The sequence below is a fragment of the Muntiacus reevesi genome, chromosome 7 (assembly GCF_963930625.1).
Source record: "Muntiacus reevesi chromosome 7, mMunRee1.1, whole genome shotgun sequence".
Classification (NCBI taxonomy): Eukaryota; Metazoa; Chordata; class Mammalia; order Artiodactyla; family Cervidae; genus Muntiacus; species Muntiacus reevesi.
The window spans coordinates 59,862,660-59,973,259 of record NC_089255.1 but is presented as its reverse complement, the minus strand read 5'-3'; the positions used below and the strand labels follow the sequence as shown (position 1 = coordinate 59,973,259).

The window sequence follows — 110,600 nt, the reverse complement described above, 5'->3', positions numbered from 1 at the left end:
TTATTTGATAATAGAAATTTATTTAAGATGATTGTGACTATAGAAGTCCATATTTCCTAGCTTCACTTGCCACTGTGCGTGGCCACACGTCTATGTTCTGGCCATTAAGATATGAGCAGAAATGTTGTGACTGAGGAGGAGGTCCCTTAGAAGGGACTGACTTAACTGGAAAAGTGTCGTCCTCTCTTGTCTCCTCTTGCTGCTGCTTGTAATGGACAAACGATGTCTGTAGCAGTGGTAACCATGATGGCCCATTAAGTGATCTTATGACTGAAAGCTAAGTACTAAAGTTGCTAGAACATTAAAATAGAATTAGGGTCTCTGATGACACCATGAAGCCACCATGAACAACCTCATAGTCCTACCTCAAGCTTGTTTTCATCTGGAGGAAATCTTCTATCCTGATTAATATGCTACTATTTGGAGTCTTTCTATTAAGCACAGCTAAACTTAATCCTGATATTCAAAAGGTTTTTTTTAAAAAACCAGTTTGCTTCAATAGTCTACAATGTGGTCACACAAACACAGCTTTATTTTTTCTTTTTCTTGAGGACATTCTTTACATTGGTTTTTCTTTGTTCCTATGCTGTCTGCTGTAGAACAGTACAAGTTTCCTGCCTGATATCCAGTCTCCCTCTTTATTTATTTATTTATTTTTATTTTTATTTTTTTTGTACTGACAGAATCACAATTTTGTCTAGTAGCTGTATGCACAACTGAAATACTGGGAATGGTCATAGGATACAACTCTAAGAAGTTGTAAGGATAAATACACTTGGATTGCTAGAAGAATCTTTCCTAATAAGTTCTTTGCCTCCCTGCTTTCCTGTGAGGCTAGATGGTGGAGAATCCCTCTGAAACCATGAGGTAACAGGTTTGAGGACAAGAGCCACAAGCTAAAGATGGCACATCAGAAAAAAACAGGAGCCTGAAATACCGATGACCTCACAGGACCAGTGTATAAGCCCTAGTCTGCCTATATAGAAACTTTTTGCTTGGGGAGAAAAAGAACCTCCATTCTCTTTAGGCCTTGCATTGGGTTTCTATTACCACAGCTTCATGAAACTGAACAGAATAAAAAAATTCTATCCATTTGCAACCCTTTATAACAAGGGTTATACTTTTCCTTATAGCTGCATATGAGCTTACTCTGTTAGAAACAATACTTTTTCAGTAGTATACAAATGTAATATATTTTTCATGGTGTATTACAGACTGGTAGGCTGAAGTGATTTCATGTCATTATATTTCAATTCACAAACTGTTTAAACATGCTAAAAAGATATATGTCTACATGCATAACTGTAAACATATTGATGTATATAAACAGAGTTGATTAGGTACATTTCCATGATTTTACTTCTTTCTTTATTCAGTACTCAGTCAGGAAAAGAAAAAAAGCTTTTGATCCAGCTGTAGGCATTTCATGTAGGATCTAATGTACAAAGACAGGGAGGTTTACACAATAATTAGTGCAACTGATGGAGCAAAGGTACAAGAGCTATTGCTAGGGTCTGAAAAATTAAGCAGGGCAGGAATCATGGGAACCACCACTAATTATATCTTTGTTTCATGTAGCAAAAGGTAAGTCTCAGAACTTCCTTATGCCCTGAAGCTGCTGGTATAACATCTCATCTGCCATTTGCTGATACCTACAAGGTTACTGTTGCTGAGACTAGTGGTTTCTCTATCCCTCCCTTTAAATTTTATACCTGAGCTTCTCGTAGGTAGAATTTAGGTTAGAATTAGCAGAGTCTGAGAAATGTCTCATACAAGGGTGAGGATAATACTGAGTATCGATAAATAATATTTGGCACAGTGTCTAAGCTATTTAGTATATGTTCTGAGATATCCCAAAACAAAGGAGAGAATAACTATACTTATTTGTTCATTCATTCATTGTATCCATTAGAGATAGGAATCCCTGCACCTCTAAATAAGTCTAAGTGTATTTAAAAAAAGAAACTTGTAATTTATGTTATACATTTTGCTCCATTAACAAATCTCAATTGTGAGTTCCCCAGAGTTTCCTTCAGATTAGTAAGGATGCATGGTAGTACTGTGAGGAAAGACGTTCTGACAGTCCTAGGATAGACGTTCTGTCCAAAACCTTTCTGAAAACTCAGACTTTATTCTTCCCAAATGTTTATTGCTTTGATCATCATCTAAAGTCTTGGGATAGTTATATAAGAACTACTGTGTATAGAGAGTACTATGTAAAAAATATTTAAGTTAATTCTCAAACCATTAGGCTTATACTTTCTCCTTAAAATCTTCATAGTTATTGTTTTATACATAGCCACTAGCTTCAACTTATTTTATACCAACTTTTACGTAGTATCGTAGGCTTTTTCAGTCTTACTAAATACTCATTCAGTTTAGCTTTGCTTATGAAAGGTGTCAGTTCAGTTTGGCTACCTTGGTTTTACAAATCTGATATCAAGTATACAAGTGTTTCATGCATTTCTGAAAACAAAAACTCATGTTCTATAAAATCATTCCTAAAAATACCTGGCAACTTAAGAAAACAAAAAGACAGACTCAGGCAAGGATAAAATCTTTGCAAAACATGTATCTAGTAAAGGCCATATTTCCAAACTATACAAAGAACTCTTAAAACTCAATGATAAGAAAAAAAACTACCAAATTAAAAAGTCAGAAACTCTCTGAACAGACATTGCATCAAAGAAGATATACAAATGGAAAATCAGCATAAGATATTCAACATCTTTTGTCATAAGAGAGTTGAAAATGAAAATGGCAGTAGATATCACTGCATAGCCATTAGGATGCTAAATCCAAAACACTGACAATACCAAATGCTGATGAGGAATGTCAAGCACCAGGAATTCTACTTTATTGCTGATGGAAATATAAAATGGTACAGCTACTTTGAAAGACAGCGTGTTCACTTTTTACAAAGCTAAACATGCCCTTACCATACAATCCAGAAATCACACTCTTAGTTATTTACCAACATGAGTTGAAAATTTATCTACATACAAACACGTGCAAGTGATGTTTAAAATACCTTTACTTTTAATTTCCAAAAAGTGGAAGTAACTAAGATGTCCTTCAATAGGTGAATGGCTAAACAAACTATGGTATATCCATCCAATGGAATGTTATTAAGTGATAAAAAGAAATGAGCTACCAAGCCATGAAACATCATGAAAGAAACTTAAATGCTTATTGTTAAATGAAAAAGCCAGCCTGAAAATGGTAACAGAGTCTGTATGACTCCATACAAACATTCTGGAGACAAAGCGATAGAGACAATGGTTTCCAGGGGTTAACCTGGTGGGTTAGGGAAAGGGGAAGAATGAGTAAATGGAGCTCAAGGAGTATTTAGAGAAATGAAACTATTTTTTTTTTTTAAGATACTATAACACTGGATACATGACATGCATTTGATGAAACATATAGAACTGCACAACACAAAGAGTTAGCCCTGATGTAAACTATGGACCTTAGTTAGTAATAACGTGTCACTATTGGTTAACCAACTGTAGTAAATGTCCCACACTAATGCAAGATGTTGATACCAGATGAAACTGTGGAGGAAGGGCAAAAGAGATACAGAGGAACTTTCAGTACTTTCTGCTTGATTTTTATATAATCCTAAAACTAATCTACAAAATAAAGTTTATTCAGTGAAAAAATAATTGGCAAAATTTAGGGGAAAAATGTCATGTTGGAGAAAAATCAATATAGAACTCATGCAACTTCACAAAAACACTACAAAACATTTACAAACCTAGTGAAAATATGAGCACAGTTAAAAATACAAGCTAAAATATACATGACAATGTATCTAGAACTTCACCAGAATTTTTTTAGTTAAGAGAAAATGATGAAAAAGTATAAGGAAAGGGTAAATTATGAAAACAAGGGCAAACGCACAAAGATCAGGAGATCACTCTGCCTGTTCAAGACAGAGCATGTGGCTGAACTGAGCAAAGAAGAAGGAGGAGGAGTGAATGGGTAGTGTGTATAGGATTGCTTTCCTTCAAGCTTATTGCATTAGCTGTGTTAATAGATTTAGCATTAAATTCCTTTGTCAAGTAGTCAAAACACTAATGTTCAAGGGAAAATCTTGTATAAATCAATTGATTTTCACATTCTTTTGGCATCCCTATTTGTCAATTAATTGATGCATATTACAGAAACATAGACTGTAGCAGAGCAAACTGATTCTGTTTCTCTATTTCTTTAAACCAGCAAGATAACTTGAGCCAATTAAACATTATACTGTGGTTATGGATCACACATTCACGGAGATTGTGCCCAAGGTACCTTATCATATTCGTTAAGAGTCAACAGTAAATATAGAAAAGACTCGAAGTGCAGTTTAAATGAAATGATTTAAGGCTTATGGGCAGTAAAATTGAAACCAGTTAAGTGAAACTTCATTTAAAAAGTTCACTCTGAACTGACACATTTAGTGCATTTTTCTTTGCAGGAAAGTTTACCAGCAAAACATACCATCTCATTTTCGATGGACTCATTAAATAGACCAGCATTAGATCATTATCTACACTGAAGTATCATCATGCTCAATTCACTTATGATTCCACTTACTTAGATAATTTCTTCACTGTTGACAAAAATCCCACAGTTGTTTTCTGATCAAATTTAATCATCCTATTACAATACTCTCTAATCCTATTTCAGCATATTCAGCATTGGCTACTCTCTAGAGATCAGATGGTAAGATGACCTGGAGGAAGAACTCAAAGGAAGGAAAGTAGAAAATTAATAGGGCAGTTTAAAAAATACAGGAATTTAAGACAACCAGTACTAAGCAAAACTGAGAATGAGACCACAGACCATTTATTTATAGCAGAAATTTAAAAATCACTCCTTGTATTACTTTGAGATTTATAAAAATGGACTTCCAAGAGTCCATGAATGCCACGAATTGTGAGCAAAATTATCTGCAAGTGTATGAGGGCATAGATTTTCTATTGAAATTTCAAAACCATTCTTAACCCTCCAAAAAGATTGAAACTATGTAGAAAATAAGCCATAGGTGCCTAAAAATGACAATCCAAATAAGAATGTATTTTTAAAAAACAGGTGACTTTTGGACATAATTATTTATCTAATACCATCTAAAGCTAAATAAGCATTGGGTTGATGTTTAACATTTATAACAAAAAGGTAATTTACATTTGTCTTCAATACATTTTTTAAAGTTTTACATTTGAAAGTTGTAGTGTCCAATATTTGAATAAATGGCAACATTAAAAAAAAAAAAAACAGAGCTACTTTCAAACATTCTAACTCAGAAAGAATAAACAAACTCAAGCCAGACAGGATATAGATTTCCATGAAAAGCCGAAGGTAACATGTTGACCTAATAAGGTCAAGAGAGGATCCCGCTATAGAAAACTTGAGAGCAAGAAGTCAGCTGGAACCAGGGTGACAAGCATTCATAGCAACAAAATTCTCCTCTGAAAAGAATCCTGAACTGGCTTGTTAGAGAAAATTTTTGCTTTCAGTTCCTTAGTGACACCTTCATTCTCAAATATATTCATTAGAGTGGGGATGTCATATTCTTTACATTTCTATAGTTACCATTTCTTCTGACAAGATAGATAATTAATAAATCTGCTCTCTGACATAAGAATAAGTCCTAGTCATACAAAGGACACCATTTAGTGAATAGAAGAAGAAATGGGGAAACAATATGTTTTGAAATAAAGCTGATCTGTAGTTAAAGAGAAATTTTCTCCTACTAGCTCAACAAGCATAATAGATTAGATTTTTCTCTTCATAGCTAACTAGATAATCATTTTTCTATATTTTAGTATCTTTAGTATACTCAACATTTTTTGCCAAAAAGTAGAGAAATAAATTTACTTATTTACTTGCTTTTTAGTTTATTTACTCCGTTTCTGATTCCATAAGAACATTTGGATGCAGACACACATTAAAACAGATAATCGAAAGAAAATAATACATCAACATCTGAGCAAAGAAAAGTGCAGTAGTCAACAAAGAAAGAAGAACATAAATATAAACGCCTTAGGGTCTTATACAGTTACTCATTTTTAGCTGTTAATTTGACCCTGACATCATTGGTAACTAAAGGAAAAGGCACATGTGATCAGCTACATGATATACATTGTATATAAGAAGAGGACACACCACTTACCTTGAGATGATTTAAGAGGAGGAGTATGAGAGGTCAATTCATGAAACTGGTCTTGAAAGAAATGCTTTCACAGGTATGTCACATAAGAAATAGTACAGAATGTGTTTGGCAAATCTTTAGTAACAACCTCATAGCAAGCATAGAGTGGATTGTATAAGCTGAAGATTGCTTTATGTGGAGTACCTGTATAAACACTGAAAGTGTAAAGTCAAAGCATAGTAAAGGTAATTCTTTTGGAAGGAGATCTAAACAATTTCATCCACATATTTACTTTTCTAATAATTTGGATTGCTCTGAAAATAAATCAGAGACAATCCAGAAGTACAGTTAACCATGTGTGTTTTAGAAAAGCATTCATTTATTTCCTATCTTTCAACAATTTTTAAATAAAAATTGGGCAACAAACATTGGCAAGGACCTGAAATACAGCTATTCTGGATTGTATATTTTGCTATTCATCACTTCTTTGGTAGTGGAGAATAAAACATAAATTATTAATTTCTGTACTTCCATAGAACTTCATAGAACCTGCTATGTTGTTTTACAAAATATCTCATTTGTATCCCAGTACTTGGCAAAGGATGTGGAACATAATTGATATTTAATCTTTTTATGCTTTCCAGAATGAGCCATTTTGCAGACTTTTCAAAACATTACCACTGTTCACACAGCTTGAAAAAGGTCAAGGTCATGTACCAACTAATAGCAAGGAACCTAATTTATAGTCAAAACTTTCCTTTGGCATCAATTCAAAAGCATTAACTGAAAGCACTGCACAACTGATGTAGGTATGGATTTAAAAAAAAAAAAAAAACCAGAAAATCATTCAGAGGAACCTTCAAAATCCAAGCATAAGTATATTATGTCAATGATATGACAGATCAGATTTCACTCAAATGGTCTATGAAACAATGGCTCTCTTCTACTTTCTAAAATGAGTGAAAATTAGATCTGTAATGTCCAGATTGTACAAATCAGTATCATGAGCATTCACTATGGAACCAGATTGAAAATCATAAAATGGCACGTTGAAGTTTTCAATCATGGTAACAAATTCTTGCAGTGAGGCCCAAACATCAGTAGTAGAGTCATATAACTTGCTTCTGTTTTCTTAAGCTTGACTTGCAAAGAGAATGGGAGAATGTAGATCATAGTATGGAAATAGAGTATTGAGTAAACTGTAGCATGTGTCTACACAATGTCAAAATCAATCAAATGATAAATTCATAAAATTTGTTAATATTGTGCAAACAAAATGGTTAATCTCTGAACTTTTTTGAATAGAATATTATTGCAATAATCTAGAAACATACATAGAAAAACTGTGGAAAGAAAATGACCTCCTTTTCCATACTCTATGGGTGACTGCATGGCCAGAATATACTATCTCTAGAACGTTGTTACTAGAAGTGTAGTCCTGAGACTAGCAACCTATGGCATCACCTGAGATGTTGGTAGAAATTCAGAGTCTGAGACCCAATCTCACACTTACTGAATGAGAATCTTCATTTTAACAAGATCCCTGGGGGGTTCATATGCACATTAAATTTCAAGAAGCACTGCTGTACCATATAATACAAAAAAATGATGTGGCCTTTAGAAAGCTTTAAAAAACGAGTCAGTAAAACCATGGCAATGAACATGTCCCTGGAAGTAGATACTTCTTCCACTCTCCTCCTTGGTGGGCCTGTGTTATAGGGCATTGAATAGTTTCAAATGAAAGAGACTTAAATTTTTTAGTGTAGTTTTGTATGAACTCACAGTTATACATTAAACTTTTTTGTTAAGACCATGGAATTTTCTAGTTTAGTAAATAGTCTAAATGAACATGAAATTTGTCTTCACTTTATTTTTAATTAGAACACACTTGTTTTTAGCTTTTTTTTTTACATGAATAATGACCCAATTCTGCACCACACTTTTCCCAGTCACTGAATAGTTCATAGTTCATTAGGTCAATAGTTTTTAAGGAATCTACAAATGTTTGCAACTTGTAGGTTCTGAATATAGTGTGTTGTGTTAGTCACTCAGTCACGTGCAAGTCTTTGTGCCCCGTGGACCATAGCCCACCAGGCTCCTCTGTCCATGAAATTCTCCAGGCAAGAATACTGGAGTGGGTTGCCCTGCCCTTATCCAGCTGGGGATATTCCCAGCTCAGCCATCAGCAAAGCCCCTGAATATATTATCCAAAGATAAATAGAATTTGGGCCTTATAACTGAGCTTGGAGAATGGGAAGAGCCCTAAATAAGGATGAAGGGAGAGGGGTTTTGTTTGTTGCCTCGTTTGTTTTGCTTTCAATGCTGTTTAGGTTCGATTTATATACATTCAATGCTCTTTACAAAATGAGCCTCTCTGCTTTATGTGGGCTTTATCTAAGGGTTCCTCGCTTTATGTCTTCTTTTAATAGCTTGTACTACGCAATGTTCTTGCCTGGAGAATCCTGGGGACGGAGGAGCCTGGTGGGCTGCCGTCTATGGGGTCGCACAGAGTCGGACACGACTGAAGTGACTTAGCAGCAGCAACGCAGTGTTTCAGCACTACGGACAGCGCCTAGGCACCTACTCCTAAAAAAACAGGATTCTGTTGGGTTTGCTTAGGAAAGGCGAAGGGTAGGGAAAAATAACTCCAGATAACATATGCAGTCCCCAATTAAACCCAAACACCCTTCACTCACGTCTTTCCTTTATAGGATGAGAAGACGTAAGAATGTAGTGCCTGCTCCTCGACTGAGGCTGAGGTCACCGGGCAGAGTAAAATGCCTGCAGCACAGCTACTAATGCAGAGAGGAGAGGAAAACAAGGATTTTTAATAATAAATTAAGGAAAACCCCCACTGTCTTAGAAAGCCTTATTGGTGATGAAGGATTGCTAACCTGCAAAGTGTGATATGAGTGAGAATGAGCCCCTGTCTTTTTTTGTTTTTTAAGAGCTGAGGACTAGACAGAGCCTGTTGCTGCAGTAGCCGATTTCCTTCCCCCCTCACTTCCCACCTCTCTCTCTCACGTACACAAACGGTCAGACGCCCTCACAAACGCACACGCGCGCGCGCAAATATTTACACACTGCCACATCGAAGAAATCCGTGCATTATTTTCCTGCAAATTTACTCGCGCGCGCACACGTACTTCGCGGGCGCCCACGTCTTCTGTCCATCACAGACAGATATATTTACACACGTAGGCCAGGAAAGCGCTAACCGCGGTACTGTGACTCCACGGAGGTCCCAGGACACGCCTTTTACATTGTTATTGAACCGATCAGCGAACACAGACAAACGTGCCAACCCTTAGATCTACTCGCTGGATTTCATCTCCATGGCAACAAGCATGGAAGGTGAGACATCTCTGCCTGCGAAGTAATTTTCTCCCCCTACCCTCCGCGTTAACTGACAGGATTCCAATGCAGGTCCAGACGAGAAGTAGCATATCTGCTTTTCTTGTATTTCTGAAGCTAGAGAGCAGGAGAGGAGGTGGGGAGAGGGGAGGGAGGAAGGAGTCTGCAGGTCTGCCGAGTTCAAATTCTAAAGGAGAAAGAGCCCTTTGTTTCTGTTGCTGCAGCTGACAAAAAGAAAAGGAAAAAAAAAAAAAGTGGATGTGTTGTGTGTGTCCAGTCAGCCTGCTGATGATTCTTCCATAATGTTTTGTAGGTGGTTTCTATTTCTTCAATTTAATATGTCCAAAGAGAACTGGAGGCAAACACGGCAGAATGGTATTGACAGTCTAGGTTTCTCTAGTGAGAGAATTTTGAGAATTTTTGGACCAGGTTTCCAGTGCTTTGGGGAGAAAAGATAAAAGGAATGTCAGAGTCCTTGAGAAGCCATTCAAAGATTCTCTTAAAAGGGAAATTCTCTTAAGGTTGAAATCTAAAAGGTTGGGGGGAGGTTGATTCTAGCATATCTCAAGGTTTTGGATCCCTGGGAAGGCCTGAAATGAATGCACTTCATCATGAAGATATCTGGGTTTGTAATTTAAGGTTTTTCTTTGACTCCAACATATTCCATTCCAAATTATCAACCAACTCTTTGCAGATGTGGCCTCAGTAAGGCTCCTTTTCCCTCTTTTAATGGGATTAATAATCTTGTTATTTGAAGGGATGTGTTTATGTGTATATGGGAGAATTCATTATTTTTTAAGCATGGGTTTTCCTGTATGTCTCGTTTCATTAAATTATGAATGTTCATATCATTAGCATTAGAGATGATTATATCCAATGACCAGTATCAAAATGCTTTTTACCTAGAACACCATATTCCACTATAATAGCTATTATTTTAGATTTATTGTTTGGAATATCATTAATAGATGAGTAAACAGGAGGGGAAAAAACCTGTTGATTGAAATAAGATATAGGAGATTCTTTTATTAATGGGCACATGCTTTTCAGTTTTGGTTTCTGCAGTTGCACGTTGTTGGGTGATTAAATGACTATAAAATTGAATTAAAAGTGAATTTTTGTATCTCCAGTCAGTAAACTTATGTCACAGAAGAAAAAACATCACACATAACATTCATGAATCAAGTGTAAAAATACTGCTATCTTTCCTTGACTACTCACAATAGTATTATTTGCATGGCTGGTCATAGAAAGGCATGTTAGCTTGTTTGCTTGTTACCTGCAACAAAACAATTCAGTGAGATTTGGGCCTACTGATAACTACAGGTATACCCTTGGCCCAATCCCATGACTCATCAGAACTTAGAAATCCCAGTTCCTGCCAATTGCCATGAAAGGAATGATGTGCTTTCAACTAATTTTCTCATTTCTAAAATACCTCAATATTTATTCTAGTCAATGTGGCTTGAGGCAATATTTTATCATTTGCAGAAATATTATAGAAATATACTGAAATATGCTGATCATAACACACATAGACTCTGATATTTGAACTGTACATTGTTGATAATTTTACCCATTTGTTGGTGGCACAGTATATCTAAAATAAGTTTTACCACATAACTTTACATTCTGGTCTTTTTATAAAAATTCATTTCTTTATTCTTAAATTTTTTTTTCTCATAAGTGTTTGTTATTTACAGCTTTATAGCTTCATGATCTAAACTTCTCCAATATTTCTTTCATTTTTCTATTTCCCTATAAACAGGCTATTAAGATGATGTTTTCCCTTTGAGGTAGGCATTATCATGTCTGTTTTACAGAACCTGCTAATTTTTTTTTTTTGCTTCAGTTCTAGGGATTAGAGAAAGTGAAATAAATGTATTTTTTATCCACAGTTGAGTGATTTTGGATACCTTATTAATTACAAACAAATCAGTGCTGTATCTGAAGACTTCTATTGATTTTTAATAATATTTGATTACTTTTAGATCATATTATACTCTATAATTGACTGAAAGGTGCAAAGCTCAGCATAGTTAGTAGTATATTCTCAAAAACATTAGATTTGGTGTTGAAATAAGACAAGTTAGGCAAATACTTGAAAAATTTAGGCCGGAAAATACTGATATTTTAGCTACTACATATACGGCTTAAATTCCCAAGAGTATCTATTTTCTGAACATGCTGTTAGGCAATTGCTTAACTTTTAACTTATTTGTTTGTGTGAACACATTGCCTGCAGCAACGGTCAGACTTTTTTTTCCAGTATTTGAATACTGCCCTTTGAGGTGTTCTCCTTAGCTTGTATTTTGTTTTTATATTTGGTGTAAAGTAGAATTTTAAGATGAATATAGAGGTCCAAGTTCTTCCTTTTCAGATATTAATAAAACATCTGCTCACGTGAACTTCCCAGTCAAGTGTCCCCAATCTTAAGTTTCATGTATGTCGCTCCCTCTCACTTAAATATGGGACTTTAGAAGGGTATATATTAAATTTTTCTCTATTAAATTTTATGTTCAGGTTTCCATCCAGAATTCCAGTCATCAGAATTGCCTTGAATATTGATCCTATAAGTTAACTTATAGTTTTCGGCCCAGCTTTGTGTCAAATTTGATAATCATCACTTCAATGTCTTCAAGCCACTGTTCAAAAAACACTGAAGAGGATGTAGATAGAGTTAGACCTTTGTGATACTATATTAGAGAGCAGTCTCTATGATTACAGAACACAATTTTTATTAGGATACTTCAGTGAACTATAAGTCTACATAAAAATAACATTATCCAGGCATAGCTCACCAGCTTCCCCAAAAAAGATATCACGGGAGAGTATTAACTCTATTGCCATGCTATTTGTACCAACTAAATCATGTCAATGCTATTTCCCTAATAATCCATGTGAGTAGTAAACTTTCAAATAAGGAAGTCAATTTGACATCTTAATGATTTCTAAAAACACATAAATAAATCTAGTTAACATCATAACTATACTCAGTTTAGGCTGTTTCTGCATGGTGGCCAGGTGAACTAGCTGAAAAATGTACAGATCGTTAAAATTGCTCAGATGTTTTAACTTTTGTGAGACCAAGTGTTGCAGGCTAGGTTTCTCAGAAACCAGACTCTGAGACAGAGATTTATGTGCAAAATGCTTACTAAGTAGGGCCCTTGGGCTCAATACCTGTGGGAAAGTGGGGAGTTAAGCAGGAATGGGCAGGATCTGAGCTATAATTAAACATCAACAGCCTCAGCTTATCCCTTAATGAAATCTAGAGCTAGAATGGTTCTTCAGAATCGTGACCCTTTAAGCCAAGACAGCCAGGCCCTTATATTCTCACATTAATCAATTATTATTAGTTGTCTGTTGTTGGAAGCGAAGTGACCTGGGGTGAGGCAGCTGTCTGCTATCAAGGAGAGGAACTGCCAGCTGAGGATTACCTGCTGGTAGCACTCCCTGGTGCTGGGCAACAAGCCCTTTGTTGAAGGAAGTCTGTTTACTAAGCCCAGCAGCAAACCACACTTATTGCCTCTTCTTACCCAGTGTCCCAGGAGATAGTCAAATGGTATAGTCTAGCAAGGTCAGGACTCTAGTGAAGAAATAATTCAATTAGTTACTTGACTGAATCAGCCAAATGATTGATCCAGCATCTCCATGTAGAAACAGACTTCTTTTCAGTTTGTCCACCCATTAAATAAATGAACCAGACGATGTATGAATCTCAACAAATGACCTTTAATTGACAAAGCTATAAAATTAAAAATTTGGTCAGAAAAAATGTTCTAGTTAATACCAAGGTCATAGATATTCAGTTCAGTCTCCCCTACCTTCTATAAGATAAATAGTATAAAAAGAGTTCAATCTTCAGAGAAGACCATTTAAGTGATCTGAAATCTTCTTAAAATGTATTCAGTATACTATACTTATTAAGGCAGAAAAATGATTTGGTAGAAAGAAATTCCATAAATATAGTTGAAACATATTTTTCCTACTGTTGAACAGAAAAGCCTAATAACCAGCATATCCCAGAATCTATTGACTATTTCTGACACTTAAGATTTGAAGACAGAGCTATTTAGTAATGCAAACCATTATAAAATAAACACTGTTTGATATTAATTATTGCATAAGTGGGTGAACAAGTTTGAAAGCTGTAAGTCTTGTTCTTAATAATTACTCATTTTTTCCACTCCCTACCTCCCATTTCTTGTTCTGCCTCAGTTGTTTTCTGAAAATTCAATCCAAAAAACCCTGAAGGGTCAGTCATTTAAGTAAACACAATTTTGAAAATTATCAAAAGAAGCAACAAAAAAAGAGAAAAATCTAGCAGTCTATCATTTTCAGTTATTGGATGACAAGCTTTTGTTTAAAATCCTCTCAAGAAGGGCAGCTATGGGTTAGTAACCATTTGATTTAATTAACTAATCTTAATTGATTAATTTAATTAACTTTAAGACAGCAAATGGAAAGGTCTATTTTGCTTCAATTCATCACACAAATTCTGAACACTTTTGCTGTAGCTGTAGTTTTAGAATCTCAATATAGTAGGAGCTTAGAGAGAGTGGGAATCTGGTTGGCAAGGAGTCTGGGGAGCTTCACTTGCAACTGAATTTCATAGAAAGCATGCTGTTTAACCTGGATTTTATGTCTAATTAGGGTGTGAGAGCTAATGGAGGAGTTGGGGAGATGATTAATCATCCATGGCTACTGAGGCTTTGTAACTTGCAAGCCATTATGTTGGGTATTGCTCTTTTTAACATAATTTTAAAAACACAATTTCTCTCTTTAAAAAATTAACATTTAGTATATGAAGTGGTAGTGGGAAAGAAACTATAAGAATATAAGTCTAAAAGCTAAGGGGGTAAAAAAGAATGAAGATATTACACCTATTTAAAAGGATCATAATCTATCAGAAAAAATGGCATTGGAGATAGACCTTAAAGCATGGACTTTAGAGAGCTTGATCAGCTTATACCTATAATTTTTTATGGCTTTATTGATACACACAAAAATGAAATGAAAATTAGATGACAACTTGGGTCAAAGAAGTAATGACAACAATCTCGCAATGAATCAAAAGCTTTCAGAGTTAATAATTTGACTATTCCCCTTTATACTTGATTTTATATTTAGTGTATACAGGTATAGTTTTATGTGTCCATGAAGGCAATTCTGTAATTACTACAATAAAAGTAGCATCTCCAATGCTAATTTGATCCTAATCCATATCTGATGATATTTTCAAATATCTTTTGTGAGTTAAGTCAAGAGAGTTTGAAAAATACCATATTTTTATTTTGAAAATTACCTGTCTAATGCTTTATATGGATAAAACTAAAGTGAGTCCAATTTTGTATCTAGGCCAAGAGGTGACTTCAGCAGGAATTCGGAAGACCCAAAATGATGTGACAGTGAATTATGAGTAGTACCTACTGTGGCAACACTTCAGCTAAGATGAGTGTCAACGAAGTGTCAGCTTTCTCATTGACTCTGGAGCAGAAAACTGGCTTCGCTTTTGTTGGGATTTTGTGTATCTTCTTGGGACTTCTTATTATCAGATGCTTCAAAATCCTGTTAGACCCATATAGTAGCATGCCTTCCTCTACATGGGAAGATGAAGTAGAAGAGTTTGATAAAGGAACATTTGAATATGCACTTGCCTGAATGTTCCAGCCTCACAGTTTTTAGGGTTATACTGCTGGAACACTTGATGGAGACAATTGTAATTTCCTTCAGTGTGCTGGAAGAAGCTAATATCATTCACCAAATTCAATAAATGTGTGTGGTCCATTTCTCCATGTAAGTGATAAACCACTGTTGGGATTTTTCACTGTCCGTTCTCACGCTGAGTTTTCTAATGAATAAGTAAGTAAGTGAAGTTGCTCAGTCATCTCCGACTCTTTGTGATCCCGTGGACTGTAGCCCACCAGGCTCCTCCATCCATGGAATTTTCCAGGCAAGGGTACTGGAGTGGGTTGCCATTCCCTTCTCCAGGGGATCTTCCCAACCCAGGGATGGAACCCAGGTCTCCCGCATTGCAGGCAGACGCTTTACTGTCTGAGCCACCAGACATCTGAGCCCTGCATCTGATCCTATGCAGCGCCCAAACACCCTCTCCATACTCACTGTGGATCCCCTGCTTTAGAGAATTAGGTGTCAAAGATAAGGGCCCTTCACTCCAAAGAATAAACAGAATATGTATTTCCTAATAATAGCCATAGGTCAACAATGGTCATACAACCTTACAAGTAACCACAAGCTCTACAAATACACCTGGAAATCTAGGGAACTGAGATGAATAAAGACTTAAGATGTCATGAAAATTTTTCAGTTTAGGAGCCTGAACTCTGAGATTTGAATGCTAATATTTGTTTAACCAAGAACAAGCATTATGACCTAAAAAGTTACCTAATGGGAACTGAAGTCCCACAGCTGTAAAACAAGGATAAAGAAAACTATCCTACATGTTTTGCAGGAATGCTGGCAGGACCAAATGACTTATAATGAGTGAGAAAGTAATTTGAAACCAGAAAACACTGTTTAAATATACCTTGCTATCATTATTTACTATCCTTGTTGGTAATTGTTAAAGAGATTATCAAACCTTAAGAAGCAATGGTTAGGTGTTAAGTTATTCAGCCTCCCCAGTATTCATTCTCTTTGTTTGATAAATTAAGAAAATAAAATTACATAATTCTAAATTATTTCCAACTACAAAATTCTGACTATCTATTATAAATGAATGGAGGAATGCACCAGGAGATAAATAATGCAAAAATATTTGTGTCACTTGAGAATACAGACTTGCCAAACACACCAAAAAAAAAAAAAAGATTAATATATACTGAAAGTAATGACTAAATTAAGTGCTTTCAATTTATTATGCAACTTGATACTCTCATTAGTCCTTTGAGTTTGGTACTACTATTTCCATTTTATTATTTCAATTTTACAGATGAGGAACTGTAGCTGAGAGAGATTAAGTAATTTTCAAAGGTCACCAAGCAATGGAGTGATTGTATTAGAAATTAAGGAGTCATAGTCATTGTTTATAAATATCATGCTGCACATACACCGTCCACAACACTTCTTGCATATTTTATAATATGATTATTGCCCAGGTCTATGGTGCTCCAAAATCAGCTTTTTCACTGAGAATCCCTGACACTTTTCATCTCCTAGTAGATTTAGAATACATCTGTGTTGGCTATAGATTTTCTGAACCAAACTCACACCTTAAGAGACTCTTTGAACCCCAGTATGTACTGGAGTGTCAACCTGGGATACCTTGTAGCCAGTTAGTAATTTGGTCTAGAATAGGTCATTGAGCCAAGTCTGCTGGACACGCTGAAAGCTATAAATGTCCATGATGCTAGTCATCTCCTTAGTGACCCAGGCTTTTGAAGTACTCACTAAGACATGTCCCCAAGTACCAGACACTCCATTTGTCTCCCAAGGAAGACACCCAACAAGACCTTTCATTTTAGTGACTAGACTTTATGTTTGTTATGTTAACATAGGACAGATCTTTATTTAAAAAAGAAAAAAGACTCCAAAAACCGAAGATAAAAAACTTTGTAAAGTATGAGCATTATTTCTGAATATTCAACAGCCATAAGCTTTTCAGATATTATCAAATCTGCCTTAGCTTTATATTATTTCTAATTCTACTAAAGAGAAATTCTTTTCACCAAAAGTTTCTTCATTCACATCATTCATTCAGGGTTATTTTGTGCCTTAGACTATTTTGTGCCTTTCGTCAGGGGAAAGGATATGGGAAGGAAATGTTAGAATCTGTATTTTCAGAGCCAAAAACAATACAATGTGATATAAAGGATAGTTACAGCATGGAGCACATGGAAATTTCATGAAATTCTAATCCTTTTAGGAATAGATGTTCAATATCATAGTCAGTTTATCCCCTAGATGTCAATTCTCAAGAGCCCTGGAAAGGAGGACAAGAGAAAGGACAGAGAGAACCTCTAAACAATTTTCCCCTGTTACCTTACCCACCTGTCTGAAAGGCCTTTCCAGGTTGGCTTTATGGATGGTATAATTTCATCCATATCCCCTAAACCATCTCCCATCTGCTCCAGAATGTCTGAATACCCTTAATGGAGAACAAAGACTCTCATTTCACAGAGAGAAAATGCTTCGAGTGAAAGTGTCTAGTTGATGTAAGACTAAAACCAAAACCAATTCACACTACACTGTAGTCAAGTAGTCAGTCAGCAAGAAAAAAGGAAATTGATGGCTATCAGGGGCAGTCTTAGTCTTTGGTATAGGAAAAAGGGTGAGGAATAAATGGATGGGCTCCTCAAAGAGGGTCAGAGTTGAGGCAACAGTTGAAGGAAAGGGAAGCTAGAGGTGGCAGAAATACTGCAGGTAAGTTCATAGCTCCTGTCCAGGGTGAGTGAATAGGACTTATTTCGGGTCCCAGCTTCATCTTAGCTGATCGAAACAGCTGGCTCCACTCAGCTGAGTCTGAAATGCAACTACTCCCTTTGTCTATTATTTGGGAAGTCAGAACCCTTTGTTGAACAGATAAATGCCTTGCACCAGTGGCCTTTAAGAGCAAAATGAGTAATAGGTCTTTATCTTCCATGTAATTCTGTCTCAATTTCTGATACAGTCTCATGACATTAGCCTGACTTATTAACATGACATTTATCTAAGAGCCTCTAAGGCATTTTACATAGGTACCTGCAGGCCCCTTTGTACAATCTGATATCTGTTTACCTACCATGCCTCCTATTTTAATAGACATAGTACCTATCCCAACCTCTAATGATTCACCTCAGACCCTTGAATGTGACTGCAAAAGACATCAGTGAATTGTAAATATTGTAAATATTATAAAAATAGTAAAAGAAAACATCAAGTGCAAACTGGTGTTTTCTGAAATTAGCCCTTTAATGCTTTACACAAACTAACGTATTTAACTCTAACAATAAGTCTACAGTACAGTATTGTTCACAACTGCACTTTACAGATGAGAAAGTTAAGGCACAAGGAGGCTGACTAACTTGCCAGAGTTCACATAGATAGGACGGGGCAGGACCAGGATGTAAATCAAGCACACTGACCTCAGAGACTTGCTCCTACTCTCTATACCTCACCACAACTGTGCTGCTCAGGCAACTGGCAATCACTTGAATCGTTTCTAATAAAACATGAGGACTCCTTCAATCATCCTGATCGAAAACCAATGACAGAAACTGCATGGAGGAGCTGTTTGTGCTGTCTTTATAAGCACCACCTCACAGATTTGAGCAAAACCTTTTCTGCAACAAAACTCAAACCCAGTTTTGATTTAAAAATAAAAGAAAAAGAAATGTTTTGCCAGGTAGAGGTCAAAAGGTCATTTAGCAGTGCCACTGAAAAACTTACCTGTAGTTTGATTCCTGCTTAAAAGAGTTTTCCCATTAAGTAGAAATAATTGTCAATAAATCATTGATCATACTCTCCATCTGCTCATTTCCCATGCAGAGAATCAAGATAGTATCTACCATAAGCAAGATAAAATAATCTCAATACCATTTTCTAGTTGCAAAGTATAGAAATTATCTCTGGAGGCCTATATTTTGCTGCAAATCCTGAACAATAGGAGGTCACTAGGAATCATGTGAAATGAGAATACGAGATTCTATTTATTTAACCTCAAACAACTGAAGCAGGGTTCATATTTTGTTGGATGATTGCTGTTGAGCAATTCAACTCCCCTTATGAATTAAAGAAACTATTTGTCTTCCTGTCTAAAGGGATTAATGGTTTACTCCTGGTTACAAGTTGATGTAGAACTCAAGCTTCTTCTGTGCTAACGGCTGGGTGGTATTATTTCAGGCCAATCAGTGCTTCGTCATTTTTTTCAAGGAAGATTTTAGCCAATAAGAAGCAGCCTAATTTTGGGGGTGGTGGGGAAGGGGGGAGGGAGGGCTATGTGGTTCATATATGTCTGGGTGATGCTGAAGGCTATCATTCCTGAGAAGAAGGCTCCCAGGTGGTAAGTTAAACATTTCTGGGCAGGGTAAAAATTATACTTAAAATTATGCTGTAAAGTGGATTCTGAGGAGTGGAGTAAAGGGGAGGATGTAAAGGGCTTTGAAGATAAGTGAGAGGTTCCATAAAAACTAAAGAGGTAATAGGTTCACTTATTATTTCCCCAGGAATGATTATTTGGAGTTGAAGCTGAGATTTTTTTTTTCTTTAATTCAAAGAAATATCTGCTGGGGAGAAGCAAGATTTCTATTTGTTTGTTTTTTGTATTTATCTATCTTTGTTGAATTTTCTTTGAAAAGCCAAATTTTAAGATATCAATAAAGGTATTATTCTAATGAAAGAACATTCTAAAATGGGATTATATCATGGATTGTGAAAATGATTATGTAGTCTATCTATCTCACAGTCAAATAAAAACCCTCTCAAAAATTGAGAATATTTCATTAAAGGGAATCAGTAGAGCTTGATTATTCTGCCTAAATATAGCATATAACTTTATTAAGGACTAAGATGTATTTCCTTACCCTGAATACTCCTGTTATTTAAGGATTCCATAATCACATTTGTTTAAAAAAAAATGTATGAACAAATGAAATATTTTGAAGACTAGTAAAAGATCCAAGAATTCACAGAGACATCTTGACAGGATATATTTTTATAACCAGACAACAACTTTTCTTTAGAAGTTCTAAAAATATTTTAGAAATTTACTCATGATGTAATATATGTTAATATCAATCATAATATACTTTCCAGTTTCCACATTTAGTACTGTCAATGTACTGTGTTTCAGGCTGAGAATATTCTCACTAGCCTTCACTCAATTTGTTTGGTAGAGTTTCATCTTTTCTAAAGTCATATTGAATCCACCTGCATTGAGTACAAGCAAATACTAGAAACGCAGGTAGCATTTTAATGACTCCATTGGAAATTCTGTTTGCTGAAGCACGTCCCCAGTTATTTATTACAGGATTTAATTGCTTAGGTAACTAAGGTTTCTAAGTGTAAGTGTTAGTCACTCAGTCATGTCTGACTCTTTGCGACCCCAGGTACTGTAGCCCACTAGGCTCCTCTGTCCATGGAATTCTCCAGGCAAGAATACTGGAGTGGGTAGCCATTCCCTTCTCCAGGGGACCTTCCCTACCCAGGGATTGAACCCAAATCTCCTGCAGAGACTTGCAGGCAGATTTTTTACTGTCTGAGCTACCAGGTTCCTAGACAGGTCATTTTTAAGGAAATGAATTTAAAGTTGTATGTCTTAGGAAAGAAAACTGTTCCCTCATACCTCAACTGTACTTAAATGTATTTATATTACCTGGAAAAAGATTAAGTTTCTCTTTTAATGACAGCTTTGAAGAACATTCTGAAGATTGTATAGGAGACAATATATCAAGAATCTATTTGTTGCATTGTTCTAGAGCAAAAGAGCTCCCTAATGTAGCATGTTAGTGTTTGTTTTGAAGAGCAAATCGACACATTTTTTAAACAACCCTAAAGTAGTCAGTTTAGTGAAAAATCTATTTGGAAGATGTCACTGAACAACTCCTCCAACATATTTCTGGATTCCACGCCTAGTAACACCAATCGCTTCCAAGTTAATGTCGTAAATGAGAGCCATGAGAGCAGTGCTGCTGTGAATGACGACGCTGATCCTCCACACTATGAGGAAACCTCTTTTGGGGATGAAGGCCAGAACAGATTCAGAATCAGCTTTAGGCCTGGGAATCAGGAGTGCTACGACAATTTCCTCCAAACCGGAGAAGCGGCTAAAACAGATGCCAGTTTTCATGCTTACGATTCTCACACAAACACATACTACCTACAAACCTTTGGCCACAACACTGTGGATGCTGTGCCCAAGATTGAGTACTATCGCAACACCGGCAGTGTTAGCGGGCCCAAGGTCAACCGACCCAGCCTGCTGGACATTCACGAGCAACTTGCGAAGGTAAGCTTAAGGGTACAGACAAGTATCCTCCTTATTCCTTCAGGTGATTCCCTACTCCATACGAACCTTATAAATGTAAACGTGTCCAATGTAAGAGGTCTACGGCAAACTGTCCATCTTATTCACACAACTGTTCCTAGTTCCCGATAAACAGAAGATACACAGAAAGTGCTTCACAAATGTTTACTAGCTGGGAAAGAGAACTAAAAAATGAATTCTGAAAGTTAGGCAATATGTGGGATCTTGTTTACAGCTATTGTCTATTCAATTCACACTTGGTTAAGCATGTCAAACTGAATATTAAGCTGGTTTCACATTGGTATTAATGGCTCCACAACAGTTGTAAAAAGAAGAGAAATCTCTGGTGCTTGCTGTAGTTAATACTGTGCAAATAGACTTTAGAGCACATGGGTATCTTTTATATTCTTTAAAGAGAGAGAAGAGATGTATAAGATTCAGCATTTTATCCTTTCCTCTTCAAAACCTTGCCCAAAGTTCCTGAAGGCACTTAAGCATATAAAAGTAACTAAATTAAATTTTACTACAGAAGCAGCAGAAGTGGCTAAACTTTTCATTATTTATGGAATATGACCAAGCTGTTAGACGCATGAGGCAGCACTTTTTCTAATCTTTAGCAAAGCATTTGTAAGCTTAGTACATTTCTTCTTCTGTAACTTGTTCTAAAATATATTGATGCACTTTATTTCCTGCTCATCTGGAACATAGTTTGGAATGAAGAGCACTCTTTATGTGATATAATTAACTACTATGAAGAATAATTAGTTGTCTCACATCTCAATGCACTCTACTTTTGCCTAGAGTTTAAGGTAAGGGGGCAAAAATGGCTGGAACAATTCTTTTCATATTCATTCTTTCATTCAACCATTTTTAAATTAAATGATTGCCCACTCCAGGGATTCTAGGATTACTGCTAATACGATTCTAATAAAGGTGAAAATCTCCCTTTAGTTTCTGCTCATCTTTCTTTCCTCAGGAAAATCCCTCTCCATAACCAATTCCCCTTGGCTGCTCAGGATTCCAGACCCTAGGTCCTAACTCTGGAGATTGAGCAACATCCAGAGAAAGAGCTGTGCCCTGTATCTTTACACCTCTCCCCACCAGACCTTACTTGTGCTGTGTACTGTATCACCAACACTCTGCTAAGTGGTTGCTTTATTTATAGACATAAGATTTAGATTTAATCTGGGATATTTGGTGCTTTAATCAAAAGACATTAGCAATTTAGTGGTTTCGTACAAAATGGCAGGCCCGAGAAAAGCTGCTGAGAAGCCAGGCAATTTGAAGCTCCAATCAGACTAAGGTGTCATTTTCCTTTTCTATGTTAGAGAAGGGGAAAGGAGAAGAAAGAAAAGGGAGAAGGAAAAGAGGGAAAAGAAGGTTGAAAGAAGGGGCACAAGGAGTTTCTGAGACATGGGAAGGGCAGAAAGAGAAATTTAGAACCTTATAAAGAGGTTTTGATTTATCCTGAAGAAGTAAAATGAGCAGACTTGAAATTTTATTCCACTGTACCCTACCTCATTACACATGATAATTTTTAAAGCTGCATACTTTGTTAAAATTGTGATCAAAATTTAAATATTCTCACTCCCTTCCCCAACTTACAACAAAAAAAATGAAAATGTTAACTCCTGGGATTCTCCAGACAAGAATACTGGAGTAGGTTGACATGCCCTCCTCCAGGGGATCTTCCCAACCCAGGGATTGAACCCAGGTCTCCCACATTGCAGATGGATTCTTGACTGTCTGAGTCACAGGAGTGGGTAGTCTGTCTGTTCTCCAGGGGATCTTCCCAACCCAGAAATTGAACCAGGGTCGCCTGCATTGCAGGCAAATTCTTTACAGACTGAGCTACCAGGAAAGCCCCTATTAAAAAGGAAATGGTGTAAATTCACAGTGTTCTTAGGACTGATATTCCATAGAGAGGAAGGTGGCTGATCTACAATTTCCAAAGCCAGCCACAGTTTACATAAATATTTATATAAGGGGAGAAAAGTTCTGAGGGCACTGTTGTTAGAAAACTATCTGAATGACTGAACAGGAGAAATGTCATAGCTGCATTTGACAGTTTTGATGACTGTCTGAAATATCATTTTATTTTTGAAAAGATGAGATGAGACTAAGGTCTTTAACTTGTAGTATTTTTCCTCAGATATGAAAGAATGGCAAATTAAATACATTAAAAATTAGATTTAGTCTCAATGCCCTGAATAATCATTCTGAACCAGTATAGTTATTCTTTTTGTGAACTTGATCCTTATCTAAGTTGCTCAGTTGCTTCACTCCTGTCTGGCGATATGCAACTCTATGACAGAAGCCCACCAGGCTCCTCTGTCCATGGGATTCTCCAGACAAGAATACTGGAGTGGGTTGCCATTTCCTCCTCCAGGGGATCTTCTCAACTCAGGGATCAAACCCACATCTCCTGCGTCCCCTGATTTGCAGGTCGATTCTTTATCACTACGACACTGGGGAAGACCCTCATCTAGGGTACTTCAGTTTGATTAAATCATGCAGAACTATACACATAACCAAATTGGGAGCAGCATCTGAATATAACCAGCAAATCTACAATGGGCACATTCTCGCAGCCAGGGCCGTTCTAGTGTTGCTGAACTTGTTGAGCACCTGTTCCACGTGTTCTACTTCTGTGCTGTCCTTCAGACTTTAACAGTCTGCTGCTGCTGCTGCTAAGCCGCTTCAGTCATGTCCGACTCTGTGCGACCCCATAGACGGCAGCCCACCAGGCTCCCCCATCCCTGGGATTCTCCAGGCAAGAACACTGGAGAGGGTTGCCATTTCCTTCTCCAATGCAGGAAAGTGAAAGTGAAGTCATTCAGTTGTGTCTGACTCTTAGCGACCCCCTAGACTGCAGCCTACCAGGCTCCTCCATCCATGGGATTTTTCAGGCAAGAGTACTGGAGTGGTTAACAGCCTGGGCCTTCTTCAATTCATTTCTTCTTTGCTAGTGAATTTGATTCTGCTATTCCCCCTGCTTTCCCCCACCTCCCAAATAAAAGATGAAGACTTGCAGTATAAAGTAAATATGCTGTCACCTTCTTGTGGTCCTTGACAACTTTATGGTAGTTCTTCAAATCACAGATATAAATGATCACTAGAACAAATATTATATAATAATACTCAGACATGTCACTGATTTTGTATGCAAAAAAAAAAACTCTTAGTGTTTACTTAAATAATTTAAAAGTAGAAAGTAACTGACATAGTATAAGTTAAGAGATATTTTTTGATACCTAATCTTGCTTTTAAAAGCCATGTAGGAACAGTATATTCATACTAAATGGCAGAACATACTTAGTCAGAAATCAGTTGGATTTTGTGCAAATCCTGATTATAGCTTCCAAGCTGGAAAAAAAAAAATTACATGACAAGCTTGTCCTAGTAGGTAAAAAGAAAAATAGGCTTGAAAGACGTTATTTTAAGTCTCTATCTTAATAGAACTCCAGGAGTGATAGATATTGACAGAATTTGTAATCCCAATGATTTGATATCATAGTAAAGAAATCCTTTTCATTTTCTGTGTAGTAAAGAGCTAAATGCCTATACTAGTGGCCATGAATTACGGATTTCTGAAAACTCTGGTTAAAAGTAGAGAAAAATTACTTCAACCCTTACTTGCAGTACTGTACAGTTGTTGCCGTTCGGTCGCTAAATCGTGTCTGACTCCTTGAGACCCCTGAACTGTGGCACACCAGGCTCCCCTGTCCTCCGCTGTTTGAGAGTGTGCTCAAACTTACGTCCACTGGGTTGGTGATGCTATCCAAGCAGCTTATCCTCTACCACTCCCCTTCTCCTTTTGCCCACAAGTTATGTAATATCAACTGATTTTGCAGGATGCTTGTAAATATTAGAGTTTATATGCACACAAATTCTAGCACATTGCTTATAATGAGTGCAAACTCAAAAAATGATTATTAATGATGGTCATGGTAATTTTTATACCAGATAATTTTTATTTTAAGTTTTATTTAAAAGTAAAATGCACACTGAAAAACATTTAATAGGTACTAAAAGTATATATACTGATTTTTCTTCTTTGATAATAGCTAGAAAGCCATTTGTCATTTTTTGGAGGTCTGAAAAAAAATCACATATTTTATACTAAATAAAATAATCCAATCTTTAATCATCTAGAAAAATCCAGTAGCAATTTACTGAAACCACACGTGATTGAATCTTTACTAGTTTATCAGTATTGGAGGGGGGAAAGTCTTTTATTAAATGGTCTTTCTTTCTTTCTTTCCTTTACCTTTTCTGAATACTTAACACACAGGTAAAACTCTTGGTAAATAAATAATCATTCCCTAAAGCTATGTAATTTAAAATGCATTTATTAAAGGTTGTGGGTCATCATTTATGGTAATGGAGTGTGAACAAACAAATTAATTCAAAGTATGGAGGAAAAAACTGGTTTCAGGCAGCAATCATAAAACTTTGAGTCTTCAAGACTTTGGTCCCAAGAACGTGCACCAGCCAGGAGTCTGCCAGCCCACTGTTATAGCTCACAGCTATGAAGTTCCTACAAATCCTCGCACTGAAGTGCTGTTCCACACTTTGATGATAAGTTAACTTTATAATTGCTGTTTGGCCTGACAAAGGAGGCATTTATTAAAGAGTGAAACCAGGTTTTGCTTTGCCATGTTAGAAGACGAAGACGGCAAACAGAAAAATGATTTTGCCTCAGAGTAAACTACTTCAAAGTAAGATTTTTAAGAAAACCCATTGGATTTAACCTCATTGGCAGTATCCAGGAAAGGTTAAATAACTTGCTGGAGGACAAGCACTGAATTAATTGTGTAGATTCCGAGTCTCCTAGTTTATATGGACAAAGATTTTTCAGCTTCCGCATGACAGCAAGGAATGGAAATGGATTCTACTTAAGAATTTGCTATCGGACCTTTATTATCCATGCAACAAATATACATTCAAGGGATTTCTCCCCACTGTGATATAAGTATATTTAAAACTTTGAGACTCTAGCAGGTAGAACATACCTAAGAGAGAGTTATAGATCCTACAGTGACTCAAATTTTGAATAATTTGGAAAATAACTGCTTACTAATTTTTGTATATAATTATTTCCTTGATATGCCCTCATAGAATATTATTTTTGTTGCACATTGTGATGTCCTAGTGGTAAACTGAAGAACTGTTAAACTGTGACCAGAAGGGCATCCATCAGATAGAAATGTTCATTTAAGAAGAAATTTTAGATATTTTATTTACCCTTTAGCCTACTTTGTAAATACTTTTCTTACTTTCTTTCTTTTTTTTTTTTTTTTTACAATAATTGGTAGTCTAATCCAGATCTAAGGGTCAGAGTTACCATTAGAATTCATAGAAGAGCAGAGCAATTTCCTAGACCAAACCCTCAAGTTCAAGTTTAATCAGGAAACATGGATTATAGTCCCAAGATTGCCTTTAAAAAGTGAGTGACTAAGGTTCTGTCTCATGGGCTCCCCAATTAACCCAGAAAAAGGAAATTGCTTTCTCCCTGACTGAGTAGCTGCTGATGATCTGGCCATGGGATCTGATTAACTAGAATATTGACAATTTTGAAAGTTTTTCTCAAATCAAGTCAAATAAACGAATCTCCTAACCAAATAATCTCTTCAACATTCATGAATATTTTAACACATTCCTCAAGTCCTCACTCTCATTGATTTTTCCAGTTACACAAAATAAAATTTACATTTGACCTACTCAGCTGCCTTACAGGTGTAGAATCCTTTCAAAGAAAAACAGAATTTTTAATTGACTGGAGAACAACCTCAAGTATTTCATCCATCTGAAACTGACTGTATTGTATAGACATGTGAGATCCAATATAATAGCTCTAGCCACATGTGGCTATTGAGCATTTGAAAAGCAGTTAGCACAAACTGAGATGTGCTATCACTGTAAAATACACACTGGATTCAGAGACATGGAAAAAAGAGTGTAAAATATTTTGTTAATATTTTTATAATGATTATTGCTAAAATGATAGTATTTTATACAGATCTGTTAAGTAAAGTATATTACGAAGACATTCTGTGGTTGAGCTCTCTCCTACAAGGTGGGGTGCCCCTACTGCTAATGAATATTTATATTGCCAATATGGAACATAAAATATTCTACAAAAATTAAATGTATTTTTTAATGTAAGGATCCATATCTGAACCCAAGTTATTTTACTAAATTCTTTTTTACTTTTTTTTTGAACTAGCTACTAAAAAGTTTTTAATTACATGCATGTCTTACATTTGTGGCTGGTATAGATAACCAGTTCCTGGCCAGCTCTGTCTCAGTTTCTATGGACTTTGTTTATCCATACTTTACACTGATATGAGTATACAATGTCAGTTTCAATTATCTGTTAAGTAGGGGCTGAGTGCCGAGGTCCAGCCCCGGCAGGACCAGGAGTACCCAAGGGATGAGTGGCGTCAGCAAGGAAGAAGACAGACAGACACACACACACAGACGTTGCGTAGAAGAGGTAGCTTTTTTTTTTATTTTTAGGATAGCTCAGTTTTTATAGACTCAATGTTACCTCCCCCTTAAGTCACCACATATTACATCAGATGTTGGTTTGTGCTTCCATCAATATTTTTCTTCCCATGTTTTTCCCCTAAGCATTCATCTAGAACGTTTCCGATTACAGGGTTTATACCTAAATGTCCCGTACCATAGTCTTCTTGCCTCAATGGTCTAACATTCTCACTCTAACAAAAGCAATGTTCCATAAGTCTCAGGTATAACGTAAATTCTTTGGACAATAAAACAATACATGGGAAGGGTCACAGTAACATGTTTGACATTTCTGAAAATAGTCCCATGAGAAAAATCTGATATTTTTCTTTACCTGAAACCACAAAAATCTCAATTTACAACGATTAACTATTAAACAGCAAAAACACCTCTAAAGCAGAAAAACACTTCTATTAATAGTAAGATAATGGCAGTAAAACTGGTTAATATAAATCTTCTATTAAAATCCTATACACCCCATTTTCTAATTTTACAAAAATACCCATAATATCCCATATTGTTTAAAGAAAGGAAAACAACGAACAAATAGCAGCAAGGAAATAGCAATAGTGAAAACCCTTTTAACCAAGGAGCAAGTAAACTAAAGCAGTATATCTACTTCTAAATCTAAATACCTCTACTCTTTTCTATTCTAAAACATTATAATCTTTTAAGCAAGCAGCCAAACTATACCTGTGGTCTTTTCTTTTATGACTTGATGTTTATGGTCGTGTCCAACTCTTTGCAACCCTATGGACTGCAGCCGGTCAGGCTCCTCTAACCATGGGATTCTCCAGGCAAGAATACTTGAGTGGATTGCCATGCCCTTCTCCAGAGGACTTTCCCATGCTAATGGGACTAAAGCCCAAAGAAGCAAGAACCCTTGAACATGGCAAGAGCAAGAACTTCAGTTGTTCCCAAATAAAGTCCTTATAAAGTTGTTCTTTAATAACATAATCAACTGTTGAATCTAAAAGTCTTCCCTAATAATTTCAAAATCCCTCCTGGGGAAGATTGCTTTTGGGTAGCTCAGTGGGGTATAGTCTAACCATTAGTCTATGAAATACTAGACAGGATAAATTAAGTGGGCACATCTGAAATTATTCAGTCAAATCTAAAAGAAAAGCTAGAAAGTTGTTTTTAACTTGAAAGAAACATAGCTATTTCTTTCTCCATTAAATTCAGAAACTATTCAACTGACAGGGAAGATCTTTTTTTCAAAATTAGGCCACAGTGGGGGAAAAAAAACTAAGTAAAGGTTTTGATCTTTTTTTATAGGACTTACCACTTCTTATTTCTACTAGTTTTCTAGTAGTCGGTAGGGAGACTTCTCACCTTCTGTACAATGCTATTGCACATCCAACAATTCTCAGGCAAAGGTATATCAAATCTGGAAGAAAATTCTCCTATAGGAGTAAGTGTTTTTGTAGTCATACACTTTTTGCACCTTTGAAGAAAACTCTAAACCTTAAAAAAAAAAAAAAAAAAAAGACAAGAGACTTCTATGTATTCCTTTATTGAATCTTCTTAAAGATACTCTGACATGAGTGGAGAATTTTTATTATCATTATTTCAGATGGATAAAATGAAGCCCAGGGAGGTTAATCGAAAGAAGGCCAAACATTGCATTAGTAAGAAATGTTAATTTTCATCTTACTTTGCCTTATAGAAGACTCATTCACTTTTTTTTTTTTTGTCCGTACCCCACACTTTGTGGGGTCTTAGTTTCCCAGCCAGGGATCAAAACTGTGCCTCCTACATTGGAAGTAGGGAGTCTTAACCACTGTGCCACCAGAAAAGTCCCCACCCCTCATTCACTCTTGATAATCTTTCTTACCTGCCTTGCACCCCCTCTTCCTTCTTTCCATCTTTTTGTATTCTAAATCTATCCAACTCTGATCATTCTCCCTAAGGTAATATTCTCACCAGTAGAACTGCCCAGTTTCCTTTACCACGCTTGCAGTCTCAATGGTGCCTAAAATCACCCACAAAATGAACACATCATCTCCCGGGGCAAAAAATAGTCATCTTATTAAAATGACTAGAATGTTTCCTTTTTTGACTCACACTCTATGTCAACTATTTTGATTTGCCTTTAGAAGTTTTATGGAACCATGTGTTGACCAGATACCATGTTTTTGCTGTCTATAAAAATGTAGAATGTATCAGTGGCCCCAGGTTCAGCTGATGTGGTTGCTAACGGTGAAGGGACACCTGGAGATGAACAAGCTGAAAACAAGGGAGAAGATCAAGCTGGTGCTGTGAAGTTTGGATGGGTGAAAGGTGTGCTGGTAAGAAAGTTCCTATATTTACAAATGAAAGCTATCTGTTCAATGTCCTGCTGGATTAAGTGCTAACAAGGCCTGAAAACTAGAGTCACAAAGATGCCTGGGTGTTGTCCCACTGTCACTTCTCACATCATTTTTCATGCTCCTTCAACCCACAGGTACGATGTATGCTGAATATCTGGGGTGTCATGCTCTTCATTCGCCTCTCCTGGATTGTTGGAGAAGCTGGAATCGGTAAGCACTCCCCCCACCACCCACTACATACTTCTCAGTGTAAATTAAAAACTCAACAAGCAACTTGTTTTCACTGTTAACGCTGAATGTGAGATGAAGGTCACAGAATTCATCTGCATTTGGGCTCTTTTACTTGGCCTCTCTGTCAATGTTTGTCAGGAGGAAAGGTAAAGGGTTAACTCCTGGGAGGCTGGAATTTTCCAGCTTGCCAGCCAGATAAATGCTCAAGTAAATATTTCATCTTTTCATAGAGTTTTAGGTGTACAGGTATATGGAGATTCATTCATTTTAAAAAATACATTCATGTTTGGGTACACACTGGCAATCATCAGAGTATCCCCCTTTATGATTATTGGCAAAACTTTACTAAACAAAAATAACTTGTAGAAAAACTGGGGAAAATGTGACTTGACTAATAAAAATGCTGAAATTAAAAAAAAAAAAGAATTGTGTTACTTTCAGGTACAAGCAGTAAGAAAACAAAGGTTAATGAAGTATTGCCAGATAGAAGTTTAAATAATAGATAATAACTATTGCTCATTTTTCTAAATGGAAAGTGGATGATGTTGAAATGATTTTGAGTGCTTAGTTAATGTTTTTAGATATTATTTTCATTTAAACTACTGTTTTTAATGGAAAACGTTTTTATTGAGAGTATATTACTTAAATTTATATGAAAATTTATTTGAATGCTATTGAAGTTTCTGATTTAATGTGACAAAAATTATTGGTGTTCTCTATATATGGAAAATTCGTTATATATTCACTTTGGGGGGGCGTAGCTAAAAATCATGAGTATCAAGAAAATAGAAGTTCAGATGTGCTTTCAGATTCTACTCCAAAATGTGTTTCTATTCACATATAAAAGGTACTTGGTCATTATTTACTACCTTCACTCCTCAAAACTGATTCAGAATCACCAGAAACTTAACATGAGAAAGAAAGAGTTGGAACCAGTTCCCATAGTTTTTCCTTATTGCATGTTTAGCAACTGCTAGGTGCCTGACAAAAGGCTGCTTGCTGGCTTTATGATGCATATCAAATGAACACTTACAGCCTCGGGTCCAAAATAAGTCTATGCTGTTCCATGGAAAATCTGCATCTTAATATTGCCAAGTTGTTGCTCCAGGGTTTCATGCAAAATTAATTTTTTAAGGGCAGTTTAGTAACTTATTGAGATCATCAGGAAACAATACTTTGTTTGGAGGTGTGAGTGTGGCCCAGGGCAAGAGTGATTGTTTTGAATGCAGCTTATTTGAAACCCATATGTTTGGGCAATAATCTGAACTTTAATCAGATCTCACATTATTCTTCCCAGTCAATCCAGCTTCATGATTATTGCAAAATTGCGGAATATGAAGAATGTTATCTTGTGCTAAACTGTTTCTTATACTTTCAGACATCAATATTGTTTCAACAAAGATCTTTTATTTAAGTAGTCAAGTCTAACTTCAGAAGAGAATAGAGTTCTACCTAAATGGGTGTCCAGTGGGCTTTTCTATGAATGGAGGTTTTTGGTTTTTCTTTACTCTGAGAAAATAGACTTTAGTGAGTAGTAGAAACTTAACTACCAACCTTACTCAGTTTTACTGGACTTTGCTACAGTCTTAAAACTGAATGAGTTGATTAAGTCACTGTCTGGGTCCCATTTGTGTTCTTTTTATTGGGAAAGAAAACAAATGAGTATGTACTCCCTTCTTGCTTTATGAGGGGCTTGGGGAAGAAAGAATACACTTTCAAGCTCAGACTCTGGAAACGAAGCCAGAAGGAAGCTGTAGCCAGGAGTAATGGCAGCTATAGTCCTTGGGTAACCATTCTGGGGCCGTAAGTTTTGGCTGCCTTGTCCCCAAAAGTATACACTAGAATGAACTGATAATGCCATCTACTTGTTCTCTGTCTTGACCACTTTGGCTGGGGCATGTAGTATCCAATGAACTTAACCATCAAGCAAGGAAGAAGGGTGTGAAAAGCAGATGAGACTGAAGCAAGTCATTTATATTCTGTGTATTTCACTTTCTCATCTGAAAATTAGGGAGCTGGATTAATTGTTTCCCAATCAATTCTTTGAAGATAAAGCTAAAGAATCTTCCTAAACAGGCAGACACAAATTGAGATAGGCTGAGGATAGCTCAATAATCTTCAGACTGCAGGGTGCATAAGAATTACCTGGGAAGTTAGTTACAACACTGCAGAATCCTGGGATTCACTTGGAAAGATCCAAAGTCAGTGAGTCTGGGCATTTTAAATACATACCCCAGGCATTTCCTGAAGCAGGTGGTTCAAAGACCCAAGTCTGAGGATGAACCTAATGTTTTCTAAGTTGCTTATACCCTGGGATTTTATATTTGATTGTGAGATGTATGCAAATCCCTTGCTGTTTAAAATACATACTTTATACCAGGATTCTAAATAGTTTACAGAAATATACACAATGCAAAAGGATAAATTAAGAATTGTTCAGAAAATAAAGGCAAAGTGAATATAAAGGTAGGAAAATACTAAAAGTCAGACTAGTTTTAATACCATGAAATGCAAACTATATGATTCAGTTCAGTTGCTGGGGTAAGCTAAACATTCACTATGAAACAATATCAAGAGTTAATGAGCAAAAAAATAAAAGGAAAGCATCTTTAGTGGCACACAGACCTGAAACCGCACAGTGATAGAAAGGCAATGCTCACCACAGGATCCCTGTAAAGGATACAGAGAATTCAGTGCAGTCATTTCTTACAACACCAAGTGTTTAAGATAAACTCTAGGAGCCAAACCAATATAGTCTAAGTTTGCACCTCATGCCCAACTTAGCCTCTTCCTCCTGCACTTTAAACTGTAGAAACAGCCTAGAAACTTTGGCTAGAACCAGGATATAACTATATAACTGAAGGTGTCAAAAGAGCCAGCTTCCAATACTTCATTCCCATTTTTGTTCTTAACCTCCCGCCACTTCCCCTTCGTCTAGGGCATGGCCAGAAAGATCACAGCCTCTCTTAGCTGACTGCCCTTCTTACATCCTTGGAACAAGAGCCTACCAAACAACAATTATGAAGCATTCACTTTATGTCAGGGAACACATCAAACAGGCACAGACAAGCACATTCTGGCTGCAGCCAACGTGATTTCAGTGCCTGTGAGCCTATGACTTCTCCCTGCATTTAAGGTTGACCTCCTGGCTCAACAGTAAAGAATCCACCTGAAATGCAAGATGATGCAGGAGAAGTGGGTTCAATCCCTGAGTTAGAAAGATCCCTTGGAGGAGGGCATGGCAACCCACTCCTGTATTCTTGCCTGGAAAATCCCATGGACAGAGGAGCCTGGCAGGCTACAGTCCATGAGGTTGCAAAAGAGTTGGACATGACTGATAGTTTCTACAGAACTGATCTATTGAGGAAGGTAATGAAGGGATGAAAGTGAAAGTGGCTCAGTCCTGTCTGACTCTTTGCAACCCCATGGTCTATACAGTCCATGGAATTCTCCAGACCAAAATACTGGAGTGGGTAGCCTTTCCCTTCTCCAGGGGATCTTCCCAACCCAGGGATCAAACCCAGGTCTCCCACATTGCAGGTGGATTCTTTACCAGCTGAGCCAAAGGGAAGCCCAAGAATACTGGAGCAGGTAGCCTTTCCTTTCTCCAGGGGATCTTCCCAACTCAGGAATCGAACCAGGGTCTCCTGCATTGCAGGCAGATTCTTTACCAACTGTGCTATGAGGAAAGCCTTCAATGAAGGGGAGGAAGTTACAATTTTCCCTCTACTCATTTTAGGCTCATTGGCTAGTGCCCTATAAATTAGACTGACAACATACAGATTAATAAAAGAAAAACAATCAGAAGTTTATTAACATGTGAATCCATTGTGCCTATAAATGGGAATCCTCAGTGATGAGTAACTCAAAGGGGTGGTTAGAATTTGGTCTTATACAAGCATCTGAGCAAAAGAACAACACATTTTTAGAGAAATAACAGGACAAAGGAAAAGACTGAATGTCTAGAGTGGCACATTGTGGAAAGGCAAATATGTGGGAGAACTAGTGGAAGATGAGGCCTAGTTAGTAAAGTCTATGTAGATTCCTCTAGTACCATTGCCAGCTGTCTCCAATCTCTAGCTGATAACTATCCCCAGGAGAAAGGAAAACGGAGACACCTTTACAAATTTATGTCCTGCCTTTAGGCAAATAAGGGGAAGTATCTACTTCTTTTCAGTTGTCTTTAGCGCAAAGTAATCCTTATGCCAACATGGCAAATTTGGCAACAGCATATTCTGCTACCCTTCAATGTCCTTCTGGCTGTGAATTTCCTAATACTGAGAACAGCCTTGCCTTCCTCTGAATTCTGGTCTACTTTCTCCCTCTCATAGTAAATGATTCTACACCATAAGATCCTTGAGGGCAGCTTTTTTCATTTTTATTTTTCATTGCATTTCACATATTGCCTAACACAGCTAGATATATAGTTGGCTTTTAATAAACAATAACTGTTACTACTACTGTGGATATTATTAAAAAGTGGCACCTTTAATTATGTACTGTGTTGTATACACTATGCTACTTTTTACACATGCATTCTGTCTTTACACATGCATTCTGCCTTTACACGTGCATTCTGCCTTTACACATGTATTCTGTCTTTACACATGCATTCTGCCTTTACACGTGCATTCTGCCTTTACACATGCATTCTGTCTTTACACATGCATTCTGCCTTTACACGTGCATTCTGTCTTTACACATGCATTCTGCCTTTACACGTGCATTCTGCCTTTACACATGCATTCTGCCTTTACACGTGCATTCTGCCTTTACACGTGCATTCTGTCTTTACACATGCATTCTGCCTTTACACGTGCATTCTGCCTTTACACGTGCATTCTGTCTTTACACATGCATTCTGTCTTTACACATGCATTCCGCCTTTACACGTGCCACTACTTTCTTTATACATGGCCACTTTACACACATTCTTTCTAATTTCATTGCCATTTCTGGCTCAGAAAATAGGTAACTTATCAGAGTTCACATAGCCAATGAGTAAATGCAGTTTGATTTGATTCTTTCTACTTTATTCCTCTGCCAGATGAACAATTTTCTACACTATTAATATATGTAATTTTCCACTCCTATGCAATCAAATATACATAAAAAGATAGTTCCCTGGAAGATTGAATATTTACCCTTTACTAATAATATTAGCAGCTTGGGATTGTTCAGACCAATTATTATGTTTATGGGTGTCTAGAACTTCATAAATAGTGAAGTTCACGTTAAATTTTGACCAGCCATACTTGCTCAATTAGGTGCAACTTTGTACTGCACATCTTAGGTCTTGAGTTTCTTGGATCTGTGCTACCATGGGCAGAAAATTTCAAAGCTGAGCATTTCCTCTGTGATGGCTTCCAGACTAACTTGTTAAACTCAGATGTGATCCTTTGGTGATTACTCTAGACTTGCTGACTTTTTTGTAAACAATCTAAATGGATTATTCCACCATTTAATTGCCTTTACTTTTCCTTTTTCAACTGAGGTCTTGGTGTGATTATCATCGGCTTAGCCGTGACAGTGACTGCTATCACTGGTTTATCCACCTCTGCTATTGCTACAAATGGATATGTCAGAGGAGGTAATTAAACTTCTGACCTGCGTGATCATTTGTAAGGTAAAGGCAACACAGGCTCAAAGAGTTCACCACTGACATTTCTGAAGTGTTTTCAAAGGTAATCCAAGTTGGTTCCTTTTTTTTCCTTTTTTTACCCTGCCAGGCAAGAGAGATGCAAGAAAAATGGAGAAGGATTTAACCTTTGTCAAAACTCCAGCTTTCTCATTCAGGTTCCTCGCAAGCACAAGAGAAGGTCAAATGTTATGTTTTCTCTTTTCACAGCCAGGGTAACTTCTCTCCCAGGACACCACCATAAGTCAACTTTTTCTTTCCAGGGCCGCATTTTAGATTGTGTTTACTTTTGGAGACCATCCTTCATCATAATGAGCAGTTCTCTGATTTTATCTTTATACCAGGCAAACCAGTTTCTCTTTAGCACGAAGAAACTCCACTGGGGTCCAAAGGCTTGGATGTAAAAACTTAAATTCAAAGCAGTATAGTTTGCAGCAATAGGAAATCCAAGGAAGAAGAGTAAAATATAATATCTTCTGTCTTTCATTGCTAACAGGTCTTGGAGTTCTCATAATTCTTCTTTCCACCATGGTCACTTCTATTACTGGGTTGTCAACTTCTGCAATAGCAACTAACGGGTTTGTTCGTGGAGGTAAAATTTCTAAGATATCTAAATATTCTCAACGCTTGCTACGGGTAGGCAAAAACTTTTTATTATTCTTTACTTCTTTTTGGTGAAAACAAGAAAGTAGCTCAATGTTCTTGAAGTTGGACCCAGAAGAAAACATAAGGTACTGTCCATGTAGCCCCTGTCTACTCTGGTCAGCTATGGTCTCTTTCTACTGGTCCTCTCTGGCACATTGCAGGTCATGGATTCCATATGCACAAATTCCTTGGGTAAATGCTTTACTTTTCAGGCTACTGCACAACTCCAGCTGGCGTTTCTTGAAAACCGATTCCTCAACACAGCTTCAGTTTTAAAGTTTAGTACGTTTCAGGTACCTTCTAGACCTTCCTATACCTGGATGAAATGGGATCTTTTAGAACATTTCAGGTTTTTCATGGGGAGACGGATCATTCCTTGACAAGGTTCAAACTGCTGCCTCCTGAAGCACTTACTGGTGACTTCTTGAAGTCCTGGAGCCAAACACCTTTCTTGGGGGATTTTTCAGGTCTTGGAGTCATCATCATCGGCCTGAGTGTGGTAGTGACAACACTTACAGGTATTTCTATGTCCGCTATTTGCACAAATGGAGTGGTAAGAGGAGGTAAGCCAATTCATGCACTTGTGACTACAAGCTTTGATTATGTAGTGATGTCTAGAGTTGGCTTAATGTTGGAAGTAAAATTTGTACATTGATAATTAGTTCCCAAAGGATTCAAACAAAACAAAATGATCCAAAATTTAAATAGCAAGGCATGATTCTTTTCACCTAAAATTAAGAGATCTCCAGAGAAGATTTTTTGGGCCCACCTCCTGTGATTGATCATGTTTAGAAAGCAGAGAATGATCAGGTGTCTAGAAAGAAAGCATGTGTTAAAGTGAAATAAATGGTTTCTTTGTGCCTTGGATGAGCGCCGCTGGCTCTTCCCCAGGCCCTCTTAGAAGGGATCTTCTTGAGCATCCCAGCTGACACTCCTGACACTTCTCATTCAGTAAGCCCTCAGAGTCCACCCCAATGCTATGTTACCAACGGCCAACAGGCTTCAGAAGATTCTCAAAAAGAAAATAAAACAAAGGGTTACTTTCAAATCATCCAGGAACATGTGGGCCTGGGCTGGAAATGAACGAGTAAAGTTTGTCATTGTTCTTCAAACTTCCTTTCTTCCTCGACCAAGTCTAGTAATTGGCTGCTAATTTACTTAATGTAATCAGGACAATGGAAATAATGAGGATTTGCCCAACCCAAATAAAAATTTACATTTATAGAGAAGGTGTTGCCCCTTCACCCAAAGGAGTTACTATGGAGGAAACTGAAGCTTTCAGTGAAAGATAGCTTTGGTTGTACTGTGTCTGTGTGTTCAGCGTCATTCTCCTACCACTAGTTCAGTACAGGAAGTCATGAATTCACACGCTCTGTGATAACATCCAGTCACCTAGGCCTTTCAACAACTACTTATTTTTGCCTTCAGAACTCTGAACTTTCTCTCAGAACTCTCAAGGTGATTAGCCATTCTGGCTCAGTCTTTCTCATACCCAGAAGTACACAGCCATGTGTAGAACTTCCTTTTCAAAGTCAAGAGAGACGCAATCATCCTAAGCTCTCTGCATGTTACTTCCCACTCGCCACCCCAATTCACATATGGGTATTTGGGGATAACCATGCTTTCTTGAGCTAAAATCATCAAAACTAAGTCTGATGTATAAAGCGGATAATACATAGCACTATATAGTTATCAATTTTAATGTAGTAAATATATACCAAAAATTATACCAGAAATGAAGCTTGAATGACATTGATAAACTTTACCTACTTCATTTTCTGCCTGTGCTTGCCTGTTTCTGGAAATTTCAGATATGAAATAATTAATCTGAACTCTCCAATGAAGTTAGAGACAAATTATTTTATATTTTCAAAAGACAAAGAATTTGAAAGAAAAGTTTGCTATATTTCTATTTGTAGCATTTGTGTACTATAGGTTTTGATAAATTAGATTTTATCTAGTCAAGATAGTTTTATTGTAGATTATACATAGAATTCAAAGAAGGGCTAAGTTATTCATCAGTTGACACATGATTTCTAAAATTATGAGGATTTGTAATATTTTTATTAAAATAAAAAATTAGAATAGTTAGTATTTTAAATGTTCTCAGACAGTCAAAATTATTTGGTCATATTAACTAAATCCTTTAGCAGTTTGTCAGTATAAAACATGTTCATTTCTTGTTTTAGGTGGGGCCTACTATCTTATTTCCAGAAGCTTAGGGCCTGAGTTCGGTGGATCTATAGGCTTGATCTTTGCTTTTGCCAATGCAGTGGCTGTTGCTATGTATGTGGTGGGATTTGCTGAGACTGTGGTAGATCTTCTTAAGGTAATTAAAAGCTTTTGTTCTCTTCATCCAAGCAAGATAATTTGGTTTAATTTGCTTTTCCAGGGCACTAGAGGATATCATTATGGCAAGATGAGAGGAAATAGATTTATTGTGCAGAATGTAGAAGCTGAATATAGTTGGCATCAGAACTTCTTAGAGTCATGGCTCTCATACTTACCAGCTGACAGATTTTGGACCAGTCCCTTTGTTCATCTGAACCTTGCTTTTCAAATCCATAATATGGGTTAATAATATTGTCCTATGTCTTTCATATAAATGTGGTACAGATCAAATGAAATAATGGACATGAAATACAGGGTAAAACATGAAAGAAAAGATAAATAATGAGCATTATTGTCAGCATCAATATTACTATTATGGTTACAGATGTATAAAGGAAAGAAATTTCAAACATTAGCACTCACTGTAGGAAACGGCATTTTTTAGCATAGGTGCTCTGTCTGGATGGTATGTATGTAAGCACATTAATTAACTAGTAGGTGAGCTAGCTTCCAGTCCTCCTTCTGTGGAAGTGATAGCAGATACTGAATTCAATAGGTAATAGTACCTCTAGCTGAAAATCAGATTAATAAATGAGTAGATTATATAGTTCATAGTTTGTTCTTTAATTGAGTAGCACTTATTTTTTGATATTCACATTGGAGACCACTCATTTTCATCCCTCTAAGATTCCCCTTGACACACAGAAATAACTGGTTGTTCTCCTGAAACAAAATGTGATAAGTGTACATACCCATAATTTTACTTAGTGCTACAATAGTTTCAAAAGCTGTGCCTAGAATGGATCTCTAAAAATTTTAACTCCTAACCTTGGCTATCAAAGGCTTATTATTACAAGAAAAAGTAATGCTAGATGTTTTATCTTCTCAAATTTATGAGCACTTCATTTTTCTATTATCCCCAGACAGCAGGGCATAGTATCTCTTTTTACTGTTAAATGCTACAATAACACATACAGACCAAAAAAAAAACAAAAAAACAAAAAAAACTTCTAACTATTTAGGGGGGATTTTTTTGTTGTTGTTCCAGGAGAGTGATTCGATGATGGTGGATCCAACCAATGACATCCGGATCATAGGCTCCATCACAGTGGTGATTCTTTTAGGAATTTCAGTAGCTGGAATGGAATGGGAAGCAAAGGTTAGTTTCTCAAAATGGTATTACCAACAAGTGCTAGTCAGCTTCCTGAACAAATTGCAGGAATAGAAGGAACTCCATATTCAAAATGAATTGCTACTATTACTTTCTATGGTAAAAGGAGCCTGGTCAGTGCTCAGTGGAACAACAAGTCCTCAAGGCATCTAGTCCAGGCAGTAGTAAGTCATAGCTCATGTGATCAGGCCTATACTTTGTCCTTTATTCTGTAGTCACAGTGACATAACCAACAAGATTGCTGCCATCTTCACGCACAGACCCCTTGTGGTCATAGCAACTGTACATACTGGAGGCCTGTGTCATTTCCTCATTTCCCTGGTATCCCCTTCCTAGCTGACCATGAATGCTGACATCCACAAGATATGACAAGTGTGTTGGGAGATGATACAGAGGCAGAAACTGTCATTCCCCTCTGAAATCCCATACTCCAGCAGCAAATCTAAGGGTCCCAGAGGTCCTGAAACTAGAGAATATCTGGATTTAATGATTAGTATGTTGTCATTTAGCCACTAAGTCGTGTCTGACTCTTTGTGACCCCGTGGACTGTAGCCTGCCAGGCTCCTCTGTCCATGGGATTCTCGAGGCAAGAATACTGGAGTGGGTAGCCATTTCCTTCTCCAGGGGATCTGCCCAACCCAGGGATCGAACCCGTGTCTCTGCATTGGCAGGCAGATTCTTTACCATCTGAGCCAACAGGGAAGTCACTCAGTGATTGGTATACTGGTTAGTAAATTTCTGAATGGTGGGGAGAATATCTTTTGCTTGCTTTGTAACTCTCTACAGTGACTAGTACAATCGAAACTCCTAGGTTCCTGTGTGCTTGGAGGTGTAGTAACTAGACCTCAAGTGGTCACCAGAAATGGAAGATAGCCAAAACCTCCCATTTTATATAAGGCAATAGGAAACATTCTTACATGGCGTTTATTTGTGGGTTATGCATTCACACATTAAACAAAAACTGACTAAGTGCTCATCATGTGCTGGGTATTCTGCTAGGCACAGGATATTCAATGTGACCCACACAGGCTCAATCCTTGCCATAGCTGAGCATATGGTCTATGGGGAGATGAGTAATAAAAAAGTAAATATAGAACAGCAAATTGTGAAAGTGCTATAAAGGAAATAAACAGGGCACTGAGATAGAATATAGCAGGGGGAACATACGTTAGACTATTCCCTGAGGGAGGCAATGTAGTTTCATGACAGTAGAAGGTAGGATTTAGAGCTCCAGCTCTGTAGTTAGAGTGGATTTGAAGCTGGTTTATGTCTATACGACCTCTGGTAAATTACTTAACCTCTCTATCCCTCAGTTTTTTTTATCCTTAAAATGATGATAGCAGTATTACCTACTTCATACGCTTGTGGGTGGTTATTATTTACCTGAAAGGATATTGGTAAAGTTAAAACTGCATCTGTTGTACTGTAAGCCCTCACTAAACATTAGCTGTTACTATTTAGATTAAGTGGGCAAGAAAGCCTCTGTGAAGATGTAGGTTTGCAAAATGTAGGGAGAAGTGCATTTCCAGCTGAGGGGAACAGTCAAGCCAGTAAACACCTTGAAATGTCAGAGGGAATAAAGAACAGATGATTTGGCTGGTGAGCCTTGGAGACAACTTGTGCTGAGCACACACGGGTATGATAGCTCGACCTCAAGTGCACTAGGCACGCTGGGAATTCTGTGCCTCATTCTCTGTTCTCACACCCCTGCAGTTAGTACCAGGGAGGGGAAGAATCCGCAGGTGCTCTGCCGAGGAAAGGAGACAGCTCTGTCAGTGTTACGTCTTTTGGCTCCATTTACTTTCCTAGGGACACTGCACTACGTTACCCACTCAGTACTTAGAATGCTCCTGAAATATCGCCTTCAAGTGCCCAAGCACATGCATGCGTGTGTGTTTAGTCGCTATCGCGTCTGACTCTTTTGCGACCCCATGGACCATAACCCACCAGGCTCCTCTGTCCATGGGATTTTCCAGTTAAGAATACTGGAGTGGGTTGCCATTTCCTCCTGCAGGGGATCTTCCCAACCCAAGCATTGAACCCACATCTCTTATGTTTCCTTCATTGGCAGGTGGATTCTTTACCACTGCACCACCTCAGAAGTCATGCACCCATTGAAAATGTAACATCTATTCTCAGGCCAAATAAGGCTTATTAAGATGCCATTTTACAAGAACACCCTTATTACCTACCCTGGGTAATAGAATCTTAACTGGAATCATTAGATAGGGCTCTTATTCAGTGGGCATTTACAACTTTTATAACTATGTATAAAGGTTATTGAATAAATCTAAGTTGACCTCCTGTTACTTTCCCATTCCAGGCTCAAGTGATTCTTCTGATCATTCTTCTCATTGCTATTGCAAACTTCTTCATTGGAACTGTCATTCCAACCAACAATGAGAAGAGGGCCAGAGGTTTCTTTAATTATCAAGGTATGTGTGTCAAATAGCTTGCCTTGCAATAAAAACTGTTTCTTTGCCCCCCCCCCCACCCCCCATCACCATCCCCATGACCCCTTCCCTGGCCACTGGAGTTTCAGGGAATAGTCTCAGGTTTGAGTCAGGAGAGCCAGAGTGAGTCTCAACCTTGCTGCTTGCCAGCTAGACAGATCACCTAACACTATTGGGTCTCATATTTACCTACCAAGTAGGAATGATAATAGCAACTTCCTAAAGCGATGTTGAAAAGCAAGTAAGATAGCGGATGTTAAAGTGCTTTGAAAACCTTAACTGGAGCCTGAAAGATAAACCTCTCCTTAAGCAACAAAATATAAAGAAACTATATCTTTTTGGACTAAAAATAACTGTGTACATGCACAGTTGGGGCAAAATTATAGACAAAGGATACAAAGAGACCAAAAAAATTCATTTGCCACTTTTGAAAAGTCCAGAGCAAAAGTAGGGGATTAAAAGCAAAAGCAGGGTACTGCACATGCCCCCTGCACACAATATTACTTCAGGGGTGGGCAAAACACCTAAGCCCAGCCCTCTGGCCCAACCTCTGGACACACTCCCTACCCTCACCCCATATCATGTACAAGCTTACCCCTGCTCAGGAAGCCAGGGAACAAGGGAACCTGTTATTTGTTCTGGCTCCCCTCTGCTGCAGCAGGGGCCCCAGTAAAGCCTTGTCTGAACAGTAGGGGTGTCTGTGCAAAAAAGGGAACTTAACTCAGACAATGTGCCCAACCACTGGGAGCACCAAAGTCAAACAGAGACATTTTTTCATCCCTCTAGTCGTTTTTGTTCCTTGCTTTCTTATGACATTATCTAGTGGAGCATCACTGTCAGGTTTTCAAACAGAAAAGATTGTAGGAACTATTAACATAGCAGCTGTGATCAAGGCATAAACATTGACTTCTCTCTTCTATTCTACTCCACCTATCCCCTCTTTCCTAGCTTTCCACCCTAGCATACTAAAGAATCCATGGCTGAGGTTTTTTATATTTCCCTTCAATATTTACCTGGTTATCACTATCTGTTCCCTTTTTATAGCGCATCACTTCTTTCTTCCTGATTCTTTTTCTTTGTAAAGATTGTCTTGCTTGATTTGCAAATTCTTTCCCTTTTGCTTCTTTTCCCTTTTTCCAGCTCCTGCTATAAATTTTTTGATGTTTTCAATTTTGTCTCCTTATTTTTGCATTTCCCTGGATTCTTTTGTTCACATTTTTATTCCTTCCTTTTCTTTCTTTGGTTTCCCTTCTGTTTTTCTTTTTTTCTGGATTATTTCCATTTCATTTAAATAATTTGGTGACAACTTGTGGTATATTTTTATATTATGACCAAAGCTCCTCACATCTATGAGAATTCTCATACATGAGAATTTGGTATAAGGATCTAAGATGCAGTTTCTGATGACAAATGCCAAGGAGGTTAGAACATTAGTATCAAAACTATAAGACAGCTTCATCCACAAGGTTCTACAATTTTTAAAAAAAAGGGTGTAGTAAAGCAATATGCTGATTAAGGGATATATACATGTGAGAATGTAGTTGTATGTGTGTAGGGCAATATGATGCGGTATATTTGTGAGTATGCCAGTTCAATCATGAGAGAATTTTCTGTTTCCTTCTTTTTTAGTCTTCTAGATTCAAAGAAATCAGACAACATGGGTCTCCATTTTCATGAAAATTATTGACTTTTCAGAGTATATTCTAGAGATTTAAAACCTTGTGACATGTATTTTGATACTTGGCAAATATTAACATGAGGTTCATCAAGATTATACCAATATCTTCAAGCTCATTCCATTTAGATTATAGGAACACATTTGCATTTAGGGCTACAGAAGCCAAAGGTAACTTTATCTTCCAGCAGTCTAGAAGATAAGTCTACATGATAATTTTCTCATTATTTGTGTTGCAGCATCAATATTTGCGGAAAATTTTGGGCCAAGCTTCACAAAAGGAGAAGGCTTCTTCTCTGTCTTTGCCATTTTTTTCCCAGCAGCAACTGGGATCCTTGCTGGTGCCAATATCTCAGGAGATTTGGAGGTATGTTGTTTCCTCTTCTTTGTAATTCTAAGAAACAGTGGCACAGTTGGGCAGGACAGGGAGCTACAGACATCAACAGTGACCATGTTTCTCTATAGATTTCAAAGCTGTAAGATTTCTTCAAGGTTTCCTAGTTATTTAAAAAGTTCTCTCTCTTAATGACAAATTTTACTGCCAAATTATCCTATTCCTGATAGTTCTTCCAAAAGTCTTATTCAGTAAGCTGAGCCACTGGGGAGGCCTCCTCTGGTGACTTTACCTAGTTGCCAAGGAGACTGGGAAATGTAATCTCTCGTTGGACAGCCATGTGCCCAGATAAAATTTTAAGGAATTCTAGTATTATTTTAGGGAGTTCTAATTTTAAAAGGTGGGCTTCCCTGGTGGCTCAGTGGTAAAGAATTCACCTGCAATGCAGGAGACACAGGTTTGATCCCTGGGTCGGGAAGATCCCTTGGAGAAGGAAATGGCAACCCACTCCAGTATTCTTGCCTAGAGAATCCCATGGACAGAGGAGCCTGGCAGGTTATAGTTCATAGAGTCACAAAAGAGTAATATGCAATTTAGTGACTCAACAACAACAGCAACAGTATTAAAATCAGGAAGGTGAGAATGGATATTAAAGGACAATAAATAATCTCTACCACACATGAAAAAAGCAGAAAACACAGGTTTTACCTCAACAAATTTATAATCAACTTTGGAAGGTTAGAAATATTTGCAAGTTATCAGGGGAGATATGTGTGTGTGTGTGTGTGTGTGTGTATTCAAACTGAATGCATTGTCCAAGTGGATTATGAAATAAAAATAAAGAAGAAATAATTACATTAGGGACAATTTTTGCAACAAAGAAACTTTTGAGCAGGAAGTAAAAGCAAAAGCTGGTTACTGACAACAGTCAGGAAATGTAAGGGTATTCCAGGCAGAGAAGAGAAAACAACAGACAGGCAAGGGAAAATTGTGGGAACAGGAAGGAGTCTCTCAAGATTCAAGTGGAGAAGCCCTGATAGGCTGAGTATCCTTACAAGGTAAGGAGAAAGGCTGTTGAAGGGGCCTGAGTGAGAGATGTTTGCCCTATAACTCTATAAAAGTGCTTTTGGTTTTGTTCATTGCTGTGTCCTTGGAACTAGCAAAGCTTCAATAAATATTTATTGAGTCAATGAGCAAAGGCATTCATATTTGTTACAGTAAGGACTACAATGCCATGGCAAATTCTTCAACAGAGATGGGACATAAAAAATGAGTATGCTGAGGCTCGGAGAAATTAAGTAACTTGTTCATAAGAAGTAAGTAAGCAGTGCTGCCTAACGAAATTTAACTCTGGATGTTGAGCTTCTGGTTTCTCAGGTTTGGAAAAGTATCAGAGGTCATAGGTTTAAATTTTGGTAAACTGTAAGAACACATTCAAAGAATATTGTGCTTTCTTTCGACTAAGTTTTTATTATTAGTTGGTTAGTAGTCAGTTCAACTCGGCCAACACTTGTTACTTATAGCAGGCATCAAAGAAGTGAAGAAGAGCTTGCTTGATCCTTCTCAAGCACGTAGTTTGGACAAGACCATGGCAGGGAAAATGGATCAAACAGGTCAGCTTTTGTTAGAGTTAGGAAACGAACTGGAAAGGATGCTTTTTCTTTTTTTTATGATCTACTGTAAGGAAACACTATATATCACAACCAAGTGCCTAAAAATTTCTCCTAAACAGTTCAATAATTTTATTACAAATGATGTCCTCTGATGTTTTCACATCAGTTCTGTTCTACTGTATTGTTTTCATGCTGGTTGCAACCTACTGAATTGACTCCATGTTGAAGCTCAGATTTAGCCATTGGGGTTAAAATGGCAGAAGGACATCAGAGGGGAGATGTCTAGTGGGTAACTACATTAACCTGTAATTAAAAATAAATTTAAGAAAATAAAGAGAAAGAGCTAAGGGACTGGGGAACCCAAGAGACAGAAAATCAAGAGGTGATGGTGCTTTGAGATGTAATAATTAACATGATCAGAAACCAGAGGGGTCAAGCATGTTAAGGACTAAAAGATGACCACATGTTGGGATATGGCAACCAAAGTTCTGGACTTATAGATAAAAATTGTTTCTGAGAGTAAAACTAGAGCATAATAAATTCAGTTCAACTTAGTAAACGTGTTATTTACACATTATGGGGATATGAAAGACACTACCTCTGCTTACAACCTCAGAATCCTTCTCAAGATTCTGAGGCTCTTCAGGCTGACAGTGACAGCTAACAAGAACTGGCACAAGGGGATGTTCTACAAGGTTCCCATCCTGAACCTTCTACTTGTTAACACACTATTGATGGTCTGTAAATATGTGTGTGGGAGAAGATTTTCAAGGTACACAGATCTAATCAGGAGAGTTAAGATGCAGTTTCAGAGATTAAAGATTAGGATATGGCTGACACGCAACCAGCAGCAACCTAGTAAGACTGCTGGTACTGTGTCCAAAAGGGAAAAAAAATATGATATTTAATGTAAAAAGGTGAAGGAAGGTGAGATTTTGTGCTACTACTTGAGGGATGGAAATAAACATTTGGAGTGGTAACTAAGAATCTAAGTCCTGTCCCGACTAGAGGAAAAGTAGCCAGAACCGGCAGTGTGAGTATTTGACCAGACATTAAGATATTGGCATTCCGACTTATATCACATCAAGTTTGGCACTCAAGTAACTCCTAAATGAGGAAAATTTGAGTTTGTAGTAGATCTACAGCTACATGGAAATTATCTTATGTGTAGAGTGGGGTGCGTGCTTTCTAATTCACTTCAGTCGTGTCTGACTCTTTGTGACCCTCTGGACCGTAGCCCACCAGCTTCTCTGTTCATGGGATTCTCCAGGCAAGGATGCTGGAGTGGGTTGCCATGCTCTCGTCCAGGGGATCTTTGTGTTTTAGGTATAAGACTTCTGGTCATCTTCATACCTCTTTTCCTTATATATATATATATATATAAATCTCCTTTCTTCCCACTTATATCAATTCTTCAATTTTCACTGAGAGCTCAAGAAATCCTTCATCCATAAAAGAAAATTTGAAACATACTATGAATGAATATTGAGTGGGGTTCATTTCAGCCATGGTTGCCCTCATTTTCCCTCTATGTGGTACTCAGTGCACACATTCTCTTTTGGAGACAGTAGCTTGAAATGAAGAGGTTGTATATATCAGACAAATCCTGTGTGCAGATATTCCTGCCAGAGTGGGAAGAAATGAATGATTACAGAATGGCTCCATAGGGCTGGCTTACTTCCCTGTAGGGACAGATTTACTTAGTTTAATTAACATTTCCAGCTGTCAGGTTGAGTCTGCATTCATCATGAGTTGATTTTTCTGATGGATATGATCAGCAGATTTAAGTTAATGAAACACAGAACTCAGACTTTGACTGCATTGATTGCTCACTTGTATTGATGAGTCTTATGTCCTCTGGAGGGGGAACTGATGCCTACTGGGGCGGTGCTTTCCTCAGTTCAGTATTTACTGACTCCTACTCTATGCCAGCACTGTCTTATAGGTAATGAATACATTGAAATCTCTACTTAATAATCTCTGTTAAGTTGAATTCTATTATAGAGAAGTTATGCTGCTTGGAAATTGATTATGATATGATTCAACACCCAAAATAGGATATAAAATGGTATATTATATATATGATGTGAGCTCAGCTCAGTGATTTTATATACATTTATGGGCAAGAGAAAAGCCCATTTTCTGATATAAGCTAAAATTTGCCTCTTTCTATATGCCTGCCTATGGAAATTAAATATCTCTCATTGCAGTTATTCCTGAACTAGATTCCAAATGAGGAATTTGAGGGATTGGAGAATGTAGCAGATCATCCTTTTTGCTCAGTCAAAAGTGATTTTTTAAAAGCAAGTCTAAGCTTTAGTTCAGTTCAGTTCAGTCACTCAGTCGTGTCTGACTCTTTGTGACCCCATGAATCGCAGCAAGCCAGGCCTCCCCGTCCATCACCAACTCCTGGAGTTTACTCAAACTCATGTCCATTGAGTAGGTGAGGCCATCCAGCCATCTCATCCTCTGTCATCCCCTTCTTCTCCTGCCCCCAAACCCTCCCAGCATCAGGGTCTTTTCCAATGAGTCAAATCTTCGCATGAGGTGGCCAAAGTACTGGAGTTTCAGCTTCAGCATCAGTCCTTCCAATGAACACACCCAGGACTGATCTCCTTTAGGATGAACTGGTTGGATCTCCTTGCAGTCCAAGGGACTCTCAAGAGTGTTTTCCAACATCAAGCTCAAAAGCATCAATTTTTCAGCACTCAGCTTTCTTCACAGTCCAACTCTCACATCCATACGTGACCACTGGAAAAACCATAGCCCTGACTAGACGAACCTTTGTTGGCAAAGTAATGTCTCTGCTTTTTAATATGCTATCTAGGTTAGTCATCACTTTTCTTCCAATGAGTAAGTGTCTTTTAATTTCATGGCTGCAGTCACCATCTGCAGTGATTTTGGAGCCCAAAAAAATAGTCTGACACTGTTTCCACTGTTTCCCCATCTATTTACCATGAAGTGATGGGACCAGACGCCATGATCTCAGTTTTCTGAGCTTAGTACAAAACAAATACACACAGAGATATACCGCCAATGTACCAGATATGTTACATTGATCTATTACCCTTCCCCCCTCAGAACTCTTTGGTCTGATACATCTGCATGAAATTTACAGGAGATAAAGGGGAGGGACAGGAAGAGGTATTAGTGAGTAAACTAACTAGTCTACTTTTCTGTAAAAACTCTCTCCTGGTCAGTTACAGATCTCTTCTGTTCAGCACCAAGTTCAACAGATTTCTTTATTCACTCTAAATACCTTGTCTTTGTCCAAAAAGAACTGGAGCTCAGCACTTTGTCATTTGCTTTTTTTCTCTTTAGAACTTGCCCCAGGAAGGGTAGCCTAAAATTTTGAAAATACAAAACTAACTCAAGTGATATCTGTTTCTTATTCCACTCTATCTCCTTGTTCCTGTACATTATTTTTTCAAAGGATCCCCAAGATGCCATCCCCAAAGGAACCATGCTGGCCATCTTCATCACCACTGTCGCCTACATAGGAGTTGCCATTTGCGTGGGTAAGTCATGTGTCTCTGGTGTCAGAATGCCAGAATTACAAGGGATCCAGTTGCTTTTCATGTCAAGTTTTATGTTTCATGGCTTTCCTTGAAATATAAGCTGAAAATTTTTTAATAGACAACAATTTTAATTCCCTTGTTGGGTGCTCTAGGAGTTTGAATGCAATTAAGGTGTAACCACAGGTGTCTCTGGTACTTCCCTGGAGGCTCAGATGGTAAAGAGTCTGCCTACAATGCGGGAGACCCGGGTTCAATCCCTGGGTCAGGAAGATCTCCTGGAGAAGGCAATGGCAACCCACTCCAATATTCTTGCCTGGAAAATCCCATGGATAGAGGAGCCTGGTAGGCTACAGTCCATGAGGTCACACAGAGTCGGACACGATTGAGCAACTTCACTTTCACTTTCATTCTGCTGCTGCTGCTCCTAAGTCGCTTCGGTTGTGTCTGACTCTGTGCGACCCCACAGACGGCAGTCCACCAGGCTCTTTCGTCCCTGGGATTCTCCAGGCAAGAATACTGGAGTGGGCTGCCATTTCCTTCTCCAATGTGTGAAAGTGAAGTTGCTTAGTCGTGTCCAACCCTTTGTAACCCCGTGGACTGCAGCCTACCAGGCTCCTCTGTGCTTGGGATTTTCCAGGCAAGAGTACTGGAGTGGGTTGCCATTGCCTTCTCCGCACTTTCATTCTACCTGAACACAAAAATGGATTTTTTGCTGCTGCAGGTGATAATTCCATGGCCAGGGAAGCCACCACTTCTAGCAACCACCTCCCCTGCCTTTACGAGGCAGGTGAGAGACAGAATAAGAGTCCAAAACAGAACAAAACAAATAAAAACAAAAACAACAATGACATAACCCTTAGGAAAGTAGGAAAGATACAGAATGAATGACTGTGACTCCTCCTTGCACTGCTGTCCCTAATGTGGAAATGTCACCGTCACCAACCGGCAGGCAATCAGAACAAGACCCAGCTGCCAGCAGTGTGGGCGGCCAGCCCCAACATTGCTCAGTGAGCAGAAAATATGCGAATTTGCCTGCTGTTCTTAAACTGACTTTTGTTCCACCTCCTGCCTGCAGCCACACCTCCTCCTGGTTGGGGGTCACCTCCAGCTTATGCCATTATTGGAGAGGAAGGAATGTGAAACATTCAGAGAAAAAAATTTTTCTGTGCACACTTATGAATACAGCCCCAGGCTGGGCCACTATGGAATCCCATCTGGCCATTTAAAAGGGGACATTCTGGTTGTCCTCTGCTTACTATAAAGGAAATTGAGATAGTACGTATGTTCTGAGTTGGATTCTTTGGGGGGGAAATAGCAAAACAATTAACTTAGATTATTTCTTCTCTCACTGCCTCTTATTTCCAGAAATTGTATAATGTCATTAACTCTACTGTGACATTGCCAAGTTTTGTTACAAATAAAGAGATGTTATTCCAATGTTTTAGGAAAACAATACTTTTTAAATGACATTGAAATTACCTAAATTTCACAAATGGTTTTTCTTTCTCCTACAAAGTAAAAAGGAAGGGATGAATAAAGGTATAGGCCTGATTTCAGAGATTCTTCTCGTTTATTGGTTCTGATGGGTAGAAAAACCTGTGTTTCCATATTTTTCTCAGGATGAGAAAAGGATATTCATGGGGTCCCTGGCCTGTCATTAGTGCAAATAATAGCTCATGGCTTGGCTTCATGGGAATTTTGGAAGTTTGATTATGCAGAAATGAAACCACAAGATTTTTAAAAGTCAGCTCAGCATAAATGAACAGTGAAAAAAGATAAAATCTGGACTGGATAGTTCTGCTTAGTATCCAACCAACACTCACAATTTCAAGCTTCTAAGTAGAGGTTGGTAGGCCACTTCTCAGGGCTATATAGAAAGGGTTCCTGCACTGATCATTTTAAATGACTCTTTCAACTAAAGGATTCAGTAAGTTTTAAGTCCTTCCTAGATTCAAAGAATATGAATTCCATGGCTATAATTGAGAGTTCCCATTAGTATCTATTACTGGAACGTCTCTTAAAATAATTAGCAAGGAATGAGAACTCACCTGGCTGGAGACTGAAAATCAAAATGAACAGTTTCATTGACTGGCATTTAGTTTGTAAAGTATTTATCCTTCAAGTAGTTCAGAAAAGTTTATATATATATTTCACAGCTATATTCATATCTCTCAATAATCCTATCAAATACATAATGGCAGAGATTACAGTAAGAAAAATTCATAAGAAAAATCAGTAATTAAACTATATATGTCAAGAATCTTTAAAACGTACATAATTCCATTTTGAGGAATCTATCCTAAAGAAATACTTTGAATTACAGAAGAAAAATTGTATGCACAAAAGTATTCATAGGATGTTTGTAACACAAAACAACAGAAATTAACTCGAAGGTACAAAAATAATAAACTGAGATAAATACTTGGTATAGCAGTATTTGACCGTGAATAGTACCTGGGAAGGGCTTCCCATGTGGCTCTAGTGGTAAAGAATCCACCTGCCAATGCAGGAGAGATAAGAGCAGACTGGATCCCTGGGTCAGGAAGATCCCCTGAAGGAGGATATGGCAACCCACTCCAGTATTCTTGCCTGGAGAATCCCATGGACAGAGGAGCCTGGCCGGCTATAGTCCATGGGGTCGCACAGAGTCAGAGATGACTGAAGGGACTTAGCATGCATGCACGCATTACCTAGGAAATCTTAACATTTTATCCCCAAATATTTTCTGTATCATTTAAACCATTGAAATTTTATAAAAAGTAAAATTATAATAGTTTAAGAAATTACACAAAGAATACCATTAGCTGAAAATAAGAGCTCAGTTCTCTTAATTACTAGTATTCAATAATGTCATCCCTTGTTTCCCTCACAGATGAGGAAATAAATCCTTCTATCTGAAAAGCTCCCAATCAGTAGCATTAACCTGGAAATCTGACTTGAATAAATATTACGTGCAAAGAACTGCTATGTGCACTTCAAAAAGGAAAGAAACCTCAATCCCAAGCGTCTTACAGAGGCAGGCAGAAAGCTAGGAGCTCAACCGCCCAAGGACACCTTAGAAATAGGGGCTGCTCCCAGGCCTCGGAAGATGGGAACTTTCAGGTATCACATCAGAGGAAATATTGACCATGAAGACAGGATAGGTCGAAGTTAAGTATGTTTTCAGAAGAAAAACATGTATGCATGCTCAGTCATGTCAGACCCTTTGTGACCCTGTTGACTGTTAGCCCACCAACCAGGCTTCTCTGACCATGGAATTTTCCAGGCAACAATACTGGAGTGGGTTGCCATTTCCTCCTCTAGAGAATCTTCCCAACCCAGGGTAGAACCCACATCTCCTGAGTCTCCTGCATTGCAGGAAGATTCTTTACCACATGAGTCATTGGGGGATATCTGAACTCTTCAAGTAAAGAAATGACAAACCTTGTTGTTTTCCCAGGGGCCTGTGTGGTCCGAGATGCCACTGGGAGTGTGAATGACACCATCGTTTCTGGGATGAACTGCAATGGTTCAGCAGCCTGTGGGTTAGGCTATGACTTCTCAAGATGTCAACATGAACCATGTCAGTATGGGCTGATGAACAATTTCCAGGTTTGAACTTCAAAAATTAATAATGTGTCCTGCTATTGCTTCCATTTTTTAGAACATCATGTGTAATGAAACTTCTGACTCTCTAACAGATTGGTTATCGACTGATTCGAATCCAGCAAGGAATAATTTGTGTGGGAGGAAAGGGAGTCCTCTAGGCATTCATTATGTGGTTACACTCACTGTGGTGGTCAGAGAACAGGCAGTTGTATGAATTGCATCACCCAGGGAAAGATTACCACCCGCCATTATGCACCTTCCAATCAATCGTGTAAGAGTTCCTGGTGGGCAGATGGAGAGACTTCGATTAGTTAGCACGTGGAATGCATTTCATGCCTGGGCTTCACCCAGGAAAAGCCTCTGTGATGGACCTGGAGTGTGTGGAGGACAAGGCCAAGAGGGGAATTGTGAGTGGCAGAAGAGGGGGGAGAGTGAGGGGGGAAGGAACCAGGGAAGTTGGGGAGACTGTGGAACTTAAAACATATTAATTTGCCTGAATGATTGGTGAGCAGAAGGAGAAACACATTTGTTGTGAAGGCTTCATTCATCTATTTTAATAACCAACAAAGAGAAATTAACTCAGTCGAAGTCATTATTACAAATATGACTTGAATTGATAGAATCTCATCATGTCTCAGACCTAAAATTATGTTTAATGAGCACAGGAGAAGCAAAGATTTTAAAAGCTTCTATGTGCAGGAAGAAAAAGAAAGGCTAATGCCTTTTAAAAAGATTGGTAAACAGCTGAGTCCCTCCCTAGACTTTATTAAAATACCACTTTCTGCTGGATAGAGTTTCCTATTGACCAAGAAACAGATGCCCAGAAAGGACAGAGGGGTAAAATATCAAAATCCTTGAAATCATTTCCTTCTTTATTCTTTCCAGTATCTTCTGGACATACTGTGGTGAGCATTTGTTCCTTTTATCCAAAAACAGCAACAACAAAGGCATTTTCATTTTGAAAAAACAACTATTAAAAACTCAGAATGAAGCAGGGGGAAAAACATCTGATTAGAAGCAATTAGCTTACAAAAGAGATTCCAAACCCCAGAAAGTGGAAAGGGAAGCATTTGCATTAAAATTTGGCTTAAATTTTTGTTTTCACTCTGTTGGATGAGTCTCCTTATCTGAACCTCTCTCCTCAAGGTCATGAGCATGGTGTCAGGGTTTGGCCCCCTCATCACTGCTGGGATCTTTTCTGCAACGCTCTCCTCGGCCCTGGCCTCCCTCGTCAGCGCACCCAAAGTGTTCCAGGTGACATAGGCATAACAGCACATGCTTCTCCCTCCCCCTGAGATATCCACTCTCACTGGTGATCATTTTCCATCACTTTCTGAAACAGTTTAATGTTTGCATCTGGCTCCAATGCTATGTCTGCCACATAGTCGAGATCGATTCAAATATAAAGAATGATAAACTGCAGTGTTAACTTGTGCTTCATATTGTGTATCACTTTGTCTCTTCCCCACATCTTCTTGTTTGAATAGCCCAGGGAAAATGACTGTGCATGGATATAAATGATGAATTTCTCCTCTTTTCCATTAGGCTCTGTGCAAGGACAACATCTACAAAGCTCTGCAGTTCTTTGCAAAGGGGTATGGGAAGAACAATGAGCCCCTGAGAGGATACTTTCTCACTTTTGTTATAGCCATGGCGTTCATTCTTATTGGTTTGTAGTTTTCTTGTTCTTACTGAAAGCCAACAAGTTCTTCCGATTACTCATAGGGTTTTCCTGTGACCTTGAGAAATTATCTGTTTTATGTCTAATACTTCATTTGGGAATATTGCAATCTAAGAAGGAAATGAGAAATCCTTGTGTGTGGAGGGCCTTGGAGGACTTGATGTGGGCTTCATACTTTAATCTCTTCTTTGAATCTGAATGCTGGAAATCCATCCAACCAAATGCAACTGACTCCTTCTTCTGACCTGACTGATACTGTCTAATCCCACGTTGCCTCCAGCTGCCACCTGTCCTTACATCTCCTGGCCACCAGCAAGAGAGCTGAAATGTCTATTCTCAAAATTGGTCCATTGACCACAGAATGTGGTCACCTGTGGATCTGGAAAATTGTGGATTGGTCACACCCAATCCCACAGCTAGAATCTCTGATGATAAAGAACCTGAATTTTTACAAGCTCCCGAAATTCCTAGACCACTAACGTTTGAGAATCACTTACCTCGGCTCTTTCTCCCTAAGCAATATAGAAACAGCTACATAATCTCAGAGAGGCACAACGCCTCAAAGTTAGCCTGCACATTCCTCACTCCTTCTTAAGGTACCACCATTGCAGGTGAGCAGAAGGCAAGGATGATAGTAACTATGCACAGATAAGCAGTCAGATTCAGCAATAGTGCCAGACAACGAGGGCTTCTCCTCATCCCATAAACTCAGGAAGTGACCATAATTCATGCATCCTCATAAGATTTTCACAAGGTTGAAGAGGGGAACACATGACTCCCCATGTCTACACACAATCACTTTTTGGTTTATTTTTTTGTAAATCTATGTTTGTTAGATTTTTTTAAATTAAATTAAAAAGTAATTATGTGTATATATGTTTGAATTATAATTTAAACTTTAAGACTTCAATTATTGTCCTAGACTTCAGTTAAGTGATCAAATAGCCTCAAAGTTTAAAAATTGTATACGTTAAATAATAGTCTTAAAAGTCACTCTTTCAGAACCCAGTAGATTAGCTTCATGGTGCCAGCTTTGTGGCAGCTATTTTTGTCTACTTTCTTGCTGGCATTCATGTCCTACAGCCACACCCAGCTTCCACCTGCATCTTCTTCACTGAAGGTGATAGCTGTCTGACCTTCAGATAAATGAGAACATCTCTAAATTATTTTTATATCATACAATAAACATCCCAGCAAGGATTTAACCATACTGGATATTTACCTACTGAGGTAAAACTTTGTTTTGGCAAACCTTCAGAGGTAAAACTCTCTAGAGATGTAGAAAAGTAGGAATGACTAACAAAAGTTCTGAAAGTCAGAGAGAGCAAGTTGGGTATATGCAGAGATATATTCCATTAGATGGTTCTGATGCACAGATATTTAATTAACCTGTCACCCTGTAGAACATTTTGATTCTACGCATGCTAAGTCACTAAGCCGTGTCCAACTCTTGTCAACCCCACGGACTGTAGCTCGCCAGGCTCCTCTGTTCATGGGATTTCCCAGGCAAGAGTACCAGTGTGGGTTGCCATTTCCTTCTCCAATGGATCTTCCTGACTCAGGGATCAAACCCACATCTCCTGCATTGGCAGGTGGATTCATTAACACTGAAGCACTTAGGAAACCCTTTGATGGTACACAAAGCAGATAAAGAGTCCTGGATTTGGTACTTCTGCAATAGCTACGGGGAATTTTGTCATCTGTCTGGTTTCTAAACTTTCTATCCACTTCCACTTGAATTTTCTGTGGGTAAAGATCTTGATTGTCTATTTTATTGGTGAGTTTTCTTGTTTCTTACTTTATGGAAACTTTGGCTGAAAATACATTTCAAATGAGTGCAGACCAAAGAAAAGTCACAAACTTCTTAAACTTTGACAGATGCTAGCTACGGTTTCAATTTCCAAATAAAGTCAGGCTTCCAGACTGTAACAGCTGTTCAGTCCCTGGTCTCATCACTCATATGTACATACTCAATTCTGCTTCCTTCACAGCGGAACTGAACACCATCGCTCCCATCATCTCCAACTTTTTCCTGGCCTCATATGCACTTATTAATTTCTCCTGCTTTCATGCCTCTTATGCCAAATCTCCAGGTAAGTTGACGTTTCAAAACTAAAATAAACCTAAGCAAACAACTTCGTTCGTCTCAACAAGATGAAATAAGTCAGTGAAAAGCTCTGAACCTGTGTTTATATGTTTCCTTATATCCTAGTGGGCAGTGTAATTCACTTTCTTTTGGTAAGTTGGGGGGTGACTTCTGAAATAGAAAAGGAATCATTTGAGCAATGGCCTTTTTGACCAACCGTAAAGTCAATTTTCTCCTGTGGCAATAAATTATTCATTGCAAGAGAAACCACATTTATTGCAGCAGTAGAAAAACACCACTATTTATTTCCAGGGTGAAAGCGACCACAGAAGTGGAATGAATGTATATATTTGAAACTTTCTTACTGTCAGTTTGCTTTCTGCCCACGGTGCAGAAGGGAAGGATGAGTAGTTCCCATAATTACCTGCTGAGTGCAGTCAATGCAGATTCACACTGAAGCTGGTGACACCCCTGCACTCCTCAGACTGTTGTTTAAAGTGGTGCGAAATTTCACACCAAGGAACCTCTCCCTATCTTCGTCACCTCTCACCTCTTCGTTGCTTCCACTGGCCATTAGAATTTCTTCTCCTTTCCATCAGAAGAGAGTAATTCTTCACTACAAGGACTTTTGTTAAGGATATAAACACATCTTCACTTTTTAGGGTCTTCCAGGAACTCAAAGTTCCTTTGGAAAACCTCCTGCCAAAATACAGATGGAAGGGGAGCCTTCATCTACTCAAGGCCACTAGGCTCCAGAAGATAACAGAATTTTTGTTTCTGTTTGGTTGCCTTGTTTTAAGCCGAGAACAGGAGGTTCCAGTCAGTGAAGATGACAGATCATAGAAATGTGTGCTTCCATGCCATGTTGTGTTCCTTTTTTAAAAACCACAGTGAAGTAATAGAGGTTGGCAGGGATAAGGATGGAAAGAAATGAGGAAAAGAGGAAGAGAGAAAAGGGGAAGACTAGAAAAGCACAAAGATAACATGAATACCAAACCCAAAAGATGACTCTCTTTCTCCTTCCCTCTCTTTCTTCTCCCTTTCTCACTCTGACACACACACACACACACACATAGACAGACTCGGAGAAAAATAAAGGCATTTCCAGTGACGTTCTTGTAGTGTGATTTCCATCTTGTGGCCATTTTGGAAATTGCTTCTGAAGACAGAAAGTTCTGTTGTATTTTGGCAACTCCAAATTTAAAACTATACTTGGAGTGTGTGTGTGCGTGCACACTCAGTCATGTCCAACTCTTTGTGATCCCATGAGCCATAGCCTGCAAGGCTTCTCTGTCCTTTAGATTTCCCAGGCAAGAATACTGGAGTGGGTTGCCATTTCCTTCTCCAGGGGATCTTCTCAACCCAGGGATCAAACCTGCATCTCCTGCATCTTCTCCATTGGCAGGTGGATTCTTTATCCACAGACCAAATGTGCCCTTCAAGTCACAGCTTCTTTACCCTGATCATACTGTTTCCTAGCTTCTTTCAATTCAGGGAACTAATAGAACACAGTAAACCCCCATGCATGTACAAAAATATTTCTCACTGTATATTTTCATTGCAAAATGCATGATATATTAGTGTATCAGGTTTAAAAAGCCACTGCAGAAACATGTCTCCCTCTTTTGCCGTAGATTATTATTTCTGAAAGGGCAAGCATGATCCTCTTAGGGTGAAAGAAGAGCTAGCATGAAGTAGTGGATGACATTTGATGGCTCCTCTGCCTTCTCCAAGGGAAAAAGCCCACTATCTTAACCTCCTCTTTCTTGAGCCACTAAGGTGTCCCCGCTGCCCTGCTGTTCCCCACTCTTTCCATCTCTCCTGCCTCCTTTCAACTATTGATGACATAGATACCAGATGCTTAGGGTTTCCTTGTTTGGGAAGAAATCCTGGAATGCAGGAAGTGTAGAGGGGCCACAAGTGACACATTTTCTACATTTCACAGCATTATTTTTTGGTGTGATTGCACCTTCATAAGCCAGGGACCAAGATCACAGAAAACTAATAACAGAGTTAGGAACTTGATCGAAAAGTTCTGATTTTTTATGCTGGGGGGAAAAAAAAAAACGTGTTACCTATAATCTAAAAATACACAGTGGTATGATGGTATAGTGTGGAAATTTTTCTTGTGCACATAGATTTTTTTTTAATTTCAGGATGGAGACCTGCATATGGTATTTACAACATGTGGGTGTCTCTCTTCGGAGCTGTTTTGTGCTGTGCGGTCATGTTTGTCATCAACTGGTGGGCAGCTGTCATCACCTATGTCATCGAGTTCTTCCTCTATATCTATGTGACTTACAAGAAGCCAGGTAAGATAAGAAGGATTGTACAGAGAGGGTTTTCTAAGCACTATCTAACTATCCATTCACTCAATGAGGGTTTATTTGGCATCTCCTGTGTTTAGGTGTGCCATGTGTATGGCGGATATTAATAATATAATGTAATATGATAATACAATAGTTACCTTTGTTGAATACCTATTGTATACTGTGTATACACCATTTAATTCTCACAATAGTAAGTTCAAAGTTCAAAGAAGTGACCACTCACTGAGGTGACCTTCAGGATGTGAAGCAGCTGATATTTTAATGAGAGTGTATTGATACCAAACCCCATAAGCTTTCCACTGATAGAGTCCTTCTGCATCTGATAAATGAGATAGCATCCCTGTCCTCAAGAAGCACAGACTCACACATAAGGAATTTACTATATAACAGTATAGAAAGCACCGTGAGACTGACATGAACAAGTTACTGAGAAAAGGAGAGGAAGTGACTAACCCTGATTATGGTTAGTCTAAATCAACCTTGCCACCCCATAGACTGTAGCCCACCTGGCTCTTCTGTCCGTGGAGTTATCCGGGCAAGAATACTGGAGTGGGTAGCCGTTTCCTTCTCCAGGGCATATTCCCAACCCGGGGACTGAATCCTAGTCTCCTGCGTTGCACACGGATTCTTTACCACTGAGCCGCCAGGGAAGCTCTAACTGTGATTAGAGTTGTCCAAGAAAACTTCCCTGGTTCATGGCTTGTGTTCCCAGGGTCAGTCATTTGGTAGGTACTTATAAATATCTGTTGAATGAACAAATAAGCTACTTAAAAAAAAAAGGCAAGAGACTAGGGGTTGGTTAATCAGATGGAGCCAGGAATGGCTACTGTAGGCAGAAGAGAAGAGTGTGAGTAAAGTTAGGAAGCGTGCAAGTATCAGGCATATTTAAGGATTCCCAAAGCTTATGAACAGAGAAACCTGGTGGGCTACAGTCCATGGGGTTGCAAAGAGTCAGACACAACTGAGTGATTAAGCGCAGCACACACCAAGGCCTTTAGCATGATGGAGTCCTCAGGTGATGAGAAGGGGCCTGAGGTGAGCCTTGGAAGGTGAGTCGGTCAGGCCAGATAAACAAGACACCTAAATGTCATGCTGAAGGGAGCAGCAAGAAGATACTGGTGATCATTCAGGTGGATCTGGACTTCAGATGTTATCTTTAGACCCAGTGGAAGGGATGGATTGATGCTTGGAGAGGCTAGAGATTAAGGAGTACAGTATTCGGCAGTCCAGTCTCAGGGACCAAAAAGACCCTCAGCCACCCTCACATGCTCCTTACCCTTCCTACGCAAGCAGAGTAGAAAAGAAGGTAGTAACTATTTTGAAGAGTTTGGTTTTGTTGTTTTTCTTTATTACTTTATGGTATTTGTAATACAGGTATGGTGGTGGTGGTTTAGTTGCTAAATCATGTCCGACTCTTGAGACTCCATGGACTATAGCCTGCCAGGCTCTTCTGTCCATGGGATTCTCCAGGCAAGAATACTGGAGTGGGTTGCCATTTCCTTCTCTACTAAATGGGGCTTAATGGCATCGACTTCAATGGGCCATGAAGGGGCTCAAGAGAGACAAAGACTCCTAAAGTTCTCGACACAAGGATTGGTACCCGGGAAGTTTTCCACACACTGTATGTTCACATAATTTATGTATATCAATATTAACCCCCTGTAGTGTACAGTCTATAGGTTTTAACAAACTTACAGTCCTGTAACTACCACCACAATCAAAATAGAGGACAGAGGGCTTCCCTGGTGGCACTCAATATGTCAGCAAATTTGGAAAACTCGACAGTGGCCACAGGACTGGAAAAGGTCAGTTTTCATTCCAATCCCTAAGAAAGGCAATCCCAAAGAATGCTTAAACTACTGCACAATTGCACTCATCTCACACGCTAGTAAAGTAATGCTCAAAATTCTCCAAGCCAGGCTTCAGCAATACGTGGACTATGAACTTCCACATATTCAAGCTGGCTTTAGAAAAGGCAGAGGAACCAGAGATCAAATTGCCAACATCTGCTGGATCATTGAAAAAGCAAGAGAGTTCTAGAAAAACATATATTTCTGCTTTATTGACTATGCCAAAGACTTTGTGTGGATCACAACAAACTATGGAAAATTCTTAAAGAGGTGCGAATACCAGACCACCTGACCTGCATCCTGAGAAATCTGTATGCAGGTCAGGAAGCAACAGTTAGAACTGAATATGGAACAACAGACTGGTTCCAAAGAGGAAAAGGAGTACGTCAAGGCTGTGTATTGTCACCCTGCCCATTTAACTTATATGCAGAGTACATCATGAGAAACGCTGGGCTGGATGAAACACCAGCTGGAATCAAGATTGCCATGAGAAATATCAATAACCTCAGATATGCAGATGACACCACCCTTATGGCAGAAAGTGAAGAAGAACTAAAGAGCCTCTTGATGTAAGTGAAATAAGATAGTGAAAAAGTTGGCTTAAAGCTCAACATTCGGAAAACTAAGATCATGGCATCTGGTCCCATCATTTCATGACAAATAGATGGGGAACCAGTGGAAACAGTGGCTGACTTTATTTTGGGGGGCTCCAAAATCACTGCAGATGGTGATTGCAGCCATGAAATTAAAAGTTCCTTACTCCTTGGAAGGAAAGTTATGACCAACCTAGACAGCATATTAAAAAGCAGAGACATTACTTTGTCAAAAAAGGTCCATCTAGTCGAGGCTATAGTTTTTCCAATAGTCATGTATGGATGTAAGAATTGGACTATAAAGAAATCTGAGCGCCAAAGAACTGATGCTTTTGCTGTGATGTTGGAGAACACTCTTGAGAGTCCCTTGAACTGCAAGGAGATCCAACCAGTCCATCCTAAAGGACATCAGTGCTGGGTGTTCATTGGAAGGGCTGATGTTGAAGCTGAAACTCCAATACTTTGGCCACCTGATGTGAAGAACTGACTCATTGGAAAAGACCCTGATTCTGGGAAAGATTGAAGGCAGGAGGAGGAGAGGATGACAGAGGATGAGATTGTTGGATGGCATCACCGATTCAATGGACATGAGTTTGGGTGAACTCCAGGAGTTGGTGATGGACAGGGAGGCCTGGCGTGCTGCGGTTCATGGGGTCACAAAGTCAGACATGACTCAGTGTCTGAACTGAATTGAACTGGTGGTCCAGTGGTTAAAAATGTGCCTCGCAATGAAAGGGACACCGGCTTGATCACTGGTCCAGGAAAATTCCACATGCCATGGAGCAGCGAAGCTCATGTGCCACAACCACTAAACCTAGGCTCTAGAGCCCAGGAGCCACAGCTACTGAACCCATGTGCTGCAACTAGTGAAGCCTGAGTGCCTAGTGCCAGCAGATCCAAAGAGAAGCCACCACAATCAGAAGCCCATGCACTGCCACAGAAAGTAGCGCCCACTTGCCACAACTAGAGAAAGCCTGTGCGCAGCAATGAAGACTCACCGCAGCCAAAAAATAAAATAAATATATCTTTGTTAAAAATAGAGGACATTTCCATCATGGCTAAAAGATTCTGTGCAGTCAATTTCTTCCTCCCAAGTTAGCCCCTAGCTACAACTTTTCTGATTTCTGTTCCTATATCTTTGCCTTTCCCAGAGTGTTATGTAGAACCATAGATGATGTAGCCTTTATATATACTTTCTTTCACTTAACATGAGGTTTTTAGATTCATCAATGTTGCTACATGTATGAGTAGTTTGTTCCTTTTTGTTGTTGAGTAGTATTCCATTATATGAATATATCTCAAGATTTTTTTAATATATTCACTAATTGAAGAATTATATCTAACCTGGTATGTCTAATTATATTTGTATCTAGTGATTATATCTAAAGCTGCTGTAAATATTCACACACAAGGCTTTATGTGGACCTATATTTTCATTTCTCTAGGAGTGGAATTTATGATTACAAAGTATACATAACTTTATAATTAACAGCCAAACTATTTTCTAAAGTAGCAGCATCATTTTCCATTCCTAACAGCAATAAACTTAAGTCCCAGTTGCTCCACATCCTAGGCAGCACATATTATTGTTAGTTGATTTCTTTAAAAAAAAAAAAAAAAAGCATTCTAATTGATGTAGTATACTGTCTTATTGTAGTTTGGTTTGCATTTTTTCCCAATGACTAATGATGTTGAACATATTATTTGTCATCCACATATCTTCTTTTGTCAAGTGTCTTTTTAAATTTTTTGCCTATTTTGTGAGTTGTTTTCTTACGATTCATTTGTATGACCTCTATATATTCAGGATACAAATCCTTTCACAGTACATCTTTTGCAAATGTTTTCTACAGGTCTGTAACTTGTTTTTTCATTTCCTTACAGTTTGTTTTGAAGAGCAGATTTTCTTAATTCTTCTAAAGTCTGATTTTTCATGTTTTATGGTTTGTTTGTTTACTTTTTGCTTCTAATCTATCTTTCCCTAATTCAAAGTGACAAACTATTTCTAAAAGTTTTAATGCTTTAGGTTTTTAATTTATATCTCATCATTTTGAGATAATTTTTGTATATGGTGTGTGAGGAATGGCTCAAGGCTGATTTTTTTGCATATAAATATCCAATTTATTTATAGGGTTCTTATAAGAATGAAATAACCTAAGGTATGCTAAATTCCTGATGCATAGTAAATACTTAATCAATATTAATCTGCCTTATCTCCAGATAATTATCTCTCATCATTTTCCTGATTGTTCTGAGAAAGACTGGGGAGATGGCTTTGTCTGCCATCTAGGGTGAATCTGTGCATTCCCATCAGGGACTTCTTATAAAATGTAGATGATTCATCTAACATTTAATTTTTTAAGTCAGGGCATGGTAGTGTTTTCCACCCTTATTATGGAGATTGGGTCCTTAACACATCAAACTAAAATGCTTGCTAAAGATTGACCCTCATCATGGACACCCAGTGGTAAGAATTTCCAAGTTATTCAGTTTTATTATTCAAAATATAAAGACTGCTGCATACTCTCTATGTATGCAGAAATGCCTCTTTTCTTTTCAATTTAAGAATTTGTGAAGAACTCTTGGATTTATTTAGGGGCTGACCATTTTCCCAAGCCTACCTGCCTTAAGGGTGGTTGTAACACAGCCTCTTTCACTGAGTAAGTTTTCTCAGGCTGCAACCCTAGAGTCTGATCCTCAGCTAGAAAAAGAGGTCTCACTTCTAAGAGTTCACAAAGAGTTCATAGAAGGACACACTTTCTAGGAAATACTACATGATGTTTCTCTAATTTGGGCACTTGCAACTGCTGACATAGCCAAGGAAAATCAAAGAAGGGAATGGCTTATAAAAATATTCACAGTATACGGAGGGAAGCTCAGTGCTTTTACATCAAATTCTCCTTTGTCCACAGATGTGAACTGGGGCTCCTCCACGCAGGCTCTTTCCTACGTGAGCGCTTTAGACAACGCTCTAGAACTAACTACAGTGGAAGATCATGTGAAAAACTTCAGGTAAAATTGGCTTCTCAAGCATCCTAGTGTCATTGGAAGTAGCTTCCCTCTATGGGAGACAAATGCACTAGTGACAGGCTTTAGGGGTATATGCTAAGATAGGTAATCTTACAAAACTACCACATTTTCACAACAGCACCTTCTGTAAATGAGTGCTTCTTCTCTTCCACTCTGAGCTATGCCCACCCCCAACTCTAAATTCTCCTAGTGCTGGCTGTCACCTTCCATGTACATGTATCTGTACATGTCTACCATGTACAGATAGGGGATCTCAGTGACATGATTTCAGAAAGATGTCCCCAAATCCCCACATACCTTAATCGTTGTTTCTGTCTCCATATAGCTTAAGGCTTTGTGGCTTACTGGATTCCCTTAGGAGAAGTTATACTTTAAGCTCTTCTTTGATTATATCTTATTTTAAGTGGAACTTCAAAACACAAGCTTTGCAAGGAGGGTGAAGGAAAATAATATGAATATACTAGTTGGAGAAGGACAGGTTATACTGAGGATTTGGAATAGGGTCATGTTCAGAGGAAAAAGACAGGGGGACAGTAAGGACCTTTTCCTTACTTTACATGTTTACTATCACTAACTAAACTAAGAATACAAATTTGGCAAGAATGGTAGGAAATCACGACAATTCAAGTCTTCTAGTGAGGGACTTCCCTGGTGGTCCAGTGGTTAAGAATCCACTCTGCAACGCAGGGGATGCAGGTTTGATCCCCGGTCAGGGAACTAAGATCCCACATGTTGGGGTAGCAGCTAAGCCCACGAGCTGAACCCATGCACCACAGCAAAAGATCCCACGTGATGAAACAAAGATACCATGAGCTGCAACTAAGACCTGATGCAGCCAAATAAATAAATACTTCTTTTTAAAAAAAGAAGAATTAAAAAAAGACTTCTAGTGAGAAACTCAAGAGATATTTAGGAGGGTGGTTGCCCCATTTTGCCAAGCCTTCTGTACCAGCCCGTTCCATTGGGTGTGGTTCTGGACTCACAGGTTTCTTGTCATGACCAGTTCTCACATCTTCTCTTCTCCATTTTCAGGCCCCAGTGCATTGTCTTAACAGGGGGACCCATGACAAGACCTGCTCTCTTGGATATAACTCACGCCTTTACCAAGAACAGTGGCCTTTGCATCTGCTGTGAAGTCTTTGTGGTAAGAGCTACTTTATCCCTTGAAGGTGCCTTTTCCTACTTGCTCATTTGTGTTGCCTTAGGAGAGCCCAGCAGGTATATGCAATGATAGGAGAATGATAAGGCAGTTTAGAACAGGACCCCTTCCCTCCATTCATATACCAAGGATTAGCAGGGGCCCATGATCCTGAACTTAAATGAGTGAATAAAATGTGTTTCAGATTCCACAGGAGACCAACTAAAAATGATAATACTTCTCAATGATGGCCTTTGAGTCAAGAAAAAGAGAACCAGCTCATAAATAAAATGAAAATATTTGGGGGTGATAACTGTTCTCAGAAATATGAAAGGATAGAACGAGCTAGAGAGCACTATTATGTAGATTAACTGATGAGGAAGAGCCAGACACTATGGCCTTAAATGAAAGCAGGTAGAATTTAGATTAAATATTTGAATAAACTTGATGATACTACAGATATCCGGGGAGTTAAACCGAGTTTTCCATGTCTTAGATAAACATTCGAAGCTGAATGAGTTCCTTTTTGTTCAGGAAGTATGTGGTGGACTAAGGATAACTTACTGGTGGTTTTTCCAGGAGGTATTCAAAGTAGATGCTAAACACTTAACAATTATTATTGACCAGTCACTATCACCACTCTCTAAAGTGAGAAGAAAGCATTAATATTTTAACAAGATAATAAGTCTAAGTCCTCCAAATGAGCCTACTTCCACTTGTATTCTCACAGAGTGCTCTCTTGCACACACTGTGTATGTGTCCCTGTTTCTCTCTCTCTGGGTCATGCACACACACCACTCAAAATCCTCAGCAGTGTCAGTGTATTATGATCATAATTACCTATTCTTCAAAGTATTTTCCTAAGTTTTTCACAGTCCAGTGAGGAAGAAAGGAAAAGAAGCCCTATTTTCATTGCACTGACTAGAAAAGTGAGATTCAGGAAAATTCAATTATGCACAGGGTCACAGGACAAGAAAATAAGTGGCAGAGTCAGGATATTGGTCCAGGTCTTTGTGACCACATGGACTGTAGCTGCCAGGATCCTTGTGTCCATGGAATTTCTAGGCAAGAAGACTGGAGTGGGTTGCCATTTCTTTCTCAAAGAGATCTCCCTGAGCCAGGGATCAAACTCATGTCTCTTGCATTTCAGGTGGATTCTTTACCAGCTGAGCCACCGGGGAAGCCCTTAGAGTTGGATACTACTCCCTAAACTTCCGAAACTTGCCAGGGAATAGGGTAGCCAGGAAGCTGTGTAATCTAGCTAGGGCCAGTCGACTGTCCCATGATGCAGGGGTTCATCTACCACATGTCATTGTGACCAGCACTTAAGCATCTTTTAACACTTGGCAATACTCTAAATGCAATATGAAGCAAGCTGGTCATATTATCTTTCCTCTCAGTGCTTATATGATAGTAGTTCAAACAATATAACTCAATGTAATTATCCCATAGAGGTTAGAGGGAATCCTTCTGACTACGTAAGATTGACAGGTTAAATAATGACCAACAGGGACTCCAGAGGATTTCATAAAATCTCATCAAGCACCCTACTCTCATATTATCAACTTTGGTGCCCTGGATTAGTGGATTTCATTTTGCCCAATATAATACCGGAGCCAGTTTTGGTGAAATACGCAGTTTGGGGTATTTTTCTTCTCTAGCAATTTAGAGAAAATTTAGTTTAGCAAGCCAATAAAATATCTCTAGGAAAGGAGAAATGAACTGAGAGTATAAACAGTCATATATTGGCAAGGGACACACGGTCTTTTTAAGAGAGATTACTTTAAATTAACCCTTTGCTGCTTTAACTATAATAAAAAGAGTATGGTTCTGGAATAATGTTTCATGTGAGATAGGTACTTAAGCCTGTTCCTCTAATGGGCCTGGTTGCTTGACATGTATATTAGACCACTTCCTACATTACTGTGCTGGTCTCTCTGAGTAAGGCCCAAGAGCCTCGCTCCCCGGTGCTGAGATTCTCTTTGGGACAGAAAATAGTCACTGTATCAGTTAATGACTTTTCAGTTAGTTACTTTCTGTGAGCTCCTGAGACTGCAGATGCTGTCAGCATTTTTCAACTCCATGCTCAGTCGTCAATCATCTTTACAAAGAAACAGATGGAAGGGGATGTAGGGAAAGTCAACGTAAAGAAACAGATGGAAGGGGATGTAGGGAAAGTCAACGTAACATTATTTTTTCCCCCCAAGACATAGTGATTGGTGGTTAGGCTGACCTTGTGGAAAAGGTTAAATGGTAACAATGATGTTGAGAGATAAAAATTTACATTTTAACTCTAGAAAGCTCATGCTCATGGACTTTTGAGACACTCAGTTATGTTCTAAATCACTGTTTTGCCACCTATTAGCTGATTCCCTTGGGCACATGATTTAATCTCCCTATGCTTCCATTTTCTCAGGTATAAAATGGGAATAATAATGATGATGACAGCACCTGTGTTTGTTACAGGATCATGAGAACTCCAGAAGATAAGCTTTCTAGCATTCAGCTCAGAGTCTGTCAAACAGTAAATGCTCAATTAATTTTATTTGTTATTGTTGGTATTATTATTATGGGATGTTTTTGATATACAGTTGTTGGCATTTTCATTCTGAAAACATACCCCCCTCAACAGAAACCTAAAACACCCTCTCTTAGCAAAACCAGGTCCAAACATTGGATCTTGGACTTCCAGTTATCCAGCAACTTGATCAGGATAGAACAGTTAGATGCGCACTCCCTCCCAGCTAGTCACAGGGCAGCAGGCTCTGCGCTCCATCCCTCTGCTGACCTCCAGTTACTTTCCATCTGCTCCTCCAAGTAAGGGGCAAGACTCAGAGCTCACAGGCATTCTTTGTTGGTGGGTAGGGGAAAACACATGCCCCTCAGCTGCCATATCCTGCAGACAGGCAGGGACTAGCTGTTGCAGCCCTCAAAACTGCTGAAATTGAAATTAAGAATTATACTTTTGCTGGGTCCCAAGTCCACACTGTAGCCTTCCAACTATTCAACGAACATTCCACTCACCTGTCTGAGCTTCTGCCTATCTCTTGCCTTTTTCTATGAAACTTAAAGATTTCAGAAGAGGGACCCTTCATCAGGACAAACTGGGGGATGTTTTTTAAGGAATCTGGCTTTGTTACTTAAAATAATGTCTATTTTTCTCCTTTGAATTACCTTATAATAAGTTAGTGATATATCCGAGGAGGTGTGATTTTCTTTTTCTTATGTGCTTCACTCCTTTCACCACACGAAGACTAGGGGTAGGATTCCACCTTTGAGCATCACCTCATGTTTCTGAGCATAGACATCTTCAGTGCGTTCAGCAACAGGCAAATATGAAGTCAAGGGTTGTGATTTACACTAATTGTACTGTATGTACAATGGCATTAAAAAAACACTGCCTTTCTTTGTCAATAAGTTTCCTCACTTATTTGTAGCAGCTGGAGAGATAGTAATCATTGCAGATAGCTTAGCTTGGATTCATGTACCCTTAATTCTCTGAGTGGGGCTTCCCTGGTGGCTGAGTGGTAAAAGAATCTGCCTGCCAATGCCAGGAGACATGGTTTTGATCCCTGACAAATGGGATCGACTAAGTCCACGTGCCGCAACTATTGAGCCCTTTTGGTGGCTCAGCAGTAATGATTCTGCCTGCAATGCAGAAGACGTGGGTTCTATCCTTGGGTCAGGAAGATTCCCTGGAGAAGGAAATGGCAAACCTCTTCAGTGTTCTTGCCTGGGAAATTCCATGGACAGAGGAGCCTGATGAGCTACAGTCTCTGGGGTCACAAGAGCTGAACACTACTTAGCGACTAAACCACCACCACCATCAATTCTCTGAGTACACTACGTTCAGTTTTAAAAATCACACAGCTCATCATGTGAGAAGGCATAGTGTTTCTAGGCATAGCTGTCACTCATATACTTCTCAGTTTTACATTTAAAGGCAGTTTTTTTTAAACTAAAGCAAATAAAAAATATACATTAAAGATGGAAAGGTAATCCAATTGATCTGGGATTTAGCATGCTCATTAGATAAAGTCATTATTGCCAAAAATGCAACATTTTACCTCTTTTATACATTTTGTTTCTGTTAAAACTGCAAAGGGCTTTCAAGTTTACTGGCATCTTTAATTAAGTACACTGTCGTGTGTTCGCTGAAAAATAGAGTTTTTTTTTTAAAGATTGCTTCTAGTTTTCATTTTGAAGCACTAAGAAAAATATTAGGTTAAATCACATGAAATTTACTTTTTTGTGTGTTGAAAGTCATTGAACACTGGCAACTTCATATGATGAAACTATAGTCAGTAAAACAACACCCATATTCTACTTCTCTAACAACAGTTAACATTTTTCTTAGATGCTTCCACTCACTTTTTAAATGAAATAAACCATTACAGATCAAGCTAAAGTCCCCTTTATAGCCTCTCAGCCCCATGGCTTTCTCCCTCTGAAAAGGCAATGTTATCTGATTTTGATTGGTGTTCTTCTAGTCATTTCACCTATGTGTACAAGATGTAGATCTATTTTGATTAATGTTTGCCTACTCATTATATTCTTTAAACTTGATTGTCCTGTTCTCTCTTCTCACTGTAAAGAAGAAAAGGAATAACATTGGACCAACTTCCTTATGTAGATCCCCTTTTAACAAGATTTCACCGTTACCCTTTCTCTTTTTTTTCATAAAATTTACAAAGTATCTTATAAAACCTAAAACTCTCTCTGAATTCAAGAATCATTTCTTTTGTCAAGGGAAGATAACCAGCTTTCAACTCTGTGGCTTATGGAGGGCAGTTCAAGCATAGATAACCATGGAAAATTAAAATTCCCATTTTTTCTTCTATCATCATCCTTTTAATCTCAACTTTCACCTCCATCAAAAGGAAAAAAGCTTTTTTTAGATGCACTTATTTGTTATTAGTCATTGAGTCTTTGTTACGATATTAATAAAACAATGACATGACAAAATACAGGGAGAATGAAGTGACCTCTAAGTGGGCACTAGGATCATGACGAGTTAAAATATCCACCAAATCAGAAAGGGAAAACTTTTCTTTCCCATATTTCCAACCAGAGAGGCAATGAAAGCAAAGACAGAGCAATAAGACCCTTGATGTTTTAAAATATAAGAGTTGGAAAGAACACAGCATTTGACCCAAATTCCTGTATTTGACCCCAATAATATAGGAAATCCTTTGCAAATTCTTTTTCATAATATACATTTATTTGAAGTAGTGTCACATGAATTTATCCTCCAGGCTAAATAATTGGAATTCCCTTACCCCTTTCTCTATCAATGACAAAGTCATAATATATACAAAATTTTTAGAGCTTCTTTGTTCAAATCCTGAATTAACTTATATACTCATATTTTGACTCCTAACTGAGCTAATCTCTATAATATTTTAATTGGGTGATAAAATCCATTTTTGTGACTATTGATGTATTTGAACGTTAAAAAATTAAATTCCAACATGTCTTCCCTTTTTCTTAGTTCACTTTTTTCATACTATGTTTGTATTATAGCCTTGCCTCACATTAAAAAGTGTGCTACAAGGATATTATAATTGCTTTTAGCAAAGATAGTCTCTGCATGAAATATTTTTATAACTTCTCAATACAGCAAATTTAGGCATTAAAGTAAATCTCTCTGTCACAATTAATGTTTAATCTGGATTTTTGTATTACTACTAGATATACATTAGGCTATATTTATTTAAATAAATGCCAGTTTCCCCAGAGGTTCAAAGTCATTGCGGTACAACTCAATATGCCGATGGTCTGATACCTTGCCTAGTTGTTGGTTATTCTTCTATCTCATGGTTATTGTTACCATTCAGCTTCCCTGAAGAAAATATTTCTTCTTTCTTTTGCAATTGACAATGTCTAGAATGCCCAAGAAGGACTAGTGGTTGAAATGCATTGACAGAATCCTGAGCAAAATTTGATTTATAATGACATATCTTTGCTCAGGCTAGATCTTCTGGTTTAATAACTATCCTTCCTCTGTACCTTCTCCATCTTCATTGGAGGTTCTTATTATTTAACTGTAAAGTAAGTTATCCAAACTGCTTTGATATGTTGTTATGTTCTAGAAAGCATTCTAATGAAAATAAGTACAAAAAGAATCTGATACAATTTAAATAGAATATTAAAATGGAAGTGACCACAAATTACATCTAGTGTTATATAATAGAAATGTAATAGTGCCACAAATGTAATTTAAAAATTTCTAGTAGCCAATCAAGAAAAGTAAAAAGAGACAGGTAAATGCAAGGCATCCAGATTATTATTTCAACATTCAATGTATATAAAAACACTAATGAGACATTTTACATTCCTTTTTTTTTTCATACTAACATTTCGAAATCCAGTGAATGTTTTACATTTCCAGTACATCTTTATGTGGACCAGCCAGATTTCAAACATTCAGTAGCAACATGTGGATAAGGGCTAATCATACTGAACAGTGATGGCCTAGACAATTTTCTTATTCTTATAAAAGTGAAAATAAAGTGAAAGTGTTAGTCGCTCAGTCGTGTCTAACTCTTTGCAACCCCATGGACAACCCCCCTGCCAGGCTCCTCTGTCCAGGAAATCCTCCAGGCAAGAATACTGAAGTGGGTAGCCATTACCTTCTCCAGGGGATCATCCCACTGGGCTGGGACGATCCCCTAGAGATGCAGGATTGAACTCGGGTTTCCTGCATCACAGGCAGATTCTTTACTATCTGAACCACCAGTGTAGAGCCTAAATCCAGAGAAAACAAATGGCACACCTAGGGTATCAGCTCGTCAGTTTCAGAGCCAGATCTGAGCCATACACTCTGCTCCCAGTTCAGCACTCTTTCAGCTGTGTTGTAGCACACTGGTGAACTTAGGTCTGGGACTTAATTGAGATTGTGAGCACTTATTTAATATAATAAAAATCAACTTTGGATGAGCACTTACTACATTCCAGACATCATTCCAGATACTTTATCATGACTATTTGAAATGACCTTGCGGAATAGCTATTTGATCCCTGTTTCTGGAATAATGCATCAAAGCTCAGACATCATTAATTACCTCCAGAGTGGCCAAATGAACCCAGTTCTATCTGATCAAAAACCTGATATCTTTTTCATGCATAACAAGCCTTTTCTCTCTAATCCAATACTCTCTAAGACTATGACTCCAAGAATGGTCTGAGGACCAGCAGCATCAGTGTCATCTGGGAGTTTGTTAGAAATGCAGAATCTTCAGCCTTGTTTCAGTTCTACTCAGTGCATTTTACCAAGATCTGAGGTGGTTAGTAAGAAATCTAAAACAATTAAATAAAATATTTCCATCAACTGAAAGAATTTTTCAGGAAAATAGTAGATTAGTACTCTTGTCAGGCACATGGCAGATAATCAGAAATACTCTTGGGGTTGATTTGAAACATGCAAAGAATAAAATTAGCTTGAACCTCTAAGGAAGGAGGAACAACAGAAACTTTAATTAAAATGAGTTTCCAGAACCCAAATATTAAAATTTTAAAATGCTTCATCTGCCAACACAACACCTGCCTTTTTTTCTCTTAATCTCTTCTGTTCTTCCTGTGCCATAGGTATGTGAACACCTATTTCCACTAACTTTGTTGAGTAATGGCAAATGTTAATGTGAATAGGAATATGTCTACATTGGGCTTCCCAGGTGGCGCTAAAGGTAAAGAACCTGCCTGCCAATGCAGGAGACATAGGAGATGCGGGTTTGATTCCTGGGGCGGGAAGATCCCCTGAAGGAGGGCATGGCAACCCATCCCAGTACTCTTGTCTGGATAATCCCCATGGACAGAGGAGTCTGGTAGGCAACAGTCCATAGGGTACAAAATGTCAGACATGACTCTAGTGACTGACCACACACGATGCCAATATCACACAAAGAAAAGTGATACAACGGTGTCTTCACCACACAAAAAAACAAAGAATGGGCCTGATAGAATTATCAAGATATAATTGTTCCTGCCAGGATTTGCAACTCACCACATTTTGGCTCCCAAGAGTGCTGTCACATTTCTTGAAACTGGGCTCTAGCTGAGGCTTCCTTGGTATTCATAAATGTGGGTCTTGCTATTTAAACAAAAAAATTTGGTCATACTGCACAGCATGTGGGATCTTAGTTTCCCAACGAGGGACTGAACCTGCCCCCTGCATTGGAAGGCAGAATCCTAGCCACTGGATCACCAAGGAAGTCCCTGGCTCTTGCTATTGAGTCAAACATTGATGGTGTATGTATCCTGAACCTCGCCAATCACATTTTCTGTACTTTTTCTCATGTGCCATCAGCTCTTTCTTTCATTTGACATGAGGCAGTTAACTAAGCAGGTGCTACCACATCTAGACATTCTGCATGGAAAGTGAGTAATGTGAGCAGCCCAAGTTCTTTCCAGAAGGTTGAATGTCTGTGAAGCCTGTTTAGTGAGGTGTTTTCCCCTCTTTCCCATTTCTTAACCCAACACGGCATTGCTGGCTATTTTTGTCCTTTAGAAAATAACAGCAGTGTGATGTATAATAGCAGGGCTTCTAACCAATATTTCATTGTGTCATACAGGGACCGCGCAAGCTGTGTGTTAAAGAGATGAACAGTGGCATGGCAAAAAAGCAGGCCTGGCTTATAAAGAACAAAATCAAGGCATTTTATGCAGCAGTGGCAGCAGATTGTTTCAGGGATGGTGTCCGAAGTCTCCTTCAGGTAAGTCTGGCATTGAGAGAATGAGTGCAGAGGCAAAAGACAATTAGCACTCCATTGTAATGAAGCTCCCAAATGGAACTGCTCCAGTGAGGCATCAGAGATCAATACAGACAGTTAAGGAATTCATTTTGAATTCCTGGGGATAGGCAAAGCTAAAACAGAAGCAGAGAGGTTCTATTACAGTGAACTATGAGTGATACACTGGAAATGGAAAATGAGGTTGCCTTTGGCCAACAGCATATATTCTGTCTCATACTTATTGAAATGCAAATTTGTTCTGATAGTTGACAACATTCAAGCTCCTATTAAAACTTCAAACTATTTTTACATCTCATACTGCATATAGCAAGGCTCAAGTCAGGCATTCTTTTCCTTTTTTCTTTTGCAAATGGTGTGAGAGCAGCTGCAAGACTGGACTAAATAAATGTCTGGTGATCTGGGCATAAAATCTCCCTCTCCTCCTTAATTATTTCCAGAATTTTAAATAAAATGTAATAATCTCTGTGGTTTAACACTAAAGCTCACAGTTCTTCCATCTTTTCTCCCTTATTCTTTCTTTTTCTCCTCTCCTTTTATAATATATAGAATCTTTCCCTAGTTCTGATTTTCTAAATTTAAAGTGCCAGAGAATTCTAAAACAATCCAGGAGAACCTCAGAAATTGTAGGGCTTGGCTTTCTGATAATTTGGACTTCAGTATTGTTGGAAAAACCTGATTGTACATATACTAAATGATATATTTAGCTTTCAGAATTGCCATCTACAGGAGTGTCAAAATTCAGGATTGCATCCAGTTAACGCTGATGGCTTATGCAGGCCGGAAAGAAAACACATGGATTAAATTGTAATATTTTGGAGAATAAGAGTTTTTGATGCATTCCTGTCTCTAGTATCCCCAAAGAACAAAGTAGCTTTACATGTAGAGAAACCATTTCTGAAAAACCTATTACCTTCTTCTGAATACCAACGAGCCTCTGTTACTAATTTGATAAACCATGGAAATAGATGTCATTGCAAAATGCTGATTTTCCTTTCAGTAGCAAGTTATTTTTCAGTAGCTCTTTGGTTAAATGGGTTGGGAAGGTTACACATTTAATGTAAAATTATCATGGAAGGTTAGTAAAATAATAAGAATCTCAACTAGGAGTGAGACAACAAATACAGAATAAGAACATGAAGAGGGAAGACATTGGCATGTAAAACAATTCACCTATTAATCCAGAAGAAATTGTAAAAAAAGAAACAAAAAAAAACTTGACATGACTTTCTTCAGAGAAAAATGGGAATAAGAGAGGTCATGTCAAAAAGGGCAGGACAGAATAGTATTAAAGGGAAGCACTGACAACTATACCATTTTGAATAAAACCTTCTTTGCATCTAAAAATTTATTATATGAATGGCCACACCCTCAAATCATAGTCATGGAAAACACTACGTCCATACTGCCGTGTATCTGCCAAGGGTCAGATGACAGCTCTAAGGAGCTATTCTGCTACCTGTACATTTCTAAGGACAACACACAAAATGAGGTGGAGGCAAAGCTTATTTCAGGAACCCTCTCTCAATGCCTATCTTTTTTTTACTTGCTACTGTCACTTCAATGTCCCAGTTTGGGACAAAAATGTCCCACTTTTGTCACTCGTGTCACTATTCCCATGACCCAGAATATCCTTCCTTCACTTCCGCTGTTCCCCTTACTTTTACTTGGTAACATCTAACCAAACTGCCAGATCCAAAACAAATGTCAGCTCTCCCAAGAAACCATTCAAAATTTTCTCCCTTACACTTCCATATGATTTCTTACTGCATTTGCACATTAATAGTAATTATTTGTATGTATCTGTCACCTCAATCTTATTCTAAACTCCTTCAGGCCAAAGAATGTGTCTCACTACTCTCTCACAACACCTAACATAGCACTTTGCAATGAATAGGTGCTCAGTGATATTGCCTGATTAAATTTAATTAACTGGAAGCCATATCCTGTCACCTAATGGGGGGAATGAAACTTCTGGTATGGAAGATGGCTATTAATGATACTGTCGTGTAAGAGGATTAAATTCTGGAAACATAGCTCAGTTATTCTTCAATAAATAATGTAAGTAGAAGTTTCAGTGGTTCTTCTATATAGGAATTTTCCAAACATGGATTTTATTGCTAATGACATTATGGATATAGCAGGTGGAAATGAGCTTTGAACCACCAAGTTACAGCACACATGCCAACAGTTAAGCCAACCCTCACTTGATTTTAAATTATTGAACCATTTTAATGAGTGTATCAGAAGAAATGCAAATGACTGCTAATTTAGAAAAGCTACATTTCTGTCATCTAAAATCCATTTATGGCTGAGATGATTTAGAACTAATCTTTCTATTTTATGCTTGGGTACGGGCATGAAGGACATGCACTAAAATGTAATCTAATCTTCAGAACATTACTTCAGTGCTCTTTTGGACATTATTTTTCATTTGCAGAGGTAGCTTCCTGGTCTGGTAAGAGTTGCCCATGTGTTTATCTCCTCTGTTTAGGCCTCGGGCTTAGGACGAATGAAACCAAACACTCTGGTGATTGGATACAAAAAAAACTGGAGGAAGGCTCCCCTGACAGAGATCGAAAACTATGTGGGAATCATACAGTAAGTGATGGCTTTCAAGACGTGCTCTTGTTTGTCAAGCACTAACCAGGGCCGTATATAACTGACACTGTTGTACAGAATGAATTGCCTGAGAAGACGACATTCCCCTGGTGCTCTGAATTCTTTAGCAAAGTGGAAAAACACTGCCAGTATTAAAACTTGAGGGAATTGTGTCTTCAGAGGAGGAGGGGTGGGGAAAATTTGGCGTCAGAGAAAAAGGTAAATATAAAGAGTTACCATCTTAAAACCTATTTACAAGATTAAAAGGCGAGGACAACTAGGTAAGGAAGGAATTGTTTTTTCAAAACAGTTGGAATCTTAGGTTGGCTGATGTGCTCGATTCAGTGATCTTACCTTGAGCCTCACCTCCTCCGTTGTGATACAAGGATCGACATGGCAGGTGCCTTTGACAGGTAACAATGTTAGTTTATGGACAAAAAGTGAGTTTAAAATGCATGTGACATCTAATATCTAAAAATGGAAGAAGTCATGGGATAGGGATAATAATGCTAATCCTTCAAAGACTAGTTGGCACCAGGCTAATGTCCTTAACGTGAATTATCCCACTTAATTCTCACAAGAAGCCTTTGAAGTAAGGACTACTACTGTTCTGATTTTATGAGTAGAGACATAGACATTAAAAATTAAGTAAAAGGCAGAAAATGACAAGTTGGAATTCTGACCCAAGACCAACCAAGTTCAAACTTTAAACTAACGATCACAATGCTATGCAACCTTCAAAAGCACACGTATACCCAAAGTATTACCTGGCTTGGTTCCTTCTTTTAAGTAAGAGAAGACAAATACTATACATACAGAGCAACTCAGGGTGTCCTCAGTGACAATTCTAAAAAATTGAGCCTCTCTTCCAGACTTGAAAATACTTAACCAGCTTTGTCTCAAGGAGGGTCATATTAGCTAGGCCTAACAGCCATCTTTTGTGTCAATAGCTCAGAAAGTGGAATATTTCCTCTGTCTGATTTCATACCACAGGGCCAAGAGGTCTGACTGCACTTAGGATTCCATAATACACAGGAAAAAATGCCTCACCCCTTCAAAGCAGGTATATACCCAGTGTTTCTTATGCCAGGCTTTGTCTTCCGGCCCCTGCTAGAATGAGTATCACATTTACCATTATTTGGGGGAGATTTAGGGAACACAACAAAATATTCCCATATTAGTTCTATTAAAAAGAAATACAAGAAAATAATTTTCATCTTCTGAAATTATATGCACTACTGACCAAACAATCATTTAACAGTCCTCCTAACATGGGGAACTCATGTATTAAATGCATCCTTCTGAACCGTGTTCCCTAAACATGTGACATCTGGATGCCATGTGCGGCTATCTGACTCCGACTGGTACTCTAAGTTTAGGACTAAACCAGGTGATCAGGGACAGAATTTTGCCAGGCTTAGCAAATATATTTAAAATCACAATTAGCTGCTGCCCAGACATTCTTAGAAATGGAGTAGATCCACACTCTGTTATCCTGATTCTTCAGTAAAGTTTCATCCTCATCTTTAGGAAGAAAGAGAGGTGGAGTAAAAAGGAAAAAATAAGTGAATCTTCAGTCAAAGGGTCCATTAGTGATATAATATTATCTGAGTTCATCTTCCAACCTCCCTACCATCTGAATATTCTAAAATTTCAAAGTACCAAAAATTAAGCTGGGGAGACTCCTGGCTTTTATACAAATTAATCATTGGTAATAAAATTTAGTGTTAAGGTGGATCAAATTTGTACTAGTATAAAACTTAGTTGGCTTGATAAAGTTAAATGATTTTATTACCACAGCAAATGGAGTTAACACAAAAGGAAGACAATCAGATATCCATTTTGTATTTCTCTAACTTTTTCATTTTGCTTTTTTAATGACTTAAAGCACAGTAGTATTATTATTAACATAAAGGGGTATTACTACAATAGTACAATATTTTATTGATACCATTTTCTTTGAGTAAAAGATTTTAAATTTCATAATATTCATAAGTATGATTTAATTTTAATTAGACTTGTATTAGTTTTCATGGGCTGTCATAACAAATGACCTCAAAGTTAGTGGCTTAAAACAACACAAATGTGTTAGCTTACAAAAGTGTAGGTTAAAAGTCTGATTGGCTGAAAGAGAAAGAAAAATACCATATGATATCAGTTATATGTGGAATCTAAAATGATACAAATGAACATATTTACAAAACAGACAGGCTCACAGACTTAGAAAATAAACTTAAGGTTACCAAAGAGAAAGGAGGTAGGGGAGAGATAAATTAGGAGCTTGGTATTAGTAGGTACAAACTACTATATATAAAATAAATAACATGGTCCCACTGTATAGCACAGGAAACTATATTCAATATCCTGTGATAAACTATAATGGAAAAGAATATCTATATATAACTGAATCACTTTGCTATACACTGAAAACTAACACAACATTGCAAATCAACTATACTTCAATTAAAACAAAAGAAGTCTTACACCAATCCCCTAGACTGTTTTCCCTTCTGGAGGTTCTAGGAGAGAATTCCTAGCCTTGCCTTTTTTAGGTTCTAGAGGCATCCCACTGCTCATGGCCTCTGTCTCCATCTTTACAGCTTTTAATGGTCAAGTCCTTCTCCCACCACATTGCTCTGACCTCATCCTCTGCTTCCAAATTTTACTTTTAAGGACCTTTGTCATTATACTAATATCCTGGTCCTGGATAATTTTGCCTATTGGTTTGCCTGATATTTAAGGGCAGGGAAAATGTATTTTATAAGAATGGAGATAAAAGAACTAGTATTTCTTTTCTCTCTAGATAGTCTAATTCCATTGGGTTGGGTTTAGAGAAGATACAACAGCCAACTTCAACAGGATAGGGTTGCCTTGAAAAAGTGTTACTTCAAATGGTCTCTCTAAAATCAATAATGAAAGTTTCTTAGAGGAACTGGAGACATTTTTAACTGGGAACTTGCTGTCAAAAATGTTGTAGGATTCCCCCTCAATGGGTAAGCGGTTTGGGTGATAATTTCAAAGGGTTTGTGGCCTTGAGACTTCTGTACAGTGATTGTTTTGTTTACATTAGAAAAGAATCAAATATTTTAAATGATCAAAATTCTAATCTTAAAATTCTAGTTGATAGTATTGTTTGAATAAGAGTTAGTTACCTTTCCTCGGAATACATTTTTAAAAGACATAAAGGGAAAACAAGCAAACAGAAAAAGCATCAACTCTTGACTATGTTCAAAAGTAATATTTGGTAGCTTAATTACATTAAAATCCTAGAAGTTTAGTATGAGTCCAAATCTTGAGGATTGAGTCATTTAAATCACTATTTTGTTTCCGCTTTCAGTGATGCGTTTGATTTTGAGATTGGTGTTGTCATAGTCAGAATCAGCCAAGGGTTTGACATCTCCCAGGTTCTTCAGGTGCAAGGTATGTACTTTCTTTATTCAACAACCAGATATTCATTGAGCACCAACCCCTGCCTGGCGTTGTTCTAGGTGCGAGGGGATAGCACAGAGCCCAATACAGGCAAAACCTGCTAACAGCGGAGCTCTTGGAAGGACAACATTCTTGCCCTGACACAAGGTGTACCCTTTCCCTGTGTTTTTCTCATTGTTAACATAAGTGGTGTTTGTCTTGCTAACCAGAAATATAGAATAATTCAGGGCAGTTATCAGACTTCTCATTACAAAACCACAAACCTAGTATCACTAAAAATAAATACATTTGGTGAAGTAAACTGCCAAATTAATTTTTGCAAGATGTTTCAAAAAATGAAGATTAATTATTTCCTTGGAAAACCATGTATTTTGTTTAAGAGTCTGTGATCTGGTTTGTAGCTAATATGGAAATGAGTCTGAATGTATCATGCTGTGAATCACTAATCTAAGTCAGAGACAGAAGCACTAATTCAGATTAGTGATTCTGCTTTTTCCCTGTAGAGGATTCCATAAACTCCTTGTTAAGTCTTAGAGTATAAACATACCCTCTTGTGTATAAAGTGAAGGACACATCTAAAGAGTCAGCAAAACACCAGGATAGGTCACTAATCCTTAACTCACCTCTTTAGATGAACTTCACAATGGAGTGCACTGACTAGATGATACTAAAACAGAGGGATATTTGGGGGTAACCTCTTGGGTACCAGGTTTGGTGTATATTGCAGTGCTGGGTAGACTAAGAACTACTAAGTGTCTGTATCATCAAGGATTCATAGCCTTGTAATGGAAATGAGTGCACTACTAGTGTGATAATAGCTATATTAATAGGGTACTATTGAAAAGGAAAAAGGGGCACTTAATTCCAGGAAGGCTTCCTGGCCAAGTAGGAGCTAACTAGGTAATGGTTGGAGAGAGAAAAAAAGAGAATTTGAGCAACAGCATTCTTGGCAAAGAAGAGCGCATTAGCAAAGGTGTGGGACTGTGGAGGAGTGAGGTATGTGGACACCTGAAGGCACACTCGTGTTACTGAAGCAGATCATAGTGAAATATAAGGCTGCTGATAAAGGATCCTGATTTCAAAAGGCTCATTTGCCTTATTAAAAAGCACGGACCATCTTCTATGGACAATGAGGAACCGCTGAAGAGATTTGAAGGGAGGGAATAATATGGTGAAGTTTGAGTTTTAGATCTCGTACTCTTTCAGTTAGATGGAGGATGGACTTGAAGAGGACTAGACCAGTGACAGAAATATAAATCAAAAAAGATTTTCATAATCAAAATGAGCAGGTGACAGCTTGGACTAGAGCAGCCTCTCTCAGGGGATGGAGAGAAAAGGACAGTGTACTTTGGAGGTACAAAAAGCAGACTTCTGGGTTTGATAGGATGTGTGTGATGGGAGAGAGGGACAAGAGGAAAAAGATTCCTTGATTCCTTGGCTGACAGTGAACGGTGGTGCTCTTAGTGGAAATGGGAACCACAAGAGGAAGAGTAGTAGGTATAATGAAGAGATGTCTGGCCCAGTTGTAAACGATGTCCTATAGGAAATCCTACTGGAAATGTCCAATAGGCAGTTAGATAGCCCTAGACTTAAAGGACAAATCTGAGCTGGAGATGTTGATTTAGATGTTTTGGGTCAAATGATATACCCCCAGAATTTGTATGTTGTTAAGTCCTAACCTCACAATGTGGCTATATTTGGAGACAGTGTCTTTAATCAAGCAGGTAAGGTAAAATGAGATCCCTGGGTTGGCTCCTAATCCCATACGAATGGAGTCCTCAGGAAGAGAGATTAGGACACTGACAAGCACACAGGAAAGATCACATGAAGTCAAAAGGAAAAGATGGCCATCTGCAAACCAAAGAGAGAGGCTGCCGAATGAACCAACCCTGCCAACACCTTGACCTTAGTGTTATTTTCTAGAACTGCGAGAAAATAAATTTCAGTTGTGTTCTGCCCATATATATGGTATATATCATGGCAGCTCAACCAAACGAATACAAGGAACACCACAATTAAGGTGAAAATTGAAACTGTGACACTGGAAAATACAACCCAAAATGTGTGTAAGAGTTGAGAACCCCAAGGCACAAGACAAAGGTCCCAAAGGAAGACCGAGGAAGCAGTGGCCAGAGACGAAAAGGCACCAGGAGTCTGTGTTGTCATGGAGGTCATGGGAGCAGCGTGCTCAGAATGCGAACCATCAGCAGAGTCAAATAGAGCAAAAACACCAGTAAATTGCAAATGAAATATGACGGACATGGCACAGATAATCTTAGAACAATGTCTGTAGAGCAGTGTTGACAGAATCCAGAGTGCAGTGGGTTAGGGAGAGGGTGTGAGATGATGAAGCAGAGAACGTGGATATGGCCCACCACCAGGAGCTAAGGAGAGAAATAAGGTTGAGGAGGTCTACTACAGACCTTAGAATAGGAGAAGTGTTTGTTTCCAGGTGAAAAAAGAAATGGGTTCTAGAGAGTAGGAGAGAGTGAAGACGAGGGTAAAGAAAGAGATGGCCACGGAATAAGATCCTGGAGGAACGGGAAGATCAAAGGAAGGACCTGGATGGAAGAGTTGGCATGACACAGAAGAAAACTGCTTCATCTTCTAAAATTGGAATAAAAGAAGTGAGAATTGATGAAGAGTTATGTGGATTTGCAGGAGTGGTAAACTGAGGAAGATCATTCACAATACTCTCAATTCTCTCTGTGAAGCTGGAGTAATTTTGCTAGCTATCTGCTTTTTCTCCAGTGACATTTGATCTCTGGGGTTGAGAGGATCAGGGTTTTGCTGGGTAGGTTCACAGAAAGGAAAACCCTACAAGAGATTTGAGAGTGCAAGTGGCTGATGGGTTCAGAGTCTTTTTTTTTTTTTTTTTTTTTTTGGCCATTTCACCTCTGTCTCATCCTAATAGAAGGGACCATGAGTGAATCAGGTGAATTTTATGATGTAACAATTCTTTTGTTGCAAGAAAGCAGGAAAAAGAAGAAGAAATTAGAAATCAAGTATTTGTATAAGATGGAGAGTCACTATCTGATATGCATACTCTATAATTCTGCTTGAAGAACTTTAAAAAATAAAACTCAAAGTAGAATCCATTCTATGTAAAATTGCTGTGTTAAGGCTATCTTTCATGCCTGCAGCCCTCCTTTCTATGTCCCTTTTCTTTTTCATGGACCTTTTACATCTTCAGGTCAGATATACTAAACTATGTGGTAGTCACGATTAATTTATATTCCTTCCTGATAGAATGTAGTGCATTAATAGCAACCATAGCTAACACTTTCGAGCACTTACTATGGGCCATGTATTATGCTTCATGTTCACACATATTATAATAGTTATCACCCCAACTCCCCTATCAGGCAAATACTATCATTGTCCCCATTTTACAGCTAATAAAATTGAGGCTTAACTAAGATTCACAGCACCAGTAATTGGTAGAGCTAAGATTCAAGCCTGTGTCTATCTGAAGCCTCTATTCTACCTTTTAAAAGAGGAGAACTAGAGGAAAATGACTTACATAATGAGAAGCAGTGGTGAAATTGGAGAGATAGGAATGAAACAAAGCCATTTCTATCTGTTCCTTAAAAAACCCAGCATAGGGGATTTTTGACTATGGTAAGATAAACATGACGCTGAGGACAATCACAAGAACCTAATATTAAGAGACCTAGTTTGTTAACTTCTACATTTTAGTTTGATTTTTCTGCCTTTTGAGTTGTCCTGTCTTTCCATCTAAAAAATAAGAATGCAAACTATAATTTGTGTTAAATTACACATTTGCTTTGTATGTTGATCTCTTCAGGCTGAAAGATGTGATGCAGCTCCCACCCCTCACTGCTCCATCTGCCAAAATGCAGTCTATTTAGTTCTATAAAGCAATACAGCCAGCAAATTCTGTATATTTCTGAAAGAATCCTGGCAGTGAACTGCATCCCCTTTTAATTTCCCAAGGGAATTATCTGATTTATATCAACTTTGATGTTTGAAATATTTTTGCTTCTTAGTCAAGGAAGGAAAAATGCAGTAGGATGCTAATAAAATAATTATAAGTACCAATTATCTAGAGTAAACCAAAACAACATTACAGAAATACATGAACCTGTAGAAAAACAGCGGCATAATGATAGAAATTAACTTTACCCCACATTTCTATGCATTGTTTTGAAGTTTATGTAATTTATGCCACAAGCCTCATATTAGATTTTGAATTGGAAGAAATAAGCTTGCATTTCATTGTATTATACTGTAATACAGGGCTTAATAAGAGCCTGATAAATCTTAAGTATTGCATTACAATATGTTAATGATTATCATCATAGCTTTTCCAACACCAACACCACGGTGTCATCACAGATTATAATTTAAAGGAAATATTAGCAATTCAGAGTGCTCATATACTGTAGTTAATAAAGCAGTGAATAGAAATCAACTTTATAGGTAATTTACCAGCTAATGACAATTATTTCTATACTGTGTCACAGGCTTATGTGAGGAGAATAATTTTTTATGTAAATAAGATTGATGCTCATAGCATTATAACTTGTATACTGCAGCAACTCATCCAATACTGATGGCTGATAGTTTCTCTTAAGAAGTTAATTTATTGCCTGACAACACACAAAAAAATGCAGTATTTCATATTGCTCACTTCCCAGGGGTATTTAGCAAGTTGCCAACTACAACGCAGAGTCCAAATTGTACTGGTAGGAAATAAGGTGATGAGACGTGATTCGCAATATATTGCGGTCAAGTGTTCCGTGGAAGAACTGCACGATTTATGACCGTCTCAGAGCGCGAGGATTCTGCTGTGTCTGATGGAGTGGCTTAGCAAAATAAAGACAGATGGCAGTGTAGTAAATAATTACTTGATTGGAAGGCGACCACTGCAGGATTGCTTCCTGCCTTCAATTCAACTAAACTTCACCTGGGGTACGGCACATTGATTCATGTGAGCATTGACCAAGAAAGAATCATAATTTAATAATTAATAGAGAAAAGCATGCTGTGAAGTCAGAGGGTGCACAATCCTCAGTGGGTTTCCCTGCTCTCTCTTTTGTTGTCAGGTAATTGACTACTCTCTATCCTGAAGATTCAGACTGAATTTCAATTGTAGAATCCTGCCTATTTCTAAAAGACATGTTAAACGAGGGGGAAAAAAAAAAGACTGGAAATAGACCATTCGAGGCAGTCTTGACAACTAAATTGAATTTCAGAATAGTCACTGCAGTTGGTTGCCGTACAATCAATTTATAAAGCACTTGAAATAAACCAACTACTGTTCAAGTGGTTTTGGCATTTGCATGAGGTTACAGCTCAGGCTTCACTCTTTGTTCTTCCTATGAGAACTGTTTGGGGGTATGTAGGAAGCCTTGGTTAGAAACTCACGCTCAACTGATAGATCCTGAAAGTCTATGCTTTTCTCCCCCATCATTAAAACCTCAGGGATTCTCTTAATCTTGGCATGAGAGAAAGCCAGGCTCTTACTCTCTCCCGAGCAGAATGGCTTTGTAAATATGATATAATATGAAACTATCTAGTATGCAAGATTCAGAGTCGTACCAGTGCCCAGATGGTGGCCAGTTCCAGGGTAAGGAGCCCTTTCCTCGTCTGTCATTCTCAGGGTTAATCCCTCATGTCCTGCCTCTGTCAGGTGCCAGCCTGATCTGTACTGTGAGCTGCTCTCAGCCCCTCTTCTTATAACTCTGTACAAGGCATGAACTCTCCTTCTTTCAAACATTGTCTTTTATACCAACACCCCTCCAAGCATACACGCTATACCCACCCCCACCCCTGACAGCTCTTCACTTGTTTTTCTTCCTTTATAGAAATAACTGTGTCAAATGTATCCCACCACATGAAACAGAATTGACCTGTTCTTTCATTTCAGCAAAATATTCTTGAGTGATTGCGGTGACGGGCACTAGTGAGGCATGAACGCATCTAAGAATGTTTGAGAGAGAGTCTGGGAAGCCTAAGCATAGGCTTTGGAATCAGATAGGTCTGGATTCAAATTCAATTACTCTAACGGGAATAACTGTAATACCTACCTCACAGGTTTGTTGTTTTGGATTAAGGGATATGATGGCTGTGGAGTGTTTGGCATTGTACTTCACACAAAGTAAACTCTCAATAAGTGGTGGTAAGGAAATAGGACATAAGCTGCCCTCCAGGAGTTTACAAATTAGTGGGGTTACAATAGACATGTATCTTAAAACTCTATTCCATGTCACATAGTTTAGTTAGTGGAGTAAAGTTTGAAGAAGAATATTATTAAAATATGAAATGTTATAGAAATTTCTTGACTGAGCAATTTGAGGATGGTGTTTTTCAAAACATGCAGACTGGGTATTGCTTCATCAGGGAGATATTGGAAGTCAGAGCACATCACTGATGAAGGACGGTAGAGGGATGAACACTAGAATTGGAAACAGAAAACTGGGGTCACCAGCTATGCAACCTTGGGCAAATCACTTGAACTCTCTAAACCCAAGTTTCCGTCACAGTAAAATGGGGGGGTGGGGGAATGGGGAGAATGTTACTAGCTCTGCTTTCATTCTAGTACTCATGCTGGGATGAAATAAGACACTATTGGAAAGAGCACTGTGAATCCTAAATATCACAATGTAACGGTTGTGGTGGTGGTAGTGGTAGCGGTGATGAAATGAGTAATTTTCAGTCAGCCTTATGGCAATCATCACATCTATCCACTCCTATTCCCTTATCTCTTTTGTGATTAAAGGCACACTTTTACAAGTCAGCTAGCCAGTGCTCCAATTGAAAGAAGCGTTTTGACAAAGTCTACTCGTGATTTCGCATGCAAACAGAGGCAAGCAGTAGGCCACATAGATAATGCAGGAGAATAGATAATCAAAATGTCACTTCTACTTAGCACTGAAAAGAGAAAAGGAAGGAGTGCGCAGAAGGGGGCCTTAGATCACCTACCAAGTGCATAATTAAGAATTAACTTTAATAAGAGTTTGCAAAATCACTTTGAGTGACCATACCACTGTGTGGATCTGAAAGTCCAAGATGTCCAAGCAGGCAGACTTTAGCCTTTAGAATGGACTCTGTCAACCTCTGTCTCTGTCGTCTTTGAGGAAACTGCTGAATCTGACTCACTCACACAAAGTCTGGTTTTGTCTCGCAGGCCTGGGATTTTGCAGTTTGCTCTGTGCAGGATGGGCTTTGCACATACTTTCTGAGCACATTATTGGAGTAGCTCCCGGTTCACTTAGCCAGCCGAATCCTTACAAAGGAGAATTTATTTTTCCCCTCCTTTGTCCAAATTAGAGGACAAAAAACATGGCAACTAGTGGCCAATCACAGGGTATGCTAGAGCCTGCCAAGAAAAGAAAAGGAAAAGAATCCTCTCACCAGTGCAAACTATGCAGTTGCCCCTAGAGGAACTCAGCAAATACTTGCCTTCCAGATGACTGCAAAGAATAGGTTACCCCACAGCCGACCCCTTGAAGCACCCCACAGAGTGGGCAACAGTTTGGGGGGCCATCAGCCAGGACAGTGAAGCTGCTGCTCTAGGGCAGCCTGCCATATGTACCTGTATCCTTAGGGTCTTCTATTTAAAATGACAACTTGGAAGAGACCAAAGTTTTGGGGAATTAGCTTGGCATTGTACCATGTACCTGAGTGTTTAGGTTCATCTGAGGATAAAGAGTTGGAGGTTAATAAAACAACTCTGAAATAATAGCGAGAAGCCAACAGCAGAAGGTCTTCATGTTGGATAGCATGTAGAATTTGGAGTCAAGCAGACTCCTTTGCACTGGAACCCTGTGATTTGCTGGGTGACATCAGTCAAATTACCTAAACTTTCTGAGCCTCAGTTTCTTCACCTACAAAATGAGGTATAATAGTAACTTTCTCAGAGTTGTTTGGGAATGAATAGTGTGCAGCATAGACCCTGGCACCCAAAGAAAATACAGTAATAATTAACTTCTAAAATAACTCCCAGGCTTCTCAAAGACCTTGATTTGCTTTGCATGACTAAGCCCATTTCCAGAAGTTGAATAAATACACTGCCTATAGAAATGCACTCATTACTTTGTTCTCTAAGGAGCAACAAAGCACCATGCAGGACCTGTTGCTTATTCTTTTTGCAAAGCTAGGAAGTGGGAAAGGCGAGGGGTTATGATTTTCCATTTCACAGACAGGAAATCAGAGGCATAGGAAAAGTAAGTGACTTGCCCAATGTCACATGAAGCCAGCAGCAGAGCTGTAATTGGTTATGACCCCAGTGCAACACAGCGTATGTTCACCTTTCGAAAGTCAGGCGTAAGCAACTCTTGTCTAAGCTTTAATGCCATTCATCTAATTTCTTAGATTTTCTATAGCTGCTGATCTTGAGAACCTTTGGAGCTTTGGGGAAATCACATGGATGATTTGACCTTAAATCTCATGCCACTGGCAAAAGATTAATCGCTGGGACTTGGAAAGGGGCCAGACAATTCTGTGTAGCTGAATAACAGCACCGTCTAGGGATGTGACTGTCCTGACAGATTTAGTTAGTACATAATTGATAAATCTAGAGTTTGTATAGCTTCACTTCCCAGAAAGAAAAGGCAACAGTCTCCTAGGGTTGACATTTACAGAAGCCCTTCCAATGTTTTGTAACACTGAATCTAGGTTTTCTACTCTTCCTCCAAACCTAGCTCATTTTCTAAGGCTCTGTTCTCAGCAGGTGAGAAGATGAGGGGATCTGACAAGTCTCTCACCTTACCACTGTAAGCAAGAATGTCCATCAGTCTTTAGCACACTCATATGACTGCCCTGATCCATGTGGGTTGAGGCCAGCAAGGGATGCAATGCATTACCTAGCAGCTAGGAACTTTCTGTCACCATCAGAATCCAGGAAAGATAAAAGGCATCCAGACCCAGCATCAAAGCTTGGAGAGTGGGTCTAAATCCTGGACAGGACATTTTATACAGCTTGACTGTTATTGCAGACTCAAGTGTTGTGAGGCCCTTTTTAGTAATGTGGACTCTGACAGGCGCACAGAAATGTCAGCCTTTATTTCTTTTGCTTTGGTCACTCACTCCAGAAAGTACTTTACTTATTGGAAAGACTTGGTGGTGGTAAATATTTTTCACTGTAAGTTTATTATCAGATCTGGTTCTCTTTCTTTAATTCTTGTTCTCTAGTTTTATGTTTCAATTCAGGAGGCAGTGCTGTGTGTGTGATATACACCCAGCATACTTCTGTAATTTTGTTACTCCCAGTTGTAAAATATCTTGGCCCGGTAGCTTAGATCAGTAAATCAGTAGCTTTCAGTGTACAAAATCTTACATACAGTGGATCTGGTATCTTGTTTTGCCAGTAGTAAATAAAGATGGCATTAACTATCCTCCTCCTTTGCCCTCACAGATAAAAAACTCAGTGTCCTCATGTATTATAACTTAACAGAGCCAGATTTCTGAGCTAGTTGTTACTTTCTGAATACAATTTATTGATTCATGTTACTTCTAAAAAACCATTCAGAAAAATCATATTATGCATAAATAATCGTTTAATTGCATAGTCATACCATTTTCAATATTGAAATCATTAGTAAGACCATTCCTGGAAACTTTGCTGTTCCGAGTTAAGTAAGTGATTTTTGTCTTCTTTCATCAGACGAATTAGAGAAATTAGAACAGGAGCGGCTGGCTTTGGAAGCCACCATCAAAGATAATGAAAGTGAAGAAGGAAATGGAGGCATCCGAGGCTTGTTTAAAAAAGCTGGCAAGCTGAACATTACTAAGCCAACTCCTAAGAAAGGTAAGTGCTTTTAAGATTTACAAGAAAAGTTACAAAATGAGCCAAAATGAATCTTCAGGGGTCAGTAGTCAATATCTAAGATACTGGGGGCATTGTGTGTAGGTAAGGAATTAAAGACATTTCCTTAGAGAAGATAGTATGGCTAAAAGGTAGAAGCTATTGTCACTTATTAACAACATTCACCCCTTTGTATCATCTTACTGTAAAAACTCTCTGTTTTAAAATAATATTTAGTTTTGAAGATATATAGTGGTTAAGCAGATTGAATGCCATAAGAAGCAAAAAAAAAAAAAAAAAAAAGTTCTTAGTTAAGATGTAAAGGGGATAGAAGTTCATGACCTAATACCGAAACTGGTTTATCTATACACACACACACACCTTGCAGACATTTCAGGAGACTGAAAGTTGACTGTTACAGGAAAGTAAGGGATCCAGGTAGAAGTCTAATATCAAAACTACATCTTTATCACAAACCGGAATTCTGAACTTGGAACTTCATTGACACTAATTACCTGCAGATTTTGGCTAAATGGTACACTTATCTCTGAGTGTTCAGTGTACATCCCAGGAATGGAGGCCCACAGAATGAGACCTTGTTATAAGTTTTATAAACAGGTGATTCAAATGACTGATTTTTTTTAATTGCTCTCGTTACAGAAACACTGTTTTTTATGAGGTGCATAGCGACCTCTGCTGGTAGAAAATTAGAATGTTAAGGTTCATTTCTTTCATGCACAAACAGTCCTGTAGCTCATGAAGTCCTTCACTGGTGTGAAGCCCAGGAAAGATCATTTCTCTGGCAAAGTCTCCAAGTCAAGTAGCAAGATCCAAACTGAGACTTAGCAGGCTGCTGGTCTAGGTTTATAGGAGCCAATCTTTCAAAGAGTCCACCGCTTTACCCTGGAAAAGCTCTAGTTCAGTTTTCTTATTTTCCTACTATAACCCAAGGACCAAATTTAACCTGTAATACATTTTTGTATATCTACATAGAATTATGAGAAGCCCAAACATTTCTCCCCTTCAAATACTTAGAGGTACCCTTGGCTGCCAGAAACATTTGGTGGCCTAGGGGAGAACCTGCTGGGTATTACCTTCCTTAAAATGACATTTTCTAGAAAAATGATGTTTGAATCTTGAGTTGGAGGTACATCAAGTCTTTCCAGGTATAAATATTAGAATAAGACCCTCTGGATGCTAACTACTATCCTCTTTCCTTTACAATTGTTTCATGTAGTCATGAGAAAAATTAACTGCCCATTGAATCTGCTCTGAGCAACAGTACAACCTGAGAAGCAATGGAAAATTCAGAAGTCATAGCCCATACTCCTCTAGCTAATGGAGAGAAGAGAAGTAATAAGGTCCTTATTAGTGAAAGTGGAACTTATTTATTCCAGAACGGTGTTTCTGCATGACAATACTTTTGGTGAAAACATACATCTCTGAAAGTTAACATGTCTTATTGTTCAGAAAAGTAAAATTAGGTTACGTTTTGTTTCAATGCCTAAATTTTCAAGCACAGCTCTGAAGTAGGCCCCATTACTGCTCTGAGCTTTTGTCAGTTGAGAACTCTTTGAAGTTCTAGATCAGGGCCAAGCTCGGTCTCCAGGCATACAGGAGTCCTCTGGATGCTCTGATCTGCTTGTAAGTGGGGGTAGAGTTTGGTTCACTTGGTAAACATATTTACTTTCTCCTTTAGCGGTCCTGAGATAGAAACAATATGAGATAATTGCTTCAGAACTGACCAGCCCAACCATGGAAACAGCAAAAGACAGAACAAAGCATCCTGAGACCCTCTTAGATCAGAGAGGAAGCTCTAACGAGGCTGTCAGCTCTGCGCTAAGCACAATGCTGACACTATCGCTTTGAAATAGAGCAATGAAGTCACAACCTTCAAAGATGTGGAAATGAGAAATAATACATAGGGTGTAGCAAAGAAACACCTACTGGAGAATAGGAATGAGGGTTCTGCTCAAACACTGCCCTGTTTCCCTGATACACTTTCCCTGTGTCCATGTAAGGGCGCAAATTGCATTAAAACATTTGTAAGTACTTTATGTACACCCTTAACTGTAACTCAAGAAGAGGTAATTTTAATCCATATTTCCTGGCTTCTTCATGTCATTCGTAGAGATTCAAATAGCTCACAAGATGGCAGGAAAAGAAAGCAGAAGAGTAAGCCAGGCCTATGTTAGGACCAAAGGGTCATGGAGAGTTGAGATGCTCAAGGTCCCTGGCAACCTTTATAATCCAGACATTTCTGGAATTCATACCAAAATTGTGCTCAAATGAACATATTGTCTAGCGAAGGAATACTTGATTCTTTCGGTTATCTCTAGAAAACCAGTAACTACATGTTCTATTAATATTTTTAAGTACATCTGATATTGTAACCTGAGTTATATATGAAATTTAGGAAAATGAGGATATTTTGGGTTTTGTATCAGATAATTTAGCATTGCTACATGTCTAAATAATAATTCTGCACTGAGACAGATTAATAAGGATCTGAAAAAATTCACTACTCTAAACAAAAACTGTAATCATAAGATCAATATCAAATTTTTCTGAACTATGGAAGGTGATCTAAATTATTGTGAGATTTGACCTTTATCTTTTTTTTTGTGGAGAATAGGGCTCACTATTTTCCCAAAAGTATAAAATACACAATGTCATGACCCTTCTTCTATTTTCCTGAATAGATTTATTGGCAAGTTATTTTGTTTCTTTCCTCAAAAGACAAATGAATGTACTACTTTCTCTTTCGTTACAGATAGCAGCATCAACACAATCCAGTCAATGCACGTTGGGGAGTTCAACCAGAAACTGGTGGAAGCCAGCACCCAATTTAAAAAGAAGCAGGGAAAAGGCACAATTGATGTTTGGTGGTTGTTTGATGATGGAGGTAAAAAATTTCAGAATATACACTAGAGAGCAGAATTTCTTGTGATAAATTTAAGAAACTGCATGGGGAGGTATATGAAAACGGTATCAGTTAAAGAATAACATTTCCGTGTTCTCTAAAGATTTAAATTATTTAGGAGCTATGAGTGTGGGAATGAATACAGATATAAAGTTATTCGTTTTCTTTCAATTGGATATGCTCATCCTTTCTGTCATAATTTACTCTTTTTTTCAGGGTTAACACTCCTTATCCCCTATATCTTAACTCTCAGAAAAAAATGGAAAGACTGTAAATTAAGAATCTATGTTGGAGGGAAGATCAATCGCATTGAAGAAGAAAAAATTGCGTAAGTAATTTATCACTTGTGTTGAAGCATTTTGAATGTTTGTTGCTTGAATGCTTTACTTTTAAAAAACTTTAAGTGTCTTTCAGGCACAATAAATTTAAAGACAAAAAGTCACCACACTAGCCCTTAGGCTTGCTTGGTTTCTGTCAATAAATTATCTGAGTAATTTTCCTAATTATTGTCTTCAAGTCCTTTTATCCCCTTCCACAAATGCTTTTTTCTCCCACAAATAAGCATTTGGCATGGAAGCCCATCTCAAGTCTTCAGTGAGAGCATCTTTATTTTGTATAATGTTTATTTTGTTCTGACTAGTAAATGCATCCAAGAAAGGAAGAGCCTGAAGGCATCTGTGTCCAAATTCTGTCCAGTTTCTTCTGGGAGATTCAAACCTGTTAATTGGAGGCAGTCCCTCTAGCCTAGCACACTTAGAAGAAAACAGAGAGACGGCACCCTGTCCAAGCCCCAGCTCTGCCACTGACAAGATGCAGGACTTTGCAACAATTACTGTACCTATCTGGGTCTCCCAGTTTCTCACTTGTAGTTTGAAAGTGTTTAAATGGGTGAATGCTGGTAACTCTTCTGATTAAAATAAATAAATAAGCCAAGTCCCATGGTGCTAAGTCTGTTCCTTTCTTATTTATTTAGTCACGGAGAGTTGATCTCTAGTTATGAGAGCAACAAGCATGCCAAGAGTGTGGTGCATCCAGAGATCTCTGGAGGAAATCCAGAGAATGACTTTTGGCAGCCCATAGTTCCTCATGGCATGCCTAAGTCCTAGCCCTTTCTGGAATGGCTACTTTCAGAAGTCACGAAATAATGACTGGCTCTTCAGTTCAGTTCAGTTCAGTCGCTCAGTTGTGTCCGACTCTGTGACCCCATGGACTGCAGTGCGCCAGGCTTCCCTGTCCGTCACCAACTCCTAGAGCTTGCTCAAACTCATGTCCATCAAGTCGGTGATGCCATCCAACCATCTCATCCTCTGTCATCCCCTTCTCCTCCTGCCCCCAATCCCTCCCAGCATCAGGGTCTTTTCCAATGAGTCAACTCTTTGCATGAGGTGGCCAAAGTATTGGAGTTTCAGCTTCAGCATCAGTCCTTCCAATGAACACCCGGGACTGATCTCCTTTAGAATGAACTGCTTGCATCTCCTTGCAGTCCAAGGGACTCTCGAGAGTCTTCTCCAACACCACAGTTCAAAAGCATCAATTCTTCGCCATTCAGCTTTCTTCACAGTCCAACTCTCACATTCATACATGACCACTGGAAAAACCATAGCCTTGATTAGACGGACCTTGTTGGCAAAGTAATGTCTCTGCTTTTTAATATGCTATCTAGGTTGGTCATAACCTTCCTTCCAAGGAGTAAGTGTCTTTTAATTTCATGGCTGCAGTCACCATCTGTAGTGATTTTGGAACCCCCCAAAAATAAAGTCTGACACTGTTTCCACTGTTTCCTTATCTATTTGCCATGAAGTGATGGGATCAAATGCCATGATCTTAGATTTCTGAATGTTGAGCTTTAAGCCAACTTTTTCACTCTCCTCTTTCACTTTCATCAAGAGGCTTTTTAGTTTCTTACTTTCTGCCATAAGGGTGGTGTCATCTGCATATCTGAGGTTATTGATGTTTTTCCTGGCACTCTTGATTCTAGCTTGTGCTTCTTCCAGCCCAGCATTTCTCATGATGTACTCTGCATATAAGTTAAATAAGCAGGGTGACAATATACAGCTTTGACGTACTCCTTTTCCTATTTGGAACCAGTCTGTTGTTCCATGTCCAGTTCTAACTGTTGCTTCCTGGCCTGTGTATTATTATATTTATCTAATTCCTCTTAAAGAAAATTATACTAAAATGGAAACTAACATGAGGTCTACAATAATTTATATTTTCTTAAAGCCTCCAGTACCTTATTGATACAAGTGATGAAATTTGAAAATGGTTGGTGATAAGATAGTAGCAGGGCATCCATGTTAAATTTCTTTTTTTTTTTTTTTTTAATTTTATTTTATTAGTTGGAGGCCAATTACTTCACAACATTTCAGTGGGTTTTGTCATACATTGACACGAATCAGCCATTGAGTTACACGTTTAAATTTCTTGATTTCAGAAACTGTACTCTGTTTATAAAAGAGAATGTCCTTGCTCTTAGGAAATATTAACTGAAGTACTTAGAGGTAAAGGGGCCTGATATGTGCAACTTACTTTAAAATGGCTAATAGATAGGACATAGAAAGCCAGCAAGCAAAAAAGATATAGACAGATGTAGACAGAGAAAAAGAGAATGACAAATCAAATGGGGCAAAACCTAAACAATTGGTGAATCTGAGCTTTCTTTGCACTACTCTTATAATGTTTTGTTTCTTTGAAATTATATCAGAACGTTCAGTTGCTAGGGGGAAGACTTTTAATCTACAATGATGTAACATATAATAATTTTGGTTTGTCAGTAGATTGTCAGTAACTCTATAAACATTATCAGCAATCATCAATAAGTATTGAGACTTGTTCTCTTTTTCCCAAACGATAAGGAAGAGTGGACAGTGCCACAACCTTTTCTCTGAAACATGAATGCAGAGCTGGGTTTGCTGTTTCCAGTGACTGCACCTACAGAAATTTCTCTTTGCCTTTGGTGGAATAATTTGGTCCATATTTATCCATATTCATCAAGTACTACAATGGAAATCAAATACTAACCAAAGCCTTTGTCCAAAAACTAAGCTGAAATAAGACATGATTGCTTTTGATGTCTTAAACACAAAACTCTTTGATTGGAAATAGTTAAATATTCAATGATGAAGCATTTCTGTCTTGTATTTTCAGAATGGCTTCCCTTCTGAGCAAATTTAGGATAAAATTTGCAGACATCCATGTCATTGGTGACATCAACGTTAAGCCAAACAAAGAAAGGTATGAAATATTTAAAAAGATCCACTGTTTATCCATGGTAAACTCTCTCCTCTTTTGTGTTGATTATTAGAAGGTTAAAATATTACGGGTTTACTGCTGTGATTTCCTGACACAATGTCATAAAAGGGGATTTTAAATAATCATGACATAGAGCTATCAGGTTCTAACGGAAGGTAGTTTTTAAGGTGGCGATGCACTTGAGAAGAAGAACTGCGGAAACATCGTTTAGTTAGCATTTTAGAATTGCCTTTCACATTATGCTTTCTATGGTGGCAACAGTGATCAGAAAATTCTGACCTGAGCAGTCAGGGTAAGTTTACATTATTTAAAGTTACTGGTGGGGCATCCTGAATGGGAAGCCTATGAGAGCCCCCAAAGGGGATTTCTTAAACTATCTGAAGCCTGGCAAGGAAAGGTATTGGTTTCAAAATTTTAAAATGAAAAAAAAATTGAAATAATTGTTTAAATGCCTTCAAAACAGCATCATTTTAACCTTATTATTTTTTAAATTTGTTAAGTCCATCATATTTGAAAACAATTTGTAGGTTAGATCTTTACAGAAGTTTCCAGAGGTATAAGAAGATTGTCTGGAAATTACAACTGATCATAAATTAAAATATTTAGAGCAATGACTTCACAATTATAAAATATTTTCAATAGTTTACCATTCAAAATCATGTTTAGTGTTGCATCTGTATTGAGTTTAGTACACTTGATTTGGTGTGGCATGGGTTCTCCAAGGGTGAGAACAGGAGACACAAAGGTCTCAGTATGGCATAGGTCCTTGCTAGACTCTTAGACCTCTTCTCATTTCTGTTGACCACCATTTCTCCTTCCTCCTGTAGTTCTTGATGAGTTGCAACTCCACATTCCTCAAACCTTCTTGCTCTATCCTTCTTCTGATTCATTGTTATCCCAGATGAACTTAGTAACTAACCGAAAATTACCCAGATTTAAGATGCATTCTTATTGACCAAATGGCAACCTTGAACATCACATCATTTGAGTTTATTCATGATTCCTCTAAGGCTATGAGTCAGTTAAAACAGCTTTACAAAATGTCGTCATTTGAGGGTATTCATGATTTCTCTAAGGCTATGGGTCAGTTAAAACAGCTTTACAAAATGTCTTAACTGCAATAAGAAAGCTAGAATTGACAGGGTTGACCTGGATTATTATGATGTAATATTTCCTTATATCATAAATACCACTAATGCCTTTCATTCCTATATTTCTACAGTTATAAAGTCAAGAAAAATTAAAAACAGATTTATTATTCTCCTTGGTAAATGGAATTAACATTTTTATATGAACTAAGTTGTCATGCAGTAACCTCTGGTAGCCTTGCACATTTCATTTGAAGAATTTTAATTCCTAAGTCATTGCCCCTTGGCACTTACAGTGATGTGATCAAACGGGCTCATCTTATCTCTCTAATTGGAGGAAACACATTCTCTTCCATAACACGGCAGGTACAATGATTCCCCAGTATGTGCCACTTAGCACCAGACCACAACCTGCCAGCTCTCTGCCAGTACAGGACCATTTACCGTTGTCTACAGCATAGTTGAGGAGGAGAAGGGGGCAACAGAGGATGAGATGGTTAGACAGCATCACCAACTCAATGGACATGAGTTTGAGCAAACTCTGGAGATAATGAAAGACATGCTGCAGTCCATGGAGGTCACAAAGAATCGGACATGACTTAGCAACTGAACAACAACAAGAGCATAGTTACAATGTCCCCTACTGAATTAGGATTCTCTATAAGCCCTGGTTCAGTGCTGGCCACAGATCAGTCACCTGCTTCTTGTAACTGAATTCTTCTTGCTGTTATTTGTCTTAGCAACAGCTAAGGACTGTCTGTGCTTGCTGGTTAAATTGTTTCTATATCCTTTGCCTCTTTACCCATCGATATGATTTTCTTTCCCCGAGTCTCTGTATCCTTCCCTCTGTTTTGTACTAGTCTCTGCCCAGCAGCCATGGTCACCTGTATACCCATCCTTTCTACTCTATCACTGAGGATGTTGATGCATCACTAACCATGCCTCTTCCTTCTTTGGGTGTCCATCACAGCCTAGATGCTCTTCATCTTCATACCCCTGAGCTTTATTCCATGGTTTCCTCTTCTCAAGGAGAAAACTCTATGCATAGTCATAAGAAACAAAGGACCAAGGTATTTGTACTTTTGTCCTGGTATCTAAATTTGACTTTGGATACCATTCTGACTTGGTGTTTCTTACATATGCTCTGCATCCTACAATGAAGAGATCTATTTCCCTTTCTCAGGAAAAAAATTAATTCATTTTCACAGTTCTGGAAATTTTCTCTGTGATATTTCAAGGTCTTGAAGATGCAAGGAAAAAAAATTCTTACCAGAGTAACTGCACTTAATGTATCCTGATATGAAGACAGAAGGCCACCAAGAAGAGGTGTGCTAGAAGTGCCATCCTCTTTTCAGTTTCTGCTGTAACTGATGCCATGTTACTTCATAAAACAGCCACATGTCTGATGCTGGCAATGCCTTTTCCAGTATTTGAAGATAAATTTTAGAAGAGAAAATGGTCACTCAGTAAATCTCACAAATGGCCACTTCTCTGGTGACTCAGATTATAAAGAATCCATCTGCAATGCAGGAGACGCAGGTTCCATCCCTGGGTCGGTAAGATCCCCAGGAGAAAGGAATGGATACACACTCCAGTATTCTTGCCTGGAGAATTCCATGGCCAGAGAAGCCTGGCGAGTACAGTTGATGGGGTTGCAAAGAATTGGACATGACTGAGTGACTAACACTTTCACACTTGACCACATCTGGAATCTTTGTGATAATTTTTAAAAGGCAAATCCTCTGAGGGGTTTAATAAGAGAAATAGAACTCTTCAGTGGCCTGATGCAACCCTAGGCCCAGAGCCCAAAGCTTATAACACTGGCTCAACTTCAGCTTTCACAGGGGCCTTATGGCTAGACAGCCCTTGTCTACCATTATCAACCATCTCCTGACTGCTGTTCTTCCCTGATCACTCATTTTCACACAATGTTAGAAATAGTTCACCGTCAATGATTTCCATGTTGGAGGCTAATGTTAAATGTCCTTCAACTGCCTTTAATAGATCTTTCAGCTACTTGTAAAACATGAGTATATCTTGATGGAGACATTCTATCATAGAAACATTATCTATAAATATGGCAGAAAGTGAAGAGGAACTAAAAAGCCTCTTGATGAAAGTGAAAGAGGAGAGTGAAAAAGTTGGCTTAAAGCTCAACATTCAGAAAACTAAGATCATGGCATCTGGTCCCATCACTTCATGGCAAATAGATGGGGAAACAGTGGAAATAGTGGCTGATTTTATTTTTTGGGGCTCCAAAATCACTGCAGATGGTGATTGCAGCCATGAAGTTAAAAGACACTTACTCCTTGGAAGGAAAGTTATGACCAACCTAGATAGCATATTAAAAAGCAGAGACATTACTTTGCCAACAAAGGTCCATCTAGTCAAGACTATGGTTTTTCCAGTGGTCATGTATGGATGTGAGAGTTGGACTGTGAAGAAAGCTGAGCGTCGAAGAATTGATGCTTTTGAACTGTGGTGCTGGAGAAGACTCTTGAGAGTCCCTTGGACTGCAAGGAGATCCAACCAGTCCATCCTAAAGGAGATCAGTCCTGGGTGTTCATTGGAAGGACTGATGCTGAAGCTGAAACTCCAATACTTTGGCCACCTCATGCAAAGAGTTGACTCACTGGAAAAGACCCTGATGCTGGGAGGGATTGGGGGCAGGAGGAGAAGGGGATGACAGAGGATGAGATGGCTGGATGGCATCACCAACTTGATGGACATGAGTTTGAGTAAACTCCGGGAGATGGTGATGGACAGGGAGGCCTGGTGTGCTGCAATTCATGGGGTTGCAAAGAGTTGGACACGACTGAGCGACTGAACTAAACTGAAGGGTGAAAGGGAGTAAAAAGCTAAGTTAATGAGAAAACAATTGGGCCAGGGGAAACTGAAAAGCTCTTGTGGTTAAATTTCTTTTTTTATTGTATAGACTGAATTAAAAGTCATAGGCCAAAAAGATAGCAATCATTAAACAGAAATCAAAGAGAAACTGGAAGCAATTAACTAGATAATTTAGTTTAAATATGCTAGTGTGATCACAAAAACAACAAATACATTAATGTGTGAGAAGAAATTTTATATGAATTTTAGGGGAAATTTTTATGCAGTTTAACCTTGTTATTATGAGGAACAAGGATGGGAAAGGCAGGAAAGCTATAAGTAAATTTTTTAATTGAATTAATTCTCACTTATATATAAGTCGAGCATGACTGAGCAACTGAACTGAACTGAATACTTAAACTATTCTAGAATCAATTTTAAGATATAATAAGAATGATCATGGGCTTCCCTAGTTTCTCAGTGGTAAAGAATCTGCCTGCCAATGGAGGAGGTTCAAGAGACTCAGGTTTGATCCCTGGGTCAGGAAGATACCCTGGAGAAGGAAATGGCAACCCACTTCAGTATTCTTGCCTGAAATCCTATGGACAGAGGAGCCTGGCAGGCTACAGTTCATGGAGTCGCAAAACAGTTAAATACAACTTAGCAACTAAATAACAACTGAAACAATAAGAATGACCAGATTTAATAGAGAATCAAAATAGAAATCTAAAACGACCTTTGGACCACCAAGCTATGAGCCACTCCTTGTGGTCAGTGAAATGCTAGATCAAGCTTGCCTGGCTTATGTGCCCAATTTAGCCAATCTGGCTGGCAAAAGGGATAGAATTGTGCTGACTGGCTGATATCGAGGATAGAGTCATTCCCATCCAGACTACAATGGAGAAACAGTATGGCTGCCTGGGAGGACAAGCAAACAATCTTTATTCCACTTTCCATTTCTTAGGAAACTATTTTTGAAGTCCTCTTTCCAATAAGCACCTGGACTGAGATACAAATAAAACTCTTATCCCTGATCAAAATAATTGTATGTAAAGCTTAAACAGAGAAACCGTCAACTGCTAACCTCAGTCCTATGGTTGTTGAGTAAAATGAATGTGTTGCTTTTACAGGGCACTGCATACTTTTCAGAGCACGGTCATCCAGATCATCATACTAACACTCACATCAGTCTCACACCAGCTCCGAGCAGCCATTGTTACCCCTGTTATAGGCAAGGTTATCTAGGTCAAGGAGGACAACGGAAGAATGGGAGCAAGAACCAGGCTCTTCTCTCCTAGGCCAGCACCTCTGCACTGATGACCACCAAGGTCTCTAAAAGCACAGCAATGTTGGGAGGAATAGCAGATAAAAGTATTGCATGTTTGAAAGAATAATTGGGCATATCAGTCATTCCTTCCCAGTCATTGTCTACCATTCTGAATAAGTCAAAGCATCAGAAATCTACTGCGTTAAGTATCTCTCCAATCTGTTAGCAGCAGCACACTGGTAGGAACAAACTACTCCTTAGTAACCTCTGTACTTTCATCTGCAAATCCTAAATCAGGAAAACTGATGAGACCACTGAAATCATTGTGCTAAGTCACTTTAGTCATGTCTGACTCTTTGTGACCCTGTGGATTGAAGCCCTCCATGCTCCTCTGTCCATGGGATTCTCCAGGCAAGAATACTGGAGTGGGCTGCCATGCCCTCCACCAGGGGATCTTCCCAATCCAGGGATCAAACCCACGTCTGTTACATCTCTGCCTTGGCAGGCAGGTTCTTTACCACTTGCACCATCTGGGAAACTGAAATCATTGCTTCATGCTTTAATTCCTTTACCTAAAAGCACATTAATCCAGTTATCATTCATTCCAAAGTTACTAAGTTTTAAGTAAGCCACGATATATAAAACCAAAGGAAACTATTTATATTTGAGATCATCTTATAGTAGCATAGGGAAGACAACTACTCCTATAAATTACGTTTTGTTTTGTGCTATCATGTTAAAAATAAATCTTGTGAGATTCTTATGACAGACAAGAATGAGATTTTTCAGCAATTTTTAAAATGTTCTACAGTTCTGAGATACTGCTCCTAATTTTCTAGTCAATGATTTTTTCTTAATTGCTCTAAAATGGCCTCAGATTTTAAAATGTTATTGATTTTTGTTCTTTCCTCTAATATGCACCTGAACAATAGCCATTTGAACATCTCAGGCAGCAACATCAGATAGCAGAAGGACAAAGGCAGCATTATTTACAGCAAACATTCAGATTGTTCTATAGCCATTAAACTCACTCACTTACTATTCTCCAACCTACCCACAGCCTCCTGCCATAAGGTGGGAGCTGCCATGTGGGCTAAAGGTGAGGAGGGCAACCCTATCCAACTCTCAGGGATGCTGGTTCATCTCCTACATTAATTCATGAACATCTCCTATAGAACCTGTAAAATAAGCAAATGGAAACTCATTTATGGGCTAACGTGCCTACATTAAAACTGTGCCTTTGACTATACTATATAGAACATGTAATTGCAGAGTAATTACCATCTATGTGTTTGTGTGTTTATATTGAGGATTTAGTAATAATACCTGGTAGGCTATCAAGGCCTCATACCCCTTAAGGTCTTTCCTTGGGTAGGGAAGCACTATGATAGCCACGGTTTTACTCATAGTCTCCTGCAAAGATAATTCTTAGAAGATTTGCATGACATTCAGCTCTGATTCTGCAGCCAGCATACCTAGTCACACCTGGACTATCTGTGAAATAATGAGTTAGTTTCCCACTGTGAGGCCTCTTTTATAATTCCAATTTCAGCTGGAAAGTCTTTGAAGAAATGATTGAACCATATCGTCTCCATGAAAGCTGCAAAGATTTAACAACTGCTGAGAAATTAAAGAGAGAAACTCCGTGGAAAATTACAGATGCAGAACTGGAAGCAGTCAAGGAAAAGGTAAGGACTTTTCTTCCTTAATCTTTACTTTGCTATCTAACTAGCTGAAAAAGAACATAGTAGTTGATTTAAAGATCAAGAAGTAATGTGTCTATTATAGAATTTCATTTATTCATGATCTAGGGTTTCTGCATATTTCAAGTCCTTTTTCAATCCTGTTATTGAAAGTGAGGATTTAGAAAACTGCTTTCATTTTTTAGTATAAAATCAAGTTTTTTAAGTTGAAAACAGGCTATTGATACATATTGTGAAGTCTTCTTTCCAATTCAATTTTATAGAAAAGGAGACAGACCCATCAAACTAAAATAATTTCAGTCAACACATATGCAAAGCAAATATAGATTGCTCACAGTTTGACACAATAAAGAATTTTAACCTGATAAAATTAGCTATAAAAACTTACATTGGGATCTGAGAAAATCTGTAACTGGAACAATGAATATGCAAGTTGGATCTGGAACATCTTGTAGGATGGATGTGAAATGGTGAGCTTTTCTAGAGAACCTAGCAAGGTGGAAGTTACCTGCCTCTGGCTTGAACTGAATGGAGGTGCAACAGTGAGGATGATGAAGCGGGCAAGGACAGAAGACTAGGGCAGAAGGACTACCATCGGAATTAGATTAGACATTCAAAGAAAAGGACCTCAAGAAGCTCTAAATTACAAAATTTAAATAAGCCATATTAGGAGCTGAAGTTGGAACAGATTAGAGCAGGAGATATTAAAAGCCTTTCAAATTTAGTAGAAAAAATACTGAGCTAAGAATCATAAACTTTGTGTGACAAAGTGCCTGGTTCTAACAAAAGCTTTTCATATAATTGAACAAATCACTTATCTAAGCCTTGGCTTCTGAACCAGTGAAATGCAATAATAAATATTACTCTCATCACTGCAAAATAGTTAATGTAGTTATTTTTCCAAATGAGTCTTTTGGTGACTCTTTCATTGAAACCAGTCTCCCGTGCTGGTAAAAATCAAAGAGTTTAAAGAAAGATTAGACTAGGGTATAATCTATGTTCTTAGCATACCAAATTAGTATCAAGATTAGGTTAGGTTTCTTCCACTGCAAACCTGTTCCCCAGCACTGGCCATTCTCGTCTTTTTACTGTTATCCAAGTTGCTTGCTTGTCTTTTTCTTCTAGAATTTAATAAGCCACTATACTTCAGTGGGGTTTCCCAGGTGGCTCAGTGGCAAAGAATCCACCTGCCAAAGCAGGAGACACGGGTTCAATCCCTGGGTCGGGAAGATCCCTTGGAGAAGGAAATGGCAACCCACTCCAGAATTCCTGCCTGGGAAATCCCGTGAACAAAGGAGCCTGGCATGCTGCAGTCCATGGGGTCACAAAGAGTTGGACATGTCTTAGCAGCTTAATAACATAGCACAATGGTCTTATTCTTTATATTTCTAATATTTTCCATGAGTTTCTAAAACACTGTAAGTTTCCAAACCTGAACGAAAAGGTTTTTTTTTGTTTTGTTTTGTTTTGTTTTGTTTTTTTTAATGAGGCTTTCCTACTTGTCTATAATTAGAGGAAAAAAGATAAATTCTCATTCATAATTCTGGGAAACTGCCCTCAACAAAATCTGAATGTTGTCCACAGAGTTACCGCCAAGTTCGACTGAACGAACTCTTACAGGAACACTCAAGAGCTGCTAATCTCATTGTCCTGTAAGTATCATTGAAGACATTTAAGACTGTTACAGAGAAATCTCAGGTACATGGGCTAATCAACATAAAAGCTCAAAACTATTCAGGTGGAAAGTTAAATTTGGAACATGTGGGAAATTAAATACCACCCTAAGAAATTGGGGCCCATGGGCTTTAGAGGGCTCCATGTGGACTTTGCTCCAGACATGCCCCACCAAAAGGGCCTCGACACATGCCCACCTAGAACCCTCATTTTCTGTCTAGACCTCACTCTAGGAACCTGACCCTGGAATTCCCTGCCAATTAAGCCCCAAGTTGGCCAACGTTCACAGGCCCCTTCCCTGGATAGCTGCTCCTGAGGTGTGGAGTCCATGGCATGTTCTCAAGGCTCCTTACCATGTAGGAAGAGGCCAGGGCAGGAGAAAAAAGAGTGAGATTTTCCATTTCCACTCTTTGTCCTCCACCCCACAAATATTAGGGGTATACCTGCTGGAAATATGAATGCTTATCTAGAGATTCATTGCTAAACATGAAAGCCAGCAATTTCACATTTATACCTCATTATCTAACTCCTAGGTACAAGGGTAAGTATGTCTTCAAGCAAGGTCTACACTGGAAGACTATTCATCTAAGAGATAGACTGGTCTCCTGAATTGAGTGATAGAGCCCAAGTAGCTATTTCTCCCAAATATAATAAGAGCTTTAAACGATTAGGAAAAATCATTTTCCCCTCAGAAAAATGGGGAAAGGTATTGGTTGATCACATTTTCTATTTAAAGAGTGAAATTCTATTTATGCTTTGCCTCTATTTTAATGGGTTTCCCTAGTGGCTCAGATGGTAAAGAATCTGCCTGCAATGCAGGAGACCCAGGTTTGATCCCTGGGTCGGGAATATCCCCTGGAGAAGGGAATGGCAACCCACTCCAGTATTCTTGCCTGAAGAATTCCATGGACAGAGGAGTATAGCAGGCTACAGTCCACAAGGTGGCAAAGAGTCGGACATGACTGAGGGACTAACACTTTCACACTTTCTATTCTATTACAATGTCCAAGTCTATGTTTCTGGTTTGTAAATATTTGTATTATCTGAGAAACATCTCAGTTTAACATCTATATTCAAAATAATTTTAGTGCTTTCATTTTGTGGAGGAGGCATATATAAGGTTTAGGCTACTTGTTATTATATAGCTCAGATAGCTAATGATGTTACTGTTGGTACTAATTGTCATGTTTGTTCTTTACTTTTCTTCCATGCTGTCAGGAGCCTTCCAGTGGCAAGAAAAGGATCTATATCAGATTGGTTGTACATGGCTTGGTTGGAAATCCTCACAAAGAACCTCCCTCCTGTCTTACTAGTTAGAGGAAATCACAAAAATGTCCTGACATTTTACTCTTAAAAGATCTTTATCCTTAAAGGATTAGAACACATTTTAATTTAATGGATGAATAATTAGGAAACAAGTTCCAATATCTTATATTGTAAATGTGATCTGTGGATATTCAAACCTAGAAGACCATCCTATTGACTTCCAAGTAAATTCTGCCATTTTAAAATTATTATTTAATGGGAACTATTTTTTTTAATCAGTTTAAGGGGGTGTGAAAGCCAATGCTACCCCTAGAAAAACATCTTGTCAATGCTATTTAAAAACATGAAAATTAAGCAAACATATGCTGGCTTATATGCCCATGAAAACTCGATTTATCGTAAGCTTTTCCAGGCACACCTAATCTTTGGTTTGCTTCTAGGGCCTGGTAGTGGCCTCAGCCCCACAGCAGTTTCTCATTAAACACTTATTGACAGACTGGTATAGTAACCATGGGTGGTTATCAAAGGAAAAGACCAATTGGGCAGGAAACATGATTATACTTGGTCTTCTGAGAAGCTTACACTCACAAAGAAGATTTGAAAATCAATAACTAAAAACTTTAAGAGGTAACCTGAGTCTCCACAGTGTTTAAAACAGTAACCTAACTAAGGTAATTTAATATAACAGATTATATACTGAGAGTGATCTGAGCAATTGCTGATAACATAGAGCTTCAATTTGGGGCTGACTGAAAAATATATTAGCTGAAAGAGGAAGCAAAATATATTCTGATTAAATATGCCATATATTCTGTTCTTAATATATAAATTTTAATTGCTTTCCCTACTAAATATTTAGACATTTTATTACTTTGAATATTTTTTTCTAATTAAGTGGTTAGCATAGATGAAGTCTTCATAGATATCTAATTGGAAACCAAACATCACACATTTTCAAACTGTTATAAAGAAATATATCCTGAATCATATTTTAGTTACTTTATATTAATGATTGTAGAGAGTTAAAAGATAATTAAAATTTGATGTAGAAAAATTTGCAAATTTGGAATATATAAGTATTGATTTTTTTTCATTTGTTAGTACTCATACAATACTTAATCACATTAAAAACTACCAAAATTTTTTTCTGATGGACGTGTTGATTATTTTTTCCCTGACATATTGTGACTGTTTATTGTAACTGATAAAAAATATGAGGGGGAAAAAGTCAACCTGAAATAAAAGCACTCAAATTCATTTGCTCTGGTCTTGTTTTTTCCTTTCAGTCACTAAAATCACACTGCAATGGTGTTATCAAATGTGAGTCTGAAAATTTTAATCAGTTGCCTCACTCATTTGTAGGTTGTTTAAAGTTGGGATTCAAGATTAGGATTTCAAGTCAGACTCTGGCCTCAGAAGGATGACTAGGGAGGAAAAAGGGAAATAGCAAAGCGTAAGAAGCAGGATATCTGTATTCCGAATCTGACACCATTGGACTTAACTCAGGCCTGAGTTAACCCTCTCTCTTGAGTCCTCTGTACCTGAAATTCAAATGGTTAGATGCTATCCTGGTAACCAGGACAAGGAGCACCCAGCTTTTCATCTGGGCCCTGACACTTCTCAGAATCACTTGAGAGGGTCTCTGGAAACAGTGAGAAGTCATGTGACTCCTATAACAGGAAATTCTGGTTCTTGTTTCTTGGAGAAGCTGTTGCATGTTAGGTCCCCTAGGAAACAGAAAGTTTAGCATGGAGCATGCTTATTAAGGAGTGCTGTTGGAAGGAAGGAGGAGAAAGCAGGAAGGATTAGGGAAAGGTGAGCTGAAATGCAGTCCCAAGGACAGCCTCAGGGACCCCACAGGGAGCTCTGGAGACAGGTGCATTCAGAGTAGTCCCAAGGAGGTCTGAGAGGGCCAGACCTTTATGCTCCCACATACATCAGTCATATACATCAGTCACTGAAGGTGGGTGGCCGGCCGTAGGAAGGGGTATGAACCTGGACGTGGCAAGTCTCTGCAGCTGAGCCATCCCAAAGGGCTGGACAGTTGAAGTCTGTCTGCTGACAGCACTCCCAGATGCTGAGACAATAAGGCCTTTATTAAACAGGGTCTGGGTGTGGCATCACCATGCCGACTGCAGGGGTCAAATAAAGTAGTGATTGAAAAAAAAAAAAAACACTCAGATTGGCCTAAGTTCAACTCTCAGTCTCACCATTTATTACTTGTATTACCTTAAACTAGTTATTCAATTTTTTGAAGGTTATTGATAAGATAGTGACTGAAGGGATAACAAAGGAGAAATTAATGAAGGAGGAGAACATGGACTGAGAGAAAAAGGGATGGGTGATCCTGAGGTCAAGAGCAGGGAAACAGGTTAGGGTAGCAGAAAATTGAAAAGATGGGAGTATGGTCAGCTGCCAGCGGGTTTCTATAGCCCTTAGTGTCCTGTCCTTGTCCTTTGATTTATCCAACTCTATTTGCCCAACCTCCTACAATCTCTTTGTTCACAATCGAGTTTCTGAGCAAGAAGAAGGTACATATTCATGTTCATTGATGTCCAACTTCCTCTGTCCCCTCATTTTATACATGTGTCCCATCAGCTTCCCTACACTTTTCTCACAATGACTTTTCAAAATCTTCACCACTTATCCAGTTGATGACCCTGCCACCATCCTACAACATAGCCAGGTACCCATAGATATAAAACTTAAGAATATAAGGAGGAACATAGTGGGAGAATTGTCTTACAATGCCCTTAGTACTCAATTTTAGAACTTTCAGTGGAAGGTTTTAAAAAAGATTATAGATTCCTGAGGGCAATCATAAGCCTACTAAATTAGAATCTATAGGAGAGGGACCAAGGAATCTGTATATTTTGATGATCCACAAGATTTTGGAACTTCTGCTTTAGGCAGACTTCCCTATTACTGTGACATGACTTCCACTACGGACTGATGCCTCCCAAATTTATATTTCTTTTTTAAAAAAGACTTTTGATATAGGCCACTTTTAAAGTCTTTATTGAATTTGTTACAATATTGCTTCTGTGTTATGTTTTGTTTTTTTAGCTATGAGGTGGGGATCTTAGCTCCCTGACCAGGGATAGAATCCACACCTCCTGCATTGGAAGGCAAACTCTTAAGCACTGGGCCACCAGCGAAGACCTCTAAATGTATATCTCTAACTCAGAGCTTCCCTAAGTCTCAGATTCAAATATTCAATCACCAATTTGCATGGTATTTCTCTTCGTATTTGGGTGGGGCAAAAAGTTTGTTCAGGTTTTTCCATAACATGGAAAAACTCAAATGATCTTTTTGGCCAAACCAGTATATCCTGCACTATAAATGCAGAATGACCAGATTTCTGTTAAACCCAATGAAACAGAACACACAACTGGAGCAAAGGCGTCTATTTCTCCTTCTCCATTGGCTATCAGATCCTCTCTGAAATGACCAAAGAAACACACAAATAGGAAAGTTCTGCATCATAGCAGGAAACCAAGAAAGGAAGCCATGTACATTATACATTTTTAGAAACACAATCAAGCTTGAGTTTGACATGAGATCGATGGAAGCTAGAAAAGGTCAGCTTGCAACCAATGCTCCTGAGAAAAACTCAGTGTCACAGAAAATAATTGCAAGAGACCCTGGGAGGATTCCACTAACCCCTCCGTGCATGTGAAGAGATAAGAAGCTGAAGATAGGAGAGAGTGCAGCACTGGGATGAATACCAAGAAGGGCTGTTGGGAGAAGTCACAAGGTGTATCTGGTGAGCACTCAGAGCAGACACGGGTGTTGCAGGAGAGAATCTCATAGGTGTCCTTGAAAGGCACCAGAAAGATATGTGCCAGC

The 110,600-nt window shown here is 38.4% G+C and overlaps 2 protein-coding genes across 4 annotated transcripts; both read left to right on the top strand.

The window, feature by feature from the left end:
* Nucleotides 1-14,908: 14,908 nt before the first annotated feature.
* Nucleotides 14,909-15,154, top strand: CTXN2 (cortexin 2). Its single transcript, XM_065940041.1, has one exon. The coding sequence runs from the start codon at nucleotides 14,909-14,911 to the stop codon at nucleotides 15,152-15,154; it is 246 nt and encodes an 81-aa protein (XP_065796113.1).
* Nucleotides 15,155-19,423: 4,269 nt separating this feature from the next.
* On the top strand, nucleotides 19,424-107,997 carry SLC12A1 (solute carrier family 12 member 1). 3 transcript variants are annotated; one of them, XM_065941250.1, is made up of 27 exons: nucleotides 19,424-19,493; nucleotides 20,839-21,437; nucleotides 30,146-30,277; nucleotides 30,433-30,508; nucleotides 37,280-37,375; nucleotides 39,002-39,141; nucleotides 40,192-40,302; nucleotides 42,638-42,749; nucleotides 44,682-44,809; nucleotides 49,823-49,907; nucleotides 53,347-53,498; nucleotides 54,642-54,749; nucleotides 55,041-55,164; nucleotides 57,168-57,269; nucleotides 59,419-59,574; nucleotides 64,948-65,047; nucleotides 66,098-66,209; nucleotides 74,774-74,914; nucleotides 77,445-77,551; nucleotides 80,889-80,971; nucleotides 90,612-90,755; nucleotides 93,526-93,657; nucleotides 93,892-94,003; nucleotides 96,823-96,909; nucleotides 103,661-103,796; nucleotides 105,396-105,463; nucleotides 106,704-107,997. In XM_065941250.1, the coding sequence occupies exons 2-27, from the start codon at nucleotides 21,018-21,020 to the stop codon at nucleotides 106,837-106,839; spliced, it is 3,300 nt and encodes a 1,099-aa protein (XP_065797322.1). In that variant the 5' UTR covers nucleotides 19,424-19,493; nucleotides 20,839-21,017; the 3' UTR covers nucleotides 106,840-107,997. The 3 variants fall into 3 exon arrangements, with proteins under 3 accessions (XP_065797322.1, XP_065797320.1, XP_065797321.1); XM_065941248.1 differs by lacking the exon at nucleotides 37,280-37,375 and adding an exon at nucleotides 36,664-36,759; XM_065941249.1 differs by lacking the exon at nucleotides 37,280-37,375 and adding an exon at nucleotides 36,024-36,119.
* Nucleotides 107,998-110,600: the final 2,603 nt, after the last annotated feature.

Bases quoted from the DNA above. Each gene is read 5' to 3' on its own strand.
- SLC12A1 (XM_065941250.1), top strand. From the start codon at position 21,018: ATGTCACTGAACAACTCCTCCAACATATTTCTGGATTCCACGCCTAGT. The intron at 90,756-93,525 runs GTAAGTGCTTTT...CTTTCGTTACAG, and splicing joins TAAGCCAACTCCTAAGAAAG to ATAGCAGCATCAACACAATC. The intron at 96,910-103,660 runs GTATGAAATATT...TTCCAATTTCAG, and splicing joins GTTAAGCCAAACAAAGAAAG to CTGGAAAGTCTTTGAAGAAA.
- CTXN2 (XM_065940041.1), top strand. From the start codon at position 14,909: ATGAGTAGTACCTACTGTGGCAACACTTCAGCTAAGATGAGTGTCAAC.